Here is a 144,179-nt window from a genome sequence, read left to right as displayed (position 1 = left end):
TGGATAGAGGGCTAGTTAATTAACAAAAAGCAAAGAGTGCAAATAAATATTTAATTTTTGTTGGCAATCAGTGACTAGAGGTGTGCCTCAGGGATCAGTACTGGGAGCGCAACTGTTTATGATTTACAGATCATTTGGATTTGGGGACCAAGTGTAGCATATTAAAGTTCGCAAATGATACTAAGATGAGTGGTAGAACAAAGTGTGCAGAGCACAGTGGAGTATTGTGGACAGTTCTGGTCTCCTTACTTGAGAAAGGATATACTGGCACTGGAGGGGGTGCAGAGAAGATTCACTAGGTTGATTCCAGAGTTGAGAGGATTGGCTTATGATGAGAAACTGAGTAGTTTGGGCTATACTCATTGGAATTTAGAAGAGTCGGGAGGACCTTACAGAAACATATAAAATTATGAATGGAATAGATTAGAAGCAGGGAGATTGTTTCCACTGGCGGGTGAAACCAGAGCTCCGGGGCACAGCCTCAAAATAAGAGGGAGCAGATTTAGAACTGAATTGAGGAAGTACTTCTTCACCCAAAGGGTTGTGAATCTGTGGAATTCCCTGCCCAGTGAAGCAGTTGAGGCTACTTCTTTGAATGTTTTTAAGGCAAGAATAGATAAATTTTTGAACAATATTGTGAACAGCTGGGTAAATGGAGCTGAGTCCACGAAAAGTTCAGCCATGATCTGATTGAATGGTGGAGCAGACTCGAGGGGCCAGATGGCCAACTCCTGCTCCTAATTCTTATGTTCTTACTATGTTCCCATTTCGAAAGGAAATTGGATGGATACTTGAAGGAAGTAAAATGGCAGGGTTGCAGGGGCTGACTGGCGGAGTGGCACTAACTGGACTTTTCTTTACAGAGTAAGCATGACTTGACAGGCAAATCGTCTCATTCTGTATTATAAATTACTCTAAGAGTAAGAGGTGTCTTCTCCAACTTGGGCCATGGCTGTAAGATCTTAGGTTTAGAATCATAGAATCCTACAATGCCATTCAACTCATCGACTCTGCACTGACCACAATTCTACCGAGGCCCTATCCTCATATTCCCATGCATTTACCCTAGCTAGTCCCTCTAAAATAAGGGGCAATTTAGCATGGCCAATCCACCTAACCTGCACATCTTTGAACTGTGGGAGGAAACTGGAGCACCTGGAGGAAATCCACGCAGACAGGGGGAGAAAGTGCAAACTTCACACAGACAGTGACCCAAGCTGGGAATGGAACCCAGGTCCCTGGCGCTGTGAGGCAGCAATGCTAACCACTGTGTCACCATGCTGCCTAAAGTGGGCACCAAGTGATTAGGTTTACAACGATCAATGGTTAAAGCTCTGGCTGCAATAACTGTTCTTTAAAATAAATTATCAGCATTTCAAACTAGTGTCAGGTACAGGGTTAGTTAATTATTTGCCTATGATATAGCTGTAATCATACTTGAGGATAATAAAGAACGATTACTTTGTGTAGCCATGAAGTTGTTCTGCTTCAGATCAAAGTTCTGCTAAATCACTTGTTTTGAATGATAGTCCTCATTTGTATTACTTAAGATTAGTTGCTTGTCATTCAGCCATCAAGTTTATAAAATGTTTCATAAACTTATCTCTGTGTCCCAGTGAGGCTACTTCCCTATAGGGGTAAATTAATCCTCTGATACTATTTTCCACCCAAATTTGCAGTACAATGTTTCACAGATAACATCTCATTGCTGTCACTGATATTAACCTCCTGCTGGCATACTTCTAAATGAAGTATGGAAAGATTCAATTCACTCTGTATTATTGAGGTTATTCTTGTGCAAAAGGGACTGTTAAACCAACCTTTTAGGGCCTCAATTATTCAATTCCCAGTAAGCTTCCTTTAATGGTGGGTAAAGGAGGGTCTTGAGTGTGTAATACACAAGGAAGCTGGAAAAAAGAACAGGACAGGAACAGCCCTTTCGGCCCACCAAGCACGCACCCACACATGGTGCCTTTCTAAATGCCTTCTGCCTTCATGTGATCTGCATCCCTCTTTTTCCTGCTTACTCGTGTATCTGTCAAGATGCCTCTTAAACGTTGCTATTGTATCTGCTTCTACCATCTCCTATGGCAGCGCACAGGCACTTACCAGCCTCTGTGTAAAATAGTTGTCTCTCACAGCCCGTTTAAACTTTCCCCCTCAGTACCTTAACCCTATGTCCCCTACTAATTGACATTCCTACCCTGGGAAAGACTCTGACTATCCGTTCTATCCATGCCTCTCACAATTTTGTTAATTTCTATCAGGTTTCCCCTCAGCCTCCAACATTCAAGTGAAAACAAACCAAGTTTGTCCAATCTCTCCTCATGCCTAACACCCTCCAAGCTAGGCAGCATCCTGGTAAACTTTTTCTGTATGCACTTCAAAGCCTCCACGTCCTCTGGTAGTGTGGTGACCGGAACTGAATGCAATATTCCAACTGTGGCCCAGCGAAAGTTCTACACAGCTGCAACGTGATTGCCAATTTTTATATTCTATGCTCCGACGGATGAAGGCAAGCATGCCATACACCTTCATGCCACATTATTCACCTGTGTTGCCACTTTCAGGGAATTGTGCACCTGTACACCTAGATCTCTCTAATGCTTCTAAGGGTTCTATCATTTACTGTATCCTTCCCTCCTGCATTAGTCCTTCCAACAAGCATCACCTCGCATTTGTGCAGACTAAATTCCAACTGCCGTCTCTCTGCCCAAGTCTTCAGCTTATCCTGCTGTATCCTCTGGTAATCCTCCTGACTACCCACAGCTCCCCCAATCTTTGTATTGTCCACAGATTTACTAATCAGACCACCTACATTCTCCTTCAAATCATTTATATACATACTACAAACAGGAATTGTCAGCAAAGAGCACTTAGCACTGTTCAAGACTTTTTAAAGTCAAAACTGAAGTTTATATTTTGCATCAAAGATTGAAGTTTGGAAGTATCATTTCAGTAAAAGCACTGATTTAAGGGTCTGAAACAGTGGCTCTTATAGGGTCACTGCAGCTCGCCTTATTTGGAAGACAGAAATGATTCAACACATTGTATGTTTAGAACAAAGCTAAATAATTGGACTTAAATCCAAAATATTAAAATCCAGCCCCATTCTCACGGTTATTCACATCAGCAGAAACCAAGCCCCACTGTCGGAGCAAACATGGTTCAGTCCTGGATGTGATTCACAAGAGCAGCAAAATCCACTCGGTATCATCAGACATGAACTTGCTGGTGTCTCAGCAGGTCAGGTGAACAAGTGAATCCCTTTCCACAAACAGAACATTTAAACGGCCTCTCCCCAGAATGAACTCGCTGGTGAATGAGTAGATGGTACGATCGAGTGAATCCCTTCCCACATATAGAACAGGTGAATGGTCTCTCGCCAGTGTGACTGCGCCGATGAGTTTCCAGCTGGGATGGGTAATTGAATTCCTTCCCACACACAGAGCAGGTGAACGGTCTCTCCCCGGTGTGAATGTGTCGATGCGATTCCAGCTTGGAAAGGGTCTTAAAACCCTTCCCACACACAGAGCAGGTGAATGGTCCATCTCCAGTGTGAACCCGTTGGTGCGTCAGCAGATTGGAGCTACAAGCGAATCCTTTCCGACATACAGAGCAGGTGAAAGGCCTCTCCCCGGTGTGACTGCGTCGGTGGATTTCCAGATAGGATGCACAATTGAATCTCTTCCTGCATACAGAGCAGCTGAAAGGCCTCTCCCCAGTATGAATGCGTTGGTGTTTCATCAAGTGAGACGAACAAATGAATCTCTTTTCACACACAGAGCAGCTGAAAGGCCTTTCCCCAGTGTGACTGCGCTGATGAATCGCCAGGTGAGCTGGGCAATTAAATCCCTTCCCACACAGGGAGCAGATGACTGGTTTCTCCATAGTGTGACTACGTTGATGAGTTTCCAGCCTGGGAAAGGTTTTGAATCCCTTTCCACACACCGAGCAGGTGAATGGTCTCTCTCCTGTGTGAACTCGTTGGTGTGCCAATAAGCTTGACAGCTGAGTGAATCTCTTTGTGCACAAAGAGCAAGAGAATGGCCTCTCCCCAGTATGAACCCGCTGGTGTGTCATCAGGTGGGAGGACTGAGTGAATCCTTTCCCACACACAGAGCAGGTGAAAGGCCTCTCTCCAGTGTGACTACGCCGATGGATTTCGAGGTAAGCTGGCCGAATGAAGCCTTTCCCACACACTGAGCAAGTGAACGGCTTCTCCGTAGTATGAACTCCTTGGTGCGTCTGCAAACTGGACAATTGACTGAATCGCTTTTCACACACAGAGCAGGCAAATGGTTTCTCCCCTGTGTGACTACGTCGATGAGTTTCCAATTCAGAAGGATAGCTAAATCCCTTCCCACAGTCCCCACACTTATAGGGTTGCTCCCCAGTGTGATTTCGTTTGTGTCTCTCCAAATTGAATGACCGACTGAAGGCTCGGCCACAGATAGAACACACATATGATTTCTCCCCTTCCTGAATGGTGTGCTTCCCTTCCATATTCAGGGGTGGATATGGTTCAGGCTGCAATAAATGGAAAAGCAATGGCAGATCTTCATGTGATGAGCTTCCCATATGTAAATCTTTCATTTCAAAAACCCTGTAAAGTGAATTTATAAGTATCACTTCTGCAAAGATAACACACAAATTCAAAATGCATTAAGATCCTGTCGAACATTGTTTTTTGACAGTCTTTCGAAGGTCTAAGAATAATTCTTCCCTTGGGATCTAATTTTGGAATCAGCACTCTTTGATCCAACCACTTGCCCCTTCTTTCCTGCTGGCAATAATTCCAATAAAAAATTGCTCCCCACTCCCACCTGGCTCAACACCTCACCCTAGTCTCACACACCCCTCCCCCGCCCCAGGCTTCCCCCATTGCCCCAGGCTCCCCTCCCCCAAACTGGATGCTGCTGTCTCCCCAGCCCCCTGGGTGCTGCAGTCTCCACCGCACCCCCCCCCCCCCCCCCCCCGCCAGGTGCAACTGTCTCCCCTCCACCCTCTGGAGCTGCTGTCTCCACTCCCTGGGCATTGCTGCCCCAGCCCCACCCCAGGTGCTGCTTTCTCCTTCCCATCCCCTCCCCAACGGGCATATTGCCTCCCTCCCCCACGAGTGCTGCTGTCTCCTCCCCCAACCCTCCAGGCATTGCTGTCTCTGCCCCCACCCCCCCAGGCGCTGCTGTCCCCCACCCCCTGGTGCTGCTGTCTCCTCCCCCTCACCCCCACCAGGCTCTGCTGTCTCCTCCCCCTCCCCTCTACTGGGCACTACTGTCTCCCCACCCCCCCGCAACAAAAGGTGCTGTTTTCCCCCCGCTCCCTGGGTGTTGCTGTTACTCCCCTCCACCCCCCAGGTGCTGTTTTCATAAGAACATAAGAACCAAGAGCAGGAGTAGGCCATCTGCCCCTCGAGCCTGCTATGCCACTCAATAAGATCATGGCTGATCTTTTCGTAGACTCAGCTCCACTTACCTACCCACTCACCATAACCCTTAATTCCTTTACTGTTCAAACACTTATCTATCCTTGCCTTAAAAACATTCAATGAGGTAGCCTCAACTGGTTCACTGGGTAGGGAATTCCACAGACTCACAACCCTTTGTGTGAAGAAGTTCCTCCTCAACTCAGTCCTAAATCTGCTTCCTCTTATTTTGAGGCCATGCCTAGTTTCACCGCCAGTGGAAACAACCTCCCTGCTTCTATCTTATCTGTTCCCTTCATAATCTTGTATGTTTCTATAAGATCTCCCCTCATTCTTCTGAATTCCAATGAGTATAGCCCCAGTCTACTCAGTCTCTCCTCATAATCCAACCCTCTCAACTTCAGAATCAACCTAGTGAATCTCCTCTGCACCCCCTCCAGTGCCAGTATATCCTTTCTCAAGTAAGGAGACTAAAACTGTACACAGTACTCCAGGTGTGGTCTCACCAGCACCTTATACAGCTGCAACATAACCTCACTATTTTTAAACTCCATCCCTTTGGCAATGAAGGACAAAATTCCATTTGCCTTCTTAATTACCTGCTGCACCCGCAAACCAACTCCTTGAGATTCCTGCACAAGGACACCCAGGTCCCTCTGCACAGCAACTTGCTACAATTTTCTACCACTTTACCATCTAAATAGGACTCCATTTTGCTGCTATTCTTACCAAATGGATGACCTTACATTTACCTACACTGTACTCCATCTGCCAGACTCTCGCCCACTTAGACTACCTATATCCCATTGCTTTCAGCGTCCTCTACACGCTTTGCTCTTCCATCCATCTTAGTGTCATTTGCGAATTTTGACACACTACACTTGGTCCCCAACTCCAAATCATCGATGTAAATTGTAAACAATTGCAGTCCCATCACTGATCCCTGAGGCACACCACTAGTCACTGATCGCCAAGCAGAAAAACACCGATTTGCCCCCATTCTTTGCTTTTTGTTAGTTTACCAATCCTCCATCCATGCTAATACATTACCCGTAACACTGTGCACCTTTATCTTATGTAGCAGTCTTTGGTGCAGCATCTTGTGAAATGCCTCCACAGGTTCCCCATTGTCCACGGCACATGGAATGTCCTCTAAGAATTCCACCAAATTAGTCAAACATGACCTGCCCTTCATGAAACCATGCTGCGTCGCACCAATGGCACAACGTATATCCCTCCCACCACCCCCCCCCCCCACGACCCTGGACACTGCTGTCTCCCCCTCCCCCCCGGATACTGCTGTTCCACCCGCCCCCACCCCAGGAGCTGTTGTCTCCCCCCCTCCTCCCCACACTCCCTGTTACTGCTGTCTCCAACTTTCACCACCACCCACCCCCGCCCCCAGGTGCTGTTGTCTCTCTACCCCTCCCTACTCCCCAGCGCTGTTGTCTCGCAGCCCCCTCCCCCGCCCCGCGCACTGCTGTCTCACCCCCCCAACCCCGGGCACTGCTGTCTCACCCCCCCCCCCAACCCCGGGCACTGCTGTCTCACCCCCCCCAACCCCGGGCGCTGCTGTCTCACCCCCCCCAACCCCGGGCGCTGCTGTCTCACACCCCCCAACCCCGCGCGCTGCTGTCTCACACCCCCCAACCCCGCGCGCTGCTGTCTCACCCCCCCCAACCCCGCGCGCTGCTGTCTCACACCCCCCAACCCCGGGCGCTGCTGTCTCACCCCCCCCAACCCCGGGCGCTGCTGTCTCACCACCCCCCCCAACCCCGGGCGCTGCTGTCTCACCACCCCCCCCAACCCCGGGCGCTGCTGTCTCACCACCCCCCCCAACCCTGGGCGCTGCTGTCTCACCCCCCCCCAACCAACCCCGGGCGCTGCTGTCTCACCCCCCCCCAACCAACCCCGGGCGCTGCTGTCTCACCCCCCCCCCCCAACCAACCCCGGGCGCTGCTGTCTCACCCCCCCCAACCCCGGGCGCTGCTGTCTCAGCCCCCCCCCCCCCAACCCCGCGCGCTGCTGTCTCACCCCCCCCAACCCCGGGCGCTGCTGTCTCACCACCCCCCCCAACCCCGGGCGCTGCTGTCTCACCACCCCCCCCAACCCTGGGCGCTGCTGTCTCACCCCCCCCAACCAACCCCGGGCGCTGCTGTCTCACCCCCCCCAACCAACCCCGGGCGCTGCTGTCTCACCCCCCCCAACCAACCCCGGGCGCTGCTGTCTCACCCCCCCCAACCAACCCCGGGCGCTGCTGTCTCACCCCCCCCCCCAACCAACCCCGGGCGCTGCTGTCTCACCCCCCCCAACCCCGGGCGCTGCTGTCTCAGCCCCCCCCCCCCCCAACTCTGGGCGCTGCTGTCTCAGCCCCCCCCCCCGCCCAACCCCGGGCGCTGCTGTCTCAGCCCCCCCCCCACCAACCCCGGGCGCTGCTGTCTCAGCCCCCCCCCCCCCAACCCCGGGCACTGCTGTCTCAGCCCCCCCCCCACCAACCCTGGGCGCTGCTGTCTCAGCCCCCCCCCCCACCAACCCCGGGCGCTGCTGTCTCAGCACCCCCCCCCCGCAACCCTGGGCGCTGCTGTCTCACACCCCCCCGCCCCCCAACCAACCCCAGGCACTGCAGTCTCCAACCACCCCCCCCCCCCCCCCCCCGCCTCCTCCCGGGGCCGCTGTCTCTCTCCCCCCCACCCACCCCCCGGGGCCGCTGTCTCTCTCCCCCCGGGGCCGGTGTTTCTCTCTCTCTCCCCCCAACCCCCACCCCCACCCAGGGCCGCTGTCTCTCTCTTCCACCCCCCGGGGCCGCTGTCTCTCTCCCCCCGCCCCGCCCCCCCCCCCCCGGGGCCGCTGTCTCTCTCTCCCCCCCCCCCCCCCCCCGGGGCCGGAGTCTCTCTCTCTCCCCCCCGGGGCCGGTGTTTCTCTCTCTCTCTCCCCCCGGGGCCGCTGTCTCTCTCTCTCTCCCCCCGGGGCCGCTGTCTCTCTCTCTCCCCCCCGGGGCCGGTGTTTCTCTCTCTCTCCCCCCCCCCCCCGGGGCCGCTGTCTCTCTCTCTCCCCCCCCCCGGGGCCGGCGCCGCTCGCTCTGTCTCGGGGCCGGTTACACCGCGAGCCGGGACAAAGAGAGAATCAACCGGAAATCCCGCCTCCCCACCTTCCCATTGGCTGCTGAGCTTCAACCGCTGCATCGTCCCACTCCCGCTATGTGCGCCATTGGTCCAGAGGCCTGTCAATCACTCAGATCTGTCAATCACGGGTGCCCGCCAATCATTGGGGCCTGTCAATCATCCTGGGGCCTGTCAATCATTGGGGCCTGCCAATCATTGGGGCCTGTCAATCACCCTGGGGCCTGTCAATCATTGGGGCCTGCCAATCATTGGGGCCTGTCAATCACGGGTGCCTACCAATCATTGGGGCCTGTCAATCACCCTGGAGCCTGTCAATCATTGGGGCCTGTCAATCACTCTGGGGCCTGTCAATCATTGGGGCCTGCCAATCACGGGTGCCTACCAATCATTGGGGCCTGTCAATCACTCTGGGGCCTGTCAATCACTCTGGGGCCTGTCAATCTATTGACTCTATGGACCAACAACCTTTTCTTCTCAATTTGACAATATCATCAATCTGCATTCGAAGGGGCCCTGGTGCATACGCGAAGGGCTTGTCCATCTCATTTTCAGTGATGTGGCAGCACTGCACCAAAGTCACAGGTTAAAATAATTTTTTTGGTTGAAATGGGTCAATGTTTGGATAACAGTAATTAACGTTTAACCTTAGGAAAAACTTCTGCCTGTGAAGCTCCTCAAGGCCATCTGTGGTATTTTCATAGTAGAGTGTGCAAGAGAACCAGCATGGAAGCAAAATTCAGCATAAATTTTCCATAATAATTGATTAACAAAGAACAAAGAACAACACAGCACGGGAAATAGGCCCTTTGGCCCAACCAGCCCATGCCGCCATTTTAACATTGTGAGTTCCCTCTTCCACCCATGACCTTTGTCTACGCTTATGGCACTCCACATTGGAAATCAGATTGAGGGGAGACTAACTTAGGGACAATTTGTTACATCAATCAGCCTAACAGCACATCTTTGGGGTGTGGGAGGAAACCGGAGCACCCGGAGAAAACCCACGCAAGCACGGGGAGAATGCGCAAACTCCCACAGACACTGGCCCAAATCCATGTATCTGCACAGCAAACAGTGATAGTCACTGAGCTGTCGTGTTGCCCATCAGCTGGTCCAGATTAAGCTGACACTAACGACGTGAAGCACTAGGCTACTCTCGAAACATCCAAGAGCAGCCCTCGCACGACCCACCGCGTGTATGCCCCTTGTTGGACAACAAGGCGGACCGAAGCACCTGTGGATTAAAAGAGAAAAACATCAATAACATGCACATCCTTATACAAACATTCAAGGGAATCTCCAGAAGCTCAAAAGTAAAACAAGTGAGCCAGAAAATGTGTTGGAAGGTCCATAGGAATCAATTGATTCCCAGGAACGTCCCAAGGCTCTTGATCTTTATTTAAAACAGCCTCCTATATCCCTCCATCTCTATTCCACTCATGCGCCTATCGAAGTATCCCTTAAACAACTCCAGCGTGCCTGCCTCCACCACCTTACTTGGCAGTGCATTCCATACCCCCACAACCATCTGTGTGAAAAACCTCCCTCTAACATCCGGATTATACCTCACCCCCCCCTCACCCTAAGCCTGTGGCCCCTCGTAATATTTGTTTCCAATCTAGGAAAAAGCTTACCAATGTTTACCCTATCTATACCCTTCATAATCTTATGCCTCTATTAGATCTCCCCTCATTCTCCCTCTTACTAAGGAAAACAGCCCCAATTTGCCCAATTTTTCTTCATAAACCAGTCCTTCCATACCAGGCAGCATCCTGGTAAACCTCCTCTGCACTCCCACCAGGGTCTCCACGTCTTTCCGGGAGTAAGGCGGCCAGACCTGGACACAGTACTCCAAATGTGGTCTAACCAACGTTCTATACAGCTGCAACGTTAGACGCCAGCTCTTGTACTCTATACCCCTTCCTATAAAGGCTAACATACTGTAAGCTTTCTTCGCAGCCTCCTCCACCTGTACTGCCACCTTCAAAGACTTGTGCACTTGCACCCCCAGGTCCCTCTGCGTTTCTATACTCATAATAGGTCTACCCTTTATCATATAACTCCCCCCTACATTACTTCTTCCAAAATGCATCACCTCACATTTATCAGGATTAAATTCCATCTGCCATTTATCTGTGGGCGATTAGAAGATTGGGAAAGGTTTAAAAATCAACAAAGAATGACTAAGAAGTTGATAAAGAAAGGAAGGATAGACTATGAAGCTAAACCAGCACTAAATATAAAAAAGGACAGTAAGAGTTTATACAAATATATAAAGAGGAGGCTGGCTAGAGTGAATGTTGGACCCTTAGAGGATGAGAGGGGGGATTTAGCGGTGGGAGATGAGGAAATGGCTGAGTCGTTAAATAAGTTTTTTGCCTCGGTATTCACGAAGGAGGACACGATTAGTTTGCTGGATGTTAAAGATAGAAGGATGGTAGGAGTTGAGGGCCTGAATGCAATTACTGTCACTAGAGAGGTAGTGCTTGATAGACTAATGGGACTGAAGGTGGACGAGTCCCCAGGACCGGATGGAATGCATCCCAGGGTTCTGAAGGAAATGGCAGAGGTGATAGTGGATGCCTTAGTGCTTATCTACCAAAATTCGCTGGATTCTGGGGAAGTGCTGGAAGATTGGAAAACGGCTAATGCTACGCCGCTGTTTAAAAAAGGTAGCAGACAAAAGGCAGGGAATTATAGGCCGGTTAGTTTAATGTCTGTAGTTGGAAAAATGCTTGAATCCGTCATCAAAGAAGAAATAGCGAGGCACCTAGAAAGGAATGGTTTGATAGAGCAGACGCAGCACGGATTCGTTAAGGGGAAGTCGTGTTTGACGAATTTATTGGATTTCTATGAGGATGTGACTAGTGTGGTAGACAGAGGGGAACCAGTGGATGTGGTGTATTTAGATTTTCAAAAGGCGTTTGATAAGGTGCCTCGTAAAAGGTTGCTACAGAAGGTTAGGGTGTACGGAGTTGGGGTAAGGTGTTAGCGTGATAGAGGATTGGCTGTCTAATAGGAAGCAGAGAGTTGGAATCAATGGGTGCTATTCTGGTTGGTGGTTGGTGACTAGTGGAGTGCCGCAGGGATCGGTGCTGGGGCCTCAGCTATTTACCATTTATATAGATGATCTGGAGGAGGGGGCTGAGTGTAGGGTGACGAAATTTGCTGATGACACGAAGATGAGTGGTAAAGAAAATTGCGTGGAGGGTGTGGAAAGTCTGCAGAGGGACCTGGAAAGGCTGAGCGAGTGGGCGAGGACCTGGCAGATGGAGTATAATGTTAGCAAGTGTGAGGTTATCCACTTTGGCAGAAATAATAGTAGGAGGGATTACTATTTAAACGGTGAAAAGCTGCAGCATGATACGGTGCAGAGGGACCTGAGGGTCATAGATCCCTACAGTGCAGAAAGAGGCCCTTTGGCCCATCGTGTCTGCACCAAACACAATCCCACCCAGGCCCTACCCCCACATCCCTACATATTATACCCACTAATCCCTCTAACCTACGCATCCCTGGACACTAAGGGGCAATTTCTTAGCATGGCCAATCAACCTAACCCGCACATCTTTGCATTGTGGGAGGAAACCAGAGCACCCGGAGGAAACCCACGTGGACATGAGGAAAATGTGCAAACTCCACACAGACAGCGACCCGAGCCAGGAATCGAACCCAGGACCCTGGAGCTGTGAAGCAGCAGTGCTAACCACTGTGCTACCATGCTGCCCTTGTGTATGAGTCGCAAAAACCCAGTCTGCAGGTGCTGCAGGTGATCAAGAAGGCAAATGGAATACTGGCCTTTATAGCGAGGGGGATTGAATATAAAAGTAGGGAGGTCTTGCTGCAACTGTACAGGGCACTGGTGAGGCCGCAGCTGGAGTACTGTGTGCAGTTTTGGTCGCTGCACTTGCGCAAGGATATTTTGGCCTTGGAGGGAGTGCAGAGGAGGTTCACTAGGTTGATACCGGAGATGAGGGGGTTGGACTATGAAGAGAGACTAAATAGACTGGTTTCTTTACTCAGAGGGTAGTAAGGTCGTGGAATGCCCTGCCTGCAGCAGTTGTGAACTCGCCAACTTTAAGGGCGTTCAAATGGTCTGTGGATAGGCATATGGATAGCATTGGAATAGTTTAGGTTAGAGGGTCATTAGATTGGTTCCACTGGTTGGCGCAACATCGAGGGCCGAAGGGCCTGTACTGAGTAGTAATGTTCTATGTTCTATGTACCCGTTGGAGTTTAGAAGGATGAGGGGGGATCTTATAGAGATGTATAGAGGGCATGGATGGGATAGAGGTAGAGAGATTCTTCCCGCTTAGAAAAGATAGCAGGACTAGAGGGCACAGCCTCAAGAAAAGGGGGGGGCAGTTTAGATCGGAGTTGAGGAGGAACATCTTCACTCAAAGGGTGGTGAATCTCTGGAATTCTCTGCCTGTTGAAGTGGTGGAGGCTACTTCGCTAAATATATTTAAGTCACGGGTAGATAGGTTTTTGACAGACAAGGGAATTAAAGGTTATGGAGAGAAACCAGGTAAGTGGAACTGATCCACTTCAGATCAGGCACGATCTTATTGAATGGCGGGGCAGGCTCGAAGGGCTAGATGGGGGTGGAACTCCTGCTCCTATTTCTTATGTTCTTATGCCCAATATATCAGCCTATCTATATCCTGTTGTATTGCCTGACACTGCTCCTCACTGTCCGCAAGTCCAACCATCTTCGTGTCATCTGCAAACTTGCTGATCACACCACGTACTCCCTCTTCCAAGTCATTGAAGTATATTACAAAGAGAGGTTCCAGTACTGAGCCCTGCGGCACACCACTAGTGACAGACCTCCAGCTAGAAAAAGACCCTTCCACTACTACTCTCTGTCTCCTATTACCAAGCCAGTTATCAATCCGTCTAGATACCTGTCCTTGTATTCCATGAGCCTTAACCTTTTCAACTGACCTACCGTGAGGGACTTTGTCAAACGCCTTACTGAAATCCATATAGACGACATCAATGGCTCGTCCTTCGTCGACCGTTTTTGTCACCTCCTCAAAAAATTCTACCAGATTCGTAAGGCACGACCTTCCCTTAACAAAGACATGCTGCGTATCCCTAATCAGATCGCAATGCTCTAAATGCGTATACATCCTATCTCTAAGAATCCTCTCTAACAACTTCCCTACCACTGACGTCAAACTCACTGGCCTATAATTACCAGGGTTATCCCTACTCTGCTTTTTAAACAATGGTACCACCTTCGCTATCCTCCAGTCCTCTGGGACCTCACCTGTGTCCAAAGAAGAGACAAAGATTTGTGTCAGAGGCCCAACAATTTCATCCCTCACCTCCCTAAGCAGCCTAGGATAAATGCCATCAGGCCCCGGAGATTTATCAGTTTTTATGTTGCCTCAAAACCCTAACACTTCCTCCCTCGTAATGGATATTTCCTTCAACTGGTCTACAGCTCCCTCCAAGACAGAACCGGACATCAAGCCCCTCTCCTTCGTGAATACTGACGCAAAGTATTCATTCAGGATCTCCCCCATTCCCTCAGAGTCTAAGCACAGTTCCCCTCCTCTGTCCCTAACAGGACCGATTTTTCCTCTAACCACCCTTTCGTTCCTAACATAGGAGTAAAATGCCTTTGGAGTTTCCTTAATCCTGTCTGCCAAAACCATTTCATGCCCCCTTTTTGCCCTTCTGACTCCCCATTTGAGCTTCCTCTTACTCTCTCTGTATTCCTCCAATGCTCTCTCCGTTCCCAGTTGCTTAGGCCTAACAAATGCCTCTTTTTTCTTCCTGACCAACTCCTCAATATCCCTAGTAATCCACGGCTCTCTAATCCTACCTTTCCCATCCTTCCTCTTACTCGGCACATGTCTTTCCTGCAGCCTTTTCAGTTTTCCCTTGAAAGGCTCCCACATGCTAAACGTGGACTTACCCTCAAACAACCTCTCCCAATCAGTATCCATATGTTCCTGCCTAATCCGGCTGTAGCTAGCCTTCCCCCAATTTAGCACCCTCCCCTTAGGACAGCACTCATCCTTTTCCAATAATATCCTAAAGTAGACAGAATTGTGGTCACTGTTAGCCACACGTTCACCGACTGCAACCTCAACCACCTGACCTGGCTCATTACCCAGAACTAAATCCAGTATAGCCCCCTCTCTAGTTGGGCTAGCTACATACTGCTCCAAGGACCCTTCCAGCACACATTTTACAAATTCCTCCCCATCCGAACCCCCAGCTCTAGGCACCTTCCAATCCACTCCAGGAAGATTAAAATCTCCCACTACAACAACCCTATTCTTTCTGCACCTATCCAAAATGTCTCTACATATACCTTCTTCCACTGCCTCACCTCTTGCATCTCTTTTAAACTTTCCCCCTTTTACTGTAAACTTCCATTCCCCAATAATTGACAATTCTACCCTCAGAGAAAGACTCTGACTATCGAATCTATCCATGCCCCTCATAACTTTGTAAATTTCTATCAGGTTTCCCTTGAGTTTCAAGTGTTCAAGTGAAAACAGATCAACTTTGTCTGTCCTCATTGCTAACACTCTCCAAACCAGGAAACATCCTGGTAAACTTTTTCTGTACCAACTCCAAAGCCTCCACATCCTTCTGTTAGTGTGGCGACCAAAACTGTACCCAATATTCCAAATGTTGTCTAACTAAAGTTCTATATAGCTGCAACATGACTTGCTAATTTTTATACTCGATACCCCGACTAATAAAGGCAAGCCTGCCATATGCCTTTTTTACCATCTTAATCACTTGTGTTGCCACTTTCGGGGAACTGTACATCTGTATGCCTAGATCCCTCTGTACGTTAATGCTTCTAAGGGTTCTGCCACTTACTTCTGCATTAGACCTTCCAAAATGCATCACCACACATTTATCTGGATTAAATTCCATCTGCCATTTCTCTGCCCAAGGCATATGGCATGCTTGCCTTGATTGGTCAGGGCACAGAGAATAAAAATTGCGAATTCTCCAACTAAGTCTCCAGCTTAATTACATCTTAGAACATAGAACACTACAGCACAAACAGGCCCTTCAGCCCACAAGTTGCGCCGATCACATCTATACCTACCAAGCCATAGAACTATCCGTAACTCCCAATCCCATTAGATCCCATATACTCATCCAGAAGTCTTTTAAAAGACCCCAGCGAGTTCACCTCTACCGCCACCGACGGCAGCCGATTCCATTCACTCACCACCCTCTGAGTGAAAAACTTACCCCTAACATCTCCTCTGTACTTGCTCCCCAGCACCTTAAAACTGTGTCCTCTCATAGCCTCCAAGAATCCACCCTTTCTATTCCTCTCGACATTTTATAAACCTCTATCAGGTCACCTCTCAACCTTCGTCTCTCCAGGGAGAAGAGACCGAGCTCCCTCAACCTATCTTCATAAGGCATGCCTCCCAATCCAGGCAACATCCTTGTAAATCTCCTCTGCACCCTCTCAATAGCTTCCGCATCCTTCCTGTAGTGAGGCGACCAGAACTGCGCACAGTACTCCAAGTGGGGTCTGACAAGGGTCTCATAAAGTTGCAGCATTACCTCCCGACTCCTAAACTCAATCCCTCGATTAATGAAGGCCAGTACATCATAAGCCTTCTTGACCACATCCTCCACCTGTGAGGCTGATTTAAGAGTCCTATGGACCTGGACCCCAAGGTCCTTCTGCTCTTCAACACTACTAAGACTCCTACCCTTGATATTGTACTCCTGCATCCCATTGGTCCTGCCAAAATGGACCACGACACATTTAGAAATAATAGTAGGAGGGATTACTATTTAAAGGGCGAAAAGCTGCAGCATGCTACGGTGCAGAGGGACCTGGGGGTCCTTGTGCATGAGTCGCAAAAACCCAGTCTGCAGGTGCAGCAGGTGATCAAGGCGAATGGGATGTTGACCTTTATAGCGAGGGGGATAGAATATAAAAGCAGGGAGGTCTTGCTGCAACTGTACAGGGCACTGGTGAGGCCGCAGCTGGAGTACTGTGTGCAGTTTTGGTCACCGCACTTGCGCAAGGATATTTTGGCCTTGGAGGGAGTGCAGAGGAGGTTCACTAGGCTGATACCGGAGATGAGGAAGTTGGACTATGAAGAGAGACTAAATAGACTGGGTCTGTACTCGTTGGAGTTTAGAAGGATGAGGGGGGGATCTTATAGAGATGTATAAGATAATGAAAGGGATGGATAGGGTAGAGGTAGAGAGATTCTTCCCGCTTAGAAAGGATAGCAAGAGGGCACAGCCTCAAGATAAGAGGGGGGCAGTTTAGATCGGAGTTGAGGAGGAACTTCTTCACTCAAAGGGTGGTGAATCTCTGGAATTCTCTGCCCGTTGAAGTGGTGGAGGCTACCGCGCTAAATATATTTAAGTCACAGGTAGATAGGTTTTTGACAGACAAGGGAATTAAAGGTTATGGAGAGAAACCAGGTAAGTGGAACTGATCCACTTCAGATCAGCCATGATCTAATTGAATGGCAGGGCAGGCTCGAAGGGCTAGATGGCCTACTCCTGCTCCTATTTCTTATGTTCTTATTTATCCGCATTGAAGTCCATCTGCAGAAAATGCAGATGTATGGGATTGGGCGTGATCTAGGTAATTGGATCAGGAATTGGCTAGCAGATAGGAGACAGAGGGTGGTAGTTGATGGTAAATATTCATCATGGAGTTCGGTTATGAGTGGTGTGCCTCAGGGATCTGTTTTGGGGCCACTGCTGTTTGTAATTTTTATTAATGATCTGGATGAGGGTATAGTTGGGTGGATTAGTAAGTTTGCTGATGACACCAAAGTCGGAGGTGTGGTAGGTTGTGAGGAAGGGTGTCATAGTTTGCAGGGTGACTTAGAAAGGTTGCAGAGCTGGGCCGCGAGGTGGCGGATGGAGTTTAATGTGGAGAAGTGTGAGGTAATTCATTTCGGTAGGAATAACAGATGTGTTGAGTATAGGGCTAACGGGAGGACTTTGAATAGTGTGGAGGAGCAGAGGGATCTAGGTGTATGTGTACATAGATCCCTGAAAGTTGGGAATCAAGTAGATAAGGTTGTTAAGAAGGCATACGGTGTCTTGGCGTTTATTGGTAGGGGGATTGAATTTAGGAGTCGCAGCGTCATGTTGCAACTGTACACAACTCTGGTGCGGCCGCACTTGGAGTATTGTGTGCAGTTCTGGTCCCCACATTACAGGAAGGATGTAGAGGCTTTGGAGAGGGTGCAGAGGAGGTTTACCAGGATGTTGCCTGGTATGGAGGGGAGATCCTATGAGGAGAGACTGAGAGATTTGGGGTTGTTTTCGCTGGAAAGAAGGCGGCTAAGAGGGGACCTTATTGAAACATATAAGATGATTAGAGGTTTAGACAGGGTGGATAGTGATAGCCTTTTTCCTAGGATGGAGAAAGCTAGCACGAGGGGGCACGACTTTAAATTAAGGGGGGGTAGTTATAGGACTGATGTCAGGGGTAGGTTCTTTACCCAGAGGGTGGTGAGGGACTGGAATGCCCTGCCAGCTGCAGTTGTAAATGCGCCTAGTTTGGGGGCGTTTAAGAGATCTGTGGATAGGTTTATGGACGAAATGGGATTGGTTTAGATTAGTGGGTTAGTGTTGTTTTTTTTTGAAAAGCTGGTCGGCGCAACATCGTGGGCCGAAGGGCCTGTTCTGCGCTGTAATGTTCTATGTTCTATCTGCCACTTCTCCGCCCAGCCTTGCATCCTATCTATGTCACGCTGCAACTTCTGACATCCCACCAGACTATCCACAATACCACTAACCTTCGTATCGTCAGCGAACTTACTAACCCATCCCTCCACTTCCTCATCCAGGTCATTTATGAAAATGACAAACAGCAAGGGTCCTAGAACAGATCCCTGGGGCACTCCACTGGTGACTGACCTCCATGCAGAAAAAGATGCATCCACAACCACTCTCTGCCTTCTGCAGGCAAGCCAGTTCTGGATTGACAAGGCCAAAGCCCCTTGGATACCATGCCCTCTCACCTTCTCAAGAAGTCTTGCATGGGGGACCTTATCAAACACCTTGCTGAAGTCCATGTAAACCACGTCCACCGCTCTTCCTTTGTCAATGTGTTCAGTCACATTTTCAAAGAACTCAACTAGACTCGTAAGGCACGACCTGCCCTTGACAAAGCCGTGCTGACTATTTCTGATCATTCTAAACTTCTCTAAATGCTCATAAATCTTGTCCCTCAGAATCCTCTCCATCAACTTACCAACCACTGAGGTCAAACTCACCGGTCGGTAATTTCCTGGGCTATCCCTGTACCCTTTCTTGAAAATAGGAACCACATCCGCAATCCTCCAATCCTCCGGAACCTCTCCCGTCTCCATTGACGATGCAAAGATCATCGCCAGGGGCTCTGCAATCACTTCCCTCACCTCCCACAGTAACCTGGGGTATATCCCATCTGGTCCCGGTGACTTATCTATCTTGGTAGAATTTAAAAGTTCCAACACATCCTCTTTCTTAATATCCACATACTCAATCTTTTCAGTCCTCGCAAACCTGTAGTACAACCTCCCAGATCAGTTTCCACTGTGAATACCGAGGCAAAGTACTCATTAAGCACCTCTGCCATTTCTTCCGGTTCCACACAGACTTTTCCCCCTTCACCTTTTATAGGTCCTATCCCTTCTCTTCTCATCCTTTTACTCTTCACATATTTGTAGAACGCTTTGGGATTCTCCTTAATCTTATCCGCCAAGGCCTTGTCATGTCCCCTTCTGGCTCTCCGAATTTCCTTTTTAAGCTCCTTTCTACAAGCCTTATACTTCTCTAGATCCTTAACATCTCTTAGCTCTCTGAACCTTTTATACGCCTTTCTTTTCTTCCTGACTAGGTTCACCACAACCTTCGTGCACCATGGCTCCCGCGACCTACCAAAATCTCCTTGTCTCAACGGAACGTTGTCGTGCAGAGCTCCAGTCAAATATTCCTTGAAAACCCGCCACCTCCCTTCAGTACTTTTCCCCAAGAACGCCTCCTTCCAGTTTACTCGTCCAATTATCTGCCTGATGTCTTCATATTTCCCCTTACTCCAGACAAACACCTTCCTAGCCTGCCTGATCCTATCTCTTTCCAATGCTATCATGAAAGAGATAGAACCAATGCTATCAATGCAAAGAGATATCTCTTTCACGATATGTTGTATCCTTTGGCGATCGTCCTATCTGCAGCTTCCCCAGTCTGTGCGTCATTCGCAAACTTACTAATTAGACCACCTGCATTCTTCTTCAAATCATTTATATATATATATATATACTACAAACAGGGATCCCAGCACTGATCCTGCTGAACACTACTAGTTGCTGATTTCCAGTCAGAAAAACACCCTTCCACTCCTACTTTCTGTCTTCAATGACTAAGCCAGTCCTGTACCATCTTACCAGCCCACTGCGGATTCCACGTGACTTCACTTTCTGTATCAGCCTGTCGAAGGCATTGCTAAAATCCATGTAGACACACCCATTGCCCTGTCCTCATCAATTGCCTGTCACTTTCTCAAAAAAACTCAATCAAATTTGTGAGACATGACCTCTCCTGCACAAAACCTATCGCTAATAAGTCCATATTTTCCCAAATGTGAGTAAATCTTGTCCCTGTGAATCAACATATCCCTCTCTGGACTCACCATCTACCATTTCCTCCTCCTTTGTGAATATCGATGCAAAGTATTTGTTAAGGATCTCACCCATTTCCTCTGGTTCCACACACAAATTCCCTCCTTTGTCCTTGAGTGGACCGATCCTTTCTCTAGTTACACTCTTGCTCCTTATGTACATGTAAAACAACTTGGGATTTTCCTTAATCCTTAAGGACATTTCATTGTCCTTTTACATAAGAACATAAGAAATAGGAGCAGGAGTAGGCCATCCAGCCCTTCGAGCCTGCCCCGCCATTCAGTAAGATCATGGCTGATCTGTCGTGGCTCAGTTCCACATTCCCGCCTTCTCCCCATAACCCTTAATCCCCTCTCTTATCAAAAACCCATCAACCCGCGTCTTAAAAATATTTAGCGAGGCAGCCTCCACCACTTCAACGGGCAGAGAATTCCAGAGATTCGCCACCCTTTGAGTGAAGAAGTTCCTCCTCAACTCTGTTCTAAACTGCCCCCCCTTTATCTTGAGGCTGTGCCCCCTAGTCCTACTGTCCTTTCTGAGCGGGAAGAGTCTCTCCACCTCTATCCTATCCATCCCATTCATCATCTTATACGTCTCAATGAGATCTCCCCTCATTCTTCTAAACTCTAACGAGTACAAGCCTAATTTATTCAGCCTCTCCTTATAGCTCAACCCCCTCAACTCTGGCATCAGCCTAGTAAACCTCCTCTGCACTCCCTCCAAGGCCAAAATATCCTTGCGTAAGTACGGCGACCAAAACTGCACACAGTACTCCAGCTGCAGCCTCACCAGTGCCCTATACAGCTGCAGCAAGACCTCCCTACTTTTATATTCAACCCCCGTTGCTATGAAGGCCAGCATCCCATTTGCCTTCCTGACCACCTGCTGCACCTGCAAGCTGGGTTTTTGCGACTCATGCACAAGGACCCCGAGGTCCCTCTGCACCGTCGCCTGCTGCAGTTTTTCGCCACGTAAGTAATAGTCCTTCCTACCATTATTCCTACCAAAGTGGACCACCTTGCACTTGCCAACATTAATTCCATTTGCCATTTCCTGGCCCATTTGCCCAGCCTATCTAGATCTTTCTGCAGACTCTCCACACCCTCCACACAATTTGCCGTTCCCCCAATCTTGGTGTCATCAGCAAATTTCGACACCCTACACTCGGTTCCCTCCTCTAGATCATCTATATAAATCTTTATATAATCTTTTAGCCCTCCTAACTCCTTGTTTCAGTTCTTTCCTATTTTCTTTATATTCTTCGAGGGCTCTGTCTATCTTCAGTTTCCTAAATTGAATGTCTCCTTTTCCTTTTTGACTAAGCTCACAATTTTGCTCGTCTTCCAAGGTTCCCAAATCTTGCCATTCCAGTCCTTCATTTTCACAGGAACATGCTGATCCTGAACTCTAATCAACTGGCCTTTGAAGATTCCCACGTGACAAATGTGGATTTACTCTCAAATAACCCCTCTAAATTTACATTCCCCAGCTCCTGCCTAACATTGTCATAGTTAGCCTTCCCCCAGTTTAGTTCTTTCACCCAAGGACTACTCATCCTTATCCATAAGTTACTAAAAACTTACAGACTTATAAAATCCCTACAGTACTTTTGGCGCATCAAGTCTGCACCAACAGTAATCCCACCCGGCCCTATCCTCATACCCCACGTTTACCCTACTAATACCCTGATGGTGAATTTAGTTTGGCTAATCAACCTAACCCACACATCCTTGGACTGAGAGGGGAAACTGGGAGCACCCAGAGGAAACCCACACAGACACGGGAAGAACATGCAAAACTACACAGACAGTCACCCTGGCACTGTGACGCAGCAGTGCTAACCATTGTGCCACTGTGATGCCCCAAATGGTTACCGTTCCTGAAATTCTATCACTGAATCTTCGATCAACTGGCTAGGCTCTTTTTCCAATACCAGGTCTAGTACGGCCCCTCCCTTAGTTGGACTAAATACATATCGCTTCAAGAAATCCACAAAGATCAGTACAGCACAGGAACAATCCTTTTGGCCCTCCAAGCCTGTGCCAATTATGATCTCTGCCTAAAGTAAAACTGTATGCACTTACAGAGTCCATATCCTTCCATTCCCATCTTATTCATGTATTCATCTAGTTGTCCCTTAAATGTTGATTTCGTACCAGCTCCCCGGGCAGCACGTTCCAGACATTCACCACCTTCTATGTAAAAAACTTGCTTTGCACATCTCCTCTAAACTTTTCTCCATCCACCTTAAATCTCGTACTTTTCTACCCTAGGGAAAGAGCATCTGACTATCCACTCTGTCCATGTCATTCATAATCTAGCAGACATCTATCAGGTCACGCCTCAATCTCTGTTGTTCTACTGAGAACAAACCAAGTTTATTCAACCTCTCCACATAACTAATACGCTCCAGACGAGGCAACATCCTGGTAAACCTCTTCTGTACCCTCGCCAAACATCCATGTCCTTCTGGTAATGTGGCGACCAGAATTGTCCACGATATTCTAAATGAGGCTGAACTAAGGTTCTGTACAGCTGCAGCATGACCTGCCAATTTTTATAATCAATGCCCCAACCAATGGACAAGCATGCCGTATGCCTTCTTGGCTACTTTATCTACCTGTGTTGCCACATTCAGTGAGTGTTGGACATGTATGCCCAGATTTCTCTGCCTGTTAATACTCTTAAGGTTTCTACTATTTACTGTATAATTCCGACATACATTGGACTTTCCAAAATGCATTACCTCACACTTGTCTGGATTAAGCTCCATCTGCCATTTCCCGGCCCAAGTCTCCAACTGGTCTATAACTTGCTGCATCCTCTGACAATCCTCTTCACTATCTGCAACTCCACCAATTTTTTGTGTCATCTGCCAACTTACTAATCAGACATTTTCCTCTAAATCATTTACATATACTATGAACGACATAGATCCCAGAACTGATTCCTATTCAGAAAAGCACCCCTGCTACCCTCTGTCTTTTATGGCCAAACCAGTTCTATATCAATCTTGCCAGTTCTCTTCTGATCCCTGGTGACTTCACCTTTTGATACCAGTCTGCCATAGGGTACCTTGTCAAAGGCTTTACTGAAGTTCATGTATCCACTGGCTTTCCCCCATCATCTTTGTCACTTCATCGAAAAACTTGATCAAGTTAGTTAGGCACGACCTCCCTTTCACAAAATGTTGTCTATCACTAATAAACGTGAGTAAATCCTGTCCTTAAGAATCTTTTCCAATAATTTCCCTTCCATTGACGTAAGGCTCGCCAGCCTACAATTTCCTGGATTATCCCTGCTGCCCTTCTTAAACAATGGAACAACATTGACTATCCTCCCGTCCTCTGGAACTTCACCTGTAGCCAATGAAGATACAAAGATTTCTGTCAAGTTCTCAACAATTTCCGCCCTTGCTTCCCTCAGGATTCTAGGGTAGACCCCATCAGGCCCTGGGGACTTATTGACTTTAATACTTCTTAAGACACCAACACCTCCTCCTTTTTGATATCAACATGGGCTAGAATATCTGCACACTCTATCCTAGGCTCCTTATCCATCAAGTCCCTCTCTTTACTGAGGCAAAGTATTCATTTAGCATCTTGCCCATTTCCTCTTATTCCAAGCATAGATTCCCTCCACTATCCTTGAGTGGACCAACCCTCTCTCTGGCTACCCTCTTACTCTTTACATATGTATAAAATGCCTTAGGATTTTCCTTAATCTGTTTGCCAAGGGCTTTTTATGACCCCCTTTTAGCCCTTCTAACTCTTCTTCTAAGTTTCTTCCTACATTCTTTATATTCTTCAAAGGCCTTTTAGATCTTACAAATGCTTCCTTTTTCTTTTTGACAGGGCTCATAATATCCCTTGTTATCTGGAGTTTCCGATACTTGTCACATTTATCTTTCATTCTCAGAGGTACATGCCAGTCCCTGATATTTGAAAGACAGATGTTGATTTACCTTCAACCAGCCTCCCCTAGTCTATACTCTCCAGATCCTGTTGTTGTAGTTTTACCCCAGTTTAACACCTTTGCCCAAGGACCACTCTTTCCTTATCCACAAGCACCTTAAAACTTATGGATTTATGATCATTGTTCCCGAAATGCCCTCCTACTGAAACTTCAATCACCTGGCCGGGCTCATTCCCCAATGCTAGGTCTAATATGGCTCCTTCCCGAGTTGGGCTATTTACATACTGTTTCAAGAAACCTTCCTGGACGCTCCTTACAAATTCTGCACCATCCAAGTCCCTAGCAGTACGTGAGTCCCAGTCAATATAGGGAAAGTTAAAATCCCCACCACAACAACCCTGTTGTTTTTACATCTTTCCAAAATCTGTCTGCGTATCTGCTCTTCTATCTCCCACTGGCTGTTGGGAGGTCTGTAATAAACCCCCAACATTGTGACTACATCCTTCCTACTCCTACCCATATTGTCTCGTTGCCTGAATCCTCTGAGGTGTCCTCGCTCAGTACAGCTGTGATATTCTCCTTAACCAATAATGCCACTCCCCCTCCCCTTTTACATTCCTCTCCATGGGTCTGCATGGTAGTACTGCTGCTTCACAGCTCCAGGGACCTGGGATCAAGTCCCAGCTCGGGTCACTGTCTGTGTGGAATTTGCACATTCTCCTCATGTCTGCGTGGGTTTCCTCCGGGTGCTCTGGTTTCCTCCCACAGTCCAAAGATGTGCAGGTTAGGTTGATTGGCCATGCCAAAATTGCCCCTTAGTGTCCTGGGATGTGTAGGTTAGAGGGATTAGCGGGTAAATGTGTAGGGATGTGGGGATAGGGCCTGGGTGGGGTTGTGGTCGGTGCAGACTCGATGGGTTGAAGGGCCTCTTTCTGCACTGTAGGGTTCAATGGTTCCATCCTGCCTGAAGTATTTCAATCCTGGAATGTTTAGCTGCCAATCCTGTCCCTCTTTCTTCCAAATCTCAGTAGTAGCAACAACTTCATTGTTCCAAGTAATAATCCAAAATTAAATTAATTCATCTATCTTACCTGTTATTCTCCTCCTGTTGAAACAAATGCACTTTGGACCACTAGTCCTGCTGTGTTCAACTACTCCCTGCCTACTCTTCCTCTTAATCTTACTAGCCCTAAGCTGTAACTCTCCCTCTGTTATTTCTCCTGCTGACCTATGCTCTGGTTCCCATCCTCCTGACATACTAATTTAAACCATCCCAAGTGATTCAAGCAAATCTACCTGCCAGGATATTGGTGCCCTTTTAGTTTAGGTGTAACCTGTCCTTCTAGTATAGGTTCCACTTGGCCGCAGAGGAGATCTCAATGATCAACATATCTGTACTCCTCCCTCCTACACAAACTCTTTAGCACGTGTTTAGCACTATCTTCCAATTCCTAGCCTCACTGGCACATGGCACAGGAAGTAATCCTGAGATTCCAACCGTAGAGGTCCTCTTTTTTAATTTAGTGCCTAACTCCCTGAACTCCTCGTGCAGGACTTGTCAATCTTCCTGCCTATGTTGTTAATGATATGATCTGGGGTAAGCACAATAACAAGTCTCACAACATCAGGTTAAAGTCCAACAGGTTTATGTGGTAGCACAAGTTTTCTCTTTTCCTTTTATTGGTACACTTCTTTGCAGTAATCCATTCTGTTAAGAACTTGTGCTTCCAAATACCTGTTGGACTTTAACCTAGTGTTGTGAGACTTCTTAATGTGTCGTTAATACCAATGTGTACCACGATTTCTGGCTGTTCACACTCCCCTTTCAGAATGTCCCATGCCCATTCAGAGACATCCTTGGCCCTGGCACCAGAGAGGCAACATACCATCCTGGAGTCTCTTTCCCTCCTGAATGCACCTAACATATTGCTCCCCATTCAAGCTCCTGGCACTAAGGGAGTTCCAAACAATATCGGGGAAGTTAAAATCACCCAGCACACCAACCCTTTACATTTTTCCATTATCTGTCCACGTATCCGTCCCTCTATCTCCCACTGGCTACTGGGAGGCCTGTAGAACAACCCCATCAAAGTCTGAAAGCAATGTCAAAAGACACAGCCATGGTGATGTTTCAGGAAAAAGTCTGACAACACCAGGTTTTAGTCCAACCAACAGGAACAGGTAGAAACAGTCACTCTTTCCATTCTTGAGTTCTAGCTATGTGGCCTCCAAGGTATCCTACCTCAGTTCAGCTGTGATATTCTCCCTAATCAGTAATGCAACTCACTCTCTCTTTTTACATCCCTCTCCATCACACCTCAAACATATAAATCCTGGAACATTAAGCTGCCAGTCTTGTTCCTCTCGCAACCAAGTCTCTATAATAGCTACAATATCATTGTTATACATACTAATCCAAGCTCTAAGTTCATCTGCCTTACCTGTCGTACTGCTCATGATAAAAGCAATACACTTTAGACTGCCAGTCCAGCCACGTTTGTAACCTCTCCCTGTCTGTTCTTCCTCTTACTGGCCTTAGACTCTAACTCCTCTTCAGTCATTTCGCTTGCTGACCTACTGCTCTGGTTCCCACCCTCTGCCTGAGTGACACTAGGAAATCTCCCTGCCAGGATATTGATGCCCCTCCAGTTTCAGTGAAACCTGTCTTTCTTGAACAGGTCCTACCTGCTCTGGAAGACATCCCAATGATCCACATATCTGAAGCCCTCTCTCCTACACCAGCTCTTCCTATTCCTCATCACTGGCACGTGGCACAGGGAGTAGCCCTGAGATTACAACCATAGCAGTCCTACCTTTCAACTTACTACCTAGCTCTCTGAACTCTGTTTGCAGGACCTCATCACTCTTCCTGCCTGTGTCATTAATACCAATGTGTATCACGACCTCTGGCTGCTCGCCCTCCCTTTTGAGAATGTCCCATGCCCGCTCAGAGACGTCCTTCAGCCTGGCATCAGGGAGACAACACACTATCCTGGAGTCTCTTTTGCAGCCACAGAAACGCCTATCTGTGCCTCTGACTATAGAGTACCCTATTACTACTGCAATTTAACCCTCCTTGCTGTACAACAGATCCAGCTGTGGTGCTGCCGCTCCGGCTGCTGCTGTTGCCATCCCGATAGGCAATTCTCAACAACAGTGTCCAAATTATATACTTGTTAGAGAGGGCGACAGCCACAGGGACTCCTGCACAATCTGCCTGCTCCTTTTACTGGTCACTTATCTATCTGCCTGAATCTTGAGTGTGACCATGCCTTTAAAACTCCTGCCAATGACACTCTCCACCTCTTGCCTTCTCCTCCGTGTGTCCACTGCCGCTGCAACCAATCCATGTGGTCTGACCATCTAGTTAGCTGTCAATCAATTTAATTTTTTTTGAACTAAATAGTTGCTAGAACGTAAAAACGGCAGTCAGTGGGCTAGTATGCTTCTCCTGCATTCTACCTGTTCTATCTGTCCCTGAAACATCACCATGGCTGTGTCCTTTGACATTGCTTGCAGTAATCCATCAGATGGCAATTACACCTCTCTGGAGTATGATTTTTAAAATTCTTAGAGTCAGCCCTGCCATTATTTGAGTGTCTGGAGTTCACATTAGGATTCCTATATCAAATGGGGCTCTTTAATACCTGATTGACACAAGCATTCTCCATTGAGAACTGGTTGTATGATGTCCCTCCCCCAGTTGGAAGACATTGCTTCCTAATACCCCCTGTAGCTCCTGAGCCCCTTTTCCACATTCTCAAGTGAAAAGGCTACCTCAATGATTTTTTTAAAGTACAAATTGGATTCTGCCAATGGCTTCTTTTGGATGGTTAAGTAATTTAGGCCACATACAAAACTGTCCTGCAACATTTCAATTAGAGGTGGTCAAAATTCGCAGTGTTCAAATGGTTTCTGCAACCTGACACTGACAGATTCCCCAGGGGTTTTCCTAGCCTTGTTGAAGTGATATTGCTGCAGAATTTCCGGGGGCTTTGGGTTTTTTACAACTTTATTAAAAGATTTTAAGTCTCGGCCATCCAGATAGGTCACTCTTCTTACTACACTGAAAGGCAGGGTCCTATATCTTGTTAGCAAAATTACTTTTGTTTTTCATTTCCCCAATGTTGTAAGCACAGAAGAAGCTCTGCATACACTCACTGCATTCAGCCCAATCTTCTGCACTGGGATTGAGTTTCCTAAAAAGAGGCACAGTGGCTTTCTCTTACCAGAGAAATTTTTGACATTTGGATGTTGTCCGGAGGGAAAGATGGAGGAAAAAAAGTTTTCTCGTCACCAATGTATTATTCAGCCAGATGCCCTTTCTCCATCACCAACACCCTTTATTGTGACCAAAGGAAAAGGCCACTCCCATGGCTTGCAGTCAGATAGTCTTCACTTTAGGGCCTACCCCGGCCTAGCTAACGCTACCAGCTTAAAAAACCCAGCTGGCTGCTTTCCATTAAGACAGCTTATACTCCCCAAAGCCAACGGCTAGATCTACTGATGATCCCTGTGGCCTTTGTGGTCATTATAACACTATCCATAGGATCATAGAAATCCTACAGTGCAAAAGGTGGCCATTCAGCCCATCAGGTCTGTGTCAACTCTCTGAAATAACATCTTACCCATGTCCACTCCTCTCCTCTATCCCCATAATCCTGCACATTTAAAATGGCCAATCCACCTAACCCGAGCATCTTTCCTTCGCACTTATGGGGATGAGGTTCTCTCTTTGTTCGTGATATCTGGCCTATGCTTGTTGGCAGTAATAGTGGATGCTGCCACAATCCTCATCACGCATTTGTTTCCAGTGAATCAGTTAAGAGTTTACTTGTGATTGCTGGTGGGTATCTCTTTGACAATTGGGAGTATGCTTCCAGCTCTTGATGAGATTGACATCCTCTTTTGTCAGAAGGTCTAATGGGAGGTTTTTTTTTTACATTGGACTGATGTCTCAGAGGTGAACATCATGACGTGTAGGCAAAAGCTTTGTATTCTGGGAGGTATCTTTGTTTGCTCCTTCTTATCCAGTAATGAGACTAGTGGCTTATGGTCTGTTTCAACTCTGTCCTTTAAGCCTTGATATAATCTGAAAACACCTGACTACAAGGACTCCCTTTTCTACAACAGTATATTGGCGGTGCAGGCTTGTTGGGCTGAAGGGCCTGTTTCCCATGCTGTGTTGTTCTTTGTTCTTACATCTCAGCTCTATGTCCAACAGACCTTTGGAACGATAGTGAACCAGTCAGTGACTGCCATCCAGTTATTCCTGGAATAGGATCACTCCAAGGCCTATGGATGAAGCATCTGTTTATTTATTAGTCTCACAAATAGTCTTACAGCAACACTGCAATGAATTTACCGTGAGAAGCCCCCATCTGTTGCTATGGTGGTGAGCAAGGATGGGTTAGAATGTCAATGTAAAGCAGCATGACCTTGGTGTGAGTGGATGTTTGCTCTTCATGTGGATTCCAGCACTGTAGATCAGTCTTTCTTAACCAAATACCTCAAAGTTTTGTGAACTGTGCCAAATTTGGTAAAAGAATATTGCAAGCTGCATTCACCACCATTTCTCAGTCTTCATCAATTGCAATATCTCCATTATTTAGCAAAATCTATCAAATTGTTTTTCCCAAACAAGAAAATTACAGCACAGGAACAGGCCCTTCGGTTCTCCAAGCCTGAACTAACCATGCTGTCCGACTGAACTAAAATTCCCAACCCTTCCGGGAACCTTATCCCTCTATTCCCATCCAATTCATGTATTTGTCAAAACAGCCCTTAAAAGTCACTATCGTATCCGCTTCCATTCCCTCCCCAGCAGCGAGTTCTAGGCACCCACCTCCTCCGTGTAAAAAAAAAACTTGCCTCATACATCTCATTTAAACCTTGCCCCTCGCTCCCTAGTAATTGACTATTTCACCCTGGGAAAAAGCTTCTGACTATCCACTCTGTCCATTGTCCCTCATAATCTTGGAGACTTCTATCAGGTCGGCCCTCAACCCTCGTTGTCCCAGTGAGAACAAACTAAGTTTCTCCAATCTCTCCTCACAGCAAATGCCTCCATATCAAGCAACATCCTGGTAAAACTTTTCTGTACCCTCTCCAAAGCCTCAACATCCTTCTGGTAGTGTGGCAACCAGAATTGAACACTATATTCCAAGTGCAGCCTAATTAAGATTCTATAATGCTGCAACAAGACTTGCCAACTTTTAAACTCAATGCCCTGGCTGACGCAAGCATGCCACATGTCTTCTTGAATACCTTCTCCATCTGCATTGCCACTTTCAGTGACCTATTTACAAGTACACCCAATTCCCTCTGCCTATCAATACTCTTAAGGATTCTGCTACTTACTGTATATTTCCTAACTGTATTAGACCTTCCAAAATGCATTACCTCACATTTGTCTGGTTTAAACTCCATCTACCATCTCTCCGCCCAAGCCTTCTACATCCTGCTGTATCCTCTGCATCACTATCCCAATTCCACCAACCTTTGTGTGGTCTGCAAACTTACTAATCAAACCAGTTACATTTTCCTCCATTTTTATGTATATTACAAACAGCAAAGGTCCCAGAACTGATCCCTGAGGAGCGCCACTAGTCACAGCCCTCCATTCAGAAACACACCCTTCCACTGCTACCCTCTGTTTTCTATGACCGAGTTAGAAGTCTCACAACACCAGGTTAGAGTCCAACCAGTTTATTTGATAGTAATCTTACAAGCTTTCAGAAATGGTATTCCTTCGTCAGGTGTGTGGAAGGTTCTGATCAGAGAAGGGCATATAAAGTCATACACAGTTTACAGAATACTGATTAGAATGCAAGTCTTTACAGCTAACCTGCTATTCAAGTCTTAAAAATGCAGACAATGTGAGTGGAGATTCTAAGACCAAGCCAGTTCTGCATCCAACTTGCCAGCTCACCTCTGATCCCATGCAACTTCATCTTCTGCCATGAGGGACCTTGTCAAAGGCCTTACTGAAATCCATGTAGACAACATCTACTTCCCTACCCTCATCAATCATCTTCATCACTTCCTTGAAAAACTCAATCAAGTTAGTGAGATATGACCTCCCCTTCATAAAACCATGTTGCCTCTTGCTAATACGTCCACTTATTTCCAAGTGGGAGTAAATCCTGTCTTGAAGAATCCTCTCCAATAATTTCCTTACCACTGATACAAGGCTCACCAGACTGTAATTACCTGGATTATTCTTGCTACCCTTCTTAAACAAAGGAGCAATATTTCCTATCCTCCAATCTTCTGGGACCACCTCTGTAGCCAGTGAGGATACAAAGATTTCTCTCAAGGTCCCAGCAATTTCCTCGTCTCTATAGTATTTTGGGGTCTATCTCATCAGGCCCTGGGCTCTTGACTACTTAATGTTTCTCAAGAACCCCAATACTTCCACCTTTTTAATCTCAATATGGCCGAAACAATCAACACACACTTTTCCAGACTCATCGTCCACCAAGTCCTTCTGATGAATTCTGATGCAAAGTATTCATTTAATACCTTGCCCATTTCCTCTGGCTCCATGCGTAGACAGCCTCCCTTGTCCTTGAGTGGGCCAACCCCCTCCCTCTTGCTCTTTAGATATATATAAAACGCCTTGGGATTTTCCTTAATCTTGCTTGCCAATTACTTTTCATGACCCCTTTTAGCCCTCCTTACTCCTTACTTAAGTTTCTTTCTACTTGTGCTCCACACTTGCTTCACGTGTCCCCAGCCTCCTAGCCTTGACAAACACTTCCTTTTTCTTTTTGACTAGGCTCACAATATCTCTCATTATCCAAGATTCCTGAAACTTGCCATACTTATCTTTCATCTTTACAAGAATGTGCCGATCGTGAATTCCTATCAACTTACACTTGAAAGTCTCCCACATGCCAGATGTTGATCTGCCCTCAAACATCTGCTCTCAATTTACATTCTTCAGTCCCTGCCGAATATTGTTGTAATTAGCTTTCCACAATTTAGCACTTTCACATGATGATTACACTTTTCCTTATCCATCAGTACCTTAAAGCTTACTGAATTGTGGTCACTGTTCCAAACTGCTCCCCTACTGAATCGTTGACCTAGCCAGGCTCATTCCCCAATACCAGGTCCAGGACCTTCCTTAGTTGGACTATCTACATACTGTTTCAAGAAGCCCTCCTTGATGCTCCTTACAAACTCTGTCCCATGCACGCCCCGACCACCAAGTGACTCCCAGTCAATATAAGAGAAGTTTAAATCTCCCTGAACAACAACCTTGTTACTCTGACACCTTGCCAAAATCTGCCTATATATCTGCTCCTCTATCTCCTGCTGGCTGTTGGGATGCCTATAGTAAACCCCCAACATTGTGACTACATGCTTCCTATTCCTGAGCTCTACCCATATTGCCTCACTGTATGAGCCCTCCGAGGTGTCCTCCTGCAGTATAGTTGTGATATTCTCCTTAACCGGTAGTGCAACTCCCCCACCCCTTTTACATCTCTTTCTACCCCACCTGAAACATCTGTCTCCTGGTATCTCAGATATCTCTATTTCTTCCTATTTCTCCATCTATTCAGCTAACTTTACTCATTCTGCTTTCTCTATGCATTTCGACAACTCTCGCTCCTTCTCTATCTCTATGAATTTTACTAACTCCTTTTTCTTTATCTCGATTTTTCCATCTCCTTTGGAGATTATCTGTTTAACAAACCTTATCACTTTCTTTTCCCCCATTCATTTTAAAGTTATTTGTTATTTCTCCAAAGAATCGCTGGAGGTTTTGAATTGAGAACAGGTTTGGGAACCTGCTACTGGCTTTAGTCTTTTGTGGATCCACTGTGATGTCTTTATTGCTGATGATGTAGTCCAGGAAGCAAAATGGTGTTCTGGAGAAGTCACACTTCTCATTTAACATTAGCAGTAGGCACTCTAAGGCTGATGTGAACCAATACATCATCCACCTAGCAAAGAAACCCTTAAAAGGCCCTGCAGAATGGGCACCATGCTTAGAAAATGCAAAGGCTAAAGTAGAATCTGCCAAAGTGGGTAATAAATGTGTTCAGCAGCCTGGATCTTTCTGCATGGGAATGTTGCCACAAGCCACAGCTTTGAAAAGTTTGAGAGTTCAATCAGGCTTTCATTCACTGAGGGCATGAGATGTACCTCACTGGTATGGTGTTATTTCACTGTATAAGGTTGATTCAAATACTTTGACAACATCCTGCATGGCAGGCTAGTCTGGAAGGTTAGATCACATGGGATCCAGGGAAAGCTAGCTAATTGGATTCAAGATCGGCTTGATGGTAAGAAGCAGAGAGTGATGGTTGAAGATTGTTTCTCAGACTGGAGGCCTGTGACCAGTGGCATGACTCAGGTGTTGGGACCTTTGTTATTCGTTACTTATGCAAATGATTTGGACGTGAATATACAAGGCATGGTTCGTAAGTTTGTGGATGATACTAAATTAGGAGGTATTGTTGATAAGAACATATTGTTGATAAGAACATAAGAACATAAGAAATAGGAGCAGGAGTCGGCCATCTAGCACCTCGAGCCTGCCCCGCCATTCAATAAGATCATGGCTGATCTGTCGTGGCTCAGTTCCACTTTCCCGCTTTCTCCCCATAACCCTTAATTCCCTTGTCTGTCAAAAACCTATCTACCCGTGACTTAAATATATTTAGCGAGGTAGCCTCCACCACTTCAACGGGCAGAGAATTCCAGAGATTCACCACCCTTTGAGTGAAGAAGTTCCTCCTCAACTCCGTTCTAAACCGCACCCCCCCCCCCACCCCCCGCTTTATCCTGAGGCTGTGCACTCTAGTCCTACTGTCCTTTCTGAGCGGGAAGAGCCTCTCCACCTCTATCCTATCCATCCCATTCAACATCTTATATGTCACAATGAGATCCCCCCTCATTCTTCTAAACTCCAACGAGTACAGACCCAGTCTATTCAGTCTCTCTTCATAGTCTAACCCCCTCATCTCTGGTATCAGCCTAGTGAACCTCCTCTGCCCTCCCTCCAAAGCCAAAATATCCTTGCGCAAGTGCGGTGACCAAATCTGCACACAGTACTCCAGCTGCGGCCTCGCCAGTGCCCTATACAGTTGCAGCAAGACCTCCCTGCTTTTATATTCTATCCCCCTCGCTAAAAAGGCCAGCATCCCATTCGCCTTCTTGATCACCTGCTGCACCTGCAGACTGGGTTTTTGCGACTCATGCACAAGGACCCCCAGGTCCGTCTACACTGTAGCGTGCTGCAGCTTTTCGCCCTTTAAATAGTAATCCCTCCTACTATTATTTCTGCCAAAGTGGATAACCTCACACTTGCTAACATTGTACTCCATCTGCCAGGTCCTTGCCCACTCGCTCAGCCAATCCAGATCCCTCTGCAGACTTTCCACACCCTCCGCACAATTTGCTTTTCCACTCATCTTTGTGTCATCAGCAAATTTCGTCACCCTACACTCAGCCCCCTCCTCCAGATCATCTATATAAATGGTAAATAGCTGAGGCCCCAGCACTGATCCCTGCGGCACTCCACTAGTCACCATCGTCAATCAGAATAGCACCCATTGATACCAACTCTCTGCCTCCTATTAGACAACCAATCCTCTATCCACGCTAACACCTTACCCCCAACTCCATGCCCCCTAACCTTCTGAAGCAACCTTTTGTGCGGCACCTTATCAAACGCCTTTTGAAAATCGAGAAACACCACATCCACTGGTTCCCCTCTGTCTACCACACTAGTCACATCCTCATAAAAATCCAATAAATTCGTCAAACACGACTTCCCCTTAACGAATCCGTGCTGTGTCTGCTCTATCAAACCATTCTTTTCTAGGTGTCTCGCTATTTCTTCTTTGATGACGGATTCAAGCATTTTTCCAACTACAGACGTTAAACTAACCGGCCTATAATTCCCTGCCTTTTGCCTGCTACTTTTTTTAAACAGCGGCGTAACATTAGTCATTTTCCAATCTTCCGGCACTTCCCCGGATCCAGCGAAGTTTGGTAAATAATCACTAAGGCATCTACTATCACCTCTGCCATTTCCTTCAGAACTCTGGGATGCATTCCTGGGGACTTGTCCACCATCAGTCCCATTAGACTATCAAGTACTACCTCTCTAGTGACAGTAATTGCATTCAGGCCCTCAACTCCTACCATCCTTCTATCTTTAATATCCGGCAAATTATTCGCATCCTCCTCTGTGAAGACTGAGGCAAAAAACTTATTTAAGGCCTCCACCATTTCCTCATCTCCCACCACTAAATCCCCCCTCTCGTCCTCTAAGGGTCCAACATTTACTCTAGCCAGCCTCCTCTTCTTTATATATTTGTAAAAGCTCTGTCCTTTTTTATATTTAGTGCTAGTTTAGCTTCATAGTCTATCCTTCCTTTCTTTAAAAACTTCTTTGTCATTCTTTGTTGATTTTTAAACCTCTCCCAATCTTCTAATCGCCCACTACTTTTAGCCACTCTAAACGCATCAGCTTTTAATTTAATACTCTCCTTTATTTCCTTCGATAACTATGGCTGGTTATCCCTTCTCCTACATTCCTTCTTTACCATTGGAATATATTTCCTCTGAGCACTGAAAAAGATCTCCTTAAAGATCCTCCACTGTTCCTCAGCAGTCCTACCAACCAATCTGCGCCCCCAATCTACATTTGCCAATTCCTCTCTCATCCTATTGTACTCCCCTCTGTTCAAACAGAGGACACAGGTTTGGGACCCTACTTTCTCATCCTCCATCTGCATCAAAAACTCAACCATACAATGACCGCTCATTCCAAGAGGATCCCTCACAAGATCCCTAATTCTTCCTGCCTCGTTACACAACCCCAGATCTAAGATAGCTCGCTCCCTCATTGGTTCCGTTACACATTGTTCAAGGAAACTATCCCTACAGCATTCCAAGAACATTTGCTATCCTCCAGTCTTCCGACACTATACCTGTAGCCAATGACAACATGAAGATCAAAGCCAAAGGCTCTGCAATCGCCTCCCTAGCCTCCCAGAGAATCCTAGGGTAAATCCCATCTGGCCCAGGGGACTTATCTATTTTCATACTCTCAAGAATTGCTAACACCTCCTCCTTATGTACCTCAATCCCATCTAGTCTTAAAGCCTGTATCTCAGTATTCTCCTCGACTACATTGACTTTTTCCTGCATGAATACTGACAAAAAATATTCATTTAGTGCCTCTCCTATCTCTTCAGGCTCCACGCACAACTTCCCACTACTGTCTCTGACCGGCCCTAATATTGCCCTAACCAATCTTTTATTCTTGACATACCTATAGAAAGCTTCAGGGTTCTCCTTGGTCCTATCCACCAAAGTCTTCTCATGTCCTCTTCTAGCTTTTCTTAACACTCTCTTTAGCTCAATCCTGGCTAATTTGTAACTCTCCAGTGCCCTAACTGAGCCTTTCATGTCTCATTTTTACATAAGCCTCCTTCTTCCTCTTCACCAGAGATTCAACATCCTTAGTACACCATGGTTTCCGCACTTGACCACTTCCTCCCTGCCTGACAGGTACATATTTATCAAGGACTCGCAGTAGCTGCTCCTTGAATAAGGTCCACATTTCAGCTGTTCCCAGCCCTTGCAGTTTCCTACTCCAACCTATGTATCCTAAATCTCGCCGAATAGCCTCATAATTACTTTTCTCCCAGCTATAACTTCTGCCTTTCGGTATGTACCTATCCCATTCCATCACTAAGGTAAACGTAACCGAACTGTGGTCACTATCACCGAAGTGCTCACCTATCTCCAAGTCTAACACCTGGTATAGTTCATTACCCAGTACCAAATCCCATGTAGCTTCACCTCTTGTTGGCCTATCTACATACTGTGTCAGGAAACCTTCCTGCACACACTGGGCAAAAACTGACCCCTCAAACGCGCTTGAATTATTGCTTTTCCAATCTATATTTGTAAAGTTAAAGTCCCCCATAACAACTACCCTGTTACTTTCGCACCTATCCAGGATCATCTTTGCAATCCTTTCCTCTACATTTCTGGAACTTTTTGGAGGCCTATAAAAAACTCCCAACACTGTGACCTCTCCTTTCCTGTTTCTAATCTCAGCCCATACTACCTCAATAGACAGGTCCACATCAAACGTCCTTTCTGCCACCATAATACAGTCCTTGACTAACAATGCCACGCATCCCCCTCTTCTACCACCTTCTCTGCTCTGAAACATCTGAACCCCAGAACCTGCAACAACCATTCCTGTCCCTGCTCCATCCATGTCTCTGAAACGGCCACAACATCGAAGTCCCAGGCACCATCCAGGCTGCAAGTTCATCCACCTTATTGCGTATGCTCCTCGCATTAAAGTATACACACTCCAACCCACCCTCCCGCCTGCCAATACTCTGCTGCGACCTAGAAACCTTATCCACGACCTCCCTATTCTCATCCTCCATACATTGGAGCTACAATTCAGGTTCCCATCCCCCCTCTGAATCAGTTTAAACCCCCCCTGAATAGCACTGGCAAATTTTCCCCCCAAGATATTAATGCCCCTCTGGTTCAGGTGCAGACCACCCCTTTCGTAGAGGTCCCACCTCCCCCAGAATGAGCCCCAATTGTCCAAGTATCTGAAACCCTCCCTCCTGCACCATCCCTTTAGCCACGAGTTCAAATGTTCTCTCTCTCTATTCTTCTCCATGAATGGTAGGGCCCTGGGGAGTGTTGAATAACAGAGGGACTTAGGAGTACAAGTACATAGTTTGTCGAAAGCGGCATCACAGGTAGACAGGGCAGTGAAAAAGGCATTTGGCTTTCATCAGTCAGAGCATCGAGTACAGGAGTTGGGACATTATGTTACAGTTGTATAAGTTGTTGGTGAGGCCACACTTGGGAGTATTGTGTACAGTTTTGGTCACCCTGTGTAGGAAAGACATTGGTAAACTGGAAAGAGTGCAAAGAAGATCTATGAGGATGTTGCCAGAACCAATGGGTCTGAGTTATAGGGAGAGGTTGGCCAGGCTAGGACTTGTCCTTGGAACGTAGGAGAATGAGGGGTAACTTTATTGAGGTGTATAAAATCGTCAGGGACATAGATGGGATGTACATACAGAGTCTTTTTCCCAGGGAAGGGGAATTAAAAACTAAAGGACGTAGGTTTAAGGTGAGAGGGGAAAGATTTAAAAGGGACCTGAGGGGCAACTTCTTCACATTGAGGGTGGTGTATACGCGATGAATTGCCAGAGAAAGTGTATGAGGCAGGTACAATAGCAACACTTAAAAAGCATTGCAGTGTTAATGTAAGCCTTACTTGTGGCTAATAAACTTTCACTTTTAACTTTAACAGTTCAATGTTGCAGAATGTTCCTTTCTCTCACTCCCTGTACTCCTTATCAGTATCAGAGCATTATACAATCTCTACAGTGCAGAGGGAGGCTATTCGTCCCATCAAACTTGAATCAACAATTATCCCATCCTATCCCTGTAACCCCACACCCTGCTAATTCCCTGACACTAAGGGGCAATTTAGCATGACCAATGCACCTACCCTGGGGATTTTCACAGTGACTTCACTGCAGTATTAATATAAGCCTACTTGTGACAATAATAAACTTTAAAACGTTATCTTTGGAGTGTGGGAGCAGACCCGGGGAGAATGTATGTGTACAGTTTGCACAGTGACCCGGGCGCTGTGAGGTAACAGTACTAACCACCGTGCATCCCATGTTTGCTGCTCAATATTCCCTCACAGCTTCACGCTCTATCTCCCCTCCGGATCCCCATTAACACCCAGGACAGGTCCGCTCATAGAATAGGCGCCCGCAAATGACATCATTTCCGCTCAATTGACGTTGCTAGGCGGATGATGTATTTCCGGTTCCGGTGACCGTTATTTTGATGATGCTTCAGGCGCCAAATCCAAAGAGAGACACCGAGTGAGGCAGAAAGAGAGAGACAGGGTGAGGCGCCGGGGGACGGGACGGGACAGGGTGAGGCGCCGGGGGACGGGACGGGACAGGGTGAGGCTCCGGGGGAGGAAGCACTGACTGCAGCCGTGGGAGAGGAGCTGATTTCGGTCGGGGACGGGGCGGTCGGTGGGTAGAGGGGGACGGGGACGGGGCGGTCAGTGGGTAGAGGGGGACGGGGACGGGGCGGTCAGTGGGTAGAGGGGGACGGGGACGGGGCGGTCAGTGGGTAGAGGGGGACGGGGACGGTCAGTGGGTAGAGGGGGACGGGGACGGGGCGGTCAGTGGGTAGAGGGGGACGGGGACGGGGCGGTCAGTGGGTAGAGGGGGACGGGGACGGTCAGTGGGTAGAGGGGGACGGGGACGGTCAGTGGGTAGAGGGGGACGGGGACGGGGTGGTCAGTGGGTAGAGGGGGACGGGGGCGGTCAGTGGGTAGAGGGGGACGGGGACGGGGCGGTCAGTGGGTAGAGGGGGACGGGGACGGGGCGGTCAGTGGGTAGAGGGGGACGGGGGCGGTCAGTGGGTAGAGGGGGACGGGGGCGGTCAGTGGGTAGAGGGGGACGGGGACGGTCAGTGGGTAGAGGGGGACGGGGACGGGGTGGTCAGTGGGTAGAGGGGGACGGGGACGGTCAGTGGGTAGAGGGGGACGGGGACGGGGTGGTCAGTGGGTAGAGGGGGACGGGGACGGTCAGTGGGTAGAGGGGGACGGGGGCGGTCAGTGGGTAGAGGGGGACGGGGGCGGTCAGTGGGTAGAGGGGGACGGGGACGGTCAGTGGGTAGAGGGGGACGGGGACGGTCAGTGGGTAGAGGGGGACGGGGACGGTCAGTGGGTAGAGGGGGACGGGGACGGTCAGTGGGTAGAGGGGGACGGGGACGGTCAGTGGGTAGAGGGGGACGGGGACGGTCAGTGGGTAGAGGGGGACGGGGACGGTCAGTGGGTAGAGGGGGACGGGGACGGTCAGTGGGTAGAGGGGGACGGGGACGGTCAGTGGGTAGAGGGGGAAAGCTCTCCCAGCCGCTGATGGTGTTTTCTGTGGATTTCTCTCCCATGGAAGCGGTGCAGCCAGAGTCACGGAATTGATTCCAGGCTGAGTTTGGTGTTTGCACCGCGATGGTGAGGGCGGATGTGAAGCAGCCAGCAAAGTGGAGTTAAACCACAGTCACAACAACTACCATTGATCAAATGGGTAGAGCAAGCTCAAAGGGCAGAATGGCCTACTGCTCCTAAATCCTTTACCACTATTTCTGCAACATTCCACACGTTTTATAATTTATATATCAATTTATTCTTTTCAACTGTTACAAATTAGGCTTTCAAATTCTGACTAGAATAACAAGTAATGTTACAGTTAAAGAAGTACTGTTGCAGTAAAAAATAGTAATTTGACTGCACATGTTTTTCAGACCACTCCTAATGGAATCATAGAATCTACAGTGCAGAAGTAAGCCATTTGGCCCATCGAGTCTGCACTGACCACAATCCCACCCAGGCTCTATCTCCATAACCGCATGCATTTTACCTAGCTAGCCCCCTTGACACTAGGGCAATTTAGCATAGCCAATTTACCTAACCCGCACATCTTTAGACCATGGGAGGAAACCTATGCAGATACGGGGAGAATGTGCAAACTCCACACAGACATTGACCTGAGGCCGGAATCAAACCTGGGACCCTGGTGCTGTGAGGCAACAGTGCTAACCACTGTGCCACCGTGCTGCCCATAGTGGCAGAATTGTGACACTTATGAAAACGTTCATATGTTTGTACGCAAAGTAACTTTCATAGTTTGTTTAGGGTTTAACAGTGAAAATTCTTTACATTTCAGTTCAGAGCAGCAAAATGAATCATAGTTCCAACAGCCACAGAGCATTGCAGCCTCACAGGATTAGTGAGGCCACCAGATATGGGCTGATAACACCTCAAAGGTATGTCCAACACCTTGTTTTGCTACAGATGTACTACTGTACAAAGTGAATTTTACAGATGAAAACCACCACGTTGTAAGAGAAAAGTAGGTGCAGGAGCAGACCATTTCACTCCTCCAACTTGTTCTGCTATTCAATTTTTAAAAAATTCTTATTTGGGATGTGGTTTTCCTGGCAAGGTCACTATTTGGCTGACCAGATGGTGATGAGCTGCCTTCTTAAACTGCTGCAGTTTATGTGCTGGAAGGAGGGACTTTTGAGGCAGTAGCCTAGCGGTAAAGATCTATTTTGATTTGTGGCACATTATGAACAAATCTTGCAACTCGAGCTGCACTTCCACGAGGTGCTGTGGGCCATCAGCAGCATAGTAGTACACAGCCACAATCTGCAACCTCAAGACCTGACATATTCCCCGATTTATCATTATCGCCAAGGGTTGTGGGACCTTCAGTTCGTGGTTTGATTTGATTTACTGTTGTCACATGTATTACTATACAGTGAAAAGTATTGTTTCCCATGCACTAAACGGACAATATACAGTACACGGAGAAGGAAAGGAGAGAGTGCAGAATGTAGTGATACATTATAGTGAGGGTGTAGAGAAAGATCAACTTAATGCAAATGTTCCATTCAAAAGTCTGGTTGCATCAGAGAAGAAGCTGTTTTTGAGTTGGTTGGCACATATCTTCAGACTTTTGTAACTTTTTCCTGACGGAAGAAAGTGTAAGAGAGAATGTCCGGGATGCGTGGGGCCCTTAATTATGCTGGCTGCCTTCTCGAGTCTGTGGGAAGTGTAGACAGAGCCAATCAATGGGAGGCTGGTTTGCGTAATGGATTGGGCTACATTCACGACCTTTTGTGGTTGTGGACTTGGGCAGAGCAGGAGTCATACCAAGCTGTCATACAGACAATGTTTTCCATGGTATTTCAGTGAAAGTTGGTAAGAGTTGTAGCGGACATGTCAAATTTCCTTAATCTGAGAAAGGAGAGACGTTGGTGGGCTTTTTTAACTATAGTATTGGCACGGGGACACCAGGACAGGTTGCTGGTGATCTGGACATCTAAAAACTTGAAGCTCTCGAACATTTTTACTTTGACCCATTGGTGTAGTTGGGCACGCCCTCCATTATGGTTCCTGAAGTCACTGACTATTTCCTTCATTTTGTTGACATTGAGGGAAAGATTATTGTTGCCGCATCAGTTCAGCAGATTCTCTGTGTCTTTCCTGTACTCCTTCTCGTTATTGCTTCGACCCACAGTGGTGGTGTCATCAGCAAACTTGAAAATCGTATTGGAGGGGAATTTGGCCACATAGTCAGAGGTGTATAGGGAGTATAGTAAGGGGCTGAGAACACCGACTTTGCGGAGCACCGGTGTTGATTGTGGAGCAGTTGGTTGCCTATCCTTACTGATTGCTCTCTGTGGGTTAGTTAATTCGGGATCCAGTTGCAGAGGGAGGAGCCGAGCCCCAGGCCATGAAGTTTGGGGATGACTCTTGTAGGAATAATGGTGTTAAAGGCTAAGCTGCAGTCTATGAATGGGAGTCTGATCTAGATGTTCAAAGGTTGAATGTAGGGCCAGGGAGATGGCATCTGATGTGGACCTGTTGCGACAGAAGGTCAACTGCAATAGATCCAGGCGATCTGGGATGCCAGAATTGATTCGTGCCATAACTAACATTTTAAAGCACTTCATGGTGATGGATGTCAGAGCCACCTCATGATAGTCATTAAGGCACAGTGCCTGGCATTTCTTTGGTACTGGGATGACGGTCATCCACTGAAGCAAGTAGGGACCTCAGGTTAGTGTAAAGAGAGGTTGAAAATATCTGCGAATACCCCGCCAACTGATCCGCGCAGGATCTGACTACTTCTCCGGGTAACCCATGCAGGCCGGTTGCTTCCCGTGGGTTGACTTTTGAGATGGCTGCCCTGACGTCTGCAATGGTGACCTCAGAGTCAGGTTCATTCGAGGCTTCTGGGATGGGGAATGTGCTCTCACTGACCACTTGCTCAAAACAGGCATAGAATATATTGGGCTCATCAGGGAGGGTGCATTGGAGCTGGCAATTTTATCTTCATCTGGTAGCCTGTTATGTCTTGCAGACCTTGCCATTGTCATTGGAGTCCATGTGGCTAGTCTGGGATTATAGCTTGGTCCAGAACTGTCTTTGTAGATTATGTTTGGCTTCTTTGTATAGATGTGGAGAAGTCGGCATTGGACTGGGGACTGTCTTTCTATGCCCTGTTTGTGGACAGAACACCTGCTTACCTGACGAAGGAGCAGTGCTCCGAAAGCTAGTGGTTTTTGCCACCAAATAAACCTGTTGGACTTTTACCTGGTGTTGAGATTCTTCTTACATTCTTTGTATAGGTCAGGGTCGTCTGACTTGAACATCTGGACTTCAGCGGGCAGTGATGTTCACCCTTGGTTTCTGGTTGCGAAACATGCGGATTTGCTCCTTTGGTGCAGTCTTCTACAGACTACTGAAGTCAGTTACCATAGTAGCATACCCGTTCAGGCTGGTTGCAGGGTTTTTAAATACTGACCAGTCTACTAACTCTAAGCAGTCCTGTAGGAGATTTGATTCCTCAGACCAACATTGCATGATTTTCTTTGATGGATTCTTCTGTTTCAGTTTTTGCTTGTGAGTTGAGAGCAGGAGCTTGGTGGCCTGATTTACCAAAGTCTGTAGAGAGCAATAGATTGGTAGGCATGTTTGATATTTCTGTAGCAGTGGTCCAGGGTATTTGGGCCTTTGGTGGAACAGGAGACATATTGGTGGTATCTCTTGAGCTTGGCCTAATTGAAGTCCTTGGCCACAATGAACAAGGTCTCGGGATGCTTTGTCTCAAGACAATTTGTGGTGGTGAGTGAAGGAGAGCATGAAAGGAGCAGTACCTGGACTGGTAACTCAGACCCCAAAGTAATGTTTTGGGGACTCAAATCCCATTGGAGATTCAAATCCCACGAGGGCAGGCGGTAAATTTAAATTTAATTTTAAAAAGTCTGGAATTAAAAATCCAATGATGATCATGAAACCATTGTTGTAAATAGTCATCTGGTTCACTAATAGAAAGCTGTGGAGACCAAATCACAATGTATTCAAGAAAGAGATAATTCTTTTAGATTTCAAAGGCAACAAGGGGTATGGGGAGAAAATGGGAATTGAGATGGAGGATCAGCCATGATCATATTGAATGAATGTCTGTTAATGAAGGAAATCTGCCATTCTTGCTGGTCTGGTCTGCATGTGACTCCAGAATCTTAGCAATGTGGTTGACTCTTCATTGCTCTCTGAAATGGCCTAGCCAGCCACTCCAAGGATAATTAGGGTGGACAACAAATGCTGGCCCAGAACACTGCAAAGATTATGTGCTTGAACAAGATTATACCAATGGTATTGAACAATTGTGTTACAGAACTAATTGTATCTTTTGTCAACTGCAAGACTGGAATTTACATCGCTCTGGAAAATTGGCCAGGTACATTGTTGGAAGGTATATAGAGAGACAGGATCTACAGGCATTTAGAGATACAAGGACTGATTAGGGACAGTCAGCATGGCTTTGTGAGTGGAAAATCATGTCTCTCAAATTTGAGTTTTTGAAGGGGTGACCAAGAAGGTATAGATAAGGGCAGTGCAGTTGATGTTGTCTCGGCTAGGGGACCCACAATTTCCTCCCTAGCCTCCCACGATGTCCTGGGATATATCTCATCAGGTCCCGCAGATTTATCTACCTTGATGCGCTTTAAGACTTCCAGCACCGCCACCTCTGATATGTACACTCCTCAAGACATCAATATTTAATTCCCCAAGTTCCCTAACGTCAATGCTTTTCTCAACAGTAAATACTGATGAGAAGTATTAATTTAGGATTTCACCCATCTCTTGTGGATCCGTACATAGATGACCTTGTTGATCCTTAAGAGGCCCTACACTGTCCCTTGTTACTCTTTTGCCCTTTCTGTATTTGTAGAAGCTCTTTGGATTCTCTGGATGATGGAGAATAGACTGATAATTTGCTAGGTTGGATTTGTCCTACTTTGAGTACAGGACCTATGTGAGTAATTTTCCACATTGCTGGGTAGATGCCAGTGTTGTAGTTTTACTGGAACAGCTTGGCTAGAAGCATAGCCAGCACTGGAGCACCAGTCTTCAGTACTATTGTAATGACGTTGTCAGAATCTGTGGCCTTTGCAGTATTCAACATCATTGCTTGTGGGATGAATCGAATTGGCTGAAGACTGAAATCTGTGATGCTGGGACCACAAGAAGAAGCTGAGATGGATCATCTACTTGACCCTTCTGGCTGAAGATTGTTGCGAATGCTTCAACCTTATCTTTTGCACTGATGTACTGGGCTCCTGGGCATATTTATGGAAGCCCTCTTCCAGTGAGTTGTTTAAACATCCACCATCATTGACAACTGGATGTGGCAGGACTGCAGAGCTTAGATCTGATCCGTTGGTTGTGGGATCACTTAGCTCAGTCTGTTACTAGTGCTGTTTGGCACACAAGTAGTCCTGTTGACATCTCTTTTTTTTGTAATGTGTAGTGTTACTCCTAGCATGCCCCCCTGGACTCTAAATTAAATTAGGGTTGATCCTTTGGTTTGGTGGTAATGGTAGAGTGGGGGATATGCTGTACCATGAGGTTACAGGTTGTGGCTGAGTGCAATGCTGCTGCTGATGGCCCATAGCACTTCGTGATTGCCCAGTTTTAAGCTGCTAAATCTCTTTGAAGTCTTTAGCACAGTGCTGGTACGGTGGAGGGTATCCTCAATATGAAGGTGGGACTTCTCCACAATGATAGTGAACTGAAATGGCAAGCGACCAGAAGACTGGGGTCATGTTTGCAAAAGAGCGCTGATGTTCCACAAGGTGATCTCCCAGCCTGTTTAATCTACTTATTGTAGAGGAGATAGCTGAAAGAAATGGGCAGTGAGAGACAAAGGTATAAAGGGGCAGGTGTTACACTTTCTGCAATTGTGTGGGAACATGTTCTGGGAAGAGGATGAGGTGTGGTGGGGGGGGGCGGTGATAGAGGTGTGGACTAAAGTATCATGGAGGGAATGCTGATGGGAAGGATGGGGAAGGTGTAGTTGAGGTGGCAGAAATGGTGGAGGATGATCCTTTGAATGCAAAGGTGACAAATGATTGTGATTCTGGAAGGGAGGAGACTTTTTTTAGTGTTTGCTAATCTTTGCTAAACTTTCTGTTCTCAGTGTGTCACGCACAAGATTTCGTTCAGGAACCTCTGAGAGAAGAACCAGTTTCTTTGGAAGAAGGTAATGTCGGCATTTAACTTCTCCATGAGAACGTTTTTCAAGATTATGTTCTATTTGCTTTTTTCCGTGCACACCCTTGCCCTTCACAGGCTCCATTCTGTTCTGTGTAATTCAATACAAATTATTACAAACAAATTCTTCCAAGTGCTGCTTTATTCTCAGGCATAGTTGGACTCTAGTTACTTATAGATATGAAGTCACATCTGCTCTGAATCACAGAATTGTTGTTGTACAGGAGGGAATCAGGCCCATCGTGTCTGCTGTCTGAGCAATTTGTCCACTGTCATTTTAGGGTTAAAGGAAGAAAGCAGCAAACTTCCTTACTTTTCAAATAATAATCCAATTCCCTCTTGAATGCCTCAATTTAATGTGCCTCTTTCTTGCAATTAGCGCACTGCAGATCTTAACTACTTACTGTGTGAAAAAGTTTAGCCTTGTGTCTCCATTGCCGCTTTTGCCAAGTGCCTTACATCTGTGCCTGCAATAGGATGATGTTGGCATAGCAAGGGTTAATGTGGGGCAAGGAAATAGTATCACCCACAACATAAAGTCACCACAGTGACAAGACCATAGGATGTTCTCTTTTAAGGGGGACGGTTGACTAGTGGTGATTTAACCTGGGGATCACCATAGCTCAGGCGAGGGGCAGGATTGAGAAGGTGGGCCTTCAAGAATAACCTGAGCCGATGCTGTTGATGTCACTCTGCATCACAAACCAGCTATCCAGCCAACAGACAAACCATTTCTAAGATTGGATCAGTGGTCACAGATTACTCCAGGTGAGAAGCCTCAATGTAAATTCAAAATTAGATAAGACAAGTTTCACAGGCATGCAATGTGTGTAAATGGTTTACTGATCCTGATTGAGCAGACAGATGATGGAGCAGAACAATTTGACCTTTGGGCAAGACGACAGCTCAGTGACTATCACTGATTGCTGTGCAGACACATGGATTTGGGCCAGTGTCTGGGAGTTTGTGCATTCTCCCCGTGCTTGCGTGGGTTTTCTCCGGGTGCTCCGGTTTCCTCCCACACCCCAAAAATGTGCTATTAGGCTGATTGGAAGTAATAAATTGTCCCTAAATTAGTTTCCCTCAATGTGGATGGCCATAAAACAATAGATAAGGGTCATGGGTGGTGGTAGTGTTAAAACGATGGCGCGGGCTCGTTGGGCCGAAGGATCTGTTTCCCGGGCTGTTTTTGTTCTTTGTAACCTGCTGTGATGATTTCTTCTTCCATTGTCTCTCAAGCTAGCTGAGGTGTTGAGCCAAATCTAGCAAACACCCTAGTGATCAGACCCCTTGGCTGCTCAACCTCTGTCTCGACTACTTGCTTTTATTCCCTATTTGATTGGTTGTCCATCGTCGTCCATGAGGACCTCGACCCCATTAATCATTTTGAGGCTGGATGCGGTATGTCTGAAGATGACTGATCAGGCCAATTCGGGTACGGAATGTCCTGGCACACATTGGACAGACTTGTTTAGGCACTGTAGTTGTTGTCTGGTGGCACTGGACTTGCACAGCTCGCGCTTACGTTGTGCTTCAGCAATGCACCTTGCTTCGTAAGCTTGACAGCCTTTGTGGATGAGGCAGCGCCAGCTGTGATGGTTTTGTGCCAGCATTTCCCAGGTGGTCGTGTCTATATCAAGTGACTTCAGGGAGGCCTTGAGTGTTTCTTTGTAGCGTTTCTTCTGCCCTCCATGCGAGTGTCTTCCAGCAGAGAGTTCCCGGAAAAGGAGCTGCTTGGGTATACGCTCGTCTGGCATACGGATGACATGACCTGCCCAGTGGGTCTGCGCTCTCATCAGCAGTGTGTAGACTGATGGTAGACTTGACTTTGTCTAGATACACAGTCCACGTTTCACAGGCATACAGGAGGGTAGCAAATACCACAGCGCTGTCGACCTTCAGTCTGGTCTGATTCCTTGATGTTCCCATACAGTGGAGCGCAGTGTACCGAAAGCAGAACTTGCCTTTGCTACTCTGCAGTTAACTTCTGTATCAGTGGTCACTGCTTGGGAGAGGGTGCTGCCAAGATAAGTGAACTGGTCCACTGCCTGTAGTTTCTGCCATTGTGGATTATGGGTTCTGTGTACGGTGCATGACTGGTCTTTTTAATGTTGATGGTGAGTCCAAGCCATGGAAAATTTGTCCATACTGACTTGCTTCTCTGGCTCTGAGCTGGCATACAGGGTGCAGTCACCGGCAAAGAGGAAGTCTCTCAGAACAGTCTCTTTCACTTTGGTAATAGCTTGAAGTCTCCTCAGGTTGAAGAGCTTCCCATCCACTCTACTTGAGGTTGATTCCAGCAACACTGTACTGGAAGGCATCATTCAGCATAGCAGTAAACATCATGCTGAACAGTGTGGGTGTGAGCACAGTCCTATTTGATGCAGTTGGTGACTGGGAATGCCTCAGAGGATTCGCTGCCATCCAGTACTCTGGCCATCATGGAACTGGCGTACCATCTGAATGAATTTGGGGGAGGCAGCCGAACTTTGACATGATCCTCCACAGGTCTTGTCACCTGACAGTGTCAAAGGCTTTCAGGAGGTCAACAAAGGTTGTGTAGAGCTTGCGATTCTGCTCCTGACACTTCTGAAGTTAGCACGCAGCAAACATCATGTCAATGGCCCTGAGACCTTTGCGGAAGCCACACTGTGACTCTGGAAGCAGGCCCAGCTCCAAATGAGTGACCAGATGATTTAGCAGGACTCTTGCAAGGGTTTTTCCTGTGATAGAGAGCAGCGAGATTCCTCAGTGGTTGTCGCATACTTGCCGATTGCCCTTCCTCTTGGAGAGGTGTACGATGAAAGCATCTTTAAGTTCCTGAGGAATGGATCCTTGCTTCCAAAAGGACTGGAACAACTCAGTGAGCTTCTCGATAAGTATAGGACCAGCATCGTAGATCTCTGCGGGTATGGCATCTGCCCCTGGGGCTTTGCCACTGGATAGCTACTACCAGTGGGTCATCCATGGCGCCGTTGATATCAACCTGGGGAATCCTGTCTATTGGCTCATCGTTAATAGATGACGGTCGGTTGAGGACGGCTTCAGCCAACCTCTGCAGAGGCTGAGCCCTCTCTGTAATGAGAGTTGTACCATCTGTACTCAGGAGGGGGGATCTCCTGAGAGATTGAGGTCTGTAGAGTGTTGAGGGCTTCGTAGAACCGTTTCAAGTCATTTCTGTCAGCGTATCCCTGTATTTCATCTGCCTAGGCGCTCAGCCAGGCGTCCTGCATTTTATGCAGTTTGTTCTGGACTGTCCTGCTAGCACTAGTAAAAGCATTTTTCTTGGCATCTGTTGATGGGTCATTCTGATGGGCCTGATGATGATGGTGCTTTTCAACAAATAGAGCCTGTATGTCCTTAACATTCTCATTGAAGCAGTCATGCTGCTTGCCGGTAGAGGTCTGAGCATCTTCAGTGCAGATATATGGACAGCATCTCTAAAGCGTCCCCAGTCGTTCTCAATGCTGCCTGCAAGGTGTAGGTCAGCAAGCTTGATTTCTAAGTCTTCAGCCAGTGCTGAAACTATGCTGGCGTTCTTTAGCTTGGCTGCATTGATTCTTTTCATAACCTTGCTTCCTTGTGGTTGCCTCTTGGGTCTGATGCGGAGCCTCATTGTCTCCAAAATGAGCCTGTGATCTATCCAGCCATCAGCACCACACATGGCCTTGGTCACTCTGACATCCTGCTTGTTTTTTCTCCTGACAATGACAACATAGTCGATAAGATGCCAATGTTTAGAGCGGGGGTGCATCCAGGAGGTCTTGTTATGAGTAGGCAGACGGAAAGTTGTGTTTATAATGAGGGTCATGTGTTGCACAGGTCTTCATTAAGAGTTATCCGTTACTGTTACACTTGCCCACTCCATGCCTCCCAGTGACTCCCTGCCAGATTGCAGAGTCACACCTACTCTTGCATTGAAATCGCCAAGCAAGATCAGCTTGTTGGTGCTGCTCACTGCTGATAGTGGGGCGTCTAGTTCTTCGTAGAACTTGTCTTTCAGCTCGTCTGGTTGTTCATGATGGGGGCATAGGTGCTGGTCAGGGTGGCTTGACTTCTGTTCTGCAGCAGAAGCTATAATGTCACACCCTTGGGTAGACTGGCAAGTTTCCGAACAAGGTGACTCTTGACTGTGAATCCAACTCCAGCATCACGATGCTCATCGCTGCTGTGACCGCTCCAGAACAGTGTATCCACCTCCAGTTTCACTCAACTGACCTATGTTGGCAAGACGAGTTTTGGTCAAGGCTGCAATGTCAATGTTGTGTCTTGCAAGCTCTCTGGCAACTAAGGCTGTTCTTCTCTCTGGTCTGCCTGCTGTAGGGTTGTCCAAAAGTGGGCGCACGTTCCAAGTGCCAATGGTGGGCAGTGTCACCTTGTGTTTCATTTTGTTTGTTCAACTGCAAGATAGGATCCCTGCCAGCCGCAATAAACTGGCCAGGGTGTAGTGAAGCAGGCAATGTTTAGGGCACCTTTTCTAGCCCCTTGCTCATTCTACGAAGGTGAGCAGTGCATTCCTGAAGAGGACTGCTCAGTCGCCCAGGTAGACGCTGAGTTTCACTGCTGCTTCGGTCAGCGGAAAATGACCATTAGAACTGAGCCGCCTGTGTGCAGATCCGTGACTACAGCTCCCAGTGTATCCACACCTGCTGCCTTGTTGCTCGCCCATCACCACAGAACTTCAAAGGTTGAACAGGACGACGATGATGGTGTCGAGACTAGCGCTCGATTTGGATTAAAGTGAGGGAGAGTTGCGCAGTGTCAGCCTCACTCTCTCTCTCTTCCCAATTCCCATCTGGATCCAGTGGCAAGACAAGAGTCAAGATGGCTGGAGATGGGACTAGGCGCATGGGGTGTCAGGGAGGGATAGTACCTCTGGTGGGGGGGCGTGTTGCGTCTTTTTCAGGGCAGTTTGTCCACCCTTTGTCCCCATCTAGCACTCAGCTCTCACCTGTTGCTCCCCGTAGCTGTTTGCATGTGACAGTGGCCACACCCCGGGCAATGGCTTCGACAAGCCGGCTAAACCAGGTGAGGGTAGTCGATGGGTCTCAACCCTTGGTGAGATAGGGACATGTCTATCCCAGCACGTGAAGACAGAGTCCGGTGGATTGAGCGGACGAGACCAATGGAAGGTCCAGCGGTCAAGGAGGCGGTCTCTGCAAGCATCGTGGAGTACAAAGAGCAGGTCAAGATATAGAAGATGTCCTGGTCATTCCCTATTTAGTGATAATGGGTATCCTCAGTCAATCGTTTGTTAAATTACCTTTACTCATTTCAACGGAATTCTTACATTTTTGAAAATAATTTAGACCCATTTTATTCCTCATAAGACAGCCCTCATCCTCGACAATCTTTGCCCTCCTTCCAAGGCAATTATTTCCTCCCTTGGGTAAAGAGACAAAATCTGCACACTGTACAGTGTTCGTGGTGCTGTCTCATCCAAGCCATGTATAGTTAGTCTTGTGCTATAGTCGCTCTGTGATAAAACCCATTTACTGAACCTCCATGTTAACATTGTGATTCATGGACAAGGGCCTCCAAATGAGCACCTATGCCTTTTTAAGAAAAATCTGTTTTTCCATTCTTCATTCCAAAATGGATAATTCCACACTTCTCATGTTATCATCTGCCAACTTCTTACCCATATCCCTCTGCAGTCTTTTTGTATCCTTCTTGCAGCATATTTTTACACATAGTTTTGTATCATCAGTCAACTTTAATTCATTACACTTGGCTCTTGAACTAAGTTATTAAAATAGATTATAAATAGCAGAGGGTCAAGCACAGATCATTGTAGCACTCCATTGTTTCCACCCTGTTGGAGCAGGGGAATTATCCCTGGTGTTCTGGTTGATATTCATTCCTTAATCAATATCACAAGCTGGTCATTACCTGGTCATTGTAACATTGCTGTTTGGGGGGTTGCTTCTTCCCCTTCTGTTTGGTGTTGAGCAATTTGAAAATGTTTGTTCTAAATTTGAGTGTTTTTATTGTAGAACAAGTAGCATTGGAACATTTTCTGCAAATCCATATGGAGCATGTGGAGGCACGGAAAAGATAAAGGATCCTAGACCGCTTCATGATAAGGCTTTTGTACAACAGTGCATTCGGCAGCTTTGTGAGGTATTTTCACATTTAGCTAGTATAAGTAGAAAGAATTCCTACAGTGCAGAAGAAGGCCACTTGGCGAATTGAATCTGCACCGACTCTCCAGAGCATCTCAGCTAAGTCCACCCCATGTTCCATCCCTGTAATCGCATACATTCATCCTGCTAATCCCTCGAACCTACGCGTCTTCGCACACCAAGGACAATTTAGCATGGCCAATCCACCTAACTTGAACATCTTTGGAATGTGGGAAGAAATTGAAGCACCTGGAGGAAAGCCATGCACATGGGGAGAATGTGCACATAGTCACCCAAGGCTGGAATTAAACCCAGCTCCCTGGTGATGTAAGGCAGCAGTGCTAACCACTGTGCCATTGTGGTTCACTGATCAGTTAGAGGAGTGGGCAATGGTGTATATATAGGTGTGCTTATGTGGATACTACTGTACGTTTTGAGCCAATTTTGGATAATCTTTCAAATGGTGACGTTTGTCATTCTCATAGCCTGAATGACTTTGGTCAAACTTTGTGGGATGGCACAGGTTTGATAGGCCAAATGGTCTCCTTCTGCACTGTTGCAATTCTAATGGTACAAAAGCGAAATGGTGTTATAATAGAACCTGGTAATCCAAACTGGAAATCCTGCACTTTGCATGTGTTCTGCAGTTCTCTAATTCTTCCAATGGTGGAACAAGAAATACTTTGAGATAAATATAGGTTCAAATTCAGTCTGCCTTGTTTATAAGCTGTGTGTGAATGTATTGTTCATTTGACAAGTCCTCTGCCTGGGACTAAGTCCTGGGACTGTTGGAGAGGGAAGTCCTGGGTCAAGAGGGGAGGGGATGCTCTTGGAGCTTGGAAGGTGGGCAATCATGGTGTCTGAGTTATGCTGCTAGATGGAGGGGTGGTTGAATTCCATTATCATGGAGGGAAGGGTACTGGTTTGATTAGTAAGTTTGTGGATGACATAAAGGTTGGTGGGTTTGCGGATAGCGATGAGGACCAGCAGAGGATATAGCAGCATATAGATCGGTTGGAGGCTTGGGCAGAAAGAGATGGCAGATGGAGTTTAACCCGGACAAATGTGAGATAATGCATTTTGGAAGGCCTAATATAGATAGGAAATGCAGAACCCTTAAGAGTAGGCAGAGAGATCTGAGTGTACAGATACACAGGTCACTGGAAGTGGCAATGCAGGTGGAGACGGTAGTCAAGAAGGCATATGGCATGCTTGCCTTCATTGGCTGGGGCATTGAGTTTAAACGTTGGCAAGTCATGTTGCAGCTTTATAGAACCTTAGTTAGGCCGCACTTGAAATATAATTGCCGCACTACCAGAAGGATGTTGAGGCTTTGAAGAGGGTACAGAAAAGATCTACCAGGATGTTGCCTGGCACGGAGGGCATTAGCTATGAGGAGAGGTTGCAGAAACTTGGTTTGTTCTCACTAACAACAGAGGTTGGGGGAGGGGGGGGGGGTTGACCTGATAAACGTCTACAAGATTGAGGGGCATGGACAGAGTGGATAGTCAGAAGCTTTTCCCCAGGGTGAAAAAGTCAATTACTAGGGGGCATAGGATTAAGGTGTGAGGGACAAGGTTTAAAGGAGATGTACAAGGCAAGTTTGTTTTACAGAGAGGGTGGTGGGTGCCTAGAACTCACTGCGGGGGAGGTAGTGGAAGCAGATACAATAGTGAGTTTTAAGGACACATACATGAGTAGGATGGTAATGGAAGGATGTGGTCCCCAGAAGAGTAGGGGTATTAGTTCAGTCAGGCAGCATGGTCAGTGCAGGCTTGGAAGGCCAAAGAGCCCATTCCTGTGCTGTAATTTTCTTTGTTCAACTCAGAGTGAAAATGCCCTTTGGTCGGATGGGAAAAAATGATTTTTGTTTGAGTTTCTTACTAATTGCTCCAACTAGCCTAAAAATTGAAGCTGGTGGGATAAGAGCCTTAAATGGTCTTTATAACTCCCCCTCCAGCCTTGAGAGACGTGTAAAATTCAGCCCTTAATATCACTAGATGTTGCACAAATCTGATACTGGACTCATTAATATCCTGAGCACTGACTCAGTGTTCCAGACTACAGCTTTTTAAAGTGATGCAAAATCACTTTATAAATATCTCTCCCTTCTCACTTTATAAGGGAGAGGAAGGAGATATAAAAGAGTCCAGAGGGGCAATTTTTCACACAGAGGGTGGTGAGAGTCTGGAGCAAGCTACCAGAGGTCGTAGAGGCGGGTACAATTTTGTATTTTAAAAAGTGTTTAGACAGTTACATGGGTAAGATGGTGATAGAAGGATATGGGCGAAACGTGGGCAATTGGGACTAGCTTAGTATTTTAAAAAAAGAGGTGGCATGGACAAACTGGGCCGAAGAGCCTGTTTCCATGATGTAAACCTCTAAGTACAGATTCATTCTTAAATCAGTTCTGCAGAAAATTGGTCAAAACAAGATGACTTTTTCAGTGTCTTTTTGGGATCATAGAACCCTGCAATGCAGGGGGGAGGCCATTCCCTCATCGATTCTGCACCAACAACAATCCCACCCACACCCTATCCCCATAACTCCATGTATTTACCCTGCTGGTCCCCGAACACTAAGGGGCAATTTAGCATGGCCAGTCAACTGAACCAGCACATTTTTGGACTGTGAAAGGAAACCAGAGCACCTGGAAGAAAGCCATATGCAGACATGAGGAGAAAATGACCCTGGCACTGTAAGGCAGCAGTGATAACCACCATGCCACCGTGATGCTGGATGATACAATGAAGTTGATAGTATATCTTTCAAAGCCTTTTCCCTGATAAAATTATAATTATTGCAATATTAGTTCTCTTTAACAGAAGTTAATGTACATTTTCAGTAAATTAACTTGTGGCTTAGCCTCTGAATTTGAACAGCACAGTTTTCAATTTTAAGCTAAGGTACCTCCAGGCGTGTTAATAAAAGTGACATCAAAGATACATGAGCCTCAAAACTTATTTTGAAAGGGAGCCATGGTCTTAAAATAAATTGATTTGAACATAATAGGAGCAAGAGTAGGCCATCTAGCCCTTCGAGCCTGCCCTGCCATTCAATAAGATCATGGCTGATCTGAAGTGGACCAGTTCCACTTTCCCGCTTCCTCCCCATAACCCTTAATTCTCTTGTCTATCAGAAATCTATCTACCTGTGACTTAAATATATTCAGCGAGATAGCCTCCACCACTTCAATGGGCAGAGAATTCCAGAGATTCACCACCCTTTGAGTGAAGAAGTTCCTCCTCAACTCTATTCTAAACTGCCCCCCCCCACCCCTTTATTTTGAGGCTGTGCCCTCTCGTTCTGGTTTCCTTTCTAAGCGGAAAGAATCTCTCTACCTCTACCTTATCTAGCCCCTTCATTATCTTGTAAGTCTCTATAAGATCGCCCCCCAGCCTTCTAAACTCCAATGAGTACAGGCCCAGTCTATTTAATCTCTCCTCGTAAGCTAACCCCCTCATCTCCAGTATCAGCCTGGTGAAGCTTCTCTGCACTCCCTCCAAGGCCAGTATATTCTTACGCAAATAAGGGGACCAAAACTGCACACGGTACTCCAGTTGTGGCCTCACCAGTGCCTTGTACAGTTGCAGCAAGACCTTCCTGCTTTTATATTCTATCCCCCTCGTGATAAAGGCCAACATTCCATTTGCCTTCTTGATCACCTGCTGCACAGGCTTTCTGCACCGTAGGGTTCTATGATCTATGACCTGCAGACTGAGTTTTTGCAATTCGTGCACAAGGACCCCCAGGTCCCTCTGCACAGTAGCATGCTGCAACTTTTCACCCTTTAAATAATAATCCCTCCTACTATTATTTCTACCAAAATGGATAACCTCACATTTGCTAACGTTATACTCCATCTGCCAGGTCCTTGCCCACTCACTCAGCCTTTGCACAATGCCGGAAGTATTATCATGTTTATCCTTGCAGTGGGTAAAAGAAAAATCTTTGAATGTATTCTGTCAGGTGAAATTTAATAGCTAGTGCTGTTGCACAGCGTGGAGGTGCATCATCCTGATGTTTCCTGCTATGAATTGCTAGGATTGGGCAGCATGGTGGCACAGTGGTTAGCACTGCTGCATCAGCACCAGAGACCCAGGTTCAATTCTGGCCTCAGGTGACTGTCTGTCTGTGTGCAGTTTGACATTCTCTGCGTGGGTTTTCTTCCAGTGCTCTGATTTCCTCCCACAGTTCAAAGATATGCGGGTTAGATTGATTGGCCATGCTAAGTTGCCCATAATGTTAGGGGACTAGTAGGGTAAATGCATGGGGTTGTAGGGATGGGAGCTGAGTTGGATTGTTGTCAGTGCAGATTCAATGCACTGAATGGCATTGTAGGAAATCAGTGATGATTTGGGTTGGTGTATTTATTGCTGCATGGCAAGACCCAGTACAAGCTAAAGCTTCATCTTGTAAGGATGTGGAAACTCGTGCATATGCCATTAGACACTTCTGCTCCATTTTCTCCAAAGGGTATTTAAAAAAAAGTGTAATGAAATTCTCATGAATGTACATTAAATCAGAATTTTGTTTTTTTTTGAGATTAAAATTATTCTACCATATTTGTTTTAGTTCCTCGGGGAATTTGGTTATCCACATTCTATCTCAACAAAGAGTCTGCAGTCACCCACTACTAAGGAATTTCTGAAGATCTTCACCTTTTTGTATAACTTGCTCGATCAATCTTACCAGATGCCTGATTCAAAGTTTGAAGAGGAGATTCCCAGAATCTTTAAATCTCTCGGGTAAGACTAGAAATATTGAAGTTACTAAGGTGGCAGACCTACAGTATGTGTATCAACTTGGCTCCACTGGGAGCATATTATCTTCAGAGTTGCAGAATGTTGAATGAACTCTCCTGGAGAACCAGAGGTGGTGGGAATCTTACAACTTTGTAAAAAGTATTTGAATGAGCACTTGAAACATAACATTCAAGGATATGGGAATAGAGAGACTTTAGTGATCGTTATTGTTGATGCCGACTTGACAGCCTAAAGGGCCTTTTCTGAGCTGTGTGACTGGTCTAGGCTAGTAGTGCATCATTTCTTTGGTACTTGACTGTCAGGTGTGCCCTTTAATGGAGACATTCACTTAGTCTAACTGCGATGGCTTGGATCAAGATTAAACAGAAAATTTCACTTTTTGTTGAAGAGCAGAATGTTGCTCTGGTGTTCTGATCAGCAATTCCCCCTCACCACCAGCACCAGGGTTATCAAAAATCATTCTAATTGCTGATTCGTCTGATTTGCTATGGTGCCACAAATTGGCTACCATATTAGATGCAGAATGTGTGGTTTTGTGCTCTGCTTGCAAGTTGGGAATGACCCGAGATAAATATTTCAGATTTCAAAGATCGGATAAATCCTTCACCGCTTAAACTGATTCATTAAACGAGAGCCACGAATACATTTCCCTCTGTCATTTATTAACAAAACATTAATCTTAACTACCTGTCCAGATCCATTAGGCTCATTAGTCTTGTGGCCAAAATTCATCTAATTAAAGACCCGAGGGGATAGCTTCCTGTTTGTGCCTTTTGAACAAAATGAAATCGTACTTGTACTTTCACATCATTCTTTTACTTTCTAAAATTGCTTTACCCTGGACCAAAGCTTTGTGGATGCATCCTTCATGCGTGCACTCCGCAGCATTTCACAGCAATCTCATCTCTTAAACTGCCTACTGCTTCAATGAAACGCTGTACTTTGTAAGCCAAATGATTCTATCTTCATCTACATTAAGTTTAATATTTTTTCACCTAGCTTTTTGTCTGTCTTTACAATACAAAGCATGTTTCCTGAAATTCACCCCTCTCGAATATTATTAGAATGGAGGGGAAAAGACAGGCTTTTTGAAATCATGGTTCAGACCAATTCTGTATGTATTACTGTTACTTTGTTCGAAATCTTTTCTTGTGATGCAGTCTTCAAAATAGGGAAATGAAGAGGGAATAGCAATGTAAATTAGAACATTAGAGGGGGTATCAGTAAGGGTTGCACTGAAAAGCAGAAAGGGGTCCTAAGATTTTGGTGAGAGTTGTTTATAGGTCATCAGATAGCAGTGATAAAATAATGGGATGCAGAAATCAGAGAAACGTTTTGCAAAACAGTTATAATGGACTAATTTTCAGAGTGGGGAAACAGCTGAAGTATCAAAGGCACAAATTTCTTGTATATTCTGAAGAGTATTATAACTAAGTGCTGTAACAATGAGCAAACAGCAGAGATCTGTGCTAGTCTCTCCTGTGTCCTGCAATCGTCCCACACTTAGTCAAATTTTGGAGGAGTTGAGAGTTTTATGATGGTTCTGGGAGGGGTGAAGCCTAAACTTGCCAGTGTGCCCAGCTGCAAAGAGATCAAGTGCCCTTTTGAAAAGGCAACTAATTGCACAGTGCACTGGAAGACCCGCTTGCTCCCCCTATGGAGAACAGGACCACATCCTTATTGGCAGAATTGAGGCCTTAATAATGGATCCCCTTCATCTTTCCCCATCGTAGACCCCCTTGTCCCCGACACCCTAGCATTGTCAGGTGGGGCAGGATGGTGGCACAGTCGTTAGCACTGTTGTCACACAGCACCAGTGATCCAGTTCGATTCTTGGCCTTGGGTCACTGTGTGGAGTTTGCATGTCCTCCCTGTGTCTGTGTGGGTTTCCTCTGGGTGCACTGGTTTCCTCCCACAGGCCAAAAATATACAGGTTAGATAGTGGCCATGCTAAATTGCCCCTAGTGTCAGGGGGATTAGCAGGATAAATATGTGGGGTTATGGCGATAGGGCCTGGGTGGGATTGTGGTCTATGCAGACTCAATGGGCCAAATGGTCCCCTTCTGCACTGTAGGGATTCTATGATAATGCCCAGCCATGCCCTGACCACCAGTGGGCTCCAGGCACCTTCAGCGAGGCTAACAAGCCTGTGCTGGTAACTGTTAGTTGGGCCTGAATAGCAATGTCAAAAACTCAGAGCCTTTCAGGCAGATAGATAGCAGAGTAATCAGTGCGATGTTAGTGGGATTTGAACTTGGCCTCGTATGAAATCCCTCAAAGGTTCTTATGGCAGTCAGTGGAATACTTGCCCAACCCAGCAGCGACTTCTGGCCCTGTATCCATGAAGGCTCTCCAGCCTGCACCATGGCAGCAACTGACTTTCCCTTTTGCAACCTGGAGGTTAGTGCCAAGTGGACTCACCTCCTCGCTTGCCCTTATCTATTCACTTTATCTGTCCTGCTGTCTTCGGAGATCTGTGGGCCTGCACACCAAGCTCCCTCTGATCTTCTATTATATATTCCCTTGCCTTGTTAGTCCTTGCAATTTACCACACTACCAATTTTTGTCATCTGCAAACATACTGATCATATTTCCTATATTCACATCCAGAGCATTAATGCACACTACAACAACAAGGGACCTAATACCAATCCCTGCAGAACACCACAGGACACAGGCTTCTAGTCACAAAAACAACCTTTGATCATTGCCCTCTACCTCCTGCCACTAAAACAAAACAGTTCTGGATCCAGTTTGCCAAGTTGCCGTAAATCCCATGATCTCCAACCACCTTCATCAGCCTCTGATGTGGGACCTTGTCCAAAGCTTGGTGTGATTTTCCAGTGCTACTGGGGAAAGGTTAAACTGAGTTGGTTGAGGTGTGTGTGTGTGTGTGTGTGTGTGTGTGTGTGTGAGATAAGAACCAAAATGTAACATTACAAATTAGAAATGAGGTGCACAAAAGATTGGAGAAGGTAGAACAGAGAGTGATAAATAAAGACAATTCATCAGGTGCAGTCAGACTGGGAGGGAGGATGAGGTTTAAATTGGGTTTACAGTGAAGTATATAAAGAATGAGAAATCGGGTTGGTGAGTTGTTGGTGCAGATTACCGCATCGGAAAGTGATGTGGCGGCAATGGAGGTTGATTCAAAAATAGGGCAGGACTGGGTACTGAATATTCCTGGATATGAGGATTGTTTCAGTAATTTAGTGTTTGATGAAATAACAAGTTTGATGAAGGCAATGCTGTGGAGTTTACCTATGGAGGGTCAGTTTCAGCTTGGATATATTAAAAAAAAATTAGACTAAGGACAGAAAACAGCAAGTTATAGTATATGTTTCTTTTTCAGACTTCCGACTGGTAGACAATGATGTGTTCCCTCCCCCCCCGCATCATTGCTAGAGCCACTGAATTTTGTGATGTAATGTCTCTAAATTACTTGGATATTGGAACATAAAATTAAATTTCAAAATATGCCAGTGATACCAAACTTGGAATTGTGGTAAATGACAATAATACTAATTGAGTGGGACAGGACATTGGCTAGTGGAATGGTTAAATAAGTGGTGGATGGAATTTAATACAGAGATGTGTCAGGTTATGCATCTTTTGCAGAATCGGTAAGTGGCATTATAGACTTAATGACATGTTTCTAAACTGTGTACAGGTGAATCGATCTTTGAAGGTGGCAGGATGGTTAGGAGAGTGGTTACCAAAGCATATCAGATCTTGAATTTCAAAAATAGACTTTGGTTAGACCAAAACCAGGTATTGCAACAAATTCCGACTGCCACACTTTAGGAAGGAAGTGATGAACTTTCAGAAGGTGCAGAGATCAGAACAGTCCTGGGGATGCGGGATTTCAAGTGCAAGGTGAAGCTGGGTTCTCCCTGGAGCAATGGTGGTTGAGAGATGAAGAAATACAAGGTTGTAAAAGATTTAAGTAAGATAGACAAAAAGACTGTTCTCGTTAGCTAGTGGCACTGGGACTAGGGGGCGTAGGTTTAAAAGATGCAGGGGAATAAGAGGAAGGACTTTTTACGGTGATTGGTAATGACATGGAACTTGCCATATTTGAGGCTAGTGGGAGATGTGATATATGTTTCTGAAGGAAATTGGATAAGCAGTTAAGGCAAACAATCTTACTACACAGCTACAGGGATAGAGTAGGGTAAGAGGATGAAACGTATTGTTCTGCAGATAGCTGACATGAAATCAATGGGACAAGTGGCCCCCTTCTGTCCCATTGACAATGACAACGTGTTCAGGAATGAAAGCAAGATGATTGGTAATATTTATTAGGCGGAATAGTACAGTGCTGACGGGAGATGTCCTGGAAACCTCAAGGACAGAATCAGTTTGGTGAATAAGGGAATAAAAGTAATACCATTACACTACTTGGTGTATTTGATAAGCCACCAAATAGTGAAAAAGAAGAGCAATTTTCAGGGAAATTACAGATGTGAAGAGCTACAGGAGAATGATAAGTTAGAACCAGGCTCAACATAGAGGAAGTGAAAAACGGAAACGAGGCAAGAGCATGAGAGGATAGTGATACAAAAAATGGCACCTATCTGTCGACACAAATAGTAAAAAGATAGCATGGGTGGAATAAGACTTATGGGGACCAAAAAAGGTCCACATGAGGAGGTGGAGAACATAGTACTAAATGAATCCTTTGGATCTTTTTACAAAGGAAGAAGATGCTGCCAAAGACATAATAAAAGAAGTAGTTGAGAGACTGGTTGAATAGGGATTGACAAATGTTCAGAAGATTGACTGCCTATTAAGTTAACAACTGACCAAAACTGAATTAGATGTATTTGAGGATATTGAGCTCCATGACAACCACTGTTTTCTTGGGCCTTGTGACTCCATTGAGCTTCAAGACCCACAGTTTGGAAAGGCCTGTTAGGAAAATCACCAAGTTGCCAGGAAACAGAATAATTGTTTTACAAGCTGGAGGGAAGGTATTTAGTGACGCAGTGGGAATAAGGCCACTGCTTTCCTTAATATGACCTAGATTCAGGTTCACAGGGCACAATTTCAGAATTGTAGATAAGACAAAACTTGAAAATATTATGCAGAGGAAAGTGATAGATTTTATTAGGGTATAGACAGGCTGGTGGAATGGCTGAACAAGAGGTAAATGAAATTTAATGCAGAGAGGTTTGATGTGATATATTTTGATCCACATACGTATGACTCTAGGTCATAGCAACGTGGTTGACTCTTGATTGCCGCTCAGTTCAAGGGCAGTTAGCGATGGGCGACAAATGCTGGCCTTGCTAGTGATGGCTACATCCCAGGGCTGACTGACAAAGGGTCCTCCCCTCCCAAAACACGAGTACTATTCTTGACCCACAGATGCTGTCAGACTTGCTGAGTTTTCCAGCATTTTCAGTTTTTTTTGTTTCTTTGAAGCTCTGAGATTTGGTAAGTGTCACAGTCAAGATGAGAAAGATAAAATGTATATTCAAAGAAACATAAAATAATCCAGCTGATGAATAAATGGATTATTTTACAAAATCATTTTTTTCCTGTGCTGTTTGAAAATGGACAATGGCTGAGCAGACAAAATGATTCGGCTGCTCATCTGATGACTGTTCCAGCTAACTTTAAACAAAGAGATACCTTCACACACACAACATAGAACACTACAGCACAAACAGGCCCTTCGGCCCACAAGTTGCGCCGATCATTTCCCTACCTACCAGGCCTATCTATAACCCTCAATACCATTAACTCCCATGTAATCATCCAGAAGTCTCTTAAAAGACCCTAACAAGTTCGCTTCCACCACCACCGATGGCAGCCGATTCCACTCACTCACCACCTTCTGAGTGAAAAACTTACCCCTGACATCTCCTCTGTACCTACTCCCCAGCACCTTAAACCTGTGTCCTCTCATAGCGACCATTTCAGCCCTGGGAAATAGCCTCCGAGAATCCACCCTATCTATACCCCTCAACATCTTATAAACCTCTATCAGGTCACCTCTCAACCTTCGTGTCTCCAGGGAGAAAAGACCTAGCTCCCTCAACCTATCCTCATAAGGCATGTCATCCAATCCAGGCAACATCCTTGTATATCTCCTCTGTACCCTTTCAATAACTTCCACATCCTCCTTGTAGTGAGGTGACCAGAACTGCGCACAGTACTCCAAGTGGGGTCTGACAAGGGTCTTAAGTTGCAGCATTATCTCCCGACTCCTAAACTCAATCCCTTGAATAATGAAGGCTAGTACACCATACGCCGCCTTGACCACATCCTCCTCCTGCGAGGCTGATTTAAGAGTCCTGTGGACCCGGACCCCAAGGTCCTTCTGATCCTCTACACTGTTAAGAGTCCTACCCTTGATATTGTACTCCTTCATCCCATTGGACCTGCCAAAATGGATCACTACACATTTATCCATGTTGAATTCCATCTGCCACTTCTCCGCCCAGTCTTGCATCCTATCTATGTCTCGCTGCAACTTCTGACATCCCTCCAGACTATCCACAACACCATCAACCTTCGTGTCGTCGGCAAATTTACAAACCCATCCCTTCAAACGTACAGAACGTTGGTTCGGCCGCATTTGGAGTACTGCGTACAGTTCTGGTCGCCTTACTACTGGAAGGACGTGGAGACTCTGGAGAGAGTGCAGAGGAGGTTTACCAGGATGTTGCCTGATATGGAAGGACTGGGGTATGAGGAAAGATTGAAGAAATTGGGGCTCTTTTCCCTTAAAAGATGCCGACTGAGGGGGGATCTAATAGAGGTATATAAGATTATGAAGGGTATAGATAGAGTAAACAGAGGTAAGCTATTTCCTATAATAGAGACATGTAGGACAAGGGGCCATGGACTTAAGGTGAGGGGGGAGCGGTACAACACAGATATTAGAGGGAGGTTTTTCACACAGAGGGTAGTGGGGGTATGGAATGCTCTGCCAAGTAAGGTCGTGGAGGCAAACATGCTAGAGTCCTTTAAGAGTAACTTAGGCATATGACTGAGTTGGAGGTGGGTGGATATAGGAGAACCTTTTAAATAAGGGTCATTAGCATTGGGGCGTCCCTGGTAATGTAAATGGGTATAGTATGATAATTTTTTTTTTTCTCTTTCATTCACAGGTTTTAAGTTGGTCCACCTCGTGTCCAACGAGGGGCATACACACGATAGGTCGTACTGGGGCTGCTCTTGGTTGTTCGAGATTGGCCTAGTGCTTCATGTCGTTAGTGTGCGCCTAAACTGGACAAGATACCGGGCAAGACGACAGCTCAGTGACTATCGCTGATTGCTGTGCAGACACATGGATTTGGGCCGGTGTCTGTGGGAGTTTGGGCATTCTCCCCGTGCTTGCGTGGGTTTTCTCCGGGTGCTCCGGTTTCCTCCCACACCCCAAAGATGTGCTGTTAGGCTGATTGGCAGGAATAAATTGTCCCTAAATCAGTTTCCCTCAATCTGGATGGCCATAAAACATTAGATAGGGTCATGAGTAGAGAGGTGGACTGGTGGTGTTGAGATGGCGGCGCGGGCTCGTTGGGCCGAAGGGCCTGTTTCCCGGGCTGATTTTGTTCTTTGCCCACTTCCTCATCCAGGTCATTTATGAAAATGACAAACAGCAAGGGTCCTAGAACAGATCCCTGGGGCACTTCACTGGTGACTGACCTCCATGCAGAAGAAGACCCATCCACAACCATACTGTGCCATCTGCAGGCAAGCCAGTTCTGGATCCACAAGGCAACAGCCCCTTGGATCCCATGCCCTCTCACTTTTTCAAGAAGTCTTGCATGGGGGACCTTATCAAATGCCTTGCTGAAGTCCATGTAAACCACATTCACCGGTCTTCCTTCATCACTGTGTTCAGTCACATTTTCAAAGAACTCAACTAAGCTCGTAAGGCATGACCTGCCCTTGACAAAGCCATGCTGACTATTTCTGATCATACTAAACTTCTCTAAATGTTCATAAATCCTGTCCCTCAGTATTCTCTCCAGCAATTTACCAACCACTGAGGTCAGAATCACTGGTCAGTAATTTCCTGGACTATCCCTGTTCCCTTTCTTGAAAATAGGAACCACATCCGCAATCCTCCGGAACCTCTCCCGTCTCCATCAATGATGCAAAGATCATCGCCAGAGGCTCTGCGACCTCTTCCCTCACCTCCCGCAGTAACCTGGGATACATCCCATTTGGTCCCGGTGACTTATCTATCTTGATAGAATTTAAAAGTTCCAACACATCCTCTTTACACATAATAACCTTAATCTCACATAATAGTACTAATGGCCAAAGCATTGACACAGTGGCATCAACAAGGCAAAAGCCTGTTTACCGATTCAAGACCAATGTCTCAAAAAACAAAAGGAACCCTCAATTAAACCTCAAAATCCCAGTCAACCTGTGTGCAACGTTAAGATATTTCACATGATCTCCCCTAAGCTGCAGTGTGATGTCACCTGTTGGATCTGAATTCCAGCAGTTAATGTTACAGTTTGACATTCAATGTGAACAAAGCTCCAGCCAACAGCCTGTGCTGTCTACCATCAAGCTGGCGGCAACAGGAAAATCTCTGATCCTCATCAAATCATGTGGAGATGCCAGCGTTGGACTGGGGTAAACACAGTAAGAAGCCTCAGAACACCAGGTTGAAGTCCAACAGGTCTATTTGGTAGTGAACGCCACTAGCTTTCGGGGCTTTGCCTCTTTGTCAGGTGACTGGGGAGTTCTGATCACAAACAGAGCATATAAAGACGCACACTCAGTTTACAGAATACTGATTAGAATGCGAGTCATCACAGCTAATCAAGTTAATCAAATCAGCCAACTGCTGGAACCTTGAAACTAGTGCCAGCGGGCTAACTCCGTTTATGTGCCTTCTCCTGTTGTGAAAGTCTTGCTTTGGAAGATGGTACTCTTTACAATCAGTCAACCCCTTCTCGGAGGGAACATTGCCGATGACTTCTGATTCTAGACTCTGAACACGTAATATTCAACTTGTATGTTATTGTAGTTGTGCCCTGAACCCTCTTCCTGTGCATGCGTGTGCACAAATACTCATCCTGCCTTGAGTGTGCTGCTCAAGCTCTTAAAAGAGAGAGACATTTGCAAATTTAAGGTTTGAAGAAAATATGGCATGATTTATAAAGAAGGAAATGTGTTTACGAGTGATAAAGCAGGGGGATGACGTCGACACCTGCCCCCCAAATGACACAAATAAAATGTTAACAAAAATGAGAGTATGCAGAGTTGGAGGCAACCTATTGATTAGGAGATAAATCAACACTGTATCCTAATACCTCAATAATATGGCTCATCGCCATTCCTTCACTGGCAATAAAGATTGATGCTAAATGTTGTCTTTACTATTGTTGAAAGATGTGAGTAGTTGAGTTCCCAATGGATCTATATTTGAGGCCTAAACTTTTTGCAGCTTATTACTAACTTGAATAAAATAATAGCCATGTATTCAGTGGTAACAATTCTTGCATCCCTCCTGAAGCCCCCACTGTCACAGGTACTAGTATGTAGTTTTAAGTCATTCTTGACTTAAGATTTGATCATGTTTGTAAACAAAAAAAATGACCATGAACAGTGATCTGTTATTTCACATGCCTACTCTAGTTGATATGTATTTTACATGGTGTGGGGAAGATTTTGTCCATGAAATTAAGCTATATTCCTATTCATTGGGAACTGATTTCTTTTCATTTAAGGTATCCCTTTCCATTGTCAAAAAGTTCAATGTATACAGTCGGAGCTCCACACACTTGGCCACTGATTCTTGGTGCATTGGTTTGGTTGATGGATCACATTAAGGTAAGAATTTCCAATCATAAATAACATATATATTTAAAGGAAGTTTGTTACTGCCAATTAGGTCTGTGAGCAAGGAAACCCTAGCATACTCATGAGCTGTTAGGTGCGTATCAGTTTGAAAAAGAATCTAGAAGTTTGCATGACTAAAAGTGAGTGAAATTGTTGAGTTACTGGAGAATCCAAATGATTCATTACTTGATCTAGCCTGTAAGTGACTCCATTCTCATACAGTGCAACATGGTTAAACCTTTTAAGCAGCCTTGTTAAGCATTGGGTGTATCAGAGAACCATTAAAAAAAATTAAGGTGCAGAAAGAGGCCATTCAGCCCATCATGTCTGCGATGACCACGAGAAAAAAAGAAAGTAGCTGCTCGTTTTAATCCTACTTTTCAACCCCTGATCCCATAGCCATTCAAGTATCTTTTGAATGAATTGAGCATTTCAGCCTCAGTCACCTAATGTGGACAGTGAATTCCAGGTGCCCACTACCCTCTGAGTGAGAAAGATTTCCCTCATGTCCCCTCTAATCATTAAATCCTCTTGTAACTGACCCTCATCCAAGGGAAACTGTTTGGCCCCTCATAAATTTGTTCACCTCAATGAGGTGAACCCTTAACCATCTCTGTTTTATGGAAACAACCCTAGCTTGTACAATCTCTCCTCAAAGTTTCAATTTTTAAGTTCTGGCAACATTCTTGTAAATCTCCTCTGCATTCGCTTCAGAATAATATATCCTCCCTGTAATGTGACCAGCACTGCGCACACAGCTCCAGCTGTGGCTTTATACAGTTCCAGCATTGCATCCCTGCTTTTGATTTCAATGCCTTCTTAATCAACCCCTTGGTCCTTCTTTGCTGAAATCTAAACTGGTCCCAATCCTCATACCCATTATTTTTCTTGGCGAAAATTTGTTTCTTCCTTGGGTTAGATACTATTTCTGATTTCCTTTGTAAGTCATAGAGTGGCCCTCTTAGCCATTTTGCTTTTGACAGGAATAAACAGTTGTTTCATGCGTTTCTTGAATGTTTGCCATTGCCTGTCCACTGTCATCCCTTTAAGTAACTCTCCCCAATCTATCAAGGCCAACTCGTGCCTTATATTGTCACAGATTCCTTTATTAAGATTCAGAATCCTGCTCTCCAAATCAACTACTTCACTCTTCATCTTGATAATAATTCTATCATGTTATGGTCGCTCATCCTCAAGAGGTTTCGCAAAGCTAGATTGACGATGATTGCTTCTTATTACACAGTACCCAGTCTGAGATGGCCAGCTCTCTAGTTGGCTCCTCCACATATTGGTCAAGAAAACCTGGAGTGTACACTCCAGGAATTCTTCCTCAATGGCATTGTGACTAATTTGATTTGCCTAATCCATGTGCAGATTAAAATCACCTGTAATCATCTATATTCCCTTATCACATGTGTCTCTAGTTTTGTGTTTAATGCCATCCCCAACATCACCTGTGCAGTTTGGATGTCTATATATGACACCACTAAAGTTTTTTGCCCCATGGTATTTCTCAACTCTACCTATACAGACTTCGTGTTGTCAGAGTGAATATCCTTTCTCATTATTGTGTTAATTTCCTCTTTAACCAATAGTGCCACTCCACCACCTTTCCCTTTTATGCCTGTCCGCACTAAATAGTGAATACCCTAGGACTTTTTGTTTTTGACGTTGCTCCCTCCTTCTCTGGCTCCTTCTATAGGTTCCTATCCCCCGGACATATTAGTTTAAACCATCCCCAACCACTCTGGCAAACAGCGGTTTATAGTTTGTAAAGTTTATATTCTGTAGTAACAAGGAGCAAGAAAGAAAGGCCCTGGAGAATTGGATGCAATCTGAAACAAAACATCATTGAAAAGTTTAATTGAATGGGGTAAGACATCAGTCCCAGTTCTGCCCAGGTGTAACCTGAAGAATTTATACATCCCACCTCCCCCAGAACTGGTCCCAATGCCCCAGGAATCTGAAACCCCCCTCCTGACACCATCTCTTCAGCCACATATTCATCCAACATATTGTGTCATTTTTACTCTGACTGCAACGTGGCACTGGTCTTAATCCTGAGATCACTACCTTTGAGGTCTGATTTCTTAACTTACTTCCTAGATCCCTGTATTCTGCCTTTAGGACCTCACTCCTTTTTTATTCATGTTGTTGTTACTGACGTGTACCACTACTACCCTCCCCTTCCAGAATGTCCTGTACCCGCTCCAAGATATCCTTGACTCTGGAACCAGGGAGGCAACATAGCATTCTGGAGTCTTGGTGTGGCTATAGAAATGCCTGTCTATTTCCCCTTACAATTGAATCCCCTATAACTATTGCACTGGCACACTTTTTAGCCCTCCCTTTGCAGCAGAACCAATTGTGGTGCAACGAGTTTGACTGCTGCTGCTTTCCCCAGAGTCATGATGTGGAGATGCTGCGTTGGACTGGGGTAAACACAGTAAGAAATCTCAACACCAGGTTGAAGTCCAACCAGTTTATTTGATAGTAAACCCACAAGCTTTCAGGGTTTGCCCCTTTGTCAGGTGAGTGGAGAGTTCTGGTCTCAGACAGAGCATAAAAAGACACACACAGTTTACAGAATACTGATTTAGAATGCAAGTGTTTACAACTAACCTGCTATTCAAATCAAGTGAAGGCCACACGACACACTACAGTGCAGAGTCGCTGAGCAGTGACTGATAGCCAAGTTCCGCGCACGTGAGGACGGCCTCAACCGGGATCTTGGGTTCATGTCGCACTATCTGTAACCCCCATGACTTGCCTGGGTTTGCAAAACCTCACTTACTATCCTGTCTGGAGACAATTTACATCTCTTTAACCTATGCCTAATGCCATCTCCATTCACATTGTCTGTATCTTTAAGACTTGAATAGCAGATTAGCTGTAAAGGCTCGCATTCTAATCAGTATTCTGTAAACTGTGTGTGTCTTTTTATGCTCTGTCTGAGACCAGAACTCTCCACTCACCTGACAAAGGGGCAAACCCCGAAAGCTTTGTGGATTTACTATCAAATAAACTGGTTGGACTTTAACCTGGTGTTGTGAGACTTCTTACTGTGTTTTCCCCAGAGAGGTCATTCCCCTCAACAGTATCCGAAACGATATATCTGTTTTGCAGAGGAATAGCCACCGGAGATTTCTGCACTATCTCTCCTGCTCTGTCTGATGGTTAAGCATTCCCTCCCTGCATGCGGAGTCTGAGCCTACAGTGTGACCACCCCTCTATATGTGCTATCCACGTTATTCTTTGACTCACGGATCCTCCACAGTGTCTCCAGGCGCCACTCCAGAGTTGAAACTCAAGCTTCCTGAGCTGTAGCTGGAGTCCCTTCCTGCACACATGCTGACCCAGGGGACTGGAACTGTCCCTAGCCTGCCACGTAGAGCAAGCAAACCACAGCTTGGAGACTTCCTATCATGTCTTACCCCTTTAAATTACATCTTTGAATAATGTTTTATTATCCAATTCTCCAGGGCACTTCTTTCCTGCCCCTTGTTACTACCGAATATAAACTTTACAAACCACTGAAATTACATAGAAACACTATTGTAGTGTACTACAACAACAACTATAATGCCAAGAGAAAACAGAAAAAAACTACTTCCCAGTCACCTGCTAATCACTTGCCTGCTGGCTGTGACGGCACAGTTTGATTTCCTACTTGCCCTCAAATCTCCCTCACAGGTCTGCCTCTTTGCCCCTTCCAAAGATGTGAACTTCTTTCCCCTCAGCACCGAATTCCCAAGCAGTTCCAAATTCCCGATACCCTCACTCTGGCTGAAATCTCTGTCCAGCTGTAGTCTCTCTCCTACTGGCGTGTGCAGTTCACCTTTTGGCAATAATCCAAAGTCCAGAAAAAAGCTGCTGCTCAGATTTGGGAGTGCGACCTCTATGGTCAGTGCTACTTGCATAAGTGTGACTCTAATAATTATTCTTGTTTAATTTTTGCATAGCTGATCAATTCCGTTGATCCGGATAAGATCCTCTTTGGTGCCGATAGGGACTGGGATGTAGTGGAGAATGTGACTAATGATGGCGTTCACAATAATAGGGTACGTAATCACTAATTATCTTCAAATGATGCATGAAATTTATCACTTTTTGCCATTCAAAGATTATCCCAGTCCAATATACTCTAATTTTGTTTAGCAGTTTTATTTTTTAAATTTACTGAGTTTCGTGTTGTCATTAACAAGGAAGAACAAATGCAATTGAATACAAATAATCCACAAATTGCCCTCTGAATTGTTAGCTTTGCAAAAATGGCATCTGCCCCTTGGCTTCAATGTTTTCTTTAAGTTATTGCATTTTTCCCATTCAAGTTGCCAAAATGAGGTTGTATCAAAAATTGATTTTCACAACTGCTGAGTCAGCTTCTGAATTTGAAGAGTGTGATGTGTTTTAAAACTACTTGAAGTATTTTATTTTCTTTTTTCAATGCAGTCTTTAATTCCCAATTTTATTTCTTCCCCTCTGTATGTGAACTGTGACATAGGCAAACTATCCTCATCTTCTCTGCAGCCTTGGGACAGTTGATCCCACCAGCTTCCTCCAAACATTGTGTGGGGGAAATTACTGAAAGATGTATACAGAAAAATCAGGACTGGGAATTAAGCATTGCAGGATACAACACTTAGAAAAAGTGGAATAGCTGTAATTAGGGAACTGAGTAAGCAACACAGAATAATCACAAGATTTCAATTACCCTGATAGTTATTGTGCAGAAGTAAATAAAGGAATAGAATTTCTACAATATGTAAACAATTCGTTTTTAATCCAATATGCAAAAAACCTGACCAGGGTGGATTCACTTTTGTACCTACTAATGGCGTATGAAGTAGACCAGATCAGAGAAGTGTAAAGCGGGAGGAGGGGCATTTAAGCAGTAGTGACCATCTGTGATTATAGGTGACTTTAATCCGCACATAAATTGGGAGATTCAAATTAATCACAATACAATAGAGGAGGAATTTCTAGACTGTATTCAGGTTGCTTTTCTGGACCAATTATGTTGAAGAACAAACAAAAGGGAACAGGCCATCTTGGGTATTGGGAAATGAGAAGGAGTAATTGGCAATCCAGTTGAGAGAACACTTGGCAGATTGACCATAATGTGAGAATTCTTTGTGAAGGTGGATAGTGATGTAGTTGATTCTGAATCTCAATAAAGGTACCGATGGTATGAGACAATGTACTGGCCACGATGGACTGGGAAAAATTACTGACGGGGAGGAAATGGATAGACGATTGCAGGCATTCAAAGAATGAATCAGTGTACTTCTAAAGTTGTTTATTCCTATTTAATGCAAGAGTGGAAAAGGAACTGTGGCCAAACCATGGCTTGCAAGGAAAATTAGAGATCGTTTTAGATTCAATGAAGAAGCATACAAATTGGCAAAAAAAACCTGAGGATTGGGAGGACCAAGGGATTGATTAACAAGGGGAAAATAGAAGTGCACAGGTACAGCAGGCAGTAAAGAAGGTAGTTGGTATTTTGGCCTTCATAGCTAGAGGATTTGAGAATAGGAGTATGGGGCTTTGGTTAGTCCGCACCAAAAATATTGTGTACAGTTTGGTGTCTTTATCTGAGTACTAAGCTGATTCCTAGGATGGGAGGTCTAAGTCAGTTGGGATTATATTCATTGGAGCTTGGAAGACTGAGAGGGGATCTCGTAGAAATTTATAAAATTTAACAGGGTAGATTGAAAGTTCTCTGGTGGGGGAGTCTAGAGCTAAGGGTCATAGTTTGAGGATAAGGGATAAACCCTTTAGGATTGAAGTGAGGCACAACTTCTTCACCGAGGGTGGTGAATGTGTGGAATTCACTACCACAGAAAGTAGCTGAGCCAAAATGTTGTATGATTTCGAGAATAAATTAGATGTAGCTCTTGGGGCTAAAAGGATAAGGGACATGGGGAGGGAAGGTGGGATCAGGATATTGAATTTGATGATCACCGTAATCATAATTAATCATAGAGAGGGACATTGGTGGGATGACAACCAGGTTATTGGAGAAAAGCTATTTTGAGGGGCTGGGAAAAAAAAATGCGGGCTAATTTTCAAAATATGATGGGAACACAAGTGTTCAACAGTGCAGGGAAAATATATTCTGCCAAAAGCAAGAACCAACTAAACACTTGTGATACTCCATAGATGAGAACAGACTTAGAACAACTGAGGATTAAAAAAAGAGATTTCCATTAAATACATAGACAGCAGAGGGATGCATGATAAGAGAGAATACAAAGATAAGATAAATCATAAAAATAATTAGGAAGCAAAGATGAACTACGTATTTTATGGCACAGCATTAAAAATGGAGGAATGTGATGGGAATAGGACTATTAAGAGAGAGAAAGGATAATACCATATGTAAAGATAGGAAGATGGGAAATAATTTTGGTATTTACCAGCGTGATACAAGAGAGATATGTGGCATTGAACTGTGCGATAAGCAGTGAGGTAAGTACAGCTAAGATTAAGAGGGGTGTATTCAATAAACTAATCAAACTGAGAATTAAACCGCTTGCCTCAGTTGGATTTCATATGTTTTAAAATAATACAAGGAAGGAATAACCAAGGCCACACGTTATTTGTTAGAAAAGGTCTAGTGTCAAAAGACGGGCAGATAGGTTCTACAGACCATTCTCTTGTCTGCATGATCTCTCATGCCTTCATCTTCCTTAATGTGAGGCACCCAGAACAGGACTCCTTGAGGCTGAACAAATCAATATTCTCTATAGTTTTCATAAAATTTCCCTGCTTTGATACTCCAGGCCTCTATTTATAAAGCCCAAGAAACTTTATGGTTTGTTAACTGTTCTCAACGTGCCAACTTCAATAACTTACGTACATATCCAGGTTTTTGCTCCTGCACTTTTATATTGTTTCTTCACATACTTCCTATCAAAATGAATATCTTCATACTTCTCTGTATTAAATTTAATATGCCATTTGCTTGCCTGTTCCAACGGGTCTGTGCTTTTGAAATTGTGTTGCCCTTCTCTCAGTTCACAATGCTTCCAAGTTTTGTATAGTCTGCAAATTTTAAAATCGTGTCATTAATGTGTATCAGAAAGACACAATCTCCTGGGGATATTCTGTCTTGCAGAATGTCTGTCTTGCAAACTGAGGGTGGTGAATGTGTGGAATTCACTACCACAAAGTAGCTGAGCCAAAATGTCAAACTGTCTTGCAGCGCAAAAACTTCAATGCATCACTACTTGCTATTTCCTGATCCTCAGCCAATTTCATGTAGATGTTGCTATAGTCACTTCTGTTCAATGATGTATAACATTGCCCACAAGTCTGTTGTGGGGCAATTTTGGAAGCCCTTCTACACCACATCAGAAGTACTACCTCATCAAAAAAAACCAGCACGTTAGCTAAACATGACAAATCTGTATCTGTTTGCCTTAATTAGCCCACAATTCCCAAGTGATAATTAATTTTGAGACAATTTTGACTGCTGCTAGAAGGTTTCCAATGAAGTTAACCAGACTGGCCTGTAGTTACTGGGCTCACTTTTAAACCCTTGTTCCAAAAAAGTGTCAAACATTTGCAATTTTACAGTTCTCGGCACCACCCCTGAATCTAAACAAAAGACTGGAAAATCGTGCCCGGTGCCTCTACAATTTCTACTTCTACCTGATCCAACTACCTTGAATGCATCGCGTCCAATCCTGTATTGATCAACTCTTAAATACAGGCAACTTAACCAATACCAAAACCTTGTCAATTTTAAACCATTCAAGTATCTGAATTACCTCCTCTTTTTCACCATGAGCTGCACAGAATCTTTTTACTATTTGTATGCTGATGAAAACTAATGGATTCCCTTTTATATTAGCTGCTAGTCTCTCACATCAAGAAAGGATTGGTAGACTGGGTTCCTTTTTTTTCTTTTGAAAATTAAATGCTGAGGGGTGATCTAAGAGTCTCAGAATCGCACAATGCAGAAGGTGCCCTTTGGCCCATCAAGCCTGCACCAACACATGAGGAACACCTGACTTACCTATCTAATCCCATTTACCAGCACTTAGCCCATAGTCTTGAATGTTGTGAAATGCCGAGCCATTACAGTTGTAAAGCACAGAGAAAGCCCTTTGGCTCATTGAGGCAATAATACTAATGTTGCACAATTCCCGTTTTCCAGCACTTGTTCCATATCCTTAAATTTTATGCTGTTCAAGTGCTTATCCAAATACTTTTTAAAGTTTGTAAGGTTTCCAGCCTCCACTACCTTCCCAGGCAGTGCATTCCAGATTCCCACCACCCTCGAGTGAAAAAATGTTTTCTAAATCCCCTCTGAATCTCCTGCCCCTCACCCTAAATCTACACCCCCTTGCGATTGACCCCTCAACCAAGGGGAACAGCTGATTTCTAGTCACCCCATCCATACTCATAATCTGATACACTTCAATCATGTCCTTCTATGCTCTAAAGGAAGCAATCCAAGCCTATCTAGTCTCTCCTTTATAGTTCAAATGCTCCATCCCAGGTAACATTCTGGTGAATTTCCTCTGTGCAATCACAATCTTCCTATAGTGAGATGTCTAGAACATGTCGAGGGACATGGAGTTGGGGGTAGGGTGTTAGCGTGGATAGAGGATTGGTTGTCAAATAGGAGGCAGAGAGTGAGGGTCAACGGGTGCTATTTGGATGGTCTTATTGAATGGCGGGGCAGGCTCGAAGGGCTGGATGGCCTACTCCTGCTCCTATTTCTTATGTTCTTATGCACTCCAGCTGTGGCTTAACCAACATTCTGTACAACTCCAACACTACCTCCTTGCTCTTGTACGCTATGCCACGTTTGATTAAAGCAAGTGGCCCATATTGTTGAAATCTCAACTTCTGAGTTTGACTTTAACACAAGATACTTAACCGACACATTGTCTTTATTTGACTTGCCAGCAAGGGGAGCGTGCTTGAGGCAAAGGGTCAAACCACCATTCCACTGGACAGAGAAAATCATCATGGTTTATACAATTCTACAGCTCACAGTCAGCTGGACACAATCTAATTCAAAGGCTTACAAATGAGATACATTGCGTATTGGTCCAATAGATTGAAATACTGAACATACCTGTGTTGTGTGATCACAGTTCTGCGTGAGACACCCAATATATCACCCTCCAGCGTTGTCATGAAGCCCCTTACCTCAATCTTTTTCTTGGTCAGACATCTTTATCTAATGTCTCTAGTTTGGTAGCAACTTCACAAAGCAGTTTCATTAAACAGTCTCACATGTGGCTGTTTCAATTGATAAAGCGGACCTACTAAAGCCATTAGTATTTTATGGCCTTGTTAGTGAAGTTAACTGAACCTCTAAGGAATGTGGTCAAATCAACTTGCTGTACAGGACATGAAGTTGTCCCTGATTATACTCCATTTTGATAAGTTTGTTCATTGCAAACAACAATGGAGCACAGACATACATTGCTTATCGATCCAATGACTGAGCATTTTACCACTACCTGACAAGTGAATGATGCTTCGAGGGACACCAGCATGTTATCACTAGTCCTTGTCAATTCCCACTAAGACCCCTACCGTAACTCTTATTAGCTGTGTCATTAATGTCTTTCTGACTCTAAAGAGAGTTAAGAAGAGCTAGAAGAGGACATGAGAAGACTTTGGCAGGTAGGATCAAGGAGAACCCTAAAGCTTTCTATAGGTATGTCAGGAATAAAAGATTGATTAGGGCCAGTCAGGGTCAGTAGTAGGAAGTTGTGCATGGAGCCTGAAGAGATAGGAGAGGCACTGAATGGATATTTTTTGACTTTCCTGCGTGAATACTGACAATGTAGCCGAGGAGACTACTGAGATACAGGCTTTCAGACTAGACGGGATTGAGGTACGTAAGGAGGAGGTGTTAGCAATTCTTGAGCGTATGAAAATAAATAAGTCCCCTGGGCCGGATGAGATTTATCCTAGGATTCTGTGGGAGGCTAGGGAGGAGACTGCAGAGTCTTTGGCTTTGATCTTCATGTCGTCATTGGCTACAGGTATAGTGCCGGAAGACTGGAGGATAGCAAATGTCCCCTTGTTCAAGAAGGGGAGTAGAGACCATCCTGGGAATTATAGACCGGTGAGCCTTACTTCTGTTGTGAGCAAAGTTTTGGAAAGAATTGTAAGATGATTTGTAATCATCTAGAGAGAAATAATTTGATTAGGGATAGTCAACAGGGTTTTGTGAAGGGTAGGTCGTACCTCACAAACCTTGTTGAGTTCTTTGAGAAGGTGACCAAAGAGATGGATAAGGATAAAGCAGTTGACGTGGTGTATATGGATTTTAGCAAAGCGTTTAATGAGGTTCCCCATGGTAGGCTACTGTAGAAAATACGGATGTGTGGGATTGAGGGTGATTTAGCAGTTTGGATCAGGCATTGGCTAGCTGATAGAAGACAGGGGGTGGTGGTTGATGGGAAATATTCAACCTGGAGTTCAGTTACTAGTGCTGTACCTCAAGGATCTGTTTTGGGGCCACTGCTGTTGGTCATTTTTATAAATGACCTAATGAGGGTGTAGAAGGATGGGTTAGTAAATTTGCGGACGACATTAAAGTCGTAAGAGTTGTAGACAGTGAGGATGGATGTTACAGTTTGCAGAGAGACATAGATAAGCTGCACAGCTGGGCTGAGAGGTGGCAAATGGCATTTAATGCGGAAAAGTGTGAGGTGATTCACTTTGGAAAGAGTAACAGGATTAAAGGATATAGGGCTAATGGAAGGACTCTTGGTAGTGTTGACGAGCAGAGAGATCTCGGTGTACATGTGCATAGATCCCTGAAAGTTGGCACCCAGGTTGATGAGGTTGTTAAGAAGGTGTATGGTGGGTTAGCTTTTATTGGCAGAGGGATTGAATTTCGGAGCCGTGAGATCATGTTATAACTGTGCAAAACTCTGGTGCGGCTGCACTTGGAATACTGCGTACAGTTCTGGTCGCCGCATTTTAAGAAAGATGTGGAAGCATTGGAAAGGGTGCAGAGGAGGTTTACCAGGATGTTGCCTGGTATGGTGGGAAGGCCTTATGAAGAAAGGCTGAGGGACTTGAGGTTATTTTCATTAGAAAGAAGAAGGTTAAGAGGTGACCTAATTGAGGCATACAAGATGATCAGAGGATTGGACAGGGTGGACAGTGAGAGCCTTTTCCCTTGGATGGTGATGGCTAACACGAGGGGACATAGCTTTAAATTGAGGGGTAATAATTATAGGATGGATGTCAGAGGTAGGTTCTTTACTTAGAGGGTAGTAAGGGCGTGGAATGCCCTGACTGCAGCAGTCGTGGACTCGCCAACTTTAAGGACGTTCAAATGGTCAGTGGATAGGCATATGGATAACATTGGAACAGTTTAGGTTAGAGGGTCATTAGTTTCGTTCCACTGGTCGGCGCAACATCGAGGGCTGAAGGGCCTGTACTGTGCTGTTATGCTCTATGTTCTATGACTCTGTTTTGACTAGAAACTGATGTGGATATGCCGGCGTTGGACTGGGGTAAACACAGTAAAAAGTCTGACAACACCAGGTTTAAGTCCAACCGATTTATTTGATAGTAAACTCACTGGCTTTCGAGGGGTTTCCCTCTTCTTCAGGTGAATGGAGAGTTCTGGCCTCAGACAGAGCATATAAAGCACAGATGGTTTACAGATTACTGATTAGAATGCGAATCTTTACACCTAACCTGCTGTTCAAGTCCTAAAGTGGCTGACAATGTGTGTGGAAGGAGCACTGATCACAGGTTAAAGAGATGTGCACTGTCTCCAGACAGTACAGTAAGTGAGGTTTTGCAAACCCAGGCAAGTCACGGGGATTACAGATAGTGCGACATGAACCCAAGATCCCTGTTGAGACCGTCCTCATGTGTGCGGAACTTGGCTATCAGTCTCTGCTCAGTGACTCTGCGCTGTCGTGTGTCATGAAGGCCGCCTTGGAGAATGCGTACCCGAAGGTCAGAGGCTGAATGCCTGTGACCACTGAAGTGTTCGCCAACAGGAAGGGAACAGTCTTGCCTGGTGATTGTCGAGCGACGTTCATTCATTCGTTGTCGTAGAGTCTGCATGGTCTCCCCAGTGTACCATGCTTCGGGACATCCTTTCTTGCAATGCATCAGGTAGACAATGTTGGCCCAGTTGCAAGAGTATTTACCGTGTACCTGGTGGATGGTATTCTCACGTGTGATGATGGTATCCATGTCGATGATCCAGCACGTCTTGCAGAGGTTGCTGTGGCAAGGTTGTGTGGTATTGTGGTCACTGTTCTCCTGAAGGCTGGGTAGTTTGCTGCGAACAATGGTCTGTTCGAGGTTGCGTGGTTGTCTGAAGGCAAGAAGTGGGGGTGTGGGGATGGCCCTAACGAGATATTCGTCTTCATCGATGAAATGTTGAAGACTCCGGAGAAGATGTCGTAGCTTCTCCGCTCCGGGGGAAGTACTAGATGACGAACGGTACTCTGTCCACTGTGTCCCGTGTTTGTCTTCTGAGGAGATTGGTGCGGTTTTTTGCTATGGCGCGTCGGAACTGTCGATCTATGAGTCGAGCGCCCTTCGTCGTCCAGTACTTCCCCAGAGCGGAGAAGCTACGACATCTTCTCCGGAGTCTTCAGCATATCATCGATGAAGACGAATATCTCGCCAGGGCCATCCCCACACCCCCACTTCTTGCCTTCAGACAACGACGCAACCTCAAACAGACCATTGTTCGCAGCAAACTACCCAGCCTTCAGGAGAACAGTGACCACAACACCACACAGCCCTGCCACAGCAACCTCTGCAAGACATGCCGGATCATCGACATGGATACCATCATCACACGTGAGAATACCATCCACCAGGTACACGGTAAATACTCTTGCCACTCAGCCAACGTTGTCTACCTGATACAAAGAACAAAAAAAAATCAGCCCAGGAAACAGGCCCAACGAGCCCACGCCGCCATCTCAACACCACCAGTCCACCTCTCGACCCACGACCCCTGTCTAATGTTTTATGGCCATCCAGATTGAGGGAAACTAATTTAGGGACAATTTATTCCTGCCAATCAGCCTAACAGCACATCTTTGGGGTGTGGAAGGAAACCGGAGCACCCGGAGAAAACCCACGCAAGCACGGGGAGAATGCGCAAACTCCCACAGACTTATAATCTATGTCTCTATTGATAAAGGCAAGTGTCACATATGCCTTTTTCATCATCCTACTAACATGCCTATCTGCCTTCACAGATCTATGGACAAACACATCATGGTCCCTTTGTTCCACATAACAGTGTCATGCTGTCCATTGAATACTTCCTTGTCGAATTATCCCTCCCAAAGTGTATCACCTCGCTTTTCAGGGTTAAATTCTATTTGCCACTTATCTGCCCATTTGACCATTCCGTCTATATCTTCTTGTAGCCCAAGGCAGTCAGCTTCACTGTTAACCAACCAACAAATCTTTGTCATCTGCAAACTTACTAATCCTACCCCCCTACATAGTCAGCTATGTCACTTATTTAAATGACGAATAATAGGGGACTCAGCACAGATCCCTGTGATATGCCACTGAACACTGGCTTCTAGTCACTAAAGCAGCCTTCTGTCATCACCCTCTGACTCGCCAGTGGATGTGGTCTGTCTTGATTTTAAGAAGGCGTTTGACAAGGTACCTCAAGAGGTTATTGCAGAAGGTCAGGGGGCATGGAGTTGGGGGTAGGGTGTTAGTGTGGATAGAGGATTGGTTGTCAAATAGGAGGCAGAGAGTGGGGGTCAATGGGTGCTATTCGGATTGGCAGATGGTGACTAGTGGAGTGCCCCAGGGGTCGGTGCTGGGGCCTCAGCTATTTACCATTTATATAGATGATCTGGAGGAGGGAACCGAGTGTATGGTGTCAAAATTTGCTGATGACACCAAAATTGGTGGACAGGCGAATTGTGCGGAGGGTGGGGAGAGTCTTCAGAAGGATCCAGATAGGCTGGACGAATGGGCCAGGAAATGGCAAACGGAATTTAATGTTGGCAAGTGCGAGGTGGTCCACTTTGGTAGGAATAATGGTAGGAAGGATTATTACTTGCGTGGAGAAAAACTGCAGCAGGCGACGGTGCAGAGGGACCTCGGGGTCCTTGTGCATGAGTCGCAAAAACCCAGCTTGCAGGTGCAGCAGGTGGTCAGGAAGGCGAATGGGATGCTGGCCTTCATCGCGAGGGGGATTGAATATAAAAGTAGGGAGGTCTTGCTGCAGCTGTATAGGGCATTGGTGAGGCCGCAGCTGGAGTACTGTGTGCAGTTTTGGGCGCCGTACTTACGCAAGGATATTTTGGCCTTGGAGGGAGTGCAGAGGAGGTTTACTAGGCTGATGCCGGAGTTGAGGGGGTTGAGCTATGAGGAGAGGCTGAATAAATTAGGCTTGTACTCGTTAGAGTTTAGAAGAATGAGGGGAGATCTCATTGAGACGTATAAGATGATGAATGGGATGGATAGGATAGAGGTGGAGAGACTCTTCCCGCTCAGAAAGGATAGTAGACTAGGGGGCGGTTTAGAACGGAGTTGAGGAGGAACTTCTTCACTCAAAGGGTGGTGAATCTCTGGAATTCTCTGCCTGTTGAAGTGGTGGAGGCTACCTCGCTAAATATTTTTAAGACGCGGGTTGATGGGTTTTTGATAAGAGAGGGGATTAAGGGTTATGGGGAGAGGGCGGGAATGTGGAACTGAGCCACGACAGATCAGCCATGATCTTATTGAATGGCAGGGCAGGCTCGAAGGGCTAGTTGGCCTACTCCTGCTCCTATTTCTTATGTTCTTATGACTCATAAAACTGAGCCAATTTTGAATCCACTTTATCAAATTATCCTGTATTCCATGTGCATTTACCTTCTTTACAAGTCTCCCATGTGGGACCTTGTCAAAGCCTCTGCTGAAATCCATATAGACGATATCAACTGCACTAGCCTCATCTACACACTTGGTCACCACCTCAAAAAATTCAATCAAATTTGTTAGGCATGACCTCCCTCTGATGAAGCCGTGCTGACTATCCCTGATCGAGCCTTGCCTCTCTAAGTGGAGATAGATGCCCTTCTTCAGAATTTTTCTGCAAGGCATAGATCTATAATGCTGCAGGCAATCAATAAACCTACTATCAAAGAAACAATCTTTTTGTTTTGTACTTTACCATATGGCTTAAAACAACTTGTCATGATGTGGATGTGCCGGCGTTGGACTGGGGTGAACACAGTAAAAAGTCTGACAACACCAGGTTTTAGTCCAACCGATTCGGTTGGACTAAAACCTGGTGTTGTCAGACTTTTTACTTAAATCAACTTAACATGCAATTTACTTATATTGTCTCGCCTTTGATCCTGTATTTTCCACTATATTTCCACTTGCTCACCCACACCTTCACCTCCATCTATTATGTCGTAGGTCCCAATAAAATTCTTACTTTCTCTTGCCCTGGCTGTTCCTTCTGTATAGCCCTCATTTCTATTTCCTTAATTCCAAAGGATGCAGATTTGAAAGAATAAGATGGAAAACCAGCTTTTCACAGCTGACAACACCCAGCACTACCTTCTCTTGATGACTCCACTATATTTAAATTGTCACACTGCTCATTGATGCCCAACGTTGGATCAATAGAAATTTCTGCCAGTTAGATACTGGGAAGATTTAAACCACTTTTTCGGTCCCAGTTCTGAACTTTTAGCTACTTGCTCAATCCCTTTTCCGAGTAATAATCTGAAATTAACCCATTCTACTGGGTCAAGCAAAGTCTTGATTTTAAAGTTCTCATTCTTGTCCTCTAACAGCTACCCATCTCTTTAAGCTCTATGGCCCTTCAAAATCAACACTCGTTGAATGCAGGCCTCTTGAACATCCCAACTTTAATTGCTTCACCTTCAGCTGCCTGGACTCTGATCTTTGGAATTTCATTCGTATTTTCCTCTTTCAAAACCCTCCTTAAGGCCCATCTCTTGGGCTATGCTTTTGGTCTCTGATCTAAATGTTTCCTTATGTGGTTCAGTGCCAAATTTTATGCCAAATGCTGCAGTGATGTTTCTTGTGTCAGTTGATTACATCAAAGGCATTAGATATGAGTTGTTAAAATACTTTGTTCTGGAGGATTAATGAGGAATTTTGTGTTTTTCTTACTCTTTCACTTTTCTGTAGTGAATATTTTCCAAAGAGATTGAAATGTATTTGTAACTCTTATTTACTTGTTTTCTAGCTCTTCATTGACTACACGAGTAAGTGTTATTCACGTTACCTTTCTGGCATAGACGACTATGAAGACTTGAATTTGGAGAACTTGACTTTGCTGAGTGAGTATGACTTGGTGATTTTCAAACAACTTGTTCCATCCTTGTCTGCAAAGTGCACCAACTGGAAGAATGGATCCAGAAGTTTGCATCTGATACCTATGTGGAATTGACAGAGTTGTTGCAGTACAGAAAGATGATGTCTGGCACTGTTTCTGCACCAGCTCTTGGAAACATCCACTGAGTGCCATTCTCCTTCCTTTTCTCCATAACACTGCACATTTTTCCTTTTGAATAATCTAATTCCCATTTGAATGCTTTATTGGACCTGTCTCCATTATCATGCAATGAATTCCAGACCTTAACCACACTGTGTGTGAAAATAGTTTTTCTCATTTGGCTTTCGCTCCTTTAGATCTGTAATAAAAACAGCAAAGAGTGGTAAACTCAGATCTGACAGCATCTGTAGAGAGAAACAATTATTCAAAAAGATGCTTGAGGACTGAAGAGAGGGACAAAATGATGAGTTTTATGCTGTTGAAAAGAGGGCAGATCGAGCAATACAGAAGTTCAGGGATGGGTTGGCAGGCAGGACAGATTAAGAGGCAAATGTTATGGAACACAAGACAAAGGGAGCGGTACTATTTAAAAAAAAAAGCTGTGGTCTAGAGTATGCGTTAGTAGCAGAACAATAAAGGTCAGCTTTTACAGGTAGGAGGGAGGCTAATTTAAAGAGCACTAACTTTTCCTCTCGTCACCCGTCCGTATTTGCTTCCCCATTATAAGTATTTTCCAATTCCTCAGTTTTGCTGTGATCCAATTTTTTTTTAAATTAATAACCCCACAGCAAACTTGAGATAGAATGAACTTATTGTTTACACACACTCAGAGCTCAGGAGATGGGTGGCAACATAGCCTCCTGTGGTTAATACAGTAAAAGAGGGTAAAGGATAGGAAGTTTACAGTTCAGACAACACAGAGAAAAGAAATATTGTTTCATGTGGGTTCCTGAATGCAGAATCAAAGTGCAATGCGGTATTTCTTCACTGAGATCAGCAGGCCAAAAATCATGGCATCCCTACACTGCAGAAGGAGGCTATTTGGCCAATTCTAGCCTGTACTAACAACAATCTGACCCAGGCCCTATCCCTGTGACCCCACATATTTAACATGCTAATCCCCCGATACTTAGTGGCAACGTAGCATGGCAAATCCAGCTAACCCGCGCATCTTTGGAGTGTAGGAGAAAACCAGAGCACCCAGAGGAAACACACAGATATGGCAAGAATTTTTGCACGGTGACCCGAGGCCAGAATTGAATCCAGGTCCCTGGTATAATGGTATAATTCACTTCTCCAGTGGTTTTGACTTCCCACAACGACGTAGGCATTCAGAAATGAACCAGTCTTATGGGCAAAGGTACAGATGCAAGACGTTGTGGGACGCCTGGGTGGGATGCTCTTTCGGAGAATTGGTGCAGATTCAGTGGGCTGAATAACCTCTTCCACTATAAAGATTCTATGGTTCTAGCCGCAAAGCAATTTTACTGGTTCCACAAACTGGAGGTAGCTTTTGTTTGAGAGTCACAGGCAGACATAGATTCAGCCATTTTAAACCTTCATCCAGTTTTAAATTTTAGAGATAGCAATGAACATATATTTTTCAATAAAAATATATATAAAGTGAGATCTTAGTCCCTCACACCAGTGTTGAGTGAAAACAAAGTAGCAGAATGTGTTAATAGCAGAAAAAAGAGTCAGTGCTATCTCATAGAATCCTACAGTGCAGGAGGAGGCCATTCAGCTCAACAAATCTACACCAACCACAATCCCACCCGTGCCCTATCCCCATAACCCCCATGCGTTTACCTTAGCTAGTCCCCCTGACACTAAGGGGCAATTTAGCATGGCCAATCAACCTAACCCGCACACCTTTGGACTGTGGAAGGAAACCGGAGCATCTGGAGGAAACCCACGCAAACACAGGGAGAATGTACAAACTCCACACAGAGACAGTGACCCAAACTGGGAATTGATCCATGGTCTCTGGCGCTGTGAGGCAGCAGTGCTAACCACTGTGCTGCCCAGCACAAAAAGCATCTGAAAGCAAAAACACGAGAACAATATAGAGTAGCAATGGGGGGTTTACTGGGTAATTCCAAATGGTGATGGAGTTCATAATCTGAAGTTGTTGAACTTCAGTGTTGAGTCAGAGGCTGTAAAGTGTCTAATTGAAAGATGAGCTGTTCCACTAGTTTGCATTTGGCTTCACTGGAACATTGTAACAGTGATGTGGAAATGCCAGCATTGGACTGGGATGAGCATAGTAAGAAGTCTCAACACCAGGTTAAAGTCCAGCAGGTTTATTTGGTAGCACAAGCCACAAGCTTTCAGAGCGCTGCTCCTTTTGAGACTTACTTGGATAGTCACATGAGCAGACTGAGAATGGAGGGATACAAACAAATAGTCTAGTTGGACCAATGAGCGGCACAGGCTTGGAGGGCCGAAGGGCCTGTTCCTGTGCTGTACTGTTCTTTGTTCTTGTTCTTTGTTCCTTCGTCAGGTGAGTGGGAGTTCTGTTCACAAACAGGGCATATAAAGACACAAACTCAATTTACAAAATAATGGTTGGAATGGGTGGTCTTCGCAATACATGACAATGTAGAATCTCTGAGCAGAAATGGATAGCCAAGTTTCGCACACGTTAGGAGGGTTTCAACTGGGATCTTTGGTTCATGTCACACTATCTGTAACCCCCATGACTTGCATGGGCTTGCAAAATCTCACTAACTGTCCTGGCTGGAGACAATACACGTCTTTTTAATCTGTGCTTAACCCGCTCTCCACTCACATTGTCTGTACCTTTAAAATTTGATTACCTGTAAAGATTTACATTCCAACCATTATTTTGTAAATTGAGTTTGTTTCTTCATATGCCCTGTTTGTGAACAGAACTCCCACTTGCCTGATGAAAGAGCAGTGCTTTGAAAGCTAGTGGCTTGTTCTACCAAATAAACCTGTTGGATTTTAACCTGGTATTGTGAGACTTCTTGCATTGTAACAGGACAGAAGTGTGAGCATGAGAGCAAGGTGGTGAAGTGAAATGGCAAGCAACTGGATGATGATGATACTTGTGGACTAAGCAAAGGTGTTCCACAAAATAGTCACCCAATCTGCGCTTTACCTTCCCGTTGTAGAGGATACCACATTGTGAGCATTGACCTAAATTTAAAGAAATGCAAGTAAGTCCCTGCTTTGTCTGGAAATCTGTGCTTTAAGTGTGATTTAAATCACATTGTAAGCCTGTGCCCTTCTATTCTAGCTTATTCCATGAGTGGGTACAGTTTCTTCCTATTCACTCTGCCCAGACTCTCGGTGACTTTTAAACCTCTGTTGGTACTCTCTTCTCAGCCTTTTCTCTAAGGGGAACTGTCCTTACTTCTCCAGTCTATCTTCACAACCAGTTCCTTTGCTCTGGAACTATTTTCGTGAAACCCTTCTGCGCTTCCTTGAATGCCTTCGTGTGGCAGCCAGAACTGGATGCAGCACCCCAGCTGAAGCCGAACAAGTGTCTTATGCAAGTTCAAAATAACCCTCTTGCTTTTTACTCTGTTCCCCTATTAAGGCCTAGAATACTGTGTGCTTTATTAACCGCACTCAACTTGCCCTGCCACCTTCAATGATTCACACACACATGCACCCATTTGAACCCTTTAGTTTGTTTTGTCCCCTCATGTTCCTCCTACCAAAATTCACTATACCACATTTCTTTGCATTGAACCTCACCTGCTAGCTGTCTGCAATTTCGTTAACTTGTCTATGCCCTTTTGAAGTTCCATGCTATACTCCCTAGTTCTGCACCTCTTCCTGATCAGATTGAAACAACTTTAAGCAGATTTTTTGCGAGGCCGTTGACCTGGTGCTTTCAAAATGAAAGGTATATTTTTAAAGGAAATGGAAACATGTTTACCAGAAGCTAATGAGAGTACTGGTTTGCCTAGAAATGCCTGCATAGTATCTCTTCAGTAACCTTTTACAATTTTTGCCACATTTTATAGACAACAAAAGAACAAAGAAAATTACAGCACAGGAACAGGCCCTTCGGTTCTCCAAGCCTGCGACAACCATGCTGCCCAACTGAACTAAAACCGCCCACCCTTCTGAGGACCATATTCCTCTATTCCCATCCTATTTATGTATTTGTCAAGGCGGCCCTTAAAGGTCACTATCGTATCTGCTTCCACTACCTCCCCGGCAGCAAGTTCCAGGCACCCACCACCCTCTTTTTAAAAAAAAGCCTGCCTCGTGCATCTCCTTTAAACTTTGCCCCTCACACTTTAAACCTGTGCCCCCTGGCAACTGACACTTCCAACCTGGGAAAAAGCTTCTGACTATCCATTCTGTCTATGCCCCTCATAATCTTATACACTTCTATCAGATCACCCCTCAACCTCCATTGTTCCAGTAAGAACAAACCAAGTTTTTCCAAACTCGATGTAACCAATAGACAAATAGCATATGTGTACATTTTAAAGGGAAGAGCTTTTACCTTTCAACATAAAAGTATAAATATTTTTCGACACAAATATCCTTTAATCTTGATTGATTCTTTGAAATGTTCCGACATGTAGGCGGCACAGTGGTTAACACTGCTGCCTCACAGCGCAAGGGTCCCAGGTTCAATTCCGGCCACGGGTCACTGTCTGTGGAGTTTGCACATTCTCTCTATCTGCATGGACTTCCTCCGGGTGCTCTGGTTTCCTCCACAAGTCCAAAGATGTGCAGATTAGGTTGATTGGCCATACTAAATTGACCCTTAGTGCCATGGGGATTGGCGGGGGTTAATCCAGGGTGGGATTGTGATCGGTACAGACTCAATGGGCCCCATGGCCTCCTTGTGTAATGTAGGGATTCTGTGATTCTTAATGCAATCCTTTTATTTGAGTGCAGGAGTAATATACTTGTTATAGTTTGGCTGGCATTCTTGAAAATGAAAATACGATACATTTTTTGTAATTATAGCTTTGAAATGGGACTTTAACTAACAATAATTGAGACTCCTAATTTAAAAAAAATCAGGATTTATTGAAAAATACCAACATCATGCATTGCAGAGCAGCATTTTGGGGTGGATGAAGCTCAGTTTGAAGCTGTCACTGCAGAAAACAGGAGTTTGGGAGAGGAACTTGAAAAGCTGGAGAAAGAAAAACAGAACGAGCCGGTTAGTGACTTTCAGTGTGTTTGTTACTCATTTTTATTTTTCCATGTTTACCTAATCTACATTTGAAACTTGTCTATTCCTTGCTGTCTTAATCGCTTATAAAATGAGCCATTGTAATATAAATATAACACAAATTTATTCCCTTGTTTCATTATAACAGAGTATAAAAATGGACCTGCTAGTTTGTCTCATTTTTTTTTATACTTAACGAACCTGAGAGTGCAATGATTTGTGATTTGATAATGTGGATAATTAGATCTGGAATGTTAGATCACAGTGTCAGGTTGGTGCAAGGACCGTTGGGAAGAGGGCCTGTGATGCAGGAGGGGGGGCTCTGGGATCAAAGTGGTGTGATTTACTTTTGGTGGGGGTGGGGTGGGGGGGCTAGGGTTCTGAGTTGTGACAAGAGTTGCAAATTGCTGTTGGGCCCTTGTTTTATTTAGGGGCTGGGTAGGGGCTTCGGGGTCAGAATGGCATGTTGCTTTGAGCTAGTTCTAATGTTGGCAGTGTAGTTCTGGCATGTAAGAAAGATCTTGGAGTTCTAGAAACAAATAAAGAGCAAAGAACAAAATCAGCCTGGGAAACAGGCCCAACGAGCCCACGCTGCCATCTCAACACCACCAGTCCACCCCTCTACCCACGACTCCTGTCTAATGTTTTATGGCCATCCAGATTGAGGGAAACTGATTTAGGGACAATTTATTCCTGCCAATCAGCCTAACATCACATCTTTGGGGTGTGGGAGGAAACCAGAGCACCCGGAGAAAACCCACGCAAGCACGGGGAGAATGTGCAAACTCCCACAGACACCGGCCCAAATCCATGTGTCTGCACAGCAATCAGCGATAGTCACTGAGCTGTCGTCTTGCCCGGTATCTTGTCCAGTTTAGGCACACACTAACGACATGAAGCACTAGGCCAATCTCGAACAACCAAGAGCAGCCCCAGTACGACCCATCACGTGTATGCCCCTCATTGGACACGAGGTGGACCGACTTAAAACCTGTGAATGAAAAGAGAAAAAACATTATTATCATGCTATACCCATTTACATTACCAGGGATGCCCCAATGCTAATGAGCCTTATTTAAAAGGACCTCCTATATCCACCCATCTCCAACTCAGTCATGTGCCTGTCTAAGTATCTCTTAAAGGACTCTAGTGTGTTTGCCTCCACCACCTTACTTGGCAGAGCATTCCATACCCCCGCTACCCTCTGTGTGAAAAACCTCCCTCTAATATCTGTGTTGTGCCTCTCCCCCCCTCACCTTAAGTCCATGGCCCCTTGTCCTACGTGTCTCTATTATAGGAAATAGCTTACCTCTGTTTACTCTATCTATACCCTTCATAATCTTATATACCTCTATTAGATCCCCCCTCAGTCGGCGTCTTTCAAGGGAAAAGAGCCCCAATTTCTTCAATCTTTCCTCATACCCCAGTCCTTCCATTCCAGGCAACATCCAGGTAAACCTCCTCTGCACTCTCTCCAGAGTCTCCACGTCCTTCCGGTAGTAAGGCGACCAGAACTGTACACAGTACTCCAAATGTGGCCTCACCAACATTCTGTACAACTGCAACATCTGACTCCAGCTCTTATATTCTACACCCCTTCCTATAAAGGCTAACATACCATAGGCTTTCTTCACCACACTCTCCACTTGCACTGCCACCTTCAAAGACTTGTGCACTAGCACCCCCAGATCTCGTTGCAATTCTATACTCCTTACGGGCTTACCCTTTATCATATAACTTCCCCCTACATTTTTCCGGCCAAAATGCATCACCTCACATTTATCTGAATTAAACTCCATTTGCCACGTATCTGCCCAGTCAACCAGCCTAGCAATATCCCGCTGTATTGCCAGACACTGCTCCTCACTGCCTGCCAATCCAGCCATCTTGGTGTCATCAGCAAATTTGCTGATCACACCACCTACTCCCTCTTCCAAATCATTTACATAGACTACAAAGAGAAGAGGTCCCAGTCCCTGCGGCACACCACTAGCGACAGACCTCCAGCTGGAAAAAGACCCCTCCACTACTACTCTCTGACTCCTTTGTAAGCCAGTTCTCTACCCATCTAGATACCTGACCACATATCCCATGAGCTTTAATCTTCTGTGCCAACCTACCATGAGGGACTTTGTCAAACGCCTTACTGAAATCCATATAGACGACATCAACGGCTCGTCCTTCGTCAACCGTTTTTGTCACCTCCTCAAAGAATTCTACCAGATTCGTAAGGCAAGACTTCCCCTTGACAAAGCCATGCTGCGTATCCTTAATCAGATCGCAACGCTCCAAGTGCGCGTACATCCTATCCCTAAGAATCCTCTCCATCAACTTACCTACCACTGACGTTAAGCTCACCGGCCTATAGTTACCCGGGCTATCCCTCCTACTCTTTTTAAACAACGGTACCACATTTGCTATCCTCCAGTCCTCTGGGACCTCACCTGTGTCCAAAGAAGAGACAAAGATTTGCGTCAGAGGCCCAGCAATCTCAGCCCTCACCACTCTAAGCAGCCTAGGATAAATGCAATCAGGCCCTGGAGATTTATCGGTTTTAATGCCCTCTAAAAGCCCTAACACTTCTTCCCTCGTAATCGATAGATCTTTCAATTGGTCTGCCGCTCCCTCAATGACCGTACCAGACATTAAGCCCCTCTCCTTTGTGAATACCGCGCAAAGTATTCATTCAGGATCTCCCCCATTCCCTCTGCCTCTAAGCACAATTCTCCACATCTGTCCCTGAGAGGACCGATTTTACCTCTAACCACCCTTTTGTTCTTAAGATAGGAGTAAAACGCCTTTGGATTCTCCTTAACCCTACCTGCCAAAGCCATCTCATGCCCCCTCTTTGCTCTCCTAACTCCCCTTTTGAGATCCCTCCTACTCTCTCTGTATTCCTCCAACGCTCTCTCCGTTCCCAGCTGCTTAGACCTGACATACGCCTCTCGTTTCTTCCTAACCAGGTCTTCTATATCTCTCGTAATCCACGGTTCCCTAATCCTACCTTTCCCATCCTTTCTCCTAACCGGCACATGCCTTTCCTGCACCCTTTGCAATTTTCCCTTGAAAGACTCCCACATGCCTAACGTGGTCTTGCCTTCCAACAGCCTATCCCAGTCTGTATCCCTAAGCTCCTGCCTAATCCAGCTGTTTCTAGCCTTCCCCCAATTTAGCACCCTCCCCTTAGGACAGCTCTCATCTTTTTCCATTCGTACCCTAAAGTAGACGGAGTTGTGGTCACTATTAGCCACATGTTCGCCTACCGCAACCTCAACCACCTGACCCGGCTCATTTCCCAGAACTAAATCCCGTATTGCCCCCTCTCTAGTCGGGCTATCTACATACTGTTGGAAGGATCCTTCCAATACACATCTTAGGAATTTCTCCCCATCAGACCCCCCAGCTCTAGGCACCTTCCAATCCGCCCCAGGGAGATTAAAATCTCCCAGTACAACAACCCTATTCTTCCTACACTTATCCAAAATGTCCCTACATATACTCTCTTCCACTGCCCGTGGGTTATTGGGCGGCCTATAGTACACCCCTAGCATAGTAATGGCCCCCTTCCTATTCCTCAACTCCACCCACAGAGACTCAATTTCCAACCCCTCCATGTTATCCTCTCTTTGTACCGCTGTGATCTGCTCCCTAACTAAGAGTGCCACTCCCCCTCCTGTTTTCAACCCTCCCCTATCACGCCTAAAACACTTACACCCTGGAACATTTAGCTGCCAGTCCTGCCCCTCCTTTAACCACGTCTCCGTCTCTGTCACCACATCTAAATTCCTCACGAACATCAAGGCCCTAAGTTCATCCGACTTTCCCGTCACACTCCTCGCATTAAAACAGATGCACCTAAGACCCTCAGGCCCTCTCGGATCCTCCTTCTCCTGGGGGATTTTCCTACCAACTAGACTTACCCTGACCTCCAACTCACTCCCAGTGCCTGAGCTGTCTCTCTCCTCCCCACCACCCCCCCGCCCCCATACTAGTTTAAACCCTGCCTAAACACTCCAGCCAACCTCCCAGCTAAAATATGTGTCCCCTTCCCATTTAAGTGTTCCCTATCCCTCTTATAGAAGTGCCCTTCCTTTGCATAGACTTCCCAATGGTCAACAAAACTAAAACCCTCTGTCCTGCACCAATCCCTCAGCCATGCATTCAGCTGCAGGATCTCATTATTCTTATCCCTGCTATTGCTGGGCACTGGCAGCAGCCCAGAGATTGCCACCCTGGAGGCCCTACACTTCAGCCTGGCCCCTAACTCCCTGAACTGCGTACGTATACAAGATAGCAAGAGTTTTTATACATATATAAAAAGGAAGAGGCTGGCTAGGGTGAACGTTGGACCCTTAGAGGATGAGAGGGGGGACTTAGTGGTAGGGGATGGGGAAATGGCTGAGGCCTTGAATAACTTTTTTGTTTCGGTCTTCACGGAGGAGGACGTGAATAATTTGCCGGGTTTTAGCGATGGAAAGGTGGTAGGACAGGAGGGTCTCGATGACGTTATTGTTACTAGAGAGGCGGTGCTCGACAGACTGGAGGGACTGATTGTGGACAAGTCCCCAGGACCGGATGGAATGCATCCAAGGGTTCTGAAAGAAATGGCGGAGGTGATAGTGGATGCCTTGGTGGTTATTTTCCAAACGTCGCTGGATTCCGGGGAAGTGCCGGAAGATTGGAAAACGGCTAATGTTACGCCGTTGTTTAAGAAGGGTGCCAGGCAAAAGGCAGGGAATTATAGGCCGGTTAGTTTAATGTCTGTTGTAGGTAAAATGTTAGAATCCGTCATCAAGGAGGAAATAGCGAGGCATCTTGAGGGGAATTGCTTGATGGAGCAGACGCAGCACGGTTTTGTTAAGGGGAAGTCGTGTCTGACAAATTTATTGGAGTTCTATGAGGATGTGTCTAGGGCGGTGGATAGAGGAGAGCTGGTGGATGTGGTCTGTCTTGATTTTCAGAAGGCGTTTGACAAGGTACCTCACAAGAGGTTATTGCAGAAGGTAAGGGGGCATGGAGTTGGGGGTAGTGTGTTAGCGTGGATAGAGGATTGGCTGTCAAATAGGAGGCAGAGAGTGGGGGTCAATGGGTGCTATTCGGATTGGCAGTTGGTGACTAGTGGAGTGCCCCAGGGGTCGGTGCTGGGGCCTCAGCTATTTACCATTCATATAGATGATCTGGAGGAGGGAACCGAGGGTATGGTGTTGAAATTTGCTGATGACACCAAGATTGGTGGAACGGCAAATTGCGCGGAGGGTGTGGAGAGTCTGCAGAAGGATCTAGATAGGCTGGGCGAATGGGCCAGGAACTGGCAAATGGAATTTAATGTTGGCAAGTGCGAGGTGGTCCACTTTGGTAGGAATAATGGTAGGAAGGACTATTACTTACGTGGCGAAAAACTGCAGCAGGCGACGGTGCAGAGGGACCTTGGGGTCCTTGTGCATGATTCGCAAAAACCCAGCTTGCAGGTGCAGGAAGGCTAATGGGATGCTGGCCTTCATAGCGAGGGGGATTGAATATAAAAGTAGGGAGGTCTTGCTGCAGCTGTATAGGGCATTGGTGAGGCCACAGCTGGAGTACTGTGTGCAGTTTTGGTCGCCGCACCTATGCCAAGGATATTTTGGCCTTGGAGGGAGTGCAGAGGAGGTTTACTAGGCTGATGCTGGAGTTGAGGGGGTTGAGCTATGAGGAGAGGCTGAATAAACTAGGCTTGTACTCGTTAGAGTTTAGAAGAATGAGGGGAGATCTCATTGAGACATATAAGATGTTGAATGGGATGGATAGGATAGAGGTGGAGAGACTCTTCCCGCTCAGAAAGGACAGTAGGACTAGGGGGCACAGCCTCAAGATAAAGGGGGGGCGGTTTAGAACAGAGTTGAGGAGGAACTTCTTCACTCAAAGGGTGGTGAATCTCTCGAATTCTCTGCCTGTTGAGGTGGTGGAGGCTGCCTCGCTAAATATTTTTAAGACGCGGGTTGATGGGTTTTTGATAAGCGAGGGGATTAAGGGTTATGGGGAGAGGGTGGGAAAGTGGAACTGAGCCACGACAGATCAGCCATGATCTTATTGAATGGCGGGGCAGGCTCGAAGGGCTAGATGGCCTACTCCTGCTCCTATTTCTTATGTTCTTATGTATTTCCCCCTACTCTTCCTTCTTATATCCTTCTCTCCTACATGTATAATTACATCTGCCTGGGTCCCTTGGCCCTTCAAGATTCCCTCTACCCTCTCCGACACATCCTGTACCCCAGCTCCAGGGAGGCAGACCACCATCCTGGAGTCCTGCTTTTGCCCACAGAACAGCCTATCAATTCCTCTAACCCTCCCGTCCCCCACCACTGTCTCACATTCAGCCCCCTTCCTTCCCTCTGAGGTATTTTCCTCTTCCTCTCGTGCCCTTTCCACCTCAGTTGGTGCCTTACCCCTGCTATCTTGAGATACTACCCCTGGGGTAGCCTTTGGAACATTACTCCTCTTCTTTTTCCCCTTCCTAACTGTAACCCACTCATCCCCCCTCCTTGACTCTGAGATCCCCTCTTGAACGTGGTTCCTATTCATTAGCGCCTCATTTTCCCTCACTAAAAATAAATCCTCCAGCCTCAACTCCAGTTGCCTAACCCGGGCCCTCAAAACGCTGCAACTCCAGACATTTGGTGCAGATGTGGACTCTCCAGAGATGCTGTGTCTACAGGAACTCCCACATATTGCACCTTACACAGTTGACATGTCTCCCCATGGTCCCTGCCATTTATTTGACTACCCTCTGACCTATGGACACACTTTGAAAAACTTGACAAGTAGCTCACCTTGCCTAACTCTGTCTTGCCTGAGCCCTGTGAACCAAAGCCCTTGCAGTACTCACTCAGCACCCACCTCCCTCTGCTGCCCGCTCCCGACGCTGCCTGCTATCTACTGTGGCCTTGTTTTTATACTCCCTCACTCACTTCCCAACAGCCCTTGTGCCTAGGACCCTCTATGGAAAGCACAAAAGGAAAAAAAACCCACAACCCAGCAATGCAATTTAAAAAAAACACAATAGATTTTGGAGAGGGGCGTTTGATTTGATTTATTATTACCACATGTATTAGTATACAGTGAAAAGTATTGTTTCTTGCACGCTATACAGACAAAACATAGAGAAGGAAACAAGAGAGTGCAGTCATAGCTAGGATGTAGTGAAGGATGAACTTAATGCAAGGTAGGTCCATTCAAAAGTCTGACAGCTGTGGGAAGAAGCTGTTCTTGAATCGGTTGGTACGTAACCTCAGACCTTTGTGTCTTTTTCCCTCAGGAAAAAGGTGGAAGAGGGAATGTCCAGGGTGTGTAGGATCCTTAATTATGCTTGCTGCTTTGCCGAGGCAGCAAAAAGTGTAGACAGAGTCAGTGGATGGGAGGCTGGCTTGTGTGATGGCTTGGGCAACATTCACGACCTTTTGTAGTTCCTTGCAGTCTTGGGCCAAGCTATGAAACAATCAGAAAGAGTGATTTTATGGTGCATCTATAAAAGTTGGAGAGAGTCGTAGCTGACATGCCAAATTTCCTTAGTCTTCTGAGAAAATAGAGGTGTTGATGGGCTTTCTTAACTAATGTCACCATGGGGGGACCTGGACAGGTTGTTGGTGATCAGGACACCTAAAAACCTGAAGCTCTCGACCCTTTCTACTTGGTCCCCGTTGATGTAGATGGGCACGTTCTCCTTTATGCTTCCTGAAGTCGATGACAATCTCCTTTATTTTGTTGACATTGAGGGAGAGATTATTATTGCTGCACCAGTTCATCTGATTCTCTATCTCATTCATATACTCTGTCTCGTCATTATTTGAGGTCTGACCCACTATGCTGGCCACTTAGTGGGTCAGATCTCAATTACTCAATCTCAACACTTTTAATAGGACTGGAAGTTGGTCTCAGTGATGGAGAGTAGCTGAATGTGATAGTATCTCTTGGAGAAAAGAGTTTTTGATTGAGAACGAGTTGGTTAAGTGGTCTGCACATTATTATAAATGAGTGGACAAACATGCTATTTGATTTGATTAGCCACTTGTTGAGTTGCGCCGGTAATGAAGTTCATAGACTACATTGTTGAACTATGTGGTAGGCAGAATATCTCTTTGGATTGACACTTGCACACCCTAAAACAAAACTCACTATTAGATATGACTCTATGCTTGGGTAGTATTTGCTGAACAATCCTGAGTGCATTAATAGCTGCACTAACAACCAATTTAAAATAATGAGTTGACCTTGTAACGTGGATTATTTAAGCTCGCTAGAAGTGACCAACAGTCAAACGTAGGCCTCACACTCTGCAAACAAAAGGAATATGTTCAATCCTTGTGCCTTTTTTTAAAATTACTCAGGAGCTTGGAGAGCCCTGTTGTTTTGAGACAGCACCTCCGGCAATTAGAGCTAACATACTGACCAATCAGCATCCTTTTATAAGAAAAATTATCATTGTTTGAAATTTTGTATTCTTGCATTTGTTCTATTGAGCAGAAAAGAAGATTCAGCAACATGTTTCTCTCTTCAGCAATAATCAAATAACACCCTATGCGTTGTGACAAAGAAACTATTCCTCATCCTTGATCCGTATCAGGTTTTGCATGGTTCACCGCACCTTTCTTTTCCAATACCTGTCCACCGTTATCCAGCTGAGTGGAGCTGCACTCTCTTCCATTCTTATAAGACCAGTGCTATCCAGAGAATTAGCTTTTTTAATCCATTCAAGTAATGCAGGCATAGCTGGCTAGGCCAACGTTTATTACCCATCCCTAATTGTCCTTGAGAAGGTGGTAGTGAACTGCCTTCTTGAACTGCTGCAGTCCATTTGGTGTTGTTAGGGAGGGAGCCCCAGGGTTGTATTAAGCAACAGTGAAGGAACGACGATATATTTTCAGGTAAGGATGAGTGACTTAGAGGGGAACTTCCAGGTGGTGGTGTGCCCAAATATCTGCTGCCTTTGTCCTTCTAGATAGTCATGGTCATGGGCTTGGAAGGTGCTGCCTAAAGATCCTTGGTGAATTCCTGCAGTGTGTCTTGTACGTGGCACACACTGCTACCACTGTGTGTTACTGGTGGAGAGAATGAATGGCACCCCTTCCACAAACAATCAAGCAGGCTGCTTTATCCTAAATTTTGCTTTCTTTATACTTTCCTGGGATGTGGTGGTTGCTGGCTGGGGCAGTACTTGTTGCTTCTCTCTAATCGCCCTTTGAGTGGCTTACTAGACCCTTTCAGAGGGCAGTTAAAAGTCAGCCATATTGCTGTGTCTCTGGAGTAACTTGTAAGCCAGAATGGGTAATAGCATCAGATTTTCTTCCCTAAAGGACATTACTGAACTAGATTTTACAATACCTGAGTTTTATGATTGCCATCACTAAGGCTAGCTTTCAATTCCAAGGATGTCCTTGCTCTAGAGGAAGTGCAGCGAAGGTTTACCAGATTGATTCCTGGAATGGCAGGGCTGACGTATGAGGAGAGATTGAGTCAGTTAGGACTGCGTTCCTGGAGTTCAGGAAAAACAAGGGAGAATATCATAGAAACCTATAAAATTCTAACAGGACTAGTCAGGCTAGATGCAGGAAGGATGTTCACGATAGTGTCAGAACCAGTGGTCACAGTCTGAGGATATAGGATAGACTATTTAGGATGGAGATGAGAAATTTCCTCACCCAGAGAGTGGTCACCTTATGGAATTTCCTTCCACAGAAAGTAATTGAGGCCAAAATATTGAATGTTTTCAGGAAGCAGATATAGCATTTGAGGTGCAGGGGATAAAAGAATATAGTGAAAGGCATGATCTGGCTATTGAGTTGACCATGATCATAATGAATGGTGGAGCAGGCTCAGAGGGCCAAATGGCATCCTCCTATTTTCTATGTTTCTATATGCAAGGCTGGCTGGAGGACAGTAATACATGATATTAGACATACATATCAACAGTTGGAATTTGATGATGCTTAACTACTAATACCCATAAAGGACTATATCAGTATACACGCTTGCCTTTTGGTATCTTATCACCTTGTGCCATATCTCAAAGAAACATGGAAAATTTATTGCCGGGCTTGCCATGTGGTGTTGTATATTTGGATGATGTATTGATTATTTGTGCCACCAAAGAACAACACTTGGCTAATCTAGAAGAAATACTGGGAAGATATCAGGAGGCAGGAGTTTGCCTAAAAAAGGAAAAAATGCACTTTCCAGGCAAGTGAATTAGCTTACCTCAGCTCCTGTGTGGATACCCAGGGATTGTATTCTATGGAGGACAAAGTAAGGATGTGAGAGGAGCACCAGCCCCCTAGAATCCCTGTTTTCGTTCTAGGCGATGATTAATCATTATGGGCGTTTCCTTCCAAATCTGTCAGTACTATTTACACGTAGAAGCAGAGAATCCTACAGTGCAGAAAAGGCCCTTCAGCCCATTGAGTCTATACTGACAATAACTACCACTAAAAGGTGCACCAATCCCATTTTTAGCACTTGTCCCATATCCCTAAATATTATGATATTTTAAGTGCTCTTGAAAGGAGATCAAAGCCACCTTCACTGTTACCACTCGACCACTCTTGGTGTCATCTGCAAACTTACTTTCCCCACATTACATATATAAGAGACCCAACACTGAACCTGGTGGTGTATAATGGTGTACCAGCCTCTGGTCACTTAAATAGCTTTCCACCACTACCCATTGTGTTCTATACAGCACCAAGGACCTGGGTTTGATTCCAGCCTTGGGTGACTGTCTGTGTGGAGTTTGTATGTTCTCCCCATGTCTATTTGGGTTTCCTCTGTGATCTGATTTCCTCCCATATTCCAAAGATGTTAGGAATTAGTTTGATTGGCCATGCTAAATTGCTCCTTCATATTCCATGATATCTAGGTTAGCAGGGTAAATACATGGAGTTATGGGGTAAGCCTGGATAAGAGTCAGTGCAGACTCCTGCACTGTAGGGATTCTATGAAAAGGTCTTTAGCTTAGACAGGCGTCCTGTGACGTCAGCGCAGGCTTGGTGGGTTGAAGGACCTGTTCCTGTGCTGTACTGTTCCTTGTTCTTTGACACTGCCCTATTACTTACTAATATCTGTGGCTATGCTGATTCTGACCTACTAAGCAAAAAGTCCGACAACACCAGGTTTAAGTCCAACCGATCCACTTGATAGTACGCTCACTAGCCTTTGGGGTTAGCCCCCTGACCTACTAAACAGCCCTTTTTAATCTTTCTGCTACAGGTGGGCATGCCATCGGCTACCAAGGGTCTAAGCTGTGGAATTTCCTCCCTGAATCTCTCTGCCTCTCTCTTCGCCTAAAGGCACTCTTTAAAACCTACTCCTTACCTGCTCTTCAATTTCTGTGGCTCAGTGTCAAATGTTGTTTAAAAACATTGTTGGATTTTTGTTTGCATTGAAAGTGCACCTAAATACAGGCAAAGATTCTATCTGTCTTTTCCTTCGCCTTACCTCACCCGCAGTCCTGTTCCTTTGCTCTTCATTACCCACCTCCCAGTTACTCAACCTATCACTCCCCAAACTTGCTCGCCCTCCATCTCATGGCTGTATTGTATCTAAGTTTGTTCTGAAGTTTTGACGATGTTCAGAGATGGGAGCTAAATATTACAGCATAGGTGTGAAAGGTGAGGCCTTTTTGTTACTCTTGCAGTAGAATCTCAAGTCCAATCTTATTATAATTATTTATGGTTAGTTTTGTACTTGTATGGTGGTGTCCATGAGGCGGAGAATACCAAGTTTCCATAGGTGACCTTAATGTACTGTATTCTAGTGGCACAGAGCACAATACAGCAGCTTTTCCTGTCTCAAAGCTTTTATTCTGATGGTTCCTGTGGACAATACAAATGTAGTCTTGTACATTTCTCAAGGTGATGCACACTCACAAGAAACATAGCAATGCTTGCTTTGATTTATTTTTTAAAATTCCTTTAATTATTGTAAGTATTGCCATGTTGTTCGATATGTGGTTAAGCCTTAAACTCAAGTGAAGAAGCTGGTGCACAATGCTGAGCTTCTTCATTAACTTGACTTTTGATTTCAGGACAGAGTTCAGGCACTGGAGAAAACCAGAACAAGTTTGCAAAAGGACCAACAGAAATACAAGAAATACCTTGAAGAAATGGAACAGCACAAATCTCTTCTGGAACAGAGAGCAAAAGGGATCAAAGATGAAATTGAGTCTGCAGGTACTTTGGAAAGAAAGTAATTGTTGAACATTGATTATAAAATAACATTGCATCTCCATTGCAGAATAATTAGTAACAAATTTACAATGGTTTCCAACAACTGAAAATTATCAGAATTTTAAAGTAATTTTACTGAGGTAATTGCAAAATAACTTGTAGCTAACTATAAGTCTACTTTTTCCATTTTATATTGGTTATATTTCAGAGTCATTAAAGCACAGAAGGAGGCCATTCAGTCTGTTGAATCCATGCCTGCTTTCTGTAGAGCAACTCAATTTGCCCCCTTAAACTAGTTGAATCCCATAGCTCTCAAGTTTATTTCAACTCACGTGCCAATTCAGTTTCCTTTTGAAAGCATTAGTTCCTGCTTCCAGCATTCGAGAGAGAGCCTTTCAAGTCAGTCCCACTCACTATGTAAAAAAAACAAAGCTCTTCCTTGCATCCCACCCTTCTGCATCTTTTGCCAAAACTGTAAATCTTTTGTCCCCTAATCTTAATGCCATTAGCCAATAGGAATAGCATTATTTTGTCTAGATTAGTTAACCTGTTGCAATCTTTTGTATACATCTAATAAATCTCCCCATAACGTCCTTTACTTGAAGAACAATCCCAGCGACTTCGATCTAAACTTGGAGCTAGAGGACTGCAGCGGTTCGAGGTGGCTGCTCACCACCTTCCCAAGAGCATTTAGGAATTGCATCAAATGCTAGTTGTGCCAACGATCCCACATCCTGTAAAAAGTACTTTTTAAAAATCCCTCAACCCTGAAAGCATTCTGATAAATCTCTTCTGTATCCTCTGAGACCTTAATGTCTTCCTAGAGTGTAATGGGACAAAACTGGGTGGTACTCTGGTAACCGATAAAGCAGAACTTGATACAAGTTCTGTATAACTTCTCTGCATTGAATTCTAGACTTCTATTTATGAAGCCCAAGATCCAATATGTTTTGCAAATTGCTCTCTCAATATGTTCTGTCACTATGCACACAAACCCCCAAGTCCTGTACAAACCCTCTGACCTGTACACTTTTTAGAACCATAAAACTTAGTCTACATTGCCTCCCCCTTTTCTGTCCAAGCACCTGGCCTCATGTTTTGCTGTATTAAATTCCATGCCACTTATCTGCCAGCCAATGTCATAATCCATTGGATTGGCATCATCCTTAAAGTTTGGAATTATTGCCAAATTATGAAACTTTACTTTGCATTCCAATATCCAAGTCGTTTTTATATATGTCATCAGAAATGCAGTGGTCCTAGCACTGACCTTTGGAAACACAACTGTCAAACCATTGCCAAGACATGCTGTTTTTTGCCTCTTAGCCAATGTTCATCCAAGTTATACTTATTACATCAGCTTCAATTTTGGGTAACTAATCTTCAATGTAATGCTTTGACAGGACTTTCTTAAACTCCACATAGACAACATTAGTGCTTTCCCTTGCTTCAACTTCTGTTACTTCAAATTCGATTAGTCAAATATGCTGGCTCTTTGCTGGCTCTCCTTAATTAACTCAAATTTCTCCAAATTGCAGTTGATCTTTTTCTAAAACCTTACCACTGATGTTAAACAAATCAATTATAAGTCATGTCCTTGCACCGCTGCTTGAATAAGACCACGCTCCAATTCTCTGGCACCAAACCAAGGATGAATGGAAAATGATGACCAGTCGGGAGGTAATGCTGCAACTTCATAAGACCCTTGTCGGGCCCCACTTGGAGTACTGTGCTCAGTTCTGGTCGCCTCACTACAGGAAGGATGTGGTAGCTATTGAGAGGGTGCAGAGGAGATTTACAAGGATGTTGCCTAGATTGGGAGGCATGCCTTATGAAGATAGGTTGAGGGAGCTAGGTCTCTTCTCCCTGGAGAGACGAAGGTTGAGAGGTGACCTGATAGAGGTTTATAAAATGTTGAGGAATAGATAGGGTGGATTCTCAGAGGCTATTTCCCAGGGCTGAAATGGTCGCTACAAGAGGACACAGGTTTAACGTGCTGGGGAGCAAGTACAGAGGAGATGCTAGGGGTAAGTTTTTCACTCAGGGTGGTGAGTGAGTGGAATCGGCTGCCGTCGGTGGTGGTAGAGGCAAACTCGCTGGGGTCTTTTAAAAGACTCCTGGATGCGTATATGGGATTGAGAGTTACAGATAGTTCTAGGGCTTGGTAGGTATGGATGTGATCGGCGCAACTTGTGGGCCGAAGGGCCTGTTTGTGCTGTAGTGTTCTTGGTTCATGCGTAAGTGAGCCACACTGAACCTGACTGATATCATTCTTAGAATAATCAGGATTATCTAACGTAATAATGCCTAACAACACCCTGACTCCAACTAAAGCCCTTCAGCCCCAGGATTGTTTGCCCTATTAGCCCAGGTTTGAGCACTCGTGCTTTATTGGCACCGGTCCTGTCATGTAGCCCTCGAAGGATCACCACCTAAAGGGGCCACACTTCCAGCTTCCACGACCCCCACCCCGCAACTTCTTGGGAATACCCATGGTAAAGCAAAAAGAAAACAGTTAACACGTCACCTGCTGCCATCACTGATGCTGTGCTTTCCAATAAACTTCCCAGACCCATTTCCTCTTTTTTCCCTTCTGCAACGAGGAGACTGCTGGGGAATTTTTTGAATGTCCTGTTACAATTCTTCCCACAGGTATTCTTCATTTCCTCCTTTGCTGTCTTGGCAATGGCTAACTGTTTGCTTTGCCTCCCTCTGAAGGTGGTTCCTCATCATAGCAGCCAGTATCACGGCTGCCATTTTGGCTCTGAACTTTGACTGCCTGCTCTACCACACCTTCTGTTCCATTTCCGGAGCCTCTGGATTGTACCCCTTCATTATTTTCTTTAATAATTTTCCATGCTTGGTCACTACCGTTTGAATCAAACGATCATCAGATCCCCAACTGGGGTCTGTCAAACCTGGACCGCACTTTGCCATCTAGCAGCCCATTGCCTCACTACCTCTTCTTGCTCCTCTCCTGCGTATCTCCATGGGGATTCCTACCCTGGAACTCTCGTGGTCCCTTCATGAGGGATTCCTCGCACCTGAACTATCTGTAATCTTTTTGTGCAGTCTAGTCCCTCGATGCCTTCTCTTGCAATGTGGCTTTTGTTTTTGCTGTGCTCCGTAAGTCGATTCAAGATTCCATCCCCGACCCCTTAAATTGAGTCTTTATCTACCACGTGGATTTTTTTCACTCCGCTGGTAGGACGCTCCCAGGTATCTGTCCCTAGTCCCCTGCTTTGAGCACAGTTACTTTACACAGTCATACTGTACTTGCACCCCTTCCCCAGTTCGGTTCGCTCAGTTAATGGCTTCCAGCTACTAGGCACATGACCCTCCAACTACCAGGTGGTAATTACAAAAGTACTCACCCATTCCTGGGAAACACATCTTGAATCTAGAATCCAGTGACCAAAACCTGCTTGCAGTGCCACACCTTTAGGGGAATCTAAAATTACATGTACACACCTGATGTACTATTTTTGAAGATTTGTATTCCCCGCCCAATCTGTCAGACAAACTGGATAGTGCAAGTATGTTGGTACACATTATTTATCTTGACCAACAGCACTCTACCTCCTGGCATAATTAGGAACGCATTGGCTATTTGGCCCCAAAAGTCTTTCCTGTGATTAGGGGAGTCGCAGTTCCCCAACCAACCCATGTTTGCAAAACTCAAAATTAGTGCCCTAAATTAAACACAATTGTGTGATTGGACAGCACTTGCTACCAATCTTGATTGCACTAAGAATTAGACAGATAAGCAATTTGAGCCTGATTGATCATCTTAATGTGGCTCACCTACAGGGCCCTGTCTTTTGCAGATAGAAGGCGCATGTCCACACATTGCACCTTTTTCAGCTAAACAAAAGATTGGCGGACAGCCATTTCCTGGTTCATTCTCCGTGGCAACACTGACAGTAAACCTAGAGTCATAGTCAAAGTTATGCAGTGCAGAAGAAGCCCTTCAGCCCATTGAGTCCGCACTGACAAAATTACACTATTGTAATGCTTGCCAGCATTTGAACGTTATGACATTTCAGGTGCTCATCCAAGTACTTTTTAAACATTGTGAGGTTTCCCACTTCTTCCAGGCTCCCATCACCTGCGGGTGAAAAACCTTTTCCTCAAATCCGCTCTTAACTTCCTGCCCTTCCCCTCTGACAAAGCCATGCTGGCTATCCCTGATCATACCCATGGCTCTCCAAGTGGAGATTAATTCTCTCCTTCGCAGTTTTCTCCAGTAGTTTCCCTGCCACTGATGTGAGACTCACTGGTCTGTAATTCTCTGGTTTATCTCTATCATCTTTCTTGAAAAGTGAAAGCACTTTAGCTGTCCTCCGGGACCTCCTCTGTCAGAGAGGAATTAAAAATTAGGGCCCCTGTAATCTCATCCCTGCCTGGGGTGCAACCGGACCTGATGATTTGACAACTTTTAAGCCAAAATGGTGTGTGGCATGGTGGCAGAGTGATAAGTACTGCTACCTCACAGTGCCAGGGACCCAGGTCTGGCCTTGAGTGACTGTGTGAAGTTTGCACATTTTTCCCATATCTGCATGGGTTTCCTCTGGGTACGCTGGTTTCTTCCCACAGTTGAAAGCTGTGCGAGTTATGTAGATTGGCTGTGTCGGGGGATTAACAGGATAAATATTTAGGGATACAGGGATAGAGTCTGGATGAGATTGTTGTTGGTGCAAGCTTGATGGGCCGAATGGCCACCACCTGCATTATAGGGATACTATAAAAACCTTCAAGAGCTCCTCACTCCTTATGTCAAACAGTTCAAGAACCTCACAGTTCCTCTTAGCAAATTCTGTCCCTACATCTCTCTTCCAAACGAAGACAAATGTGAACTACATGTTTAAAACTCTACCAATGTTCTGCAGTCTACACACAGATTGGTGTAGATTGCAGAACAGATCCACACTCACTTGGTTCCTGACAGGTCCTATGCTTTCCCCAGTTATCCGCTTTCCCTTGAATATACGTATTGAATATCTTTGAATCCTCCCTAATCTTACTCACCAGTGATTTTTCATCCCCCCTCTTTACTCCCTTAATTGCTTTAAGTTCCCCTGCACTTTCTATACTCTACTAAGGCCTCTGCTGGTTTGTTCCCTTTGTGTCTGCTAAAAGCCTCTCTTTTCTTTTTTATCCAGCCCTGAATATTCCCAGGCATCCAGGGTTCCCTGGGTTTGTTACTCCTACATGTCACCCTTAAGGGAACATGTTGAGCCTGTACTCTCCCTATTTTCTCTATGGGCACCCATCTTGCTGCTCTGTGATTTTCTCACAAGGAGCTGTTTCCAGTCTACTTTGACCAGTTCTTATGTTATTTTTTAAAAATCTGCCTTTCCTTTTGATCCTTAACCATTTTTTATGGGCCATGTGTATGGATTTTGTACATTCTCCCCGTATCTGTGTGGGTTTCCTCCGGGTGCTCTGGTTTCCTCCCACACTCGAAGGTGGGTCAATTAGGTGGCACGGTAGCACAGTGGTTAGCATTGCTGCTTCACAGCAGCAGGGACATGGGTTCAATTCCTGGCTCGGGTCACTGTCTGTGTGGAGTTTGCACATTCTCCTCGTGTCTGCATGGGTTTCCTCCGGGTGATCCGGTTTCCTCCCACAGTCCAAAGATGTGCGGGTTAGGTTGATTGGCTGTGCTAAAATTGCCCTTACTGTACTAGGATGCTTAGGTTAGAGGGATTAGCGGGTAAAATGTGTTGGCATATGGGGGTAGGGTCTGGATGGGATTGTGGTTGGTGCAGACTCGATGGGCCGAAGGGCCTGTTTCTGCACTGTAGGGTTCTACGATTCTATGATTAGGTTGATTGGCCATGCTAAATTGCCCCTTATTGTCAGAGACTAGCAGGTTAAATACGTGGGGTTATGGGGATCAGGACTTGCATGGCCTCTTTCTGCACTGTAGGAATTCTCTGATCTTTTCCTTTTGCATAAAAAAATTTGAATCCTACTGTGTTGTGGTTGCTTTCACTAAAATGCTCCCCCACTGCTTTCTCGAAGCTCTTGTCTGGATTTGTTGCCTAGAAGATCCAGCATTGTGTCGTCTTTTGTCGGTCCTGCTAGGTTTGAATTGAAACAGAAGCTTGGCACTTAAGTGTTCCACTTGCCAATGAATCAGCACTCATCTCATGCAGTTAAATTGCCATTACAATTAGTGCTCTTGTGAATCTATCCTGATGAGACAAAAGACTTTGACAATGCATCTGTTTTTTCCAGCAATACTGAAGCTCCACTACAAAATGACTATTTTGCCATTTAAATTGACCTCAGTATTTCATCTTGTACAGGCACAGAGAAGCGCATTTCAATCCAATTAGTCTAAGCTGCTGTTTATGCTCGATACAAATCACCCTGCTCTGATTACCCCTTTCTTTCCTGCCCCTATTCCCCTTCTCCCAAATATGCATCTGACCTCCAGAGAAATGTCAATGCTATCTACTCCAACCAATGTGTCAGCACACTCCACATTGTCGCAGCTCTGTGTAAAGAAATTCCAGCTCTTTGATATTAACTAGCTGAGTAAAATAGACAAAATATTTCCCCATATTCACTGTTTTCATAGAGATGAAAATTACGGCCTAAAATTCCAGTTGTATGTTGCCTGTCTAATGCCAGGGTCTGGGATTTCACAGAACAGCTGCAGGACATTCTTCTGGGAGAGGGTAATCAGCTAGATGTTGTGGGCAACAATGGTACCCATAACTTGGGTATGAAGAGGGAATGGGATCCTGCAACCAGTATTTAGGGAGCTAGGTCGAAAACTAATGAGCCGAACCTCAAATGTAGTAACTTCCAGATTACTCCCAGTGCTATGAGTAAGTGAGTACAGAAATAGGAGATTAAGGCAGATTAATGCGTGGCTGGAAAGTTGATGCAGGAGGGAGGGCTTCAGATTCCTGGAACTTTGGGACTGGCTCTGAGAAGATGGGATTTATACAAGCTGGACAGGTTGTATCTGAATGGTGAATTACAGTTGGAATCTGTAGAATAAGTTGGAGCAGAGGAAGGAAATGTGGCTGTGAAAACAGGTCTTCGTACATCCTCATCAAAATGTGCAAAGGGAAACTGAAAGCAATGAAGGTGAACAAAAGTTCTGTAGAAGAACAGAACTACTTCAAAGAGTGCACACCTGGAAAGTGGCAGTGAATGAAAAATTAATGCAAACACCAAATACTGCAGATGCTGGCAATCTGAAATAAGTAGCAAATGTTGGAAGTACACAGCAAGTCTGGTAGCACCTGTTTCAGTTTCAGGCTGTGCTCTTTCATTAGATGACTGTGAAAATGCCTGCATGGTTATGTTGCTTTTTAGTGCTAATCAAAGTGGTTTTTAACTTAGTCCACAATCACAAAGGTAGATAACTTTTATTATTGTATTATTATTTGCTGATGTCAGCTGTTAGACAAGATTGTTATTTCTGTTTCCTTCAAAACCTCTTCATTCGATGTTGTATCCCTCTTTCCTAAGAGCTGGAGTTAGATGCAGTTAAAGAGGAGAACAACAAATTACAGCAGATATATGATGTACAGGAAGTCTCAGCTGTTGATGTCAAGAAAATCAACCATGAGAAAAATGAACTGCAGCAGACAATAATTTTCCTGAACAAAAGCCTTGAAGATGCAGAAAAAAGGATGTGGAATGAAGAGATAAAAGTGACCAAGGCCAAGGAAATGGTGAGGAGTGCTCTGTAACAAGACTATGAATTGTTTGCATACTTAATTAACTGTTCGTTTAATTTTAACTAAAAGTTGCAGCTGATAAATAAAGAGCATAGGATTCCAGACTTTACCAAGATTAAACTCCTAGGAACAGGAGTAGGCCATTTAAACACTCGAAGCATTTTCACCATTCAATGGCATTATGGTTGATCTGTAACCTAACTCTATGTGCTCAGCTGGCAGCTAGAATCATAGAACCCTACAGTGCAGAAAGAGGCCCTTCGGCCCATCGAATCTGCACCGACCACAATCCCACCCAGGCCCTACCCCCATATCCCTACATATTTTACCCACTAATCCCTCTAACCTAAGCATCTCAGACACTAAGGGGCAATTTTAGCATAGCCAATCAACCTAACCCACACATCTTTGGACTGTGGGAGGAAACTGGAGCACCTGGAGGAAACCCACGCAGACACAAGGAGAATGTGCAAAATCCATACTGACGGTATCCCAAGCCGGGAATCGAACCCAGGTCCCTTGAGCTGTGAAGCAGCAGTGCTAACCACTGTGCTACCATGCCGCCCCATCGAGGGCAATAAGGGATGGGCAACAATGGCTGGCCTAGCCGGTGACGCCCAAATCCTGTGAAGGAATGAAAAAAAACCATGTCCTTTTTGGTTATCAGAAATTTATCAATCAGAATTGATTATTGATCCAATATCAGCTCCTAGCACTCTGCGTGCAGAAGTGTTTCCTAATCTCACTCCTGGAAGACCTGGCTCTAATTTTTAGACTGTCCCCAATCCTAAACAATCCAACCAACAGAAATGATTTCTCTCTACCCGATCGGTTTCCCTACTAACTAAAAATGTTCAAACAAATTGCCTGTTAATCTTCTGAATTCCGGGAAATACAGCCATAGGATATGCAATTTCTCCTTGTAATTTAATTCTTGGAGTCCAGGTAGCGCCAAAGCCAATATACCTTTCCTATGGTGTGATGCGCGGAACTGAACGTGATACTTCAGGTTTGGGTCGGGCTTTGTATGCCTGCAGCATAATTTGTACCTGTTTTCCAGTCTTATAGATACAAAGGCCAGTTTTTGTTTGTTTTCTATACCAGTTTATATTTTAACTTATCTGGATCCTAAAGTCTCTTTGGACCTCCACTATTTCTAGCTTTCCACCATTTACATTAAAAATTACACTGATTCTTTTTCCAAACATTTAGCACTGATTTTTTTTTATTTGTACTGATTTACAGCCTACCCCTCAATCACCTTATTTTTCAGCTGGAAGTCAGATTACAGGACTATCACACGATGGCTCGGAAACTCAAACTAATTCCTAAAGCAGCTGAAAATGCTCAAGCACAAAACTTTGAGATAAGCCTCTTGGATATTGTCTCTGGGAAAAGAACTTCACAAAATACTGAAAAAATAAAGGTAAAACTTTTAAACTACATTGTCTTTTTAAACTTCTAATGAAAATGGTCATAAACATAAATGAGTTGGGTTACTTCTGTTCTCTTTTAAGTAATGCATTTAGTTGCTGTATTAGTGACTGGACCAGATGTTGGACTTGGGTTCCTTTCTCATTTTGCCAGAGACTTTTTTCCCCGAGTTCCATTTGTGGCTGAATCCTTCTTTGCCGAGAATAACTGAAGCTAACATGGTTCACTGGAATAAATTGGAACAGCAATTTCCAGTCCACACATGCAATTAAATGCAGAAATCTGCAATTTAACCCCCAAAGTATACAGTTACTAAGGTTCTTCCACACACCCGACGAAGGAACAGCATTTCTAAAAGCTTGTGCGATTACTATCAAATAAACTGGTTGGACTTTTACCTGGTGTTGTGAGACTTCTTACTGTGTTTACCCCAGTCCAACGCCAGCATCTCTACATTATAAGGAACATGACACATGCATTTCTTAAAGACAAAGTGATGTCACAAGTTGTAAATAGTTATTCATTACAAGGAAGTTTCATGTATAATACTACCACTATTTGTGATTTGCTTTGTTGCTATTAGATGCCAGTTAAAAGGTCTATTATTCTATTCTCTTGAAGTCAAATGGGATCCTGTGAAAGGAGGAACAGGGCTTTCAGTTCATCACAAATTTTTGTGGGCTGTTGACTGCCAATTTATTGTTTCCAGAAATTTATTTAGCAGTTGATGTTGTCTACATGGATTTTAGCAAGGCCTTTGACAAGATACTGCATGGTAGGTTGTTGCATAAAGTTAAATCTCACGGGATCCAGGGTGAGGTATCGAAATGGATACAAAATTGGCTTCTTGACAGAAGCCAGAGGGTGGTTGAAGAGGGTTGTTTTTCAAACTGGAGGCCTGTGACTAGCGGTGTGCCTCAGGGATCTGTGCTGGGCCCACTGTTATTTGTCATTTATATTAATGATTTGGATGAGAATATAGGGGCATGGTAAGTTTGCAGATGACACCAAAATTGGTGGCATAGTGGACAGTGAGGAAGGTTCTCTCCAATTGCAGCAGGATCTTGATCAGTTGGGCCAGTGGGCTGACAAATGGCAGATGAAATTTAATTTAGACAAATGTAAGGTAATGCATTTTGGTAGATTGAACCAGGGCAGGACTTACTCGGTTAATGGTAGGGCATTAGGGAGAGTTAAAGAATAAAGAGATCTAGGGGTACATGTTCATAGCTCCTTGAAAGTGGAGTCACAGGTGGACAGAGTGGTGAAGAAGGCATTTGGCATGCTTGGTTTCATCGGTCAGAACATTGAATACAGGAGTTGGGACGTCTTGTTGAAGTTGTACAAGACATTGATAAGGCCGCACTTGGAATACTATGTGCAATCCTGGTCACCCTATTATAGAAAGGATATTATTAAACTAGAAAGAGTGCAGAAAAGATTTATTTGGATGCTACCGGGACTTGATGGATTGAGTTATAAAGAGAGGCTGAATGGAGGCTTGATGGATTGAGTTATAAAGAGGCTTTTTTCTCTGGAGCATAGGAGGCTGAGGGGTGACCTTATAGAGGTTTATAAAATAATGAGGGGCATAGACAAGGTAGATAGTCAATATCTTTTCCCAAAGGTAGGGGAGCCTAAAACTAGAGGGCATAGGTTTAGGGTGAGAGGGGAGAGATACCAAAGTGTCCAGCGGGGCAATTTTTTCAGAGTGGTGAGTGTCTGGAGCAAGCTGCCAGAGGTAGTAGTAGAGACAAGTACAATTTTATCTTTTAAAAAGCATTTAATATTTACATGGGTACGATGGGTGTAGAGGGATATGGGCCAAGTGCAGGCAATTGGGATTAGCTTGGGGGTTTTATAAAAAGGGCGGCATGGACAAGTTGGGCCAAAGGGCCTGTTTCCATGCTGTAAATCTATGACTCTATGATCAGACTGAAGAATCCTCACAGACATGTAGAACTTAAGCAGTTTATATTAGAATAATTAATCCATTGTAAAATGTACAGAAAGTGAAGTGGGGGAAAGAAACATGAGGGTGAATAAGAAAGGAGGGTAGGATAAAAATAAATACATTTTGAAAAGTCTCCAACATAGAACATAGAACATTACAGCGCAGAACAGGCCCTTCGGCCCACGATGTTGCGCCGACCAGTTACAAAAACAATGACCCACTAGCCTATACCAATCCCTTTTCGTCCATAAACCTATCCAGAGATCTCTTAAACGCCCCCAAACTAGACGCATTTACAACTGCAGCAGGCAGGGCATTCCAATCCCTCACCACCCGCTGGGTAAAGAACCTACCCCTGACATCCGTCCTGTAGCTACCCCCCCTTAATTTAAAGCCATGCCCCCTCGTGCTAGCTTTCTCCATCCGAGGAAAAAGGCTATCACTATCCACCCTATCTAAACCTCTAATCATCTTATATGTTTCAATAAGATCCCCTCTTAACCGCCTTCTTTCCAACGAAAACAACCCTAAATCCCTCAGTCTCTCCTCATAGGACCTCCCCACCATACCAGGCAACATCCTAGTAAACCTCCTCTGCACCCTCTCCAACGCCTCCACATCCTTCTTGTAATGCGGGGACCAGAACTGCACACAGTACTCCAAGTGCGGCCGCACTAGAGTAGTGTACAGTTGCAACATTACACTGCGACTCCTAAATTCAATCCCCCTACCAATAAACGCCAAGACACCGTACGCCTTCTTAACAACCTTATCTACTTGATTCCCAACTTTCAGGGATCTATGTACACACACACCTAGATCCCTCTGTTCATCCACACTATTCAAAGTCCTCCCGTTAGCCCTATACTCGACACATCTGTTGCTCCTACCAAAGTGAATTACCTCACACTTCTCCGCATTAAATTCCATCCGCCACCTCTCAGCCCAGCTCTGCAACCTATCTAAGTCTCCCTGCAGACTATGACACCCTTCCTCACAATCTACCACACCTCCAACTTTGGTGTCATCAGCAAATTTACTAATCCACCCAACTGTACCCTCATCCAGATCATTAATAAAAATTACAAACAACAGTGGCCCCAAAACAGATCCCTGAGGCACACCACTCGTAACTGTACTCCATGATGAATATTTACCATCCACCACCACCCTCTGTCTCCTATCTGATAGCCAATTCCTGATCCAACTTCCTAGATTACCCACAATCCCATACATCTGCATTTTCTGCAGAAGCCTACCATGGTGAACCTTATCGAACGCCTTACTAAAATCCATGTATACCACGTCAACTGCCTTGCCCCCATCCACCTCTTTGGTCACCTTCTCAAAAAACTCAATAAGGTTAGTAAGGCACGACCTACCCGCTACAAAACCATGCTGACTATTTCTAATCAATTCATTACACTCCAAATAACTATAAATCCTATCCCTAATAATTTTTTCTAAAACCTTGCCCACAACAGAAGTAAGACTCACCGGTCTATAATTCCCGGCAAAGTCTCTGTTCCCCTTCTTAAACAATGGGACAACATTCGCTATCCTCCAATCCTCCGGGACTACACCAGAGACCAATGACGACCTGAAGATCTGAGCCAGAGGCTCTGCAATCACCTCTCTAGCCTCCCAAAGAATCCTAGGGTAGATCCCATCCGGACCAGGGGACTTATCTATTTTCAGCCCCTCAAGAATTTCCAGCACATCCCCTTTATCAACCGTAATACTGTCTATTTTACACCCCTGCAACCCAATGTCCTCCTCAGCTATATTCATGTCCCCCTGCGTGAACACCGAAGAGAAATATTGGTTCAATACTTCTCCAATCTCCTCCGGTTCCACACACAACTTCCCCCTGCTGTCTGTAACTGGCCCTAATCTTGCCCTGACCAACCTTCTGTTCTTGACATACCTATAGAACGCCTTAGGATTCTCCTTAATCCTATCAGCCAAAGTCTTCTCATGTCCTCTTTTAGCCCTTCTCAACTCACTCTTCAACTCCCTCCTAGCCAATCTAAAGCTTTCTAGTGCACTATCTGAGCCCTCCAATCTCATCCGAACATAAGCCTCCTTTTTCTTTTTAACCATCGACTCAACTCTTTTAGTGCACCACGGTTCCCTAGATCTACCAAATCCACCATGCCTGACAGGGACATACCTATCAAGGACTCGCAGTAGCTGCTCCTTGAAAAAACTCCACATTTCAGACGTTCCCAGTCCCTGTAATCCCCTAATCCAATCCATGCTTCCTAATTCACTCCTGATAGCCTCATAATCGCCCTTACCCCAGCTAAAATTGCTGACCCGAGGTTCATGCCTATCTCTTCCCATCACTAAGGTGAACGTAACCGAATTGTGGTCACTATCACCAAAATGCACACCAACTTCCAAGTCTAGCACCTGGTCTGGCTCATTTCCCAGCACCAAATCCAATATAGCCTCACCTCTAGTTGGCCTGTCTACATACTGAGACAAAAAACCTTCCTGCACGCTTTGTACAAACACTGACCCCTCTAGCGAGCTAGAACTATAGCAACTCCAATCAATATTCGTAAAGTTAAAGTCCCCCATAACAATTACCCTATTACTTTCACTCCTAACCAGGATTGTCTCCGCAATCCTTTCCTCAACCTCCCTAGAACTTTTAGGAGGTCTATAAAAGACTCCCAACAGGGTGACCTCTCCTCTCCTATTTCTAATCTCCGCCCATACTACCTCAACTGACAAGTCCTCATCAAACTTTCTCTCCGACACTGTGATACAGTCCTTGACTAGCAATGCTACCCCACCCCCCCTTCTACCTTCTTCTCTACTCCGACTAAAGCATTTGTACCCCGGAACCTGCAACATCCATTCCTGACCCTGCTCTATCCATGTCTCAGAAATGGCCACAACATCAAAGTCCCAGGTACTGATCCACGCTGCAAGTTCATCCACTTTATTGCGAATACTCCTCGCATTAAAGTACACGCATTTCAAACCCTGCTCCGCCCCACCCCCACTATGCTGTGCCTTGCATTCCCCAACTATGCCCCCCTCACTTTCACCCCCTTTCCTCACTATCCCTCCCCCCCTCCGAATCAGTTTAAACCTTCCTGCATCGCTTTTGCAAATTTACCCCCCAGATTCTGAACAAATTAGATTTAACATTTATGAAGTTACAAGTTCAGTGCCAGGGATTACTTGGCAACAATTATAATATAAAGTTAAAAATTTACTTCCACCTTATGCACCAGTCCTAATTTTTTCTGTTCCGTTTGTGGGAAACTAGTGAGCAAGTACAGGGAGTTCACATTCTTGCACAGATAGTGTTGAATATAATTTCAGAATACTCAGAATAAGGATATTTATACTATTAAGAAAAATTCTAAACGGAGGAGCCACCATCCACGGCTAACTAAAGAAGTTAAAGAAAGCATCAAATGCAACGAGAAAACATCACTGCACAAAGATGAGTGGCAGATCAGATTGGTCAGGATATAAAGAACAGCAGAGAATGACTAAAAGCATAATTAGGAGAAAGAAATTGAGGACAAGAGGAGGCTAGCTAAAAATGTAAAAACGGATAGCAAGAGTTCCTACGGGCATTTAAACAGGAAAAAAATAAACTGAGAGTTAGGCTTGATGGGGCATGAAAGGGAATGGGGATTGAGCAGGAGCCTGTGTATATATAGATAATATTCAAATAAAATTGAAAACATTCTTTAGCACATGAAATAGACTTATGCTAGCTGTTTTGGACCACAAGATTTAGCAATCATTTTGTAAAACAATACATTTTTCTTTGGAAGGAACTCTTCAAATACAGACAATAAAAATATAACATCTTCTCCAACTTCTAAATCAAAGAAAGGGTTTAATAAAGAAATCTTGTTACTTCAAACTTGGGGCCTCACCCTGGGCCAATTCAAGTTTTCCACAATTCCCAACAGATTCTTATTTATAGTGAATCAACTGGTCAGCTGACCACCATATCATTCTGTAATTGGTTCCATGGTTTACTGGGTCAGCTGACTCTTACAGCTTGTTACCGTTAGTCCCATTACATCCAATACAAAGCTGTCACTGGTTATATTCTGACGATACACTGATGAACAAACAATAACTGTAAGAGATATTTTCAATCTTTAACCATCTCTACTAAGAATTCTGCAGAGTATGTGGCTGGAATTTTCTGGCTGTTCACTCTGGCAGGATCATCGGGTCCCGCCAACAATGAACTTTGCCGTATGTTTCCTGGTGATGGTGGGTGTAAACAACGGGAAACTTCATTGACAGCAGTGGGACCAGCAGATCCTGTCACCAGCCAATGGCAAGCCTCCTCTGCCACAGTGAAATGCCACAGGGACACGGAGAATCCGCCTCAGTGTGGGATTGCCATTTTCACTTTCGATGGTCTAGTAGAAGAATGCTTGCTTGCACTGAGAGAGTTTTTGTATATTGAGAAAATTAGCTGTCAAATGGGAGAAAGTTCTGAAATGGAAATGCACTGCAGGTGTGTCTGTCAACATAGGAAGACAGGGCAATTTGTGAAGTTTTTTCCTGAATTATTGACTGACAGGTCAATGCTTGCAATAATTCTCAGGACAGAAACCTAGAAATCATAACATTGAAGGAGACTGCTTGCTCTGACTTGCCTAAGCTGGTGAGCTTTCCAATTGAAGTTAACTGCTCTAATTTCCTGTGTTTTCTCCCATTATGTCAAACAGCATTATTTGTCATGTTAGATTATACCACAGTCAGCTCTGTTGCTTCATTATACAATTTCCGTTAAAGAAACACTTCATCCACAGGAGTATATCACTATTTCCAACAATAGTTGGTTTGTAACTTCTAGATCCAGTTTAGATGTTGATCCAGTAACAATTTTTTTAAAAAAGTAGCAAGTGGTGAGTGAGTGTCTTTGGCTCCATAGATTCCAGATAAATGGGTTGAAAGAGGGTGAAGGATAGACGAGAAAAAGGGAAAAGAATAGAGAGCCCCCTGAGCAGCTGTCATTCCTTGTAATTTGCAGCTAATTTGACTTTTCTGTCACCTGTTTAGTAACAAGATAAGCCAGTTAAGGAAGGGAAAACCACTTTTTAGTGGTGAAAATGCAAAATGGCAATTTAGAATTGCTTAACCCATTAGAAAGAAGAATAAGAATCAATAAAATTATGTTTCTAATCTGTATTTTCACTTGACCAGTACTTGACCTTGTTTCATTACAGCTTGCCCTAATGAATCTATTGAAGCAAATAAATGATGACATTGAACATCTGAAGCATAAGAAGATGAGCGTGCAAGAGGCCAGAGAACAGGTTTGGAAATTAATGCTGAAAATGTAGTGCAGCTAACTGCAAACATCTGTGATGGATCTGTAAAATACTATTTGTCTTCTAAAGATAACTACCCTGTTTCTTAGGTCCAGACCATGATAGATGACAAAGCAAATGATCTGAAAATGTTAAAAGAACAAATCCGAAAAGTGGATGAAACAATTGAACAAGAAAAGGAGGTGAGGTCTTTAAGTGTACTTGCATTTATTAAATATGTGAAATGTTAAGATTGTGTGAATTATCAACAAAAATGTGACATCAAATTACATACACTGATATTGGACCAGGAGACCAAAAGTTTAGTCAGAGGGAATTCTTTTGGAAGTCTCAAAGGAAGTAGCAAGATTGAGGGAAGAAATTCCAGGTAAAGTTCCATGTACATAAGAACATAAGAAATAGGAGCAGGAGTGGGCCATCTAGCCCTTCGAGCCTGCCCTGCCATTCAACAAGATCATGGCTGATCTGAAGTGGCTCAGTTCCACTTTCCCGCTTTCTCCCCATAACCCTTAATGCCCTTGCCTACCAAAAACCTATCTACCCGCGTCTTAAATTTATTTAGTGAGGTAGCCTCCACCACTTCAACGGGCAGAGAATTCCAGAGATTCACCACTCTTTGAGTGAAGAAGTTCCTCCTCATCTCCGTTCTAAACTGCCCCCTTATCTTGAGGCTGTGCCCTCTAGTCCTGCTGTCCTTTCTGAGCGGGAAGAACCTCTCCACCTCTACCCTATCCATCCCTTTCATCATCTTATCTGTCTCAATGAGATCTCCCCTCATCATTCTAAACTCCAACGAGTACAAGCCCAGTCTATTCAGCCTCTCCTCATAGCTCAACTCCGGTATCAGCCTAGTGAACCTCCTCTGCACTCCCTCCAAGGCCAAAATATCCTTGCGCAGGTGCGGCGACCAAAACTGCACACAGTACTCCAGCTGCGGCCTCACCAGTACCCTGTACAGTTGCAGCAAGACCTCCCTACTTTTATATTCAATCCCCCTCGCTATGAAGGCCAGCATCCCATTTGCCTTCCTGACCACCTGCTGCACCTGTAGGTTGGGTTTTTGCGACTCATGCACAAGGACCCCGAGGTCCCTCTGCACCGTACCATGCTGCAGCTTTTCGCCCTGTAAGTAGTAGTCCTTCCTACCATTATTCCTACCAAAGTGGATAACCTCACACTTGCCAACATTGTATTCCATCTGCCAGGTCGTCGCCCACTCGCTCAGCCTATCTAGATCCCTCTGCAGAGTTTCCACACCCTCCACACAATTTGCCGTTCCACCTATCTTTGTGTCATCAGCAAATTTCGACACCTTACACTTGGTTCCCTCCTCCAGATCATCTATATAAATGGTAAATAGCTGAGGCCCCAGCACCGATCCCTGGGGCACTCCACTAGTCACCAACTGCCAATCCGAATAGCACCCATTGACCCCCACTCTCTGCCTCCTATTTGACAGCCAATCCCCTATCCACGCTAACACCCTACCCCCAACTCCATGCCCCCTAACCTTCTGTAAGAACCTTTTGTGCGGCACCTTATCAAACGCCTTCTGAAAATCGAGAAACACCACATCCACCCGTTCCCCCTCTATCCACCGCACTAGACACATCCTCGTAGAATTCCAATAAACTCGTCAGACACAACTTCCCCTTAACGAAACCGTGCTGCGTCTGCTCTATCAAACAATTCTTCTCAAGATGCCTCACTATTTTCTCCTTGATTACGGATTCAAGCATTTTTCCTACAACAGATGTTAAACTAACCGGCCTATAATTCCCTGCCTTTTGCCTGCTACCCTTTTTAAACAGTGGCGTAACATTAGCTGTTTTCCAATCTTCCGGCACTTCCCCGGAATCCAGCGAGGTTTGGAAAATAATCACCAAGGCATCCACTATATAAGGATTGGAATGCCCTGCCTGCTGCGGTTGTAAATGCGTCTAGTTTGGGGGCGTTTAAGAGATCTCTGGATAGGTTTATGGACGAAAAGGGATTGGTATAGGCTAGTGGGTCATTGTTTTTGTAACTGGTCGGCGAAGGGCCTGTTCTGCGCTGTAATGTTCTATGTTCTATATGTTCTATGTTCTATCACCTCCGCCATTTCTTTCAGAACCCTTGGAGGCATTCCATCTGGTCCTGGGGTCTTGTCCACCATCAGTCCCTCTAGTCTGTCGAGCACTGCCTCTCTAGTAACAATGATCTCATTCAGGCCCTCCACTCCTACCATCTTTCCATCGTTAACACCCGGCAAACTATTCGCGTCCTCCTCTGTGAAGACCGAAGCAAAAAACTTATTCAAGGCCTCAGCCATTTCTTCATCCCCCACCACTAAATCCCCCCTCTCATCCTCTCAGGGTCCAACATTCACCCTAGCCAGCCGCCTTCTTTTTATATATTTATAAAAACTCTTACTATCCTTTTTTTATATTTAGCGCTAGCCCAGCTTAATAGTTTATCCTTCCTTTCTTTATTAACTTCTTCGTCATTCTTTGTTGATATTTAAACCTCTCCCAATCCTCCTCTTGCCCACTACTCTTAGCCACCCTAAACGCATCAGCTTTTAATTTAATACTCTCCTTTATCTCCTTTGTTATCCATGGCTGATTATGTCTCCCCCTACGATCCTCCTTTACCATCGGAATAAATTTCTGCTGAGCACCAAGAAAGATCTCCTTAAAGATCCTCCACTGTTCCTCAGCAGACTGACCTCCCAATCTGCTCCCCCAGTCAACATTCGCCAATTCCTCTGTCATCTTATCGTACTCCCCTGTGTTCAAACAGAGGACACAGGTCTGGGATCCTACTTTCTCCTCCTCCATCTGCATCAGAAACTCCACCATACAATGATCACTCTTCCCAAGAGGATCCTTCACCACAAGGTCCCTAATTCTACCTGCCTCATTACATAACACCAGATCTAAGATAGCTCGCTCGCTCCCTCGTCGGCTCCAACACACACTGTTCAAGGAAACTATCCCAGAAGCATTCCAAGAACCCCTCCTCAAGCCCACTGTGTCCAACATGGGTCGACCAATCAATATGTAGATTGAAATCCCCCATAATTATCGCCGTTCCATTCCTGCACGCTGCATTTATTTGCGCGTTTATAGCCCGCCCCACCTCCAGGTCATTATTTGGGGGCCTATAGACGACACCCACCAGCGTCTTCCTCCCCTTGCTGTTCCTAATCTCCACCCATAACAATTCCAGATTCTGCTCTTTGGCGCCTATATCTTCCCTTACTACCACCCTGATGCTATCCTTAATCAGCAGAGCTACCCCCCCTTTTTCCTCCTGTCTATCCTTCCTAAAAACTTGATACCCCTGGACGTTCAGCTCCCAGTCCCTGTCACCTTGCAACCACGTCTCTGTAATGGCCACCAGATCATATCCATTTGTGCTGATCTGCGCCACCAGCTGCCAATGGAGCAAAGTAAATAGGGGATGTGCAAGAGAATAGAAATGGAAGAGCACAGAGTTCTGATGATTGTAGGGATGGAGGAGTTTAGAGATGGGGAGGGTCAAGGAGAGATTTGAAACCAGGATGACAATTTTAAGATCTGTATTGGTCAGTGAGTACAGGGGTAAATTGGGTTTGGTGTCAGTTAGGATATGGATAGCAAACTTTTGATTAAACTGACATGATGGGTGCAAATGAAGCCAACAATGAGAACTTAGAACATAAGAAATAGGAGCAGGAGTAGGCCAACTAGCCCTTCGAGTCTGCCCCGCCATTCAATAAGATCATGGCTGATCTGTCTTGGCTCAGTTCCACATTCCCGCCCTCTTCCCATAACCCTTAATCCCCCCTCTTATCAAAAACACATCAACCCGCGTCTTAAAAATATTTAGCGAGGTAGCCTCCACCACTTCAACGGGCAGAGAATTCCAGAGATTCACCACCCTTTGAGTGAAGAAGTTCCTCCTCAACTCCATTCTAAACCGCCCCCCCTTTATCTTGAGGCTGTGCCCCCTAGTCCTACTATCCTTTCTGAGCGGGAAGAGTCTCTCCACCTCTATCCTATCCATCCCATTCATCATCTTATACGTCTCAATGAGATCTCCCCTCATTCTTCTAAACTCTAACGAGTACAAACCTAATTTATTCAGCCTCTCCTCATAGCTCAACCCCCTCAACTCCGGCATCAGCCTAGTAAACCTCCTCTGCACTCCCTCCAAGGCCAAAATATCTTTGCGTAAGTATGGCGGCCAAAACTGCACACAGTACTCCAGCTGCGGCCTCACCAGTGCCCTATACAGCCGCAGCAAGACCTCCCTACTTTTATATTCAATCCCCCTCGCGATGAAGGCCAGCATCCCATTCACCTTCCTGACCACCTGCTGCACCTGCAAGCTAGGTTTTTGCGACTCATGCACAAGGACCCCCAAGTCCCTCTGCACCGTCGCCTGCTGCAGTTTTTCTCCACGTAAGTAATAATCCTTCCTACCATTATTCCTACCAAAGTGGACCACCTTGCACTTGCCAACATTAAATTCCATTTGCCATTTCCTGGCCCATTCGCCCAGCCTATCTAGATCCTTCTGTAGACTCTCCCCACCCTCCGCACAATTTGCATTTCCACCAATTTTGGTGTCATCAGCAAATTTCGACACCCTACACTCGGTTCTCTCCTCCAGATCATCTATATAAATGGTAAATAGCTGAGGCCCCAGCACCGACCCCTGGGGCACTCCACTAGTCACCATCCGCCAATCCGAATAGCACCCATTGACCCCCACTCTCTGCCTCCTATTTGACAACCAGTCCTCTATCCACGCTAACACCCTACCCCCAACTCCATGCCCCCTTACCTTCTGCAATAACCTCTTGAGGTACCTTGTCAAACGCCTTCTGAAAATCAAGAAAGACCACATCCACTGGCTCTCCTCTATCCACCGCCCTAGACACATCCTCATAGAACTCCAGTAAATTTGTCAGACACGACTTCCCTTTAACGAAACCGTGCTGCATCTGCCCTATCAAGCAGTTCCCCTCAAGATGCCTCGCTATTTCCTCCTTGATGACGGATTCTAACATTTTACCTACAACAGACGTTAAACTAACCGGCCTATAATTCCCTGCCTTTTGCCTGGCACCCTTCTTAAACAACGGCGTAACATTAGCCGTTTTCCAATCTTCCGGCACTTCCCCGGAATCCAGCGACGTCTGGAAAATAACCACCAAGGCATCCACTATCGCCTCCGCCATTTCTTTCAGGACTCTCGGATGCATTCCATCCGGTCCTGGGGACTTGTCCACAATCAGCCCCCTCCAGTCTGTCGAGCACCACCTCTCTAGTAACAGTAATGTCATCGAGACCCTCCAGTCCTACCACCTTTCCATCGCTAACACCCGGCAAATTATTCACGTCCTCCTCCGTGAAGACTGAAACAAAAAAGTTATTCAAGACCTCAGCCATATCCCCATCCCTTACCACTAAGTCCCCCTTCTCATCCTCTAAGGGACCAACATTCACCCTAGCCAGCCTCTTCCTTTTTATATATTTATAAAAACTCTTGCTATCCTTTTTTATATTAAGCGCTAGCCCAGCTTCATAGTTTATCCTACCCTTCTTTATCAACTTCTTTGTCAATCTTTGTTGACATTTAAACCTCTCCCAATCCTCTTCTCGCCCACTACTCTTAGCTACTCTAAACGCCTCCGCTTTTAATTTAACACTTTTCCTTCACCTCCTTCGTTATCCACGGCTTATTACCTCTCCTCCTACGGTCCTTTTTGACCATTGGAATAAATTTCTGCTGAGCACCAAGAAAGATCTCCTTAAAGATCCTCCACTGCTCCTCAGCAGACCTACCTTTGATAGAGTCTAATCCAAATATATGCTTATAATCTTAATTCATTATGATAGCTTTTGAATTTTTATCAAGTTGAGGAACCAAGTTGATTCTTCCAGGTTTCTACCTTACTGGATAAAATGCTGCCTTCTGCTGGCCTCAGACTTGGCAAACTCTCCAAGCAAAGGTGGCCAAACTTGGAGGATCTTGGGTGGGATTCTCGATGGAATGAATCTATCAGAACTGTGCAGTTAGATGCATACAGAGTGAATATGAGCAAATTAATAATGTGGTGTGCAACATTAGCATGTTCCACAAGATTTTTAAGTTATTTAAAAATAGTTCTAACTTTGAGTAAATATAACAATCCAAATTATTTTTTAGGAAGATGATCGAAAAACAACAAAACAAGTCAAGGAGCTTGAATCCCTGGAAAACCAGAGAAAACGGTTACAGAAGCATCTGGATGACGAATTAGAAGAAGCAATTGGACAGCTGAAAATCGCGAAATACCAGTATGTAGAGGTTCAATTTAAACATCTATAAAGTTCTTTCTCTATCACTTCAAGATTGTGGTGAAGAATAACAAAACAAGTGCAGCCTGATTTGGTTGGCGCAAACACGCAGCATTGTTACAGGCTGCTTCCTGTTTCTGTTAAAATCTAAAAGTTGTATTGTTGCTCCATTTCAGTATTTCCCATCTCATCACACCTCTTTCCTCCAGTGCTGGCATTTCTTATATGGGTAGATTAGATGATTGTTTCAGGATTCACAGTTTGTGTAAGTACTTCAGGCTTTCGAAGCTCGGCAGTTTCATTCATTTTTTTTATTTACTCATGGCACTATCTAGACTGCAGTGATTTCTACCAAGAAGGTAGCTCACTATCACCAATTAATTGAGATAATGGACAACAAATGCTGCCCTTGCCTGTGATGCCTACATCCCATAAAGAATGAAAAAGGTCACTTACAGTTTTCTTAGGAAGGGAGTTCTGGAATTTTAACTTGGAACTGTAGTGCGATTCCTTCAACATCACTAAGTCCAGATGGCCTTGGAGAGCAACTCGCAGGTGTTGCCATGTGTCTGCTGTCCTTGGGTAGTGGTTGTGGGTTTGGAAAGTGCTGCCACATCATATTCTGGGAAAGGGTCACTTCTGCCAGGACAAGTCTCCAGAACATAGTGATTTAATCATAAGAATGCAAATAAAATTAAATCTACACAAATCAGAGCCATGTGCTGCACTCTTTCCCAACCAGTGCATTGTAAAGAGCTCCAGAATAGTGCAAACAATGGCATTGAAATTTTAACACTCGGGCCTTCCCACCTAAGTATCCAGTTTTCTGACGATGGCAAATGCTATATTTTAACTATCCACCGACATTTCCCATAACCCTAATCTATAAATGACTATAGGTCCAATTTACTCAACCTCTCATCACAGGACATCACCGCAAACCAATTTGGTGAGTCTTTGATATACCACCTTCAATACAGAGACCAAAACTGTGCACAGTAATTCAGATGTAGTCACACTAAAAACACAGTACAATTGTAACAAGACATTTTTATTCCTGTACTCTGATCCCCTTGCAATTAAAGCCTAAACGCATTTTCCTTCTGAATTGCTTGCTGTACGTCAATGCTAACTTTCTGCTTTCCTCGTATGATAGCCAAGTCCCTTTGAACCTGAAAATCTACAATTTTCACACCCTTTTTAATTAAAAAAAAATTCAGCTTTTCTATTTATTCACTAAATGGCTTCACATTTCCCACATTACAAAGAACAACCCAGCACAGGAAACAGGCCCTTCAACCCAACAAGCCCACGCCGCCATCTTACAAAGCATTTTCCTACACCTACCTTGCCCCGTGTGTATGCGAATGGTACCCCTATTGTAACGAGATTCAGGGGAGAATAGTTAGGGTCAATTTGGTACACCAGTCAGCCTAAGAGCACATCTTTGGGGTGTGGGAGGAAACCGGAGCACCCGGAGGAAACCCACGCAACCACAGGGAGAATGCGCAAACTCACGCAGACACTGGCCCAAATCCATGTATCTGCACAGTTATTGATAGTCACTGAGCTGTTGTGGTGCCCATCTGCTGGTCCAGGCTTAAGCACACACCACGACGTGAAGTACTAGGCCACTCTCGAAACATCCAAGAGCAGCCCACGCACGACCCACCGTGTGCATGCCCCTCGTTAGACAACAAGGTGGACCGACACACCTGTGGATTAAAAGAGACAAAACATTAACATGTAGTATTACACTCAAACTATCTGTTTCTCTTTGAAACCTTTTATATCCTCCCAAAAAGTTTGTGTTCTACCTAATTGGGTATCATTAGCAAACTTTGATGCATTGTTTTCTTTCATAGAATCATAGAACCCTACAGTGCAGAAAGAGGCCCATCAAGTCTGCACCGAACACAATCCCACCCAGGCCCTACTCCCATATCCCTACATGTTGTACCCACTAATCCCTCTAACCTACACGTTCCTGGACACTAGGGGGCAAAATTTCTGCACGTGGCCAATCAACCTAACCTGCACGTCTTTGGACTGTGGGAAGAAACTGGAGGAAACCCACGCAGACATGAGGAGAATGTGCAAACTCCACACAGACAGTGACCTGAGCCGGGAATTGAACCCAGGACCCTGGAGCTGCGAAGCAGCAGTGCTAACCACTTTGCTACCGTGCTGCCACTCTTCTAAGTCAGCACTAATCCTCACATCACTTCACTAGTCACAACCTAACTTGAAAATGTTTGAATTTGAATGAGTTTATGCCCATTCTCTTTTACCTGTCCATTGTCCAATCTTGCATTCATGCTAATTACCCTCAGCTCATGAGTCCTTATCTTGTCTATAACATTTTGTATGGCACCTTATCAAATGCCTTTTGGAAATCCACTTGTTGGAATCATGCTATGATTTTCTAAATGCGTTGCTAAAACTTTGTTAATAGATTTCAGTATTTTCCTAATGCTGATAGGTTGATTGCTTGTGGCTTCTTGTTTTCTCTCTCCCTCCTTGCTTGAAAAGAAGTGTTAGCTGTTCCCAAAAGAGGAGTTTTGGAAAATCGGACCAACTGTAATATTTCTAAGTTTGCTGATGACACAAAACTTGGAATTGTGAGTTGTGAGGCTGCACAGAAGTGTCTGAGACTTGAAACAAGACTAATGAGTAAGAAGAGTGTGGCACTGTGGTTAGTACTGCTGCCTCAATGTGGGTTTCCTCTGGGTGCTCTGATTTCCCTCTATACTCCAAAGATGCGTGAGTTAGATAAGTGGATTAGCCATGCTAAATTGACCCTTAGTGCCAGTTGGTAAATATGTGGAATTACAAGGATAGGGCATGAGTGGGGTGGTCGGACTCGTGCCTGGGTCCCTGCACTGTGAAGCAGCAATGCTAACCACTGTGCCGCTATGCTGCCCAATGAGGATAAGGCAGGAAAGTGGAGTTGAGGATTATAAGATCAGTTGTGATATCGTTGGCAAATCAGAGTCCTAGAGGTTTACAGCATGGAAACAGGCCCTTTGGCCCAACTTGTCCATGCTGCCTTTTTTAAAAACCCCTAAGCTAATCCCAATTGCCTACATTTGGCCCATATCCCTCTATGTAACTATCTAAATGCTGTTTGAAAGATAAAATTGTACCTGCCTCTACTACTACCTCTGGCAGCTTGTTCCTCACCACTCGCTTTGAAAAAATTGCCCCTCTGGACATTTTTGTATCGTGTGCGCGCGCATGCACACACACGCGCACACGCACGCACACACACACACACACACACACACACACACACAACACCACCCCCCCCCCCCCCCCCACTTTAAACCTATGCCCTCTAGTTTTAGACACTCCTATCTTTGGGAAAAGATATTGACTTGTTTATGCCCCTCATTATTTTATATTTTATAAACTTCTATAAGGTGACCCCTCAGCCTCCTATGCTCCAGAGAAATAAGTCCCAGTCTATTCAGCCTCTCCTTATAACTCAATCCATCAAGTCCCGGTAGCATCCAAATAAATCTTTTCTGCACTCTTTCTAGTTTAATAATATCCTTTCTATAATAGGATGACCAGAATTGCACACAGTATTCGAAGTGTGACTGTACTAATGTCTTATACAACTTCAACAAGACGTCCCAACTCCTGTATTCAATGTTCTGACCGATGAAACCAAGCATGCCGAATGCCTTTTCATCACTCTGTCTACCTGTGACTCCACTTTCAAGGAGCTATGAACATGTAACCCTAGATCTTTGTTCTGTAACTCTCCCCAATGCCCTACCATTAACTGGGTGACCTGGGCTATCGCTTGAAGAGGTGGCTGATGACCCACTCCTTCCATCCAAGAACTGAGAATAGATATAGTAATGGCTCTATAAGCACCATGGTGCAGAACAGCATCAGGTTGCTAAGCATTTATTTCAAATGCCTGCACTAATTAGGGGGAGTGTTGTAATATCCTCCAGAGCATGTCTCCCTCGTAACCATTGCCTGATGCGCCCCACCCTACCTGGCTTTCTTGAGGGAACCCACTGGAGACTGAGGGAAGCGAGGAAGCTTCGTGGGCCATAGATGATGACTCAACTGAGGAGGAGCTAATCCAATATTTTCTTGCTTCTACATGGTCCATATCCCTCTATTCCTTGCCTATTCGTGTATCTATCCAAATGCCTCTTGAACATTGTTATAGAATCTGCTTCCAGCAGCACATCCATGCATTCACCACCCTCTGTGTGATAAACCTGCCCTTGCATCTCTCTTAAACTTTCTCCCCCTCGCTTTCAACCCATATCCCCAAGTGATTGACCCTTTGACTCTGGAGAAAACGACTCTGAGCATCCAGTCTATCCAAGGCTGTCATAATCTTGTAAACTTCAATCTGGTTCCTGTCTCCCCATCTTGGGATGCTCCAATGAAAACAATCCAAGTTAGTTCAACCTTTCTTCATAGTTCATATCTTCCAAATCAGGCAACATCCTGATAAATCTCTTCTGCACCCTTTCCAATGCATCAACATCCTTCTGGTAGTGTGGCAACCAGAATTGTATACAATACTCCAAATGCGGCCTAACCAAAGTCTTATACAGTTGCAACATGATTTTCCAATTCCTATACTCAATACCCCGACCGATGAAGGCCAGCATGCTATACGCCGCCTTGACCACTTTGTCCACCTTCAGGGATTTGCACGCTTAGATCCCTCTGCGTGCTAATATTTCGAAGGGTTCTACCATTTACTGTATACTTTCTTCTGCAGTAGACCTTCCAAATTGCATCACCTCATGTTTGTCTGGGTTAAATTCCATCAGCCATCTTTCAGCCCAGGTCTCTAGCCGATTTATATCCTGCTGTATCCTCTGACAATCCTCCTATCTGCTACTCCCCCAATTTTTGTATTATCTGCAAATATATTAATCAGACCACCTACATTTTCCTCAATCATTTATATAAAACAACAGAGGCCCCAGCACTGATCTTTGTGGAACACTGCTTGTCACAGACCTCCAGTTAGAAAAGTACCCTTCCACTGCTACTTTCTGCTGTCTATGCCCAAGCCAGTTTTGTATCTATCTTACCAGCTCAGCTTGGATCCCATATTACTTCGCCTTCTGTATCAGCATGCCATGAGGAACGTTATTGAAGGCTTCACTAAAGTCCATGTATACAACATCCACTGCCCTGCCCTGCCCTGGTCAATCTTTCTTGTCACTTCCTCAAAGAACTCTTCCAAGCTTGTGAGACATGGCCATCCTTCACAAAACTATGCTGCCTATTGTTAATAAGCCTATTCTCTTCCAGATGTGAGAACATCCTGTCCCTAAGAATTTTCTCCAATAATTTTTCCACCATTGATGAAAGGCTCACAGGCCTGTAGTTTTAGATTGTTTCCCCTGCCCATCATAGAGGAACAGTGTTAGCTATTTTCCAATTCTTTGGTACCTCGCCCATGGTTAAAGAGGATACAAAGATTTTGACCAAGGGTTCAGCTAGAATGAAAGCAGTGATGTCTTCTCAAGCCAATGGTGCCTTCTCCTTTGCAAACAATCAGATGAGAACCCAACCCAATCTGCTAGCATCATACAATGCCAGTTATAAGTCTGTGCTGTATTTAAACCCTCAAACAAATTCAGTACAAGTCAAAATGTGTTTCTGTTACTTCACATGATCATACAAAAAGCAATCCAAATGTTTATCCCTAATGTAAACATCAAAATAAATAATGCAAATAATGTCATCTGTGACATGTCCCTGTTCTCAAGCTGCCTTCAACTTACTCTGCGCCTGCTGTGATTTGGTGCTGACCCCTGCTGTCAGTGACGTTAGAGGCAACCTGCTAACATAAAATCCCTACAGTGCAGAAAGAGGCCATTCAGCCCACTAAGTCTGCACCGATGACAATCCCAGCCAGGCCCTATCCTCGTAACCCCCACGTATTTACCCTGCTAATCCCACTGACACTAAGGGGCAATTTACCATGGCCAATCAACCTAACCAGCACATCTTTGGATTGTGGGAGGAAACCAGAGCACCAGGGGAAACTCACGCAGACATGGGGAGAACGTGCAGGCTCCGCAAAGACAGTGACCCGAGGCTAGAATCGAACGCAAGTTTCTACAGCTGTGAGGCAACCGTGCTAACCACCACGCCACCCCGTGGTAGCCTGGATTCTGGTAGCCATGATGACTTGGAGTTGCCCTCTGGTCTCCAGAGCCTGGGCAGGCTCACCTGGGAGGGTGCAACTGGTCCCATGGCTGGACACTTCTCTATCATCGCAGCACTGGGTGCAGAGGCCACTGGCGAAGCAGCAGGGGAAATGATGTCCTTCCTAAAGTGCAATGAGAGGAACCTGCAGCACATCCGCCAATGTGAGGTGCTTTTCCACCTCCCTGCTTACCATTATTGTCATGATGTGGATGTGCCGGCGTTGGACTGGGGTAAACACAGTAAAAAGTCTGACAACACCAGGTTTTAGTCCAATAAATCGGTTGGACTAAAACCTGGTGTTGTCAGACTTTGTCTGTTACAATAATGGTAAACACAGTAAAGAGTGTCTGATCTATCTCTCATCCTGGCAGGGACTCCCTGAGGTAATTGCCTGTGTAAGGCCTTGCATGCCTGAATGCAACCCCAGGAACTTTCAAATAGGGATGGGCAATAAATGCTGGCAAGCCATCGGTGCCTATTTCCCATGAAAGAATTAAAAACAATTCTATTGGACATCCAGCATCTACAGCCTGGTGGTTGACTCTGGAAACAGCATGGTGCTCCCATTCAGCAGTGCTACCACTCAGCATACAGAGACCTCTATGTCAGTGAGTGTGCTATGGCCTCACCACTGTCCATTACCCAAAGAGCCGAAGAACAGATGCCCATCAGCAAGTGAATATCTGCACTGGTTCCAGGAGTTGGTGTGACACTGGTGCAAGAGCGGTGTCCTTCCTTGGAGCTCACTGGGGAGGTCCACATAGCAGGCAGCTACTGTAGCTGGTACATCTGTAGGAGGAATACCAAAAAACAGTACATTCAATCATTATAGTCACTCTGCATGCTAAGTGGGCAGAGGAGACAATGGACACCTAATTTGATTTGATTTTGATACACTGAAAAGTATTGTTTCTTGCATGCTATGCAGACAAAGCATACCGTTCATAGAGAAGGCAATGAGATAGTGCAAAATGTAGTGTTACAGTCATAGCTGGGGATTGTTTGTCCATCATCATCGATGAGGACCTTGATGCCGTTAGTCATTTTGAGGCTGGTTGTGGTGTGTCCAAAGATGACTGATCAGGCCAATTCGGGTACGGAATATCCTGGCACATATTGGACAGGCTTGTGTAGACACTGTAGTTGTTGCGCTGGTGGCTCTGGACTTGTGCAGCTCGTGCTTAAGTTGTGCTTCGTGAGCTTGACAGCCTTTTTTGGATGAGGTAATGTCAGGTAGGACGGTTTTGTGCCAGTGTTTCCCAGGTGGTCGTGTCAATGTCAAGTGACTTCAAGGAGGCCTTGAGTGTCTTTGAAACGTTTCTTCTGCCCTCCATGTGAGCATCTTCCAGCAGAGAGTTCCCCAAAAAGGAGCTGCTTGGGTCTGCGCTCGTCTGACATACGGATGACGTGACCTGCCCACCGGGTCTGCGCTCTCATCAGCAGTGTGTGGACTGATGGTAGACTTACTCTAGAGAGAACTTCAGCGTCTGGTACTTTGAATTGCCAACGGATGCGTAATATTCTGCAAAGACAAGTCATGTGGAAATGATTGAGCTGTCTGCATGCCTTCGATACACAGTCCACGTTTCACAGGCATACAGGAGGGTAGTGAGTACTGCGGCACTGTAGACCTTCAGTTTTGTTGCTGGGCTGATTCCTCGACATTCCCATACAGTGGAGCGCAGTCTACCGAAAACAGAACTTGCCTTTGCTATTCTGCAGTTAACTTCTGTCTCAATAGTCACTGCTTGGGAGGGGGTGCTGCCAAGAGAAGTGAACTGGTCCACTGCCTGTAGTTTCTGCCCTTTTGATTGCGATTGTGCGTTCTGTGTACGGTGCATGACTTCAATCTTTTTAACGTTGATGGTGAGTCCTAAGTTGTCACAAGGTGTGGAACGTTTGTCCATACTGACTTGCATCTCTGGCCCTGAGCCAGCATACAGGGCGCAGTCATCAGCAAAGAGGAAATCTCTCAGAACAGTCTCTTTCACTTTGGTAATAGCTTGAAGTCTCCTCAGGTTGAAGAGCTTCCCATCCACTCTGTACTTGAGGCTGATTCCAGCAACGCTGCCCTGGAGTCATCATTCAGCATGGCAGTAAACATCATGCTGAACAGTGTGGGTGCGAGCACACAGCCCTGTTTGACGCCATTGACTGGGAATGCCTCAGAGGATTCCCCGCCATCCAGTACTCTGGCCATCATGGAACTGGCATCTGAATGAATTTGGGGGGGCAGCCGAACTTTGACATGATCCCCCACCGGTCTTGTCGGCTTACAGTGTCGAAGGCTTTCGCGAGGTCAACAAAGGTTGTGTGGAGCTCGCGATTCTGCTCCTGACACTTCTGACGAAGTTGGTGCGCAGCAAAAATCACGTCAGTAGTCCCACGACCTTTGCGGAAGCCACACTGTGACTTTGGAAGCAGGCCCAATTCCAGCTGAGTGACCAGACGATTTAGCAGGACTCTCGTGAGGTTTTTCCCTGTGGTGGAGAGCGCAAGATTCCTCGGTGGTTGTCGCATACTTGCCAATTGCCCTTCTTCTTGTAGAGGTGTACAATGGAAGCATCTTTAAGTTCCTGAGGAATGGATCCTTGCTTCCAAAAGGACTGGAACAACTCAGTGAGCTTCTCAATAAGTGCAGGACCAGCAGCTTTATAGATCTCTGCGGGTATGGCATTTGCCAATGGGGCTTTGCCACTGGATAGCTGGCTGACAGCTTTCGTGACTTCGGCTACCGGTGGGTCATCCATGGCGCTGTTGATATAAACCTGGGGAATCCTGTGTATTGCCTCATCGTTAATAGATGACGGTCGTTCAGTGTTCAGCCCATCTCTGCAGGATCTGAGCCTTCTCTGTTATGAGCGTTGTACCATCTGTACTTGGGAGGGGGTAACTCCCTAGAGATTGAGGTCCGTAGAGAGTGTTGAGGGCTTCATAGAACCGTTTCAAGTTTTTCCTGTCAGCGTATCTCTGTATTTCATCTGCCTTGGCGCTCAGCCAGACATCCTGCATTTTACACAGTTTATTCTGGACTGTCTTGCGAGCATTGGTAAAAGCGATTTTCTTGGCAGCTGAAGATGGGTTGTTCTGACAGGCCCGATGAAGATGGTGCTTTTCAACAAGTGGAGCCTGTATCTCCTCATCATTCTCATTGAACCAATCATGCTGCTTGCGGGTAGAGGGCCCGAGCGTCTTCAGCACAGATGTATGGATAGCATCCCTGAAGCGTTCCCAGTCGTCCTCAGTGTCGCCTGCGAGATGTAGGTCAGCAAGCTTGATTTCTAAGTCTTCAGCCAGTGGTGAAGCTATGCTGGGCTTCTTTAGCTTGGCCGCATTGATTCTTTTCATAACCTTGCTTCCTTGTGACCGCCTCTTGGGTCTGATGCGGAGCCTCATTTTGGAGACAGAGCCTGTGACCTGTCCAGCAGTCAAGCCACCAACAGCAGATTTTCTACTGTAGAAAGGCTTTTAGCTAACCTGCAGAATTTCCAAAACCAGGGAGAGACACTTCTTTCCAGCTTGCTGTCCCTTCCAAAACTCAACTAAACAGCAGGTCAAACTGAAAACCAAAGAGCTCCTATCATCTGATCTGCCAACCAGTTTTTCTCTTAACAATGCAGTCATAAACATCCAAGTAACAATAAACAAACCCCTGTTTAAACATCAATAAAAAGACCTCTCCAGACAAACTGGTGGTATAATGAAAAAAAACTGAAGCCAAAAAGGCCTGCTCACAACTGCAGAAAACATAATCTATAAAATCTCTTAAAGGTACAACATCACATTCCCTCTCCACAGATAGTTCCAGACCTGCGTTTTTCCAGCATTTTCTGTTTTTAATTTCATAATTTCTCCGTCTCTACCTCTAAGGAATCATTGTTTACCTTAGCTATGCCTTTTGTGTGGTATTTATACAAGATCATACCATCCATTTTGATATTCTTGGCTAGATAATTCTCATTCTATTTTTTCAGCACTCTCCTGACATAGACAAAAACACACAATGCTGGAAAATCTTAGGTCTGGCAGCATTTGTGCAAAGAGAAACAGTTAACAGTCCAATAGGATTTTACTTGGTGCCACACGCCCACCCAATTTTATCCCCCTAGCCCTGTATGTTCTTTTTCTGTAACAATCCAATTTCCCATCAGATGCCTTGATTGAACCAACCTCTACCACAGTATATTTCAGATCCTAACCATTCACCTTGTAAAAAAGCTTTTCCTCCTGTCACCATTATTACTTTCACCATTAGCTTAAACCTGTACCCTCTTATTTTTGATCCTTCCACCAATGGGAACTCTGTTCAGAACCCTAATGATTTTGAATACCTCTATCAAATCTCCTCTTAACCTTCTGTCCTTCAAAGTAAACAGTCTCAGCTACTCAAATCTATATCCATAGCTGAAGTCATACAAGAATAAAGAACATCGTCCTGGTTCTGACCCTTGAGGAACATCACTGCCTCCCAGCTCACAGCCTGAAAAATGGCTATCTATCACAGGTTGCTTACTGTCTTTAAAATCTTTGTCCAGTTGGGTACTAACCCTCCTATTTCAAAAAACTCAATTTTATTAGTCACCCTATTATGTGATATCTTGTCACTTTCTTAAAATCCATATAAACAGCAAACAAACATTCCCTTCATCAATCTTCTCTGTTAGTTTGTCAAAAATTTCACATGAATTAGTAAAGCACAATTTTCTTTAAATCCATTCCTACATAACACAAACCTATTGAATTTTTCCCCTGAATGTGGATTCCAAAATTTTACCCACTGCTGACGTTTAAATGGTTTGTGATTACTATATTGTCCTTGCATCCTTTCTTGAATAAGAGTGTCACAATTTGCCATTCTCCAGTCCTTTGGCATCGCCCCTATGGAAGTTTGAAAGATTAAGATAAACCTTTCTATCTCTTCGATTTGATTTATTATTATCACATGTATTAGCATACAGTGAAAAGTATTGTTTCTTGTGTGCTATAAAGACAAGGTATACAAAAGAACAAAGAACAGTACGGTACAGGAACAGGCCCTTCGTCCCTCCAAGCCTGCGCTGATCATGTGTTCCTAACTAGACCATCTGTTTGTATTCCTCTATTCCCAGTCTGTTCTTGTGGCTATCTAGATAAGTCTTAAATGATCCTGGCGTGTCTGCCTCAACCACTTTACTTGGTAGTGCATTCCAGGCCCCCACCACCCTCTGTGTAAAATATGTCCCCCACATATCCATATTGAACCTTGCCTGCCTTGCCTTGAACTTGTGATCCCTTGTGTTTGTCATTTCTGACCTGGGAAAAAGCTTCCAACTGGTCACCCTATCTATGCCCTTCATAATTTTATAAACTTCTATTAGGTCGCCCGTCAACCTCTGTCTTTCCAGGGAGAACAACCCTAGTTTACCTCATAGCTAATACATCCATACCAGACAACATCCTGGTAAACCTGTTCTGCACTTTCTCCAAAGCCTCCACATCCTTCTGGCAGTGTGGCGACCAGGACTGGATGCAGTATTCCAAATGTGGCCTAACCAATTTCTATATAACTGCAACATCATATGCCAACTTTTATACTCTATGCCCCATCCAATAAAGGCAAGCATGCCATATACCACCTTCACCACCTTTTCCACCTGTGCTGCCATCTTTAAGGATCTGTGGACTTGCACACTCAGGTCCCTCAGTGTGTCTGTACTCCTGTTGGTTCTGCCATTTATTGTGTAGCTCCCCCCTACATTAGATCTACCAAAATGCATCACTTTGCATTTATCTGTGTTAAATTCCATCTGCCATTTCTTTACCCAATTTTCCAGCCTATCTATATACTGCTGTAATCTCTGACAATGTTCATCACTATCTGTATCTCCAGCGATCTTTGTGGTGTCCGCAAATTTACTAATCAGAGCAGCTACATCTTCTTCCAAATAATTTATATATATCACAAACAGCAGAGGTCCCAATACAGAGCCCTGTGGAACACCACTAGTCATGATGTGAAGATGCTGACATGGACTGGGGTAAACACAGTAAGAAGTCGTATAACACCAGGTTAAAGTCCAACAGGTTTATTTGGTAGCAAAAGCCACTAGCTTTCGGATCACTGACTGCCCCTTCGTCAGGTGACTGGGAGTTCTATGTTTGTGATTAGAACTCCGACTCACCTGACGAAGGGGCAGTCAGCGCTCTGAAAGCTAGTGGCTTTTGCTACCAAATAAACCTGTTGGACTTTAACCTGGTGTGGTGAGACTTCTTACTGTGAACACCACTAGTCACAGACCTCCAATCAGAAAAAGACCCCTCCACTGCTACCCTCTGTCTTCTATGGCCAATGATGTAGAGATGCCAGCGTTGGACTGGGGTAAACACAGTAAGAAAACACAATAAGTAAACCTGGTGTTGTGAGATTTCTTTCTATGGCCAAGCCAGTTCTGTACCCATCTAGCTAGATCATCTTTGATCCCATTAGGGACCTTTTGCACCAGCCTGCCATGAGGGACCTTGTCAAATGCTTTACTAAAATCCATGTAGACGACATGGGTGGAGGGGGGGGACTGGTAATGTTAAAATGGCGGTGCGGGCTCGTTCGGCCGAAGGGCCTGTTTCCTGGGTTGTTTTTGTTCTTTGTTCTTTGACATCCATGGCCCTTCCCTCGTCAATCATTTTTGTCATCTCCACCTGCACTTACTTTAATAACCTCGTTTTCAAACAGCATGTCTTATCCACCCTAAGCATAAATAATCCTTCCAAAACCATCTCCCTTTCAATTTCCATTCTCCATTTTCCCCTGTATCACTGCATCTACTGATGTTTTGTCAGCTTGCTCTACCTTGGTAAATACCAATACACAAAACTTATTCTGTATTCTAGCTTTGCCCTGCGTTCCAAAAACATCCATCAACATCTCTGTCCCAAATAGGGATCTGTTCCATCTCATACTATCCTCCTTCATTTATATGCTGCTCAAAAATATTTGGAGTTTTTTTTAGGTTGACTGTCATTTGTACTCTCATACTCTCCCTTTGCCAGCCTATCTTTTCTCTTCACGTTGTCATATTTGATCTGGTTCTTGAATTCAGTGAATCAGTTTCTTCCCCATGTCAATCGGTTGCCTTCAATTCGATGCTCTCTGGTTTTGTTGACTGCCTCTTCTGCAGAAATTTGTTCAATGCCTTCTGGAAGTCACTGTAAATAATATCCACAGATACTCCCTTATCTGTTGATCATGTCAGTCAATTCAAACAAAAACTAGATTTGTTGGACATGATTTGCCTTTATCTAATTGTTCAGTCATTCTGTTCCCTAATAGATTCATAGACTCATTGAATCATAAAATCCCTACAGTGCAGAAGGAGGCCATTCAGCCCATCGAGTCTGCACCGACAACAATCCCAACCAAGCTCTATACCCATAACTCACATATTTAACCTGCTAATCCCTCTAACCTACGCATCCCAAGGACACTGAGGCAATTTAGCATAGCCAATCAACCTAACCTGCACATCTTTGAATTGTGGGAGGAAACTGGAGCACCCAGAGGAAACTCGCACAGACACGGGAAGAACATGCAAACTCCATACAGACAGTGACCCGAGCCAGGAATTGAGCCCAGGTCTGTGGAGCTGTGAGGTAACGATGCTAACCACTATGCCGCCATGTGCCATTGTTGTAACTTTCCCAGAACTGACGTTTGATTGATGGGCCTTTAATTTCCTATTATATCTCTTGCTTTGGGAAGGATGGGGTGGGTGTGGACAAGGTACAGAAAAGATGTATCAAAATGAAACTGGGGTTGAATCATGGAATGATTATTAATGATTAATCAATGATTATTTGCAAGAAAAAAGTAAGGAACTGTATGTTCTCTGTAAATGTAGGTTTTTTCAAAGGTGCAAGGATGAAAACATATTTTCGTAATATATGTTTATTATGGTGACTGGTGAGCCTTACTTCTGTTTTGGGCAAAGGTTTGGAAAGAATTACAAGGGATAACAAAGAACAACACAGCACGGGAAACAGGCCCTTCGGCCCAACGAGCCCGCGCCGCCGTCCCATTGTCTCAGTGACCTATTCATGATTTTAGTCTACGCCTAATGTGCGAGGATCAGGGAGGTCCAATATAGGGACAATTTGTTACCCAATCAATCAGCCTAAAAGCACATCTTTGGGATGTGGGAGGAAACCGGAGGAAAGCCACGCAACCACGGGGAGAACGTGCAAACTCCCACAGACACAGGCCCAAATCCATGTGTCTGCACAGCAACAGAGATAGTCTCTGAGCTGTCATGTTGCCCTCGAGATGGTCCAGTTTAAGCACACTAACGACATGAAGCAATAGGCAACTCCCGAAGCAACATCCAAGAGCAGCCCACTACAACCTGCCGCATGCATGCCCCTTGCTGGTCAACAAGGTGGACTTAAATGCCTGTGGAGACAAAAAATTCATTATTAAACAGGCAAAGACTGTAACATCCCAAGCCTACAATGTTTAGTAAGGCCTGCTATATCCCCCTATATGTAGACCGCTCATGTGGCTGTCTAAGTGACTCTTAAACAACCCTAGCGTGCCTGCTTCCACCACCTTACTCGGCAGTGCATTCCACACCCCCACTACCCTTTGCGTGAAAAACTGCCCTCTAATATTTGTCTTATACCTAGCCCCCCTCACCCTAAGCCCGTGACCCCTCGTTCTATCCATTTCTAATAGCGGAAAAAGCTTTCCACCATTTACTCTATCTATCCCCTTCATAATCTTATAAACCTCTATTAGATCCCCCCTCAGCCGACGTCTCTCAAGGGAAAACAGCCCAAGTTCGTTCAATCTTTCCTCGTAAGACAGCCCTTCCATACCAGGCAGCATCCTGGTAAATCTCCTCTGCACTCTCTCCAGGATCTCTACATCCTTCCGGTAGTACGGCGACCAGAACTGGACGCTGTACTCCAAGTGAGGCCTAACCAACGTTCTATACAACTGCAACATCAGACTCCTACTCTTATATTCTATACCCCTTCCTATGAAGGCTAACATACCATACGCTTTCCTCATCACATTCTGCACCTGCACCGACACCTTCAGGGACTTGTGCACTTGCACCCCAGGTCTCTCTGCGTATCTATGCTCCGGATAGTTCTACCTTTTATCGTATAACTCCCCTCCACATTATTCCGGCCAAAGTGCATCACCTCGCATTTCTCCGGATTAAATTCCATTTGCCATCTATCTGCCCAATCTACCAGCCTGTCTATGTCCTGTTGCATTGCCAGGCACTGCTCCTCAGTACCCGCCAATCCAACCATCTTAGTGTCATCAGCAAATTTGCTGATCACACCACCTACCCACTCTTCCAAGTCATTAATATATACCACAAATAGAAGAGGTCCTAGTACCGAGCCCTGCGGCACACCACTGGTGACAGACCTCCAATTGGAAAAGGAGCCTTCCACTACTACCCGCTGTCTCCTCCTCCCAAGCCAGTTCTCCACCCATCTACATACCTGGCCTTGTATCCCATGAGCCTTCACCTTTTCTATCAGCCTACCATGAGGGACCTTGTCAAACACCTTACTGAAATCCATATAGACGACATCAACGGCTTGTCCTTCGTCAACCGTTTTTGTCACCTCTTCAAAAAATTCCACTAGATTCGTAAGGCACGACCTCCCTGTAACGAAGCCATGCTGCGTATCCCTGATCAGATTGCAGCGCTCCAGATGTTCATACATCCTATCCTTGAGGATCCTCTCCATTAGCTTGCCTATAACTGAAGTCATAGGATTTATAATCATCTAGAGGGAAATAAATTGATTAGGGATAGTCAACACGGTTTTCTGAAGGGTAGGTCGTGCCTCACAAACCTTATCGAGTTTTTTGAAAAGGTGACTAAAGAGATGGATAAGGGTAAGGCAGTTGACGTGGTGTATGTGGATTTTAGCAAAGCGTTTGATAAGGTTCCCCATGGTAGGCTACTGCAGAAAATGCAGATGCATGGGATTGAGGGTGATTTAGCAATTTGGATCAGGAATTGGCTAGCTGATAGAAGACAGAGGGTGGTGGTCGATGGGAAATATTCAACCTGGAGTTCAGTTACAAGTGGTGTACCTCAAGGATCTGTTTTGGGGCCACTGCTGTTTGTCATTTTTATAAATGACCTAGATGAGGGTGTAGAAGGATGGGTTAGTAAATTTGCTGACGACACCAAAGTCGGAGGAATTGTAGACAGTGAGGATGGATGTTACAGTTTGCAGAGGGACATAAATAAGCTGCAGAGCTGGGCCAAGAGGTGGCAAATGGAGTTTAATAGGGAAAAGTGTGAGGTGATTCATTTTGGTAAGAGTAACAGGAGTACAGAATGTACGGCTAATGGAAGGACTCTTAGTAATGTCGACGAGCAGAGAGATCTCGGTGTACATGTGCATCGCTCCCTGATTGCTGGCACCCAGGTTGATAAGGTTGTTAAGAAGGCGTACGGTGTGTTAGCTTTTATTGGTCGAGGGATTAAATTTCGGAGCCGTGAGGTCATGTTGCAACTGTACAAAACTCTGGTGCGGCCGCACCTGGAGTATTGCGTACAGTTCTGCTCCCCGTATTATAAGAAAGATGTGGAAGCATTGGAAAGGGTGCAGAGGAAGTTTACCAGGATGTTGCCTGGTATGGCAGGAAGGTCTTATGAGGAAAGGCTGAGGGACTTGAGGTTATTTTCATTAGAGAGAAGAAAGTTACGAGGTGACCTAATTGAGGCATACAAGATGATCAGAGGGTTAGATAGGGTGGACAGTGAGAGCCTTTTTCCTCGGATGGTGATGGCTAACACGAGGGGACATAGCTTTAAATTAAGGGGTGGTAATTATAGGACGGATGTCAGAGGTAGGTTCTTTACTCAGAGGGTAGTAAGGGCGTGAATGCCCTGCCTGCAGCAGTTGTGGACTCGCCAACTTTAAGGGCGTTCAAATGGTCAGTGGATAGGCATATGGATAACATTGGAATAGTTTAGGTTAGAGGGTCATTAGATTGGTTCCACTGGTCGGCGCAACATCGAGGGCCGAAAGGCCTGTACTGCGCTGGAATGTTCTATGTTCTATTTCCACTTGTGTGAGTTTATGTGGAATTGTGGATTGCTCATTCAAAGGGCCAAGGGAGAGATCAGGAATTCTTCCTGTAAAATTCTACGATTTTTCTTTAATGTAGTTCATGTAAATATCCCACAAGTTTGGGGAAAATCCTCCTCGTCTTTTGTTTCACTGCCGCTTCCTGAAAAAAGTATCTTACTCCAAATTATCAGAGTTGCAAAGAGATATTTTTAAAAAGAGTGGCTTTACTTGCACGATGTTTTCCTCAGATCTGATGAAGTGGAGCAGAAGACCACAGAATCCAAGAGAAAAGTAATTAACAAGTTACAGTTGTGCTTGGATACAATGAGCCAACATGTCACCAGTGTCGAGGTAGGAATGATTCACTTTGTTATACAGTAAGAAGGGATATGCATACTAAGGTATCATTAGCTTGAACCATTCCATGAACTACTCATGTAGCATTTTTATTTATAGAACATATCTCATTATTTAACTTTTCAGGAAAAGATGACATTTTTATTTTGAGTTTGGCTAGACTTTGACTGGAAGTGATGTACATAAATCAAAATTTAATGAAAGAATAATAAAGTATTTTAATAAACTGCTAAATGATGCTAAGAAAAGTATTTCTGAAATGTACTCCAGGATTGGAGCCTTTGTACCAATTATTCAGCCAAACAATGTGACTTCTGGAAGCTGTTGAAAAGAGGCCAAAGAACCCATAAAAATACTTTAACCTCTATCAGTCCATCTCCAGCTTCAGCTTCCTTCACTAACCCTGTTCCAAGCTTGAGCTGTGGCTCAGTCTTCCATTTGGTACATACAGCTCCATGGCTGTATACAGATTGTTTAGGGTTCCCACTGATTAGCAGAGGTGGACCATGGCTTCTAAACTTACTAGCATTTTGTTTGGTATTGAAGGGGAGGATTAACTGTTAGTTTTCTTTGGTTCTTTGTTATAAAGATGTGGAGTCACTCATATTGCACAGATAATTAAAGCTGTGGTTACATACAAGTTACAATTATATTTCCTGGGCAATGATTTTCAATTGACTAAAGTTGTTTTTTTGTTTAGAATTATCTTGTGGATTATCAAAAAGGTGCCACGAGAGACTACGAAGAATCTTTGAAAGACGACTTCTTATCAGATCTGATGTCCATAACAGAATCATGCAAAGAGATGAGCAGTTCTCTGTGAGCTGTGCACAGCCAATGAACAGCATACGTTATATTGTTTCTAATTTTACAGTTTATATTGAGGAATAACACTCCTCCATTGTAGGAGTATCACGCCTCCATTGCAGGAGTATATTGTCTTCCACCTGATCGGACGGTGAGAAGCTTGGCCTCTTCCAGACAAGAAGTATAGTTCTGAATTGTAGTATTGTCAAGGTGAAAGTGATTTCAGATATAGTTGTATGTCCTAGTGAAGGAACTTTGGTGCCTAGGCTGGGTTTTTCCATTCAGTCTAGATTTAGCCCATGAAGTGATCAATCTAGAATTTTGGATGCTTATTTAGTGTAGATTATATCTAATGATTCTTGATGCAGATTATTTCAATCCTGTAAGTATCCAAACATGTCATTCTTAAATTCTGTTGCAATTACAGATTGCTTAATTAAAAAGCTGCTTTATGCAGGCACCAAGCCCTCAAGCCCAGGAGAAAGGGAGGTGGGGGGGTAACAAGCAGAAGTTCTACCATTTGTCCAGTTGCAGAAAGTAATCTACTTAATCGCTGAATTTTAATGTGATTAACATTGAATTTAATTATAATTGAATATCTATTTCCACGTGCTGTGTAGAATTGCACTTAAAGAATGGCCACTTGGAGAAAGATCAGTCAATACATAAGGGGCAAGGATTGGTAGGAAAGTGGAACAGGGAAAATCCATCTTTTGTTTATCAGAGGCTAGCTTGTGTGACCATCGCATTTCAGGATTCTTTTGAATCATAGTCCATGTATCCAGAGATGGCCTAAAGTTTCCCCACAGCAGCATTCAGTTGTTTCCTTAATGTGTTCAGATTTTCACTTCCTATCCCCAAATGTCCATTCGTGAGCTGAGATACTTCCTCATCACAGTCCAACATTTAATTTGTATTTAACTGAACCTTACTATCGTCAGCTTGAAATAATTGTTCAACTTCATGAATTCTTGCTTTCTATCTGCCCTCTGCTCTTATTCACATGGCGTGTTTGTCAATTTCAATATTATTGGCTGTTTGTTGGTAAAATGGGAAGATGAAAAACAGCACAAATGTGTTTTCATTGTTTGTGTGTATTTCATAGTTCTTTTGGTCTTTCTACTAAAAATGGTGAAACATCAATATTGCTTGGACAATGGAGTGTCAATGTGGTCAGCTCAACCAATTAATAAATGCTCAAAGCTCAGCTGCAGGAAGCAACCCATCCAATGACCAGTTACAACAGGGCTGTCTTGGTAACACCAGAAGAACTCTGACAACACCAGGTTTAAGTCCAACTGATTTATTTGATAGTAAACTCAAGCTTTCGAGGTTCCCCTCTTCGTTAGGTGAATGGAGAGTTCTGGCCTCAGTACATGTAACAGCACAGACAGTTTACTGATTAGAATGCGAATCTTTACACCTAACCTGCTATTCAAGTCTTAAAGTGGCTAACAATGTGAGTGGAAGGAGCACTGAGCACAGGTTAAAGAGATGTGTATTGTATCCAGACAGCACAGTAAGTGAGGTTTTGCAAACCCAGGCAAGTCATGGGGGTTACAGATAGTGTGACATGAACCCAAGATTCCTGTTGAGACCATCCTCACGTGTGCGGAACTTGGCTATCAGTCTCTGCTCAGCGACTCTGCACTGTCGTGTGTTGTGAAGGCCACCTTGGAGAACGCTTACCCGAAGTTTGGAGGCCGAATGCCCGTGACCACTGAAGTGTTCGCCAACAGGAAGAGAACAGTCTTGCCTGGTGATTGTCGAGCGATGTTCATTCATCCGTTGTCATAGTGTCTGCCAACGCTGGCATCTCCACATCTTGGTAACACCAAGCAGCTTCCAAACCTGGGTCTAGAGATAGGCACAGTCTGGAGGAAGGATGGGTTCGCAAGCAGTGAGGAGCATTGACAGACAGGAACAAGGAAGAATGTGCACAGTTACTGGAGAAAGTGGGGGAATAGGTGAATTGCTCTTTCAGTGCCAGCACAGATGGAACTTACTGATACTGTAACAGGAGAAAGGCAAAGTACAGGAGGTGGGGGTACAGTCTGAAGGAAGGACAAGTTTGGCAGGTGTGCAGATCAAATGTTGAATGAAGCAACATTGACTTTGTCAACTTCATCTGAGTTATTGACAATGGCTGGACAAAAACCTAGAGGCTGCTCGATGATGCTTGGTAGCAGACTTTGAGAGAATGCTGTCTTGGAGTTTTGCTATTAAAATGAGTATATGTCACTAAAACGAGGTACCTGGTCAGTGGTTTCTAACAGCATAAGAAATAGGCAGAGGAATACACCCTACTTCGACCCTCTCCCCAAAACAACTATCTC

General features: G+C 45.0%; 2 protein-coding genes across 4 annotated transcripts in view; one reads left to right on the top strand and one right to left on the bottom strand.

Annotated features, from left to right (window-relative positions):
* The window catches only part of LOC145358714 (uncharacterized), a 6,762-nt gene extending 115 nt beyond the window's left edge, over nt 1-6,647 (bottom strand). Inside the window, exons 1-2 of one of the 3 annotated variants that reach the window (XM_080212949.1) lie at nt 6,476-6,647; nt 1-4,606 (exon numbers count right to left, since the gene is read on the bottom strand). The exon at nt 1-4,606 is cut by the window's left edge and continues 115 nt beyond it. In XM_080212949.1, the coding sequence (XP_080069075.1) occupies nt 3,217-4,596 (1,380 nt within the window). In that variant the 5' untranslated portion in view covers nt 4,597-4,606; nt 6,476-6,647 and the 3' untranslated portion in view covers nt 1-3,216. The remainder of the gene's footprint in view (nt 4,607-6,475) is intronic. The other 2 variants (XM_080212951.1, XM_080212950.1) reach the window with 2 other exon arrangements.
* Nucleotides 6,648-38,956: 32,309 nt separating this feature from the next.
* Nucleotides 38,957-142,941, top strand: ndc80 (NDC80 kinetochore complex component). The gene is made up of 17 exons (XM_080212611.1): nt 38,957-39,043; nt 40,877-40,976; nt 46,205-46,267; nt 52,275-52,401; nt 56,979-57,151; nt 66,877-66,979; nt 70,951-71,049; nt 83,196-83,289; nt 88,340-88,446; nt 100,511-100,655; nt 108,147-108,352; nt 109,632-109,784; nt 116,972-117,061; nt 117,166-117,258; nt 123,257-123,387; nt 140,928-141,030; nt 141,737-142,941. Exons 2-17 carry the CDS (start codon nt 40,891-40,893, stop codon nt 141,857-141,859), a joined length of 1,896 nt encoding a protein of 631 aa, XP_080068737.1. The 5' UTR covers nt 38,957-39,043; nt 40,877-40,890; the 3' UTR covers nt 141,860-142,941.
* The last annotated feature ends 1,238 nt before the right edge of the window (nt 142,942-144,179 follow it).

The sequence above is a fragment of the Carcharhinus amblyrhynchos genome, chromosome 26 (genome assembly GCF_965287045.1).
Source record: "Carcharhinus amblyrhynchos chromosome 26, sCarAmb.v2.hapA, whole genome shotgun sequence".
Lineage (NCBI taxonomy): Eukaryota > Metazoa > Chordata > Chondrichthyes > Carcharhiniformes > Carcharhinidae > Carcharhinus > Carcharhinus amblyrhynchos.
The sequence above is the reverse complement of the archived record's forward strand: the minus strand, read 5'-3'. Positions and strand labels throughout refer to the sequence as shown.

Bases quoted from the DNA above. Each gene is read 5' to 3' on its own strand.
- ndc80 (XM_080212611.1), top strand. From the start codon at position 40,891: ATGAATCATAGTTCCAACAGCCACAGAGCATTGCAGCCTCACAGGATT. The intron at 46,268-52,274 runs GTAATGTCGGCA...TTTTTATTGTAG, and splicing joins ACCAGTTTCTTTGGAAGAAG to AACAAGTAGCATTGGAACAT. The intron at 100,656-108,146 runs GTACTTTGGAAA...CTCTTTCCTAAG, and splicing joins AGATGAAATTGAGTCTGCAG to AGCTGGAGTTAGATGCAGTT.